Below are 144,179 nucleotides of genomic sequence, written 5' to 3' on the forward strand. Positions count from 1 at the left end.
GGTATGTGAGGCGTTTCACCTTGCCAGCCTGACGACTCCGGCATTTACTATGAGCCGAGAAGCCACTGGGGGTGTTTGGGTAGAGAAGTGTCATGACCTGCCTTATGTTTAAAACAATCACTCTATTTCCATCTCAAGAATGGAGTGTAGTGGGACCAGAGAGTATATTGGCAGATCAGCTAAAATTTCAGTCATTCAAGGGAAAGATAAGAGAGGCTCCCTATATGCGTATGTGTTTTGGGTTTGTGTTTTTGCTTTTTGTTTTTTTTACAAGTTGACCATAAGGCTAGCCTGCCATTATCCTACATTTGTCTTGATAAAACTGTGACCTTAAGAGGAGAGAAACTGCTCATAGCTTTATCATCATCATTTTACAAAAAGAAAAAAAAGATAGCATATTACAGTGCTCAACAAATGTTTACTGAAAAAATAAATCTACTATCACAGACTATTACATTCAGATCATGTAAAGGTCCAAATACCACAGACATTTTAACAGAAATATTCATGTGAAAAATACTTTGCAATGTTTCACTGGAGGAGAAAAATATGAGTATTATCCCACAATTTTTGAGATATTGGTCTTCAACACTATCCAGTAAAAATGTAAAGAAATTATAATTAAGGATGGAGTCAATCCCACAAAGCAACTGAAGTAATAAATGTAATGGATTTTGATCAGTACATAAAATGAAAATCATAAATAATGTACTTGAAAAATACAAAGTGACATTAATAAGTAAACATCTGTTTTATATAATTAAGGTCAGTTGAGAAAAAAATCTAATTGTAAAATCTAATTTTAATAAATACATCAACGACTGTTTTGGCAAAAAGTATTTAAATTTGAATGATAATGAAATGAGAAAATTTTTATGAATCAAGGAAGGTTTTAATATTCCAGACCCACGCTGAATCACAAAAAAGGCATTTGTCTATGCATTAGCTTGCTACTGCTGCTGTAAGAAATAACCACATACTTACTGAGCTGAAACAACACAAATTTATTATCATATTCCTATAGGTCAGAAGACTGACCTCAGTCTCAGTGAAATAAAATCAAGGTGTCTGCAGGGCTGCACTCCTCTCTGGAGGCTCTAAGGAACAATACACCTCCAGCTTCTAGAATATGCCTGTGTTTCTTGGTCTATGGCCCTCTTCGTCTACCTTCAAAGTTAGCACAGCAGGTTGAGTCCTGCCCAGGCTGATCACTCTGACCTCCACTTCTGCCTCCCTCTTCAACTATTAAGGACTTTTAATTACACTGTGCTGTCCTGTGCTAAGACGCTTCAGTTGTGTCTGACTCTGTGTGACCCTATGAACTGTAGCCCGCCAGGCTCCCCTATGCTTGGGATTCTCCAGGCAAGACTACTGGAACGGGTTGCCATGCCCTCCTCCAGGGGATCTTTCTGACCCAGGGATTGAACCCACCACTCTTACATCTCCTGTATTCACAGGCAGGTTCTTTACCACTAGCAACCACCCAAAGAGTCTAGGATAATCACCCTAATAAGAGGTCAGCTGATGAGCAACCTCAGTTCCATCTGCAACCTTAATTCCCCTCTCCTATGTGTAGCAACATTTGCACCTGTTGCTGGAACTGGAACATGGACACCTTTGAGGAGCATTATTCTGCCTGCCATAGTATAACACAAGTATTATTACTTGCATTAATAAGTAATACTAAAAAGACATAAAAAAACTAAGGCCTACACTGAAGGAAGAATTATAATTAAAAAGAAATGAGGAATTTCAAACTTTATTAAAATTAATTCTTCAAAAGAGAATCATATATTAAAGTTATTAAATCTATATCATATCTGTACCAAAAATCTGGGAGGTTTCAGATATGTTGTTTTGTTCATATACTCTCCATACTTTTGTGTATAACATGTATTGCTATTTGTAAAACCTAACCAATTAAGCAATAACTTCAGATATGCAGATAACACCACCCTTATGGCAGAAAGTGAAGAACTAAAGAGCCTGTTGATGAAAGTAAAAGAGCAGAGTAAAAAAGTTGGCTTAAAGCTCAACTTTCAGAAAACTAAGGTCATGGCATCAGGTCTCATCACTTCATGGCAAATAGATTGGGAAATAGTAGAAACAGTGACAGACCTTATTTGGGGGGGCTCCAAAGTCACTGTAGATGGTGATTTCAGCCATGAAATTAAAAGATGCCTACTCCTTGGAAGGAAAGTTATGACCAACCTAGACAGCATATTAAAAAGCAGGGACATTACTTTGCCACCAAAGTCAGTCAAGTCAACAGTATGGTTTTTCCTGTAGTCATGTATGGATGTGAGAGTTGGACTATAAAGAAAGCTGAGCAAGGAAGAATTGATGCTTTTGAACTGTGGTGTTGGAGAAGACTCTTGAGAGTCCCTTGGACTGCAAGGAGATCCAACCAGTCCATCCTAAAGGAGTTCAGTCCTGGGTGTTCACTGGAAGCTGAAACTCCAATACGTTGGCCACCTGATGCGAAGAGCTGACTCATTGGAAAAGACCCTGATGCTGGAAAAGACTGAGAGCAAGAGGAGAAGGGACGACAGAGGATGAGGTGGTTGGATGGCATCACCGACTCAATGGACATGAGTTTGGGTAGACCCCGGGAGTTGGTGATGGACAGGGAGGTTTGGGGTGCTGCAGTTCATGGGGGTAGCAGAGTATCAGACATGACTGAGCGACTGAATTGAACTGAACCAATTAAGAAAGAATTAATGAATGAGATAGAAATAATATACAATTCAATATGAGATTACCTTTTTCACCTACCCAGCAGAGACTTTTAAAAACTAATACTCAGGGCTTGAAAGAACACATAAAATTATCACTTTCTCACACTGGTTGTGAAACTGTCAATCTGAGCATCCTTTCTGTAAAATAATTCAGCAATACATGAGGTTTTAAAATCTGGTTTTTTGCTCTAAAAATTCCATTTCCAAAATTCTACCCTAAGAAAAAAACAGAAATGTAAGAAAATATTTATAGAAAAGGATGTTCATCACAGCAGAAGGTATGAGTAAAAACTGAAAATGACTTAAATTATGATACATCTATGAGATGGAATACTAGTCATTAAAATTAAGTTTCTAAATTTTTAGTCATGACAAAATATGATAAATGAAAGTCGTTACAAGCCATGTTATATATGGAGTATGATTTCAACTATACAAAAATATACATGCATGAACAAGTGACTGAGAAAAAAAGTATTATGTGACTGTTTCCAAGTATTGTAGTTATGAGTGATACCTGTTTCTTCTTTCTGCTCTTTTCCTAATTTTTAATTTTTAATAGACTTGCATAGCTTTTATTTTCAAACTAGCATAATTTTCAAAAGTAGTTCTGTGCATTTGAATATATATGCTTTATGTTTATACAAATATTTTAATATTTCCTTCTAATACTAATATTTTCTTCTTCCCCAAGCAAGTATGGAGTTAAGACTTTGTTTTAGAAACAAGAAAATTTGAGTAAAAAGAGAGCAAAAGTTGTATCTATGCTCTGTACTTTTTTATTCATGAGCTACATTCTACACAATTCTAAATCCAATGCCATTTTGGATTTTCTTATTTAAGTTTCAAACAGAGTATTTTTTTTCATGAACTCTACCTTATTCTCTAGCTAGATAGTAGGCAATCTTTTCAGAAAAGACAAAATTTTCTATTTAACTCTGAAAGCCATTCTCCTTTCAGATCTGTTGAACTATTATAGTACCCTATGATTTTCCGGCATAGCCAAAACTGGAAGGAGGGGCATAATTATGGAGACAGTAAAAGGATCAGTGGTTGCAAGGGGTCTGGGAAAGAGAGCAGAGGGGAACAGAAAAAGTACAGAGGATTTTTAGGACAATGAGAAACTTTGTGTGACATTTTCATGTTGGATACATGTCATACATTCAACTAAACCCATAAAACATACAACACTGAACCATAATTTAACTATAGACTTTAAGTGATAAGATGTGTAGATTTATCCCTTGTGACAATTGTGCCAATATGGTTTGTTAATGAAGGAGGGGGCTGTGCATGTTTGGGGCAGGAGGTATACAGAAAATGTCTGTAGCATCCTCTCAATTTTGATGTGAACCTAAAACTGAACTAAGAAATAAAGCCTTTTTTAAAAAAAATATTGAAAAGGAGTTAAAAAGAAAAAAAGAAAGAAGTAAATTCACACTTCTTCATCCATTTAAAAAAATAATAAAACAGTGAAGCTTTGTCTTCATCTGCCAAATTTAAATACTAAAAGTAAAAAGCCAACATTCAAAATCACGTCAGTTAATTTGCTTTCATACATGTTATACATACATTTATTTGTGAATATACTTACATTATTTTCAAACAGGAAGTGAACATAGTCTTATTAGAGAAATCAGTCTAGGAATCAGACATCTTCTCCTTCCCCACCTGTGCTTTGATAATTTCTCTTCTTCCACTTTGAAAAGAAAAAGGTGCTTGTCTTTATTCATCTAGAATCTCACCATGGTGCCCTCCCTTGAAGTATAAATTTCCATGGTGCCCATCAAAGGAACAATTTGAAATACTGACATTAAGAACTCTGTAAAGACTTCTTAAATCAAGGCACAATAAAAGCAGGATATGGCTTTCTGTCTGCCCCTCGCTGGTGGCTCAGACGGTAGAGTCTGCCCGCAGTGTGGAAGACCAGGGTTCAATCCCTGGGACGGGAAGATCCCCTGGAGAAGGAAATGGCACCCCCCTCCAGTATTCTTGCTTGGAGAATTCCATGGATGGAGGAGCCTGGCAGGCTACAGTCCATGGGGTCGCAAAGAGTCGGACACGACTGAGCAACTTCACTTTCACTTTCTTTATGCCCTTCTATATATCTTACACCTCTTCCACTAACGGCTAGAAGTAAAATTAAAGGCAGCATAATCTGGCCCACATTGGAATTGTCTGAACTGAGATATACTGTGAGTGGGTATCAGGAGTGAAGACAGCGCTCCTGAGGGAAAGACCTGGGAGCACTTAAATGCAAACAGGTGCACCCACCTTATTGAATCCAAGTAACAAATCTATGAAAAACAATTTCTCATTTATTCATCAAAATTCACACTGGGATTCAGAAGTGATGTGGTTATGATTTTTTTTTTAATCATTTTAAATACTGAAAAACAAAGGCAGCCATTTTGTGACAGAAAGGAACACTAACTTGGCTGATTTTTTTTTTTTTAACAATGAATCTGACCTTTCCAACTAGGTTATAAGGTGAAAATTTTCTATGAACTGAAAGAGTTAAGTCCATACTTAAAAGTTTGATAGAACTATATATAAAATATAAGAAAGCAGAGCTTTATCAAAAAAAGTGCCACAAATATATTAAATAAATGATATTTTTATTTCACCAACCCTTTCTGAGAATATTGAGCCAAACAAGGTGCCCGTATGTGAAAAAATGACAGTAATAATCACTGGGAAAATCTTGAGAAAGGCTTCGTGTTTTTGAGAAAGGACGATTCTTTTGACTGGGTAAACTTTTTGCAAGTCAGATGACTTCTAATTCTTGCTTACAATGAAACTGAAAGAGGCCCTGATCAAGCTGATGGTTGAAATATAATTTTAATAATAGGTCACTATATAATTTGTGACATATGACTGTGAACTAAGAATAGTGATATTTCCATAACAAATAAATTTCATTTCCATCTACTTATTTATGCAAAAATATTTATCAATGTTCTCAACTACAAACCCCCCCAATCTTTAATTTTAATAATTAACTTTTATATATAGTATATAAAGATTTATAAATTTGTGTATTGACTTGATCAATTATGCACTAATAATAGTTGCAATGGTAATTCAATCCTGGAAAAAGTTTAATATATATAGATTAATGGTCACAAGAAATAGACATTTTTAACTTCATTTAAGGTAAATATTTCGGTTGCTAAGAATTAAGATAATTATACAATAAAAAAGATTTTCAAGCATAAAAATGTATCATACTAAGTTAAATTCTTTGGAGAATATGGGATCACAGTATGACTTCAAGAAAAAATGTCTCCAACTATTAAAACATTTTGTTCATTTTTTTAAATGGATGATGTTGGATTGATATTTTAATATTTATACTCTGTTAGATACTTTCAAAAAACTGATGCTATAGTTTTAGTTTACAATGTTAGTGTTTACAATAAATTAGATATTATGGCCTTTGTGACTCTTTAAAATTAGAAAGAAAATTTTTAGGCAGAGCTTAGTGCTGTGTGAGGATACATATAGGGACCACGTAAGATAGAAATGATCACTTTAAAACTGCCTTTAAATAAACAGAAGGGAAGTCACCCAGAAAAGAAATCTAACCAGATCTTCCATTTAGGCAAAGAATTCTGTAGGTTTTTGTAGTAAAAGTTAAAGCATATTTCCATTTGGGACCACAAGTTAAATATAATAAATATTAGAGAACTTTAAACCCTACAGAGTGCTAACTGGAAGTAGTTTAATGAATAAAAATTTGCTTATGCCTCATGATTTATGATATGCCTCAAGAGGTCAAATGAACCAGAATCCAACAATCACAGTCTTTTTGGACTGATAGGATCCTCTCAACAGACTATTCAGATATCCCGATGTGGTAAGTCTAAATGGTTGAGAAACGACATTGATTAGTAAATCTAAGTTATTCGAAATGACTCTTTAATTTGTGGCCATGCTTATGCCAGTTACTACATAGAAAGAATTCATAAAACATCCAAGTATGCATGGGCTGGTCTGGATCACACCGAGAAAGGCAGAAGTCTATTTTTTCTTCATTTAAACGGCTTGAGCTTCCTTGCTTTGACAGTGACTAAAAGTATATGTTATTTTAAAAGGCTCTTTCATGCACATAATTTCTTTATTTTTACTTTTTATTGAGATGTAGCAAAGTAGAAAAATATTAAATGCACACTTGATACTTTTAGAAAAGCATATGCCAATGGAACTCCATCCAGATCAGATCAAACAAAATACAGAATATTACTAACACCACAGAAGCCTCTTTTTGTACTTTCCCAATCCCTATCACTTCCCCATCCACTAGAGGTAAGCAGTAATTTGACTTCTACTACAATAGGTAAGTTTTGCCTCCTTTTTAACTTCATGAAATAGTATCATACAATATATATTGTTAATGTCTGGTTATTGAAAAAAAAAGTCACAGGATAAGATAATATACTGGCATTACATATATCTGACAAGGAACTTATCCCAGAATATATTTTGAATACAAGCAAATTTAAAAAGGTAGATAATCCAATTTTTTACTGAACAAAAGATATATTCAGTTCAGTTCAGTCGTTCAGTCATGTCCAACTCCTTGCAACCCCATGAATCACAGCATGCCAGGCCTCCCTGTCCATCACCAATTCCCGGAGTTCACTCAAACTCACGTCCATCGAGTCCATGATGCCATCCAGCCATCTCATCCTCTGTCATCCCCTTCTCCTCCTGCCTCCAATCCCTCCCAGCATCAGGATCTTTTCCAATGAGTCAACTCTTCACATGAGGTGGCCAAAGTATTGGAGTTTCAGCTTCAACATCAGTCCTTCCAATGAACACCCAGGACTGAACTCCTTTAGAATGGACTGGTTGGATCTCCTTGCAGTCCAAGGGACTCTCAAGAGTCTTCCCCAAAGAAAAAAACCAAAGGATATTTCACACATTTTAAACTTCTTCCTTTTAAGTCCTGAATCTGAGAACACTGTCTCAAAGGCTTAAGGTTTCCTTCTTTAAAATAACTAATCTTCTTTCACATATTCAAAAAGCATTTCTTAAACATCTCCTATGTTCAAGGCATTATGTCATACAATGCAGAATTAAGATAAATAAAGCACCTGGCCTCAAGGAATGAAGAATCCAGTAGCTGAAATAAGTGATATAGAAAAATGGTCATACTTCAGTATCAATAGCAACATTGCCCATAACAGAAATAGGATGACTGACTGTTCCTATTTGACAAGGGTAGAAGTATGGAGAGAAGTAACTCAAGAAGAAAAGGGGTTATTTGATTGATTTAATATCTTATGTAATTAGTGTTATATAACTGCAGGGGAGGGGAAACCTTAGACAAATATTCTATGGAAATCTCCTCCGTGATTAGCCTCTTATTATAGATCAGTCATCAGTCCCAAGTGTGTTAGTCGCTCAGTTGTGTCTGACTGTTTGCAACTCCATGGACTCTAGCCCACCAGGCTCCTCTGCCCATGTAATTCTCCAGGCAAGAATACTGGAGTGCGTTGCCATGCCCTTCTCCATGAGATCTTCCCGACACAGGTATCATACCTGGGTTTCCCATATTGTAGGCAGATTCTTTACATCTGAGCCACCAGGGGAAGCTTTGGTCCTGAGAGGAGATATAAAAAGCTTTCCTGAAAAGAAGAGAAGCAAAAAGCAAAGGAGAAAAGGAAAGATACAAGCTTCTGAATGCAGAGTTCCAAACAATAGCAAGAAGAGATAAGAAAGGCTTCCTCAGCAATCAGCGCAAAGAAATAAAGGAAAAGAACAGAATGGGAAAGACTAGAGAACTCTTCAAGAAAATTAGAGATAGCAAGGGAACATTTCATGCAAAGATGGGCTCAATAAAGGACATAAATGGTATGGACCTAACGGAAGCAGATGTTAAGAAGAAGTGGCAAGAATACACGGAAGAACTGTACAAAAAAGATCTTCATGACCCAGATAATCATGATGGTGTGATGACTCACACTCACCTACAGCCAGACATCCTGGAATGTGAAGTCAAGTGGGCCTTAGAAAGCATCACTAGGAGCAAAGCTAATGGACGTGACGGAATTTCAGTTGAGCTATTTCGAATCCTAAAAGATGATGCTGTGAAAGTGCTGCACTCAATATGCCAGCAAATTGCGAAAACTCCACAGTGGCCACAACACTGGAAAAGGGCAGTTTTCATTCCAATCCCAAAGAAAGGCAATGCCAAAAAATGCTCAAACTACCACACAATCGCACTCATCTCACACACTAGCAACGGAGAAGGCAATGGCACCCCACTCCAGTATTCTTGCCTGGAAAATCCCATGGATGGAAAAGCCTGGAAGGCTGCAGTCCATGGGGTCGCTGAGGGCTGGACACGACTGAGCGACTTCACTTTCATTTTTCACTTTCATGCATTGGAGAAGGAAATGGCAACCCACTCCTGTGTTCTTGCCTGGAGAATCCCAGGGATGGGGGAGCCTGGTGGGCTGCCGTCTATGGCGTTGCACAGAGTCGGACACGACTGAAGTGACTTAGCAGTAGCACACACTAGCAAAGTAATGCTCAAAATTCTCAAAGCCAGGCTACAGCAATATATGAACCGTGAACTTCCAGATGTTCAATCTGGTTTTAGGAAAGGCAGAGGAACCAGAGATCAAATTGCCAACACCCGATGGATCATCAAAAAAGCAAGAGAGTTCCAGAAAAACATCTATTTCTGCTTTATTGACTATGCCAAAGCCTTTCCCTGTGTGGATCACAATAAACTGTGGAAAATTCTGAAAGAGATGGGAATACCAGACCACCTGACCTGCCTCTTGAGAAATCTGCATGCAGTTCAGGAAGCAACAGTTAGAACTGGACATGGAACAATAGACTGGTTCCAAATTGGAAAAGGAGTATGTCAAGGCTGTATATTGTCACCGTGCTTATTTAACTTCTATGCAGAGTACATCATGAGAAACGCTGGGCTGGAAGAAGCACAAGCTGGAATCAAGATTGTCAGAAGAAATATTAATAACCTCAGATATACAAATGACACCACCCTTATGGCAGAAAGTGAAGAACAACTAAAGAGCCTCTTGATGAAAGTGAAAGAGGAGAGTGAAAAAGTTGGCTTAAAGCTCAACATTCAGAAAACTAGGATCATGGCATCCACTCTGTCAGTTTATGGCAAATAGATGGGGAAACAGTGGAAACAGTGTCAGACTTTATGTTTCTGGGCTCCAAAATCACTGCAGATGGTGACTGCAGCCATGAAATTAAAAGACACTTTCTCCTTGGAAGGAAAGTTATGATCAACCTAGACAGCATTTTAAAAAGCAAAGATATTTATTTTGTCAACAAAGGTCCATCTAGTCAAGGCTATGGTTTTTCCAATGGTAATGTATGGATGTGAGAGTTGGACTGTGAAGGAAGCTGAGTGCCAAAGAACTGATGCTTTTGAACTGTGGTGCTGCAGAAGACTCTTGGGAGTCCCTTGGACTGCAAGGAGATCCAACCAGTCCATCCTAAAGGAGATCTGTCCTGGGTGTTCATTGGAAGGACTGATGTTGAAGCTGAAACTTTAATACTCTGGCCACCTGATGTGAAGATCTTACTCATTGGAAAAGACCCAGATGCTGGGAAAGATTGAAGGTAGGAGGAGAAGGGGACAACAGAGGATGAGATGGTTGGATGGCATCAATGACTCAATGGACATGAGTTTTCGTAAACTCTGGGAGTTGGTGATGGACAGGGAGGCCTGGCGTGCTGCGGTTCATGGGGTCACAAAGAGTCGGACACAACTGAACGACTGAACTGAACTGATGACAGTAATTTGATGGATCAGAGCTGAGAACCATTCTTACTTCTAATTCTACTCTGACCTTGGTATTCCAGAACTGGAAAACTCTTTTCATCCTGTACCACATTCCACAAATTACTGAATTTTCTGATCCTGAATCTTAACATTCCACTATGTACATTATTGATGTCTGTCTGTGAAACTTCTTAATATGGAGTTTTTAACATTTAAATCACCGAAGAATTACATTCGTCATCTATTCCTTCCTTCTTTCTTCTGCATGCCAAATAAACCCTATTTAGCTCTTAGCTGATGGTACCTTCATCCACATGAGTTTGTTTGCTTGTTTCTATTTTGATTTTGGAGTGATTTCCTGGTTTTATAACTGATATGCCCTCTCCCAAAATAAGTAGACCTCTAGTCTTGTTCTTGAGTTTTGATTCCTGGTTTTCGCTCAACTCTTAATCATTTCCACTCTCTACATCCAAGACTTTTGCAGTCTGTCCTGTCTCATAGCTGTGGAAGTGCCAGCCAAAAAAACAGAAGAGGGGAAGGATTTTAAAAAATAAAATAAAAGCATGCAATGAACACAACCTATTCTTTTCAAATAAAGACATCAGCTTTTAAATCTTTGTGTGTATCATCCATATATATTTAATGGATTTCCTTCATGCTTCTGTAATACACTGAGTCACAGCCTGAAATCATTTTCTCAAAATCTGGCCTAACTGCATCAGAATATCCTACTTTCTCCGAATAAGTTCTTAGACCCTACTGGAACCTACTGAATGAGAACATCTGGATCTGAATCTCACAAATCAGATAATTTCTTAAGAAACCCCAAAGTCTTAAAACAAAACTTAAATGGAACAATTTCATGAACCAACTGACCACCAACCAATTTAAATATTTATTTTTGCCTACTCTTTGATAAACACTGTAGGAAAAATTCAGAGGGTCTGTCATAAAGAGAGAGGCACCTCTGACACCATGTAAATAAACATAGGATGGCCTCACTGAGAGATGAGAGACAAAATGAGACCTCCAGTTGTCCTTTTTAAAGCACCAGACACATGACTGAAGCCATCTGAGGCCATCTAGTCCAAGCCCAAGCCAGCCCAGAAGAGAAGAACTGCTCCACAAAACGGTGAGAAAAATTTGTCATGGCATAGTGTTTTTAAGTCACTAAATTTTGAGGTGGTTTGTTACACAGCAAAAGCTAACTGATAAACCCAGTAAAATTTCTTGTGCAGAAAAATTGTGGTAAGGGTCAACACATTCTAGCACCTGTATTCTCAGCGGAGAACAGCTTCACCGCATATTCCATCTGGGTGACTTTGTCATTTCTGCTATCCTCATTTGCTTCCATCCATTCATAGAGTATTTGTTGCTTATTTTCTTCTGAAAGAGTTCTAACCATCTTTTTGTTTACTATATTTTAGATGGAGTAACACTGCTCACCATCAACAACATATAAAGTTTTATAACACATGCAAGGAAGTCAATGAAGTGCTTTTTATAAGAGCATAAAAATTGGGAACTGCCTAAATCTTCATTAGGAGTATGGTCAGATAAAACATGGTATCTGATGGAAAAATATTCAGCCACTGAAAATCTCATTTTTGAAAGATATTTAGTAACAAGGAAAATGTTTCTAATAATTAAAGTGAAAAAAGCATAATTTAAAACTAAACATATAGTTATTCATATACCCATATATAAAAGTGAAGGGCATGTATTGGGATTTAACAGTCATTATCTCTAAATAATGACATAATAAATAATTTTTACTAGCTTCTATAACTTTTTCTTTATCAATCATTATTTACACAACGAGCATTTATTACTTTCACAATCAGAGAAAACATGTTAAAAACAAATTCATAAATTTTATTTTTGCTTTCTCTCACAGTTATCCAAATTAATCACAAAAATGTCTTTTGTGAACCATATCCATTAAACAAAATAGGAAAATGTTCATTTGGCAGCTAGAGTTTACATTGAGTACTACAGTACTTTTGTTTTTTAAAAAAGTATCCAGGTATCTATAGCTATCTAGCTGAAAAAAATTTAAAAACAAATAAAATATAAAAGAAGAAATATTAAACACTGCTATAGCCTCAACCACTCGGGTGCACCCTGTTCTTACACATAAAGGATTAGTCACATTGTGTCGTTCTTTCTGAAAATGCAATTTTTCTATTTGATACTGAATAATGTATTAAATTTATTGAAGTTATGATAACTAACCTAAAGTATCTGTGGAAAACAGTGACTTACTAAATATTGTTAGAGCGAAGACAACAATATTGTACTTCTAAGTAATAAACTTGTTTTCCCAGAGAAACAGATTAATAATTGTGAAACTATATACGTTAGAATTTAGTAAATAATTAATTATATTGTGGGCATAAGAGCCAGCTATCTCACTGCCATAGAAAGGACATATAGGCAAGGTAAGGGAGAAGGCAACGATGGTCCTTGTAGTTTTAGATGTAAATTGAATGTATGAATATAAACTCTGCTGTTGTTGATATTGTTACTGCTTTTAACATAGATAGGTTTAGAAATATATATATCTTTCCTAGTTCTGTCCCGTAAGAGTATTTTGAAGGAAGATTACCAAGTACAAATGATCATGCCTAACATCCAGATTTTGGTTTCTAAATATAGCATTCTCCAAGAAAACTAAATAGAGCTTAGCTAGAAAAAATATAAGTCGGGGACATTTTATGGTGTCAGAAACTACAAAGCATCTTAGAAGTTGATGTACTGAGGACATAAAATCATTTCTGTGCCATTTTTTGCAAAAATGCATAATATAAACTTGAACATGAAACATCATACAGACAGATTTATTCTATATAATACTGGCTAGTACCTTCTAAGATGTCAAGGTCCTAAATAAAACGTTAAGACTGAAGAAATACCCTAATTAGAAGAGACTAAGAAGACATGAAGGTTTCCCAGGTGGCACTAGTGGCACTAGGTCCTACCTCCTAATTCCAGAGACATAAGAGAGCAGGTTCTCTGCCTGGGTCGGGAAAATTCCCTGGAGTGGGGCAAGGCAACCCACTCCAGTATTCTCGCCTGGAGAAGCCCATGGACAGAAGAGCCTGGAGGACTGAGTCCAGTTCAGTTCAGTGCTCAGTCATATCCGACTCTGCAACCCCATGGACTGCAGAATACCAGGCTTCCCTGTCCATCACCAGCTCCCAAAGCTTACTCAAACTCATGTCCATCGAGTCGGTGGTGCCATCCAACCACTTCATCCTCTGTCGTCCCCTTCTCCTCCTTCCCTCAATCTTTCCCAGCATCAGGGTCTTTTCCAATGAGTCAGCTCTTCACATCAGGTGGCCAAAGTATTGCAGTTTCAGCTTCAGCATCAGTCCTTCCAAAGAACACTCAGGACTGAACTCCTTTAGGATGGACGGGTTGGATCTCCTTGCCGTCCAAGTCTCAAGAGTATTCTCGAACACCACAGTTCAAAAGCATCAATTCTTCAGTGCTCAGTTTTCTTTACAGTCCAACTCTCACATCCATACATGACCACAGCTTTGACTAGATGGACATTTGTCGGCAAAGTAATATCTCTGCTTTTTAATATTCTGTCTAGGTTGGTCATAACTTTTCTTCCAAGGAGCAGGGGTCTTTTAATTTCATGGCTGCAGTCACCATCTGCAGTGATTTTGGAGCCAAAACAGGTAAAGTCTCTCACTGTTTCCATGGTTTCCCTGTCTATTTGGCATGAAATGATGGGACTGACTGCCATGATCGTAGTTTTCTGAATGCTGAGTTTTAAGTGAACTTTTTCACTCTCCTCTTTCACTTTCATCAAGAGACTCTTTCGTTCCTCTTCACTTTCTGCCATAAGGGTGGTGTCATCTGCATATCTGAGGTTATTGATATTTTTCTCCTGGCAATCTTGATTCCAGCTTGTGTTTCTTTCAATCCAGTGTTTCTCATGATGTACTCTGCATAGAAGTTAAATAAGCCAGGTGACAATATACAGCCTTGAAGTACTCCTTTCCCAATTTGGAACCAGTCTATTGTTCCTTGTCCAGTTCTAACTGTTGCTTCTTGACCTGCATGCAGATGGGTCTGGTTTTCCCATCTCTCTAAGAATTTTCCACACTGAGTCCATGGGGTCACAAAGAGTCAGACATGACTGAAGCAACCTACCATGCATGCACAGATACATGAAGAATAATGAAATCGGAGGATTCAGGATTAGATCTTAGTTCAGATTAAAAAAAAAAAAAAAACATTAGTAGGAAAATCGAAGAAATCTGAATAAGATCTGTAGATTGGTCAGTAGTAACATATCAGCATGAATTCCTGGCTTTGATCACTGTGCTATGGTTGTTTATGTAAGATGGCAATATATGGTGAAGATGGCTAAAGGAATCCTTATTGCCATTTTCACCAGTTTTGTGACTCTGGAAATACTTAAAAATTAAAGATTTTTTAATAAGGGATTTCCTGCCGGACAGGACAAATTTTTTTTTTTTTTTGATGTCACCTATGCTCTTCTCTAAAAGTTGTTCCTAATTTTCACAGTTGTCATTTTTATCTGTTAAAAACTTTTCTCATTAAGGTCCCTGTTAGCAGCCGGAAGAATCAAATTAAATGTTATCCAATAAAATATCTTTCTTCTTCCCATAGCTTCCTTCTCTCTTTTTAAACTTTGCATTATGTTATTTTCTCATCAAACCTGCATGAGAAATTCTTACTTATGTAACACTTAATGTAATATACAGCATCTTATAAACTTCCAGTATCATTGAAATACTATAATAATGTAATTCTGGACACTGTGGTTAAATAGTTGCTACTGTCTTGATAGCTACTCAGAATAATGTAGCTAAACCATTATTCTAAATTCTGTAATTAAATAATTAGAGTTGTCTTGCTTGCATGCTACTCTTATTATTAGCTCTGTTTTTCTTTAGCTTTTTTTTTCCTTGACTCAATGCTGATACATCTCTGGAACATGCTGGGTTTCTATTTTAGTATGTCCTAGAGTGGGATCATTACAAATTTTAGGTACTTTTTCTTTCCTTTCTTTTCCTTTTCTCTTTTACTTTACATTTTCTTTTAAAAAATTTAATTGTGGCAAAATATACATAAGATAAAGTATACTGTCTTTACTAAGTGTACAGTTTCATAGTGCTAGGTATTTTCACATTGTTAAAGTTCTGGGATTGTTTCCTTTTTTTAACTTTTATTCATATATCTAAAAAAGATGCAAAGCAAAGATGATTTCTTAGTCTTGGTGGGCTATTAAGGATAGTATATTCCCAGTTTCAAGTACCATTTCTCCAGATATTATTTGCAATGATTCACATAAGCTATAAATAAATGTTTTAGAGCTATCCTTGAGTTCAAATGATTGGAAACAAAAATCAAGCAGAGGGGCAGAGAACTTAAATACAGTTATGTACCTCCTGTATGACTTCCCAGGTGGTGCAGCAGTAAATCCACCTGCCAGTGTAAGAGATATAAGAGACTTGGGTTCGATCCCTGAGCCAGGAAGATCCCCTGGAGAAGGGAATGGCTGCTGACTCCAGTACTCTTTCCTGGAGAATACCATGGACATAGGAGCCTGGCAGGCTACAGTCCATGGGGTCGCAAGAGTCTGACACAACTGAGTCTGATACACACAGATCTCCTGTATAGTACTATCTAAAAAGCTCAACTGTCCAGAATACAGTTTTTGGAGAAAAAGTAAGTAAATAAAAGTTCTCTGGGGAAATAAAGTTAGTACCACAAAATCCAGGGCTTAAATTTGATATATTTTAGACATAAAAGGACCTCATGCTTTATTCAAGGGTTTACTCTTACTTTAAGGGCTATGTAACATTCTTGGCTACCTGGTTTCTAAGTCACCAGAGACCAGAAATAGCAAATATAAAGTAAAAAGAGTTACTCTTGTAGGCAGTGCTGGCAGTACATCAAAAATAAAAAATTACATGTGTAAAGACACAGAAATACCATGAGAAGCAGACATCATAATATAATTAACAGAAAAATGAGTGTATTGTTAAGGAATAAAAATGTTCTTCACATCTCAAAGTTCCTAGAGGCTACTATGAATTTAAAAACATTATGATACCCAGTACTCATAATGGTATCTTCAGTGTAGTATATTTCTAAAAACAAAGAATAAAAATAAATGTATACTGCATGACTTCTATGTTCCAGTGTTTACAGATTTAATTTATAGGATATATACCATATTTTAGAATGCATAAAATAAAACAGCTTTTATTTTTGCTGCTGTTTAAAATTTGGGTGCTCAATACCAATTTGGGGTCAAGGGGGAGAGATGTACTACTGCAAGAAATTGTACCAGAATCATTTTTTTCCAAAATATAATTTCACACAGTTACTCTAGCTCTCCAGTTTTTAAAAGAAAAGTGTTGGTAATGAGAATTCATTTTCAAAGTGCATGTTTTCTCTAACTGCTGACTTTTCATTAATATATTACTAAATGTGCAACATTAAAATAAGATTACAAAGATTAACACTTAAGAAAACTCTGGAGAGATATGAGGTTAGAAACGCTTAGGGACATTCACTGGGAAATGACCACAGGCATTCATGGAGAATTTTTGGTCTCAGGTAGATGGCAAATGATACAGGCTAATAAGTTTCAAAAAAACTGAGACTATAAGCTCTGTGAGGCCAAGAACCCTATCTCTCTTCATCACTGTATCACAAATTCCTATTACAGAGAGTGAAACGGTGTCAGGCAAAATTAGCACCTGGACTGTGTGCTTTCTACACACTATTCTCATTTTCTATAAAGTGAATTAAGGAGATAGGACATTGGAAGCAAGTAACATGTCCCTTTCTGGACTTAAAGTAACTTATTGTATAGATATGTAATTTCCTCGGTTCTGTCTCACCACAGCAAAAATTGAAATCAACAGACAAATCGGTGTTACAGCTCAGTTTTATTAGGAAAAACAAAGGAGGAGTGAGGACAGGCTGACCCAAAAGAAGAAAAGAGAGGCCTCAACCCTTCTAGGCTTCCTCCTTTTATACATTTGTCTCCTCCCCCCTGAGCCTGCCCTGTGTAAATCGGGCTAGCCAGGAGGGCTGTTTGTTTTACCTGAGGTCCTCACTCCAGGCCTCAGACCTTCCTTTGTTCTATTTTTGTGGGCTTTTCCCTTCTTTGTCTTTTAGCCACCACCATTTTGGACTCCTTTTTCGTCTTCTAACTACCTAACAGATCTAAAGTATCATCATATACTTTATTTTAATCAGCTCACAAAACTTCCCCAAAGTTTTTGTGATGATAGCATTATGAGACAGTTTAACAGGCCCACCAGGACCATGCGAACTGCTATATATGCAGAGCATCGTAACTGTGGGCCTAGCCTGCCTCCTCAAAATTTATGTCTCTTGTGAATATACCCAGTGAAAGCAATTTCAGAACCTATGTCTTATCTTGTGTATTCTTCAAAGGCAGCAAATTTAAATATGAATAACTGACTTCTTTTGTTCTTTTTGTAATATGTGCTGAGTATCTACTCTCACCAGTTAACTCTACTGGAAGCCCAGTTAATTCTACTAGACACCAGAAATACAGTGGTGAGGAAAACAATCTTTTCTCAAGGATCAGATACTCTGTTATACAGAGTTAAAAGATGCAACAAAATTAACAAAATGAGGAAAACTGACAAAAGCACTAGGAGGAAATATGGGCTGTAATAAGAATATCAAAAGGAGGAGGGCGGGTGGGGGTTAGAGATGCACTGGGTCTGACTGAATCAGAAAAGACTTCCTGAAGAGGGGACATTTACGCTAAAATCTAAAAATGATGCAATGCTTAGATTGACAGGCACTGGGGGAGATGATCCTCTGAAGTAGTAAGGAGCTTGCCTTGTTAAGGAGTTGAAACAAGACCAGGATGGCTGAGACCTAGTAGACAAGCCATGATAAAACGTGAGGGTTTTTCCTAGAGCTTTGAGAAGCAATTGAAGATGGTTAAAGAAATGATTTACATGGCCTAGTTACATCTGGTATATTTTTCTTAGTTCCTAAAGCAAAGTAATTAAATAATGCTAACTTAAATTTTATTTGCCCTGAAGTTTTCCATGATGCATTTGAAATAAAGTTTTCACCAACCTTTACTGTTTGAACATGTTAATGCTACAGCGAAACTTGATTTTCTTGACTGTCTTCCAAAGATCAGTCCTTACTGATCTCTCATAAAACTCAGAACCACCTAAGCATCCTAGCTCAAAGCCCTGTTTTCCCTCTATCCTCTTCACGACCATGCAGACTTACAGTTCCCAGACATTCATATGACAAAGGGCATTAATCATCTGCTTCAAAGGGCTCTATCGGTGTTGGCAGCTTTCACTCTTTCTCCTCTCTAATGAGACTCAGTCCCACTCACTGACATCCTACAATAGTCAGACAAACCACCATCTCAAGTTCTGCCAGGAATTAAAAATAACACAAACTGCATTGTATGCTGGGTATCTATATTTAATGATAATGTATTAATATAATGTCTCTGATGGTATTTTTTGAAAGTTTGTTTCTCCATTTCCCTTTCATTTGGAAAAATGCCTCCTAACCATTGTCTGTATAGCTTGTCTGAAGAATGTAAATGCTTATTCCCCCTGTAATACCTATATTATAATTAGCACACAAAAATCCTTTAAAAGTTCCTGATTTTACCACCTAGAAAGAGAGTGGGCCTCATAATTATTCAGTAGAGTTCTCTATACCACCCCCAACTGGGAACAGATGCAGCTAATGTGATTCTGCAAATGAACTTACAGAAATCCTGATGCTTCCTCAAGGGAGCAGGATTCTTTTCTCAAGGTACAGGATACTTCAGAAAAGGATTAAGAGAGACACCTTCTTCAACATGCATTTATACCTTCTGGTCCTTAACAATCCTTACCTGTAGTGGTCATTATTCCTCTAGACTTTGTAGTTCTACACTCTTCCCGAGGTCACATAGAAAGACACCAGATCAAGATATGGGACATAACACCTTACAACCTTCCCCTGGAACTCTTACAATCCTGCGTACCCTGGCAAGACAAAATGTCTTCTGTCAGAACTTGCTTGAGGACCTGGAACGAGATGATCCATAGAAGAATACCACAAAAGATACAAAGGAGTGTGCAAACCTAAGGTACTAAGACTATGGCCTACTTGTCTTTGTATTCCCAATGAGATTATATTCTTTGCAGCCAAAGATGGAGAAGCTCTATACAGTCAAGAAAAACAAGACCAGGAGCTAACTGTGGCTCAGACCATGAACTCCTTATTACCAAATCCAGACTCAAATTGAAGAAAGCAGGGAAAACCGCTAGACCATTCAGGTATGACGTAAATCAAATCCCTTATAATTATACAGTGGAAGTGAGAAATAGATTTGATTTAAGGGCCTAGATCTGATACATAGAGTGCCTGATGAGCTATGGGATGAGGTTCGTGACACTGCACAGGAGACAGGGATCAAGACCATCCCCATGGAAAAGAAATGCAAAAAAGCAAAATGGCTGTCTGGGGAGGCCTTACAAATAGCTGTGAAAAAGAAGAGAGGCAAAAAGCAAAGGAGAAAAGGAAAGATATAAGCATCTGAATGCAGAGTTCCAAAGAATAGCAAGGAGAGATAAGAAAGCCTTCTTCAGCGATCAGTGCAAAGAAATAGAGGAAAACAACAGAATGGGAAAGACTACAGATCTCTTCAAGAAAACTAGAGATACCAAGGGAACATTTCATGCAAAGATGGGCTCGATAAAGGACAGAAATGGTCTGGACCTAACAGAAGCAGAAGATATTAAGAAGAGGTGGCAAGAATACACGGAAGAACTGTACAAAAAAGATCTTCACGACCCAGATAATCATGATGATGTGATCACTAATCTAGAGCCAGACATCTTGGAATGTGAAGTCAGGTGGGCCTTAGAAAGCATCACTACGAACAAAGCTAGTAGAGGTGATGGAATTCCAGTTGAGCTGTTTCAAATCCTGAAAGATGATGCTGTGAAAGTGCTGCACTCAATCTGCCAGCAAATTTGGAAAACTCAGCAGTGGCCACAGGACTGGAAAAGGTCAGTTTTCATTCCAATCCCAAAGAAAGGCAATGCAAAAGAATGTTCAAACTACCGCACAATTGCACTCATCTCACAAGCTAGTAAAGGAATGCTCAAAATTCTCCAAGCCAGGCTTCAGCAATATGTGAACTGTGAACTTCCTGATGTTCAAGCTGCATTTAGAAAAGGCAGAGGAACGAGAGATCAAATTGCCAAATCCGCTGGATCATGGAAAAAGCAAGAGAGTTCCAGAAAAACATCTATTTCTGCTTTATTGACTATGCCAAAGCCCTTGACTGTGTGGATCACAATAAACTGGAAAATTCTGAAAGAGATGGGAATACCAGACCACCTGACCTGCCTCTTGAGAAATCTGTATGCAGGCCAGGAAGCAACAGTTAGAACTGGACATGGAACAACAGACTGCTTCCAAACAGGAAAAGGAGGACGTCAAGGCTGTATATTGTCACCCTGCTTATTTAACTTATATGCAGAGTACATCATGAGAAACGCTGGACTGGAAGAAACAGAAGCTGGAATCAAGATTGCCGGGAGAAATATCAATAACCTCAGATATGCAGATGACACCACCCTTATGGCAGAAAGTGAAGAGGAGCTAAAATGCCTCTTGATGAAAGTGAGAGAGGAGAGTGAAAAAGTTGGCTTAAAGCTCAACATTCAGAAAACGAAGATCATGGCATCCGGTCCCATCACTTCATGGGAAATAGAGGGGAAACACTGGAAACAGTGTCAGACTTTATTTTTTTGGGCTCCAAAATCACTGCAGATGGTGACTGAAGCCATGAAATTAAAAGACGCTTACTCCTTGGAAGAAAAGTTATGACCTACCTAGATAGTGTATTCAAAAGCAGAGACATTACTTTGCCGACTAAGGTCCGTCTAGTCAAGGCTATGGTTTTTCCAGTGGTCATATATGGATGTGAGAGTTGGACTGTGAAGAAGGCTGAGTGCTGAAGAATTGATGCTTTTGAACTGTGGTGTTGGAGAAGACTCTTGAGAGTCCCTTGCACTGCAAGGAGATCCAACCAGTCCATTCTGAAGGAGATCAGTCCTGGGATTTCTTTGGAAGGAATGATGCTAAAGCTGAAGCTCCAGTACTTTGGCCACCTCATGCAAAGAGTTGACTCATTGGAAAAGACTCTGATGCTGGGAGGGATTGGGGGCAGGAGGAGAAGGGGACGACCGAGGATGAGATGGCTGGATGGCATCACGGACTCAATGGACGTGAGTCTGAGCGAGCTCCTGGAGATGGTCATGGACAGGGAGGCCTGGCGTGCTGCGATTCATGGCGACGCAAAGAGTCAGACACGACTGAGTGACTGAACTGAACACAATACATGGTATGCAGCAGGTTCAAAGGAAATACATAGACATAAAATGAAATGAAGTTCTAAAAATACATTATCTATATACAGTATGTGTGTGTGTGTGTATATATAGAGAGAGAGAGACAGCACACACTATATAGAGAGAGACTAAATCTAATTACTGCATTTGAGTTTCAATAGGTTTAGCTAGCCTTTACTCTAACTTTTTTTAAATTTCCATCATTATGAAAGTATTTAGTATTTGTCTTTTTCTATCTCTCCTCCCTTTCTCTACGATCCCCTATACAGACACATCACTTTCCCCTATATAGACACATAATCACCCAAGGCCATCCTGACTTGGCAAATGATACCTCCACCCAGTCCTTAGCACCTCATCTCTGCTATCTCCAATATTTTCCTACCAACTCTCCCACCCTCTTTGTTCATTCTTGGGCTCTTAAGCCAGTGAGTGTGAACGTCAGACTTTAGGAGTCTTTGATATACAGCCAGTCATCTTATCCCTCACTCGCTTGAGTAGCCCCCAACAGGTCACTCATTACCAGTTTCACAGCAGATCAGCCACAAGCGTGAAGTCCTCAAGTATTCAGAGAGCTGTGCTCTCAGCAATGGAGAGCAGCTCTTCCCTGTTCTGGGAAGTTGGAGTCCAAAGAATTTAGAAGGGATATATATAAAGATATAATACATGAAAGTTTTGAGAAAGTGAAATCACTCAATGGTAACATAAAGCAGGGGTCCTCCCAATATTGCTTTCTTTAAGAAAAGGAGAAATTCTCATTTTCATTAAGTTTTATAAGGTTCGGTAAGGGAAGGTACTGTACAGGAAAAAAAAAATCACTTCTCCCAAACACACTCCCAGATCCCATCCCATACCTGAGCTTACAATTTAAGGGATTGCAATGGGCACAAGCCATTGCTGTGTAGAACCTGCCAGCACAACTTGAAGTGTTGGTTGGAAACTACTGAAACAAAGTATGAATCTCAGGAGAATTTTAAGAAAAGGTAAAGTTTTTCCAAATGATCAAAATGTTGTCTTATTTAAAAGCAGAGGAATAACTACAAGTAAAATTTGAAATTCTTTGCAAATCTAAAATTCTATGATAATTAAAAACAAATATATAATAGCCATCTCTTTTGTAGGATGTTAGCTGTGAATATTTCTATTCTTAATAATTGTATTCTGTGAAACAAAAATAAAATATATGCTACAACAAGAGGGCTATCAGGACATTTTGAGTTCTCTAAGCAGCTATTAGAATTGGCCATATATGCTAATAATTTCAAGCAAAAGGTATTTTAGAGAAGTAACTGCATGGAGCTATGTGTTTGCTTTCCTACACCTTGAATATTGTCTAATGGACATAATACAACCTAGCTGCACAACAGTTCTTTAGTTATTTATGTGACTGAAATTAATTTCAAATTAATGTAACAGTTTGAATGCTAGCTACTACTGGAGATTTTTAAACATCTTCTATTTTTAGTACAGCATAACTTTTAGTAGCTGATATTGGGTCCTCAAAATGCACTGCAGTAAGGAGAAAAAAAAACAATGAACCCTTAACGAGAGTAACACAATAGACATATATTTTTTATGGAACTTGTTTATCTATCCTCCTGCAAAGAGATTTTATTTCCTACTCTCATCTAGGGCTAGAACTTGATCAGGTCTCTGCCAGAGTTGAGTTCTGCTAGTTCCTGAAGGAAATCCTATAAGTGGTTTAGTAAATGCTAAATGGAAACCCTGGGATATCTGACTACACAAAATTCAAAAGTAATAGCTTAGTAATTCAAAACAGAACCTCTATGTCTCTCATTACAATATGTTAAACTAAGTAGAAGATCTCTAAAGTTTTAGCGGCTGAAATCCCACCCTACTTGTTCCAGTCCTAAGCAATGTCTTCTCAACAACATTAACAAAGCAAAGTGTGAGCTATTTGTCTATTTCATCACGGAAGTGCTCAGTTTCACTTACATGTGTTTGTTTCTTTGGGCTTTGATCAAAACAGTTTCATTAAGTGTCCAGTCGTATAATTACACATAAAATAGCTTTTTTTTTTTTTTTTTTTTGCCTGTAGACATTATGTCTTCAACACTTTAAGAGCTTTAGCAAAACAGTCTTTGCTCTTTCCAGTAACAATGGCCCAATTCAGTCAATCACAACTTTGGCTCAAAAAATGGCAATTCAATTTGGCTCCAACTACACAAATTAGACCAAAGAACAAAATCTTCATAACAAGCAGTCCATTTTGAAGAATGAAGTGGAAAAAAAAAATAGCTTTTTCCTTCAATGAAAAAATTGTGAACCTCTGAAATGGAGCTTAATAAAAGTTTCTGAATTAGGTTTTAGCTTTGACCTTAAGTATTTTTTCCTTTAAATCTAAGAACCAATAGTTATTTGCCTGAAATTTCAGTTAAAATTGTTTGGTTTAAGCTTTCCGGGAAAATCTATAATGTTTTCCCTAACTCAAAATTCTACTTGAGTAGGTAAAGCTCTATAGCAAGGTTCAGTTCAGTTCAGTTCAGTTCAGTCGCTCAGTCATGTCTGACTCTGTGACCCCATGAATTGAAGCACGCAGGCCTCCCTGTCCATCACCAACTTATTCTACTTAATACTCATTCTCTTCACAAACTTAAATAAATCCCAAGTGTCTAGATTTTTTAAATAATTTATTCTCTCAAAATAATTATAATAATAGATCAGATATAAAGAAGCCCAATGTATAGAAAACTATTGAGAAGTTTTACATCTCAAAAATACAAACAAGAGTCCCAGAAATCTCCAAGAAACCAAAAAATATGCCAAAAAATTCACAAACAAAACAACATAATGTAACAGGGGTGAAGGAGAAGTTTGCATCTTTTTCCTCTGGTGTTTTTGGCCAAGCAATTATGCCTGAAGGGAATCATAAGTGAGTGGGAAATATCTATTGGTTTGGAAAGCTTGCCCCCTTCTCTCACCACCCTAACCTACCACCTACAAAACTTCTCTTGTTAGAAGAGAAAATTTTAGACTTAAAGTCTAAATAAGGATTCTTGCTCTTCTCCTCAAAAAACTAAGATTTGGAGCCCTCAAAACAGAGTCAATATGATTTATGCTCCTCCCTCCAGAGGCACAAGGGCTAAAACATGAAATGAAAGTACACATGAGTTAGTATGAGGTAGGTCCATCTCTGGAAAGTAAACCCTGTTTAATCAGTTCTATACAAAGAAGTCAAAAGTACTAGAGAGACAGGATATGGAAATGGATGGATCATGGCAGTATAGGCATGGTAACACCCCCTATTTGTTAAAACGCAACTCCTGAAATGGCCTGCACTTTAGTCAATTATATTATCAACTCCTCTCACAGTATATAGAAATGGAAAGAATAAAATTGCTCCAACAATTCTCTCAACACAACTCCCAATACCAAAGTCATGGAATAGCTCCCCAAGAGTTTCCCTGGAGCCTAAACTAGTATTTAGAGAAAATTCTATTAAGTGAAACCTTCAGCCTAAGTGGTATATAATTTGCAAATTATGATAGAGAGAAGAGATCAACAGAAGATCCATTTCAAAGGTAGGCTCAAAGACAGCAATGAATGTGGAGAGTATGGTTGAAAAAGAATAAAGTATAAAAGTAGGTCTACTAGTGCCTCAGCACATAGTTCCTTGAACTCCTCAGGAAGAAGGCAAACACCTCTAGGGCTCTCGCAAGCTTCAATGTATTAGGAATCAAAGTATCTTCTAACCCTGAGTTCAGTTCAGTTCAGTCGCTCAGTCTTGTCTCACTATTCACGACCCCATGAATAGCAGCACGCCAGGCCTCCCTGTTCATCACCATCTCCCGGAGTTCACTCAGACTCGCGTCCATCGAGTCAGTGATGCCATCCAGCCATCTCATCCTCGGTCATCCCCTTCTCCTCCTGCCCCCAATCCCTCCCAGCATCAGAGTTTTTTCCAATGAGTCAACTCTTCGCATAAGGTGGCCAAAGTACTGGAGTTTCAGCTTTAGAATCATTTCTTTCAAAGAAATCCCAGGGTTGATCTCCTTCAGAATGGACTGGTTGGATCTCCTTGCAGTCCAAGGGACTCTCAAGAGTCTTCTCCAACACCACAGTTCAAAAGCATCAATTCTTCAGCACTCAGCCTTCTTCACAGTCCAACTCTCACATCCATACATGACCACAGGAAAAACCATAGCCTTAACCAGACGGACCTTAGTCGGCAAAGTAATGTCTCTGCTTTTGAATATGCTATCTAGGTTGGTCATAACTTTTCTTCCAAGGAGTAAGCGTCTTTTAATTTCATGGCTTCAGTCACCATCTGCAGTGATTTTGGAGCCCAAAAAAATAAAGTCTGACACTGTTTCCACTGTTTCCCCATCTATTTCCCATGAAGTGATGGGACCATGCCATGATCTTTATTTTCTGAATGTTGAGCTTTAAGCCAACGTTTTCACTCTCCTCTCTCACTTTCATCAAGAGGCTTTTTAGTTCTTCACTTTCTGCCATAAGGGTGGTGTCATCTGCATATCTGAGGTTATTGATATTTCTCCCGGCAATCTTGATTCCAGCTTGTGCTTCTTCCAGACCAGTGTTTCTCATGATGTACTCTGCATAGAAGTTAAATAAGCAGGGTGACAATATACAGCCTTGACGTCCTCCTTTTCCTATTTGGAACCAGTCTGTTGTTCCATGTCCAGTTCTAACTGTTGCTTCCTGGCCTGCATACAGATTTCTCAAGAGGCAGGTCAGGTGGTCTGGTATTCCCATCTCTTTCAGAATTTTCCACAGTTTATTGTGATCCACACAGTCAAAGGATTTGGCATAGTCAATAAAGCAGAAGGAATAATTATGGTATGTGTATTCTTTTCAAGAAGTTGCAGAGAAGCATTTGCCACTGTGAAGATGTTTTCTTCAAATTGCTGAGTTTTCAAGTTTAGTTCTCATAGAGTTATGCTTCAGTTATGTGGAAAATTCATTTATGTACATATAATCAACTTAGCATACATGCATGAAGTATTGTATATCCTGAAGATATCAATTCACATTTGTATACATTTGAAGTTTCTATGGTAAATATACAGAAAGACAATATAGATGGGCTTTGAGAATAGGCAAATTTCAAAATTTATGTAGTCATTCTCAGGACCTAGGACAATTGGGACTTCCCAGTCAGCTATAGTGGTAAAGAACCTGCCTGCCAATGCAGGAGACACAGGAGACATGGGTTCAGTTCCTGGGTTGGGGAGGTCCCCTGGAGGAGGAAATGGCAAATCACTCCAATATTCATGCCTAGGAAATCCCATGGACATAGGAGCCTAGCAGGCTACAGTCCGTGGGGTCTCAAAGAGTCCACCCCAATGGAAGCAACTTAGCGCACACATACACAGAACAAACTAAAGAGAAAAGGGTTAAAACCTTCAGTTTCTTACCTTACATTTGCCATATTTCTACATATAAATGTTTCTTAAAGGCATAGTATTTTTTCTCTTGCAATCTTAGTCCTGAGACTCTAGTAGGAAGACTACCTAGGATCTAACAAAATTCTCCCTATGTGTTGTATCTCAAAGTCACATAAGAAATCACTTTGAATTCCCCATATGTAGAGTAATTTGTCCCATGGCTTGCATATGGCCAAGTTTTAATCTTGGCCTGTCACTACTTCTTACCTGGTAATTGTATGTAAAGGAAATCTGATAGATATAGGAAAGCAGACAACAGAAATCCAGGTGATGTTTCCCAAAGCTTACTGTTATTATATTTTACATACTTGTATTCTACACTATTTGTCACTGACAAGAAGATGGATGATAGAAAGTTAACTTTTAAAACTATAATGAGGTACCACTTCACACCAGTCAGAATGGCTGCGATCCAAAAATCTGCAAGCAATAAATGCTGGAGAGGGTGTGGAGAAAAGGGAACCCTCTTACACTGTTGGTGGGAATGCAAACTAGTACAGCCACTATGGAGAACAGTGTGGAGATGCCTTAAAAAATTGCAAATAGAACTCCCTTATGACCCAGCAATCCCACTGCTGGGCATACACACTGAGGAAACCAGAATTGAAAGAGACACATGTACCCCAATGTTCATCGCAGCACTGTTTATAATAGCCAGGACATGGAAACAACCTAGATGTCCATCAGCAGATGAATGGATAAGAAAGCTGTGGTACATATACACAATGGAGTATTACTCAGCCATTAAAAAGAATTCATTTGAATCAGTTCTGATGAGAGGGATGAAACTGGAGCCGATTATACAGAGTGAAGTAAGCCAGAAAGAAAAACACCAATACAGTATACTAACACATATATATGGAATTTAGAAAGATGGCAATGATGACCCTGTATGCAAGACAGGAAAAAAGACGCAGCTGTGTATAACGGACTTTTGGACTCAGAGGGAGAGGGAGAGGGTGGGATGATATGGGAGAATGGCATTCTATCATGTATACTATCATGTAAGAATTGAATCGCTAGTCTATGTGTGATGCAGGATACAGCATGCTTGGGGCTGGTGCATGGGGATGACCCACAGAGATATTATGGGGAGGGAGGTGGGAGGGGGGTTCATGTTTGGGAACACATGTAAGAATTAAAGATAAAATTAAAAAAAAAAGCATATGCAAATAAAAAAAATAAATAAATAAAACTATATAGTTGACTAACATAAAAACAACCATCAAAATTATGGAACTCTGAAGTAATTCTAATCCATCTTCCTTAGACATTTTAACTGTGTTAAACAATGCTTATTACCAAAAAAAAAAAATGCTTAAAATGTAGCTACATTAATTTGAATTAATGAATAATAGCATAGTCATTGGAGACAAAATATGAGTACAGCATGCTCTGTTTTGACCCAAGAGTTCTAGAATCCATGGTTTGAACTCTTTATTTCAAAAATGATACCAATGCAACAGTAAACAAATATGGTTTCCATTTGTTCTGAAAATAGCTTTCGGTCGAGGTGGCAAAAAGTCATAGGAAAGAGGTACTTTTCAAAACCCAATCATCTAAATATCAATGGGCTAATGCTAGAATACCAATAATAAAGATGAGTTGCCCTAAAGATACTAGAATCCTATAGTCAATTGTTATTTGTTGAGTTTATTCAATACTTTTGTCTTTAGAGAGGGAATTAGTGTAATACATTAAAAATTATTGAAATAATTTAGGTGATTCGTTGATTTCTCTCACTCTTCCTCTTTGGATAACAATTTCTGAGGTTTTTGTATATCTTGATACTTAACTTAAAACTCACAAAATTGGCACCAAAGGTGACCAGCAATATATTTTTATTTCTTATGGGTCTGTTCAGTACTAGATACATTCTGATTTCTCAGCCCTGTTAGGCTCAAATTATTTCACAACACATCTGTTCTTTGTAGAAATTTTGGAATATTTTACTACTCTTGAATCACTCTGTACTTGCTAATTCAGTTTCTTGTAAATGTGAAGTTTAGACAGTAACTGAAGGCAGTCAACTGAAATAAGATTAATAAATCAAAATCTTAGGTATTATACATATCTTTCTTTCAGAAAGCATTTGGAAAGGATCCTCATTTACCCTGTCTGGGCAGGAGTGGTCAATAATTGGAAAGAGTTTATCAACCCTAATATCAGTGTCTCAGAGAAGTACGTGATCTTAAAAAGTGGTATGACCAACATCAGGAAATTGTAGGCTTAGAAAATGGACAGGTTGGAAGTATCAGAGATAAGATTTGTGACTGGCCAAATCTCAGACATTGTTGCAACAGTGTTTATAGGACAACCACACATTTGGAGAAAAGTTAGAGTTAAAATCTAGTAGGACATTGTACCTCAACTTTTTTTTCTTTTGTATTCCAAATGTCAGATGATGTCTACAAGAGCCATACAATTCAGTGGCAAAACTAGATTTGTACAAAAACATAATAGAGAGAAAAATCTGAAAAATAAGCAAAATAATAATAAAGTCTTATTTACACTGCATTCAAAAAGTATTTCTAAGCATGAGAATTAAATCATACAGTTAGTACTGTTAAAGTTCTCACAAAAGCTGTTTTTACAGAGAAAAATGCTTTATATTTGCTTTAATATTAAACTACATGTCAAATATGAATTTTGAACTTTTTAGAACTCTACTAAACATATATTAAAATGAGCAACATTAATATATTTATGTTCATAAATATAGTTCATTTTACAACAATATATAGAACATTAAGATGTAATATATTTTAATATAAAGAGCATCATTCTCAATAAGACACATATATAAATCCCTAAGCACCCCTGTTTTTATCTAGCCTCATGTTTTCATTAAAAATGCGTGGGTAAAATTAACACAATGGATGTAGCTGTACAGCAGTACACCAGTACTGTTTGCTATACAGCAGTAATGGTGCTCAACAGAGGCTGCTGAATCTCTGTAGTTTTGGATCTACCTATGATTTCTGGGAAAAACAGCCCACCTGACCTGCCTCTTGAGAAATCAGTATGCAGGTCAGTAAGCAACAGTTAGAACTGGACATGGAACAACAGACTCGTTCCAAAAGGGAAAAGGCTGTATATTGTCACCCTGCTTATTTAACTTATATGCAGAGTACATCATGAGAAACACTGGTCTGGAAGAAGCACAAGCTGGAATCAAGATTGCCAGAAGAAATTTCAATAATCTCAGATACACAGATGACACCACCCCTATGGAAGAAAGTGAAGAAGAACTAAAGAGCCTCTTGATGAAAGTGAAAGAGGAGAGTGAAAAAGTTGGCTTAAAGCTCAACGTTCAGAAAACGAAGATCATGGCATCCGATCCCATCACTTCTTGGCAACTAGATGGAGAAACAGTGGAAACAGTGTCAGACTTTATTTTGGGGGGCTCCAAAATCACTGCAAATGGTGACTGCAATCATGAAATTAAAAGACGCTTACTCCTTGGCAGGAAAGTTATGACTAGCCTAGACAACATATTAAAAAGCAGAGACATTACTTTGCCAACAAAGGTCCGTCTAGTCAAGGCTATGGTTTTTCCAGTAGTCATGTATGGATGTGAGAGTTGGACTATAAAAAAAGCTGAGTGCCGAAGAACTGATGCTTTTGAACTGTGGCATTGCAGAAGACTCTTGAGAGTCCCTTGGACTGTGAGGAGATCCAACCAGTTCATCCTAAAGGAAATCAGTTCTGAATATTCATTGGAAGGACTGATGTTGAAGCTGAAACTCCAATACTTTGGCCACCTGATGCAAAGAGCTCACTCATTGGAAAAGACCCTGATGCTGGGAAAGACTGAAGGCAGGAGAAGGGGACAACGGAGGATGAGATGGTTGGATGGCATCACCGACTCAATGGGCATGTGTTTTAGTAAACTCTGGGAGTTGGTGACGGACAGGGAGGCCTGGCGTGCTGCAGTCCATGGGGTCACAAAGAGTTGGACACAACTGAGCAACTGAACTGAACTGATGATTTCTCTTACACTTCTCAAACTCATACCAAAATACACATGGGTGCAAGTGATATCATTTTATATATAACTTTGAATCCTCATTAATTTGAAAAGCAATGTCATTTCCAACTTTACATCTTTGACTATTATTAACAACAGAATACTTCCTAGATACCTCAGGATAATACCAGCATTCTTTGACTGTGTGGATCACAATAAACTGTGGAAAATTCTGAAAGAGATGGGAATACCAGACCACCTGACCTGCCTCTTGAGAAATCTGTATGCAGATCAGGAAGCAACAGTTAGAACTGAACATGGAACAACAGACTGGTTCCAAATAGGAAAAGGAGGACGTCAAGGCTGTATATTGTCACCCTGCTTATTTAACTTCTATGCAGAGTACATCATGAGAAACGCTGGACTGGAAGAAACACAAGCTGGAATCAAGATTACCGGGAGAAATATCAATAACCTCAGATATGCAGATGACACCACATTTATGGCAGAAAGTGAAGAGGAACTAAGAAGCCTCTGGATGAAAGTGAAAGAGGAGAGTGAAAAAGTTGGCTTAAAGCTCAACATTCAGAAAACAAAGATCATGGCATCTGGTCCCATCACTTCATGGGAAATAGATGGGGAAACAGTGGAAACAGTGGCAGACTTTATTTTTTTGGCTCCAAAATCACTGCAGATGGTGACTGAAGCCATGAAATTAAAAGACGCTTGCTCCTTGGAAGAAAAGTTCTGACCAACCTAGATAGTATATTCAAAAGCAGAGACATTACTTTGCCGACTTATGTCCATCTAGTCAAGGCTATGGTTTTTCCAGTGGTGTTGTATGGATGTGAGAGTTGGACTGGGAAGAAGGCTAAGTGCTGAAGAATTGATGCTTTTGAAGAAGATGTTGGAGAAGACTCTTGAGAGTCCCTTGGACTGCAAGGAGATCCAACCAGTCCATTCTGAAGGAGATGAGCCCTGGGATTTCTTAGGAAGGAATGATGCTAAAGCTGAAACTCCAGTACTTTGGCCACCCCATGCGAAGAGTTGACTCATTGGAAAATACTCTGATGCTGGGAGGGATTAGGGGCAGGAGGAGAAGGGGACAACAGAGGGTGAGATGGCTGGATGGCATCACTGACTCGATGGACATAAGTCTGAGTGAACTCCGGGAGTTGGTGATGGACGGGGAGGCCTGGTATGCTGCAATTCATGGGGTTGCAAAGAGCTGGACACGACTGAGTGACTGAACTGAACTGAACTGAGTGGTAGTGGTTTAGTTGCTGAATCGTGTCTGACTTTTGTGATCCCATGGACTGTAGCCCGCCAGGCTTCTCTGTCTATGGGATTTTTCAGGCCAGAATACTGGAGTGGTTTGCCATTTCCTTCTCCAGGGATCAAACCCAGGTCTCCTGCTTTGCAGGTGGAATCTTTACCAACTGACTGAGGCTGGGGGTCAGGGAAGCCCTGACCTCATTTGGAAGATTCATGGGTCAGTTAGCTCCTTGAGTTTCCAGCATTGGTCCCTACTGAGTTCCAGCACATGGCTTGAGGAGGATATATTGCCAGCATTCAACAGTTGTGGGTGGAATTCAACTCAGCATCCACTGTGTGGCGCTACTATTAAGGAATGGTTTCTCCTCACTAATTGCAAACAAGAACTGCCAAACACAACTTGTTCCTCCAGACTAGCTGTCAGCACTTTTAATCCATATTAAAGTAAGCATGCTTACAAAGGAAAAAAAAAAAAAAAAAAAGCTTACTTTTATAAAGTTTTGAAATGATTTATAAATTTTTTATAAAAATGTATTTTAGTCTTCTCCATTTTGTCTCTTCTTTCTTGAGATTTCAATACAACAGTGGAAGCAGGGGCAGCTGCTCACATTTGAACATTTTGTGTTTATAAATGCGTATGTATATGCATGTGTGTGTGTGCTTAGAAAAAGGTAACACTGTCTAAAAATGTCTCTGAAAGAAATCCAGTAGAAGAAAGATCCCTATTCTATACAATGGCTATATTGTACAGAGTACAATACAATGGCTATTTACCTATCATCCATATATGATAGGTAAATCTTGAAACCTGGACTTACACTTTAAATTCTGATTTTAGAGAAGAGTTTTGTTACCAACACACTTGTCTCAACTTCTCACAATTCAGATTCCTAAATATGCTTTTAAAACTAGGAAATGACAATAGATGGGCCCTAATTCTCCAACCCTATTTTCCATTTCAGTTCAAGTCACTCAGTGTGTCTGACTCTTTGTGACCCCATGGACTGCAGCACACCAGGTTTCCCTGTCCATCACCAACTCCCAGAGCTTGCTCAAACTCATGCCCATTGAGTCTGTGATGCCATCCAACCATCTCATCCTCTGTCGTCCCCTTCTCCTCCTGCCTTCAATCTTTCCCAGCATCAGGGTCTTTTCCAATGAGTCAGCTTTTCGCATCAGGTGGCCAAAGTATTGGAGTTTCAGCTTCAGCATAGTCCTTCCAATGAATATTTAGGACTGATCTCCTTCAGGATTGACTAGTTTTATCTCCTTGCAGTCCAAGGGACTCTCAAGAGTCTTTTCCAACACCATAGTTCAAAAGCGTCAATTCTTTGGTGCTCAGCTTTTTTCATGGTCCAACTCTTAAAGAAACAAAATTTTCACCTCCATCTCAGTTGAATGCTTAAAATAATCAACACATAATATAATGCATAATATCATACTTCTACAAAAACTTTAAAATGTTTATAAAGCTCTGCAAAATAAATAAAGCTGCATTTTCTTCAGTGAAGATATGGAAAACCACCCCAATGGAAGCAGAAACGACTAGATCATAGTGAGCAGGTCTTTTGATATCTTTTTGTCCAAGAATAGTATGAAAAATCTTTCCCTTTTATTGGGCACAACTGATCTGGAATGCCTATTAAGTTAAGACAAAATACATTTGCAGGTCATAAAACTCTCAATTTTGTACAATGCAGCACTTTTCCAAACGTCTACAGTCTCAGCTACAAACTAAATTTCTATGTCAGTGTCAGGTTAATTTTCCAAAAATGCTTTTTTGACAAAAGGTTTATTGAATGTTTCTTACATGCTAAGCACTATGCTAAACAACTTTTAGGCGTTATCTCATCAGTTCTCACACCTATGAGATAGATACCATTAAAATCTTCACTATACAGATGGAAAAGGAGGTTTGAGGAGGTTAGGCCACTTGCCCAAGGTTGCAACAGCTATTACATGATAGAACTATGTTTTAGACATAGGCCATTTTAACTTCAGAATTCAAGCTACTTATAATCATGTATTCTTCTGCCTGAAAAATCTTCAACTTATGTTCCCTGATGCACATTAGACAAGGAAGAGCTTGTAGAATCTCAGCTTAAGAAACAACAGTTTTCCTTTGAGAGTGATGGTCCTCTAGCCTCCTGAGTTTTTTGTCTGTTCTCTGACAGCTCTAAGGCAAGGGTGGGCACTAAGTGTAATGAGGAGGGGACAGTGTTTACTTCTGTTTGTTATTTGTCAGCATGCAGGACCTGGTCTTCGACACAATAAAAAGATGATCTCTGATGCAAACTTACTTTTCTACCTTTCAAAGCGAGGCTTTTCACAGTATGGTCCAGATCCAGACTTATTTAAGGTTTAATCACTCAAGAAATCAGAGTTTCCCTGATGGCTCAGCAGGTAAAGAATCCGCATGCAATACAGGAGACGCAGGAAACATGGTTTCGATCCCTTGGTCAGGAAGATGCTCTGGAAAAGCAATTGGCCACTTGCCCCAGTATTCTTGCTTGGAAAATCCCATAAACAGAGGAGCCTGGTGGGCTACAGTTCACAGGGTCACAAAGAGTTGGACATACCTGAGCAACTGACTTACATATGCGTTCAAGAAATCCATTTTTATTGATCATCTACTATATGATTTTCTTATTTTCACATTAAAGAAATTTATGAAGAAATGAAATATACACATAATTTATTTTCTATGCACTAAGTGAAAGATACTCAAAATTCAAGAGCATTCTAGTATGAGTTTAGGGAGTTCATTGACAATCCATACCCATTGAATAATTTAAATGGAATAAAAGAGAGCTATGCAAGTTAACAATAGTTCATCAGTTTTTCAGGCACCCAGTTTTTCAGGCCATATAGAGTAGAAAAAAAAAGTCAACTTATGTTCTCATTCTAGTAGAATATTTACTTTAAAATATTTCTAAAAAGGCTAACATTGATCTAATATATAAAATTAAGAAAAGCATTTATTACGGCTCCAAACATGTTCAGTGTTTTCTTTCATATCAAATCCTAGAAATAAATTTCCTCAGAATCAGTTCCCTTTAAAATAAGTTATATATATATATATTTATAAATTTCCCACTATTTCACAATTCTAGACCCGATTACGTTGTTATGTTACCCTCTGGCAAGGGCTGCGGAAAGTGAAACCTCATAACCCCTTGACAAATTTTCCTCTCTCTTCTTAACTGGAAATGAAAGAGTGAAAATTTGTGCTGAATGAGATCCAACCTGAGGTTCTGTCTGCAAAAAAGATGCAGACATTTCAAACCCTTCCTCTTCTCTTTTTCTCTGAAAATATAAAGAGGACAGTTCTCCATGGGGACTGTTCCTTTCAGAGTAACAATACTTGAAAGTTGAGGATTCATCCACTTTGACCACCTGTTTAAAATGCCCAAGACTTCCTTGGCCTATTGTAGCAAGTGGTCGATAAATTTGAGCAAACTTGAATTTCTTGCATTCCTACCACCTGCCACATTTCCTTAACTGAAAGCAAAAAGTGTTGCAATTGTATGTATTCCCGCGAGCCTGCAGAGATTCACAGAGTTCTAACAGACATTGCTTTACGTTTTTTAAAATAGGACAAAGCAGGCTGAAAATAGTGAGGTTTGGGGGTAGATCTGGTTTTAAAAAGACTTAAATATGGTAAAATCAATCTAAAAACTGTTCCAGGCAGCTGAGAGGCTGGGGATAACACGAGCAAAGGGAATAAAGGGAGCTCTGAAGAGCCAGTACCAGTTGCTAATACTTAATCTCTTTAAATAATGAATTAGCTGCTCATATCTACTGTGGCTGCTAAGAGAAAGCACTTTCTTTGTGGAGTGAAGTAAAGCTTGAATACCTATGAATTATTCAATATAAAGTGTGCCGGTTAAAATGCCTTGATATTGGAAGTCAAGTGTAAGATTATCTCTTGTCTGTCAAAAAGCATCTCTACCATGTTACTGAGCCCTAGAGGAGGGGCTCAAGGAGTGAGAAAGGAAAGAAGGAAAGCCATCCAGAAACAACATAATAAAGCACTAAGCACTCAAAACGAGTGGGGAGCGGCTTCCTCACTGTGGGGAAACCTTTCCTGACATGCCCTCTCTAAGCAGGACTTTCACTGCTCACAGTCATTACCCTCTCTGCTCTTCAGGATGATAACATGGAAAAGTTTACTAAGTCCTTTCCATTGGAGACAATAGATACTAATTCACCAACTACTGCTGGCTTAAAGCAACACTTCCCTTCCTGAGGTATCTACTGAGAGTTGAGTGATGATCTTTTGATCAATTTAGAAGTTGTAAAGGAAAGCTGATAAACTACAGAGGATACTGAAATGTAGACCATGGCAAATTTCAATGCACACTATTTCATTATCTATTACTCTATGAAGTAATTTCATCTTCAACTGCTTATTTTTTTTCTTTCCTAGATGTTCTCCCAGATTTTTTTTTGATAACTCATAGAAATAATTTGGTGCATGGACAATCAAAATCCCCAAATCCACCATGTTCCTTTTAAAAATGAAGTACTCATAAACTGTATGCTATGCCTTCAAAAAGCATTCATTAAGTGCTAGTTATGGGAAGGTACAGTTCCAGGTCCTGGGAACAAAAAGATTAATAGAGATATCCATGCCATAAAGACATTTGCAGTATAGGCAGGAAAACAGATGCACAAACATTAAATCCAAAATGTGTCATAGATGATATGATAGAATATCCCAAAGGAGAGGGGGCAATTGACTTGAGCAGGGAATGGAGACAATCAAGGAAAGCACATGGAAAATATAAGGCTAGAGGTTAAATTTGAAGGAATATGAAGGAAGTTCATCTGGACATATTTGGGGAGTGGGCTTTTATGAATAGGTATGAGGATGAGTACATGTGAAATGCTGAGAAGATGACCTGGCGTGCTAGGAGAACAGCAGTCATCTGGGTGTGGATAAAGCATCATCTAGAGGCTGACAGGTAAAAACCAGTCTAGGCTATACGCAGAAGGCTGAAGTGGATAACATGCTTAAGAAGTTTGAACTGTATTCTCTAAACAGGAAAAGATAATCCAGGGGTTAGGCAGAAAATTAACATCTTAAGGTTCTTGTTAAGGAAGGTCCCACTGATGGTCAAAGTGCCTGAGAAAGTGCAAAGCTGAGAATGGGAGACCCGGTTATGTTCCAAGAGCCAATGCTTCTGTAGCAGAGATGAAAAAGAATAAGAAGGACTGGTGATTAAATGATTTGAAGAAAAACAGTGGCAGAAGGATATAATTAAACTTCTAGGCATCTGATTCAGAGGAATGATACAATGATACAGTGTCACTGATATTTCAAGAGATAAGAATACAGTAATCAGAATAAGTTAGGAGATAAAGAGAATTAGTCCAATTTTGGATTTGTTAAACAGAGATTTCCAACAGGCATTTCAATGTTGCAACCTCTAGCTACAGCTGAACTTGGCTAAAGATGCAAATTTGAGAGTCATTAGCTAGCACTCTGTGAGTAAAGACGTAGGTACCAATGCAATGAACGTGAACTTGCACAAACTCCAGTAGATGGTGAAGGACAGGGAGGCCTGGTGTGCTGCAGTCCATGGGTCACAAAGAGTTGGACACAACTGGGCAACTGAACAACAACAACATGGGTAAAAGAACCAAAAAAGTGCATAGGACTCCAGGGAAACCAGTTCTTAAAGGCAGGCAGAAGAAGACAATAACAGATTTAGAGAAATTCAGGAACATTTTTTGGGTGGGTTCCAAACTAAACAATGAGGAAGCTTTAAGGAAAAAATGGCCAACAGATTCAAATGCCCCTTAGGAGTCAAGTATGGTAAAGATTAAAAATTATCTAAAGGATTTGGCAACTAGGGGATCATGGATGATTATTTTGACAGCAGCGAGTTCATAGTCGCAGAAATAGAACAGCGGAAACCAAATTATCCAGGATTAAATAGGATAGTAAGAAATTTAAAGCTATTAGTATAGACAATTCTTTAGAGAATGGCAATAGGAGGTACAGTGGGTTGAACTGTTACCCCTGAAAGATATATTCCAAGTCTCAATCTCTGGTGAGCATGACAATAACCTTGTTTGTAAACAGAGTCTCTGCAGATGTAATTAGTTAAGCTGGTGAGCCTCGGCCCTCCCTCGCCAGTCACTGTCTTCCCTCTGTGGGTCACTAAATCTCTTCTTCCTTAAAAAGACAACAATCATACTGCATTAAGGGCCCCATCCTACTCTAGTATGACCTCATCTTAACCAATTACATCTGCTATGACCCTTTTTTTCCAAACAAGGTCACATTCTGAACTACCAGGGGTTATGAATTCAACATATATTTGGGGGGGTGGGGGTGGGGACAGGATTCAACCTGTTACAGTCTTCTAGAGACAAAGTAATCTAGCAAATAGATATAGACAAATATGGGAAATGATATAGATACATACATAGAGATATAAATACAGACATGGATATATAAAATGATTGAGGCCCAGCATTTTTTTTCACTAAGTCAGGTCACACACCAAGTTAGTATTATAGCCTGCACTAGAACCCAGTTCTGCAGATTTTTAACTGCCCTTTCTGTACTCCCCACACCTCCACACAACTCCTCAAAAGGCTTCACATGGCTATGTGGATATAACCCAAACTCCATAATATGGTCTAAGGATCTATATCATCTGGCCACAGCCTCAACTCAAGCTGCTTATCCTATTTTCTATGCTCCAATCACACTAACCTTTTCCTAATTTCATAAATCTGCTGGCTTCCTTTCGCTTCACTCCGCACTGCACAGGCTAATTCCTTTACCTTGAAACTGATACTCATTCTGTGGCCCTGCTCACTCTTCCTTCTTTGCATCTCACCAGAAATTCATTTCCCCAAGAAAAACCAATACTGAGTACCAGATTAAGTTAAATTCTACTTTTGTACTCCTCTGTGGCATCCTTATATTTGGGAAAACTTTCCCCAGTTATTAAGTTTTATATGTTTTATGTATATTTTTCCTAATAGACAATAAGCACTGAAACGTGAATCTTCTCAAAATTATGGCAAAGTGCTTGGTGCTCAGCACAGGCATTTTGTTGTTGTTCAGTCGCTGGTGGTGTCTAACTCTGTGACTCCGTGGACTGCAATACGCCAGCCTCCTCTGTCCTCCACTATTTCTCAGAGTTTGCTCAAATTCATATCCATTGAGTTGATGACACTATCTAACCATTTCATCCTCTGTTGCCCCTTTCTTCCACCTGCCCTCAATTTTTCGCAGCATCAAGGTCATTCCAGCAAGTCAACCCTTTGCATCTCTTGGCCAAAGTATTGGAGCATCAGCATCAATCCTTCTGATGAATATTCAGAGTTGATTTCCTTTATGATTGACTGGCTTGATCTCCTTCCAATCCAAGGGACTCTCAATAACGTCTCCTTCAGCACCACAGTTCAAAAGCACCAATTCTTTGGAGCTCATCCTTCTTTATGGTCCAAGTCTCACATACATATATGACTACTGGAAAAGCCATAGCGTTAACTATACAGCAGCAAAGTGATATCTCTGCTTTTTACTATACTGTCTAGAAGTTTTCAATTCACATACTGCTGAAGTCTAGCTTGAAGGATTTTGAGGATAACCTTATTAGCATGTGAAATGAGCACAACTGTATGGCAGTCTGAACATTCTTTGGTGTTGCCCTTCTTTGGGATTGGAATGAAAACTGATGTTTTCCAGCTCTGGGGCCACTTCTGAGTTTTCCAAATTTGCTGATATATTGAGTGCAGCACTTTAACAGCATCATCTTTAAGGATATTAAATAGCTCAGCGGAATGTACTTACTGACAGAAGCAAAACACCCTGCCTTCCCCTATCAGATGGCTGAGAAGGCAATCTGGACATGATGAAACACGTGGATCCTTGCTGTTCCTCCAAATCTCACGTTTGAACGGACTACTCTTTCTCTCTGGGACATTCTTACCCCAGATAGCTTCACAATTTTACTCTTTAGTTTCTTCAAGGATTTTTTTCCAGTGCCACCTTGATAATGACTCTTTGGGACCCCATGGACTATCGCTCACCAGGCTCCTCTGTTCATGGAATTCTCCAGCCAAGAATACTGGAGTGGGTAGCCATTCCCTTCTCCAAGGGATCTTCCCAACCAAGGGATTGAACCCAGATCTCTTGCATGGCAGGTGGATTCTTTACCATCTGACCCACCAGGGAAGCCCTATGTACCAACTAGCCTGAATTTAAAACACTAACCTCATCCTTCTGACCCTGCACTACTTTACTGCTTTCTGTTTTCCATGGTAGTTATCCCTTCCTAACATACTATAATTTTTTTTTTTTTTTGCTGTTTATTGCCTGCCTTCCCCTACTAAAAATATGAATTATTTTGGGCAGAGATCCTTATTGTATTCAATAGAGTATCCTGACTACCAAGGCAGTACCTAGCATGTAGTAACAGGATTTTCAAAATTAATTATTAAATGAATGTATTCCAGCAATATGAAGAGGTATCACTCAAACTATGTCCTATATAAAATCAGTACATATCCTCCTTTGCTAGCATCAGAAACAGGTATATGGTCTGTATTTTATTCTGTGTAATTTCTTTTTTTAGAGAAAAAAATCATATTGCTACATTTTGCATGCTTTGTGGTCCACATAAAAATGTCAATTTCAACCCGGAAGAGAAGTATTAAAGTAAGAGTAATAGCTAACCTCTGTTTTTCAATATTATTTGGCAAAAAAAGAGAACTAAGCATGAAATTCAGTAACTGAACTAATCTCTGATCCTTCCTGACAACTTAAATCACTTGGCATATTGCAATATTTCTGCAATTTCCAGTGATTTGCTTAAAGCCTGCTTCTACCTACTACTCTGCACACAAAGCTGGCTTAGATCTAACCACTTTATGAACATTTCATAAACCTAACAAAACCAAAACCATAACAAAAAGCACTGCCTCGTGTTTACATTTAGATTTTAAAATGTAGCAAAATTTATGGCAATAAAAAAAAAACCCTGAAGCAATTATAGCTAATACACTAATCCATGTGGTTACCGCCCTATCCTGCTCTCATGTTCTTTTTTGATCTCAACTGCCTGCAACTGCCCAAGGAAGACAACACCTTAATATGCCAGTTAAAGGCACTCCAACTACCCACCACACCTCTTGCTGGCTCACCATTTCTGCTGCTGCTTCCAACTCTGTCTTCATCTGTTTGGATGAAGAGAACACCACTAACTGGGGGCCTTATAATAACAAGGATTTACTCCTCATAATTCTAGAGACTGGGAAGTCTAAGTTCAAGGTGCAAGCAGATTCAGTGTCTGATAAGAGCCTGTTTCCTGGTTCAGAGACTGTGGTCTTCTCATTGTTGTCATATGGCAGAAGGAGGGAGAGAGAGCTCCCTGGGGTCTCTTCAATAAGAACACTAATCCCATTCACAAGAGCTCCCCACTCGTGACCTAATTACCTCCCAAAGGCCCACCTCCAAATATCATCACAGTGGGGATTAGGTTTCAACATAATGAATTCTAGGGGGACACATTCACTCTAACAATCATCATAGACAAGCTTTCTTGAACTCAGCCTCATCCAGTTATTTTGCTGCTTCTGCCAACACAGCCGTTCCCTTTCCACTAATTCTACTCCCCTGACATTGCTTGATGTTCCACATTCTAAAACATGAACAAATGCTACCACTATTGTCTTGGGCAACCAATTTGATGTCATTTTTGCCAGATCTGTTCTCACCCCTTGTTTCTAGGAGGTAAACAAACAAGAGCTGAGGTTTTTCATTACCTGTTAAAAACTTGCTACAATATTTCTGACCTGATCAGAAGAAAGATTTAACTGAATAAGCTGAAGTCCTATCCTAGGGACACTGTGTGCTCAACCGGCCCACCAACTTAATTCCAAGCAGCTCATAAAAGTCCTTGTGAAAGTGAAAAAGTGTTTAGTCACTTAGTTCTGTCCAACTCTTTGTGACCCCATGGGCTGTAGCCCACCAGGCTCCTCTGTCCATGGATTCTCCAGGCAAGAATACAGCAGTGGGTTGCCATTTCCTTCTCCAAGGGATCTTCCCGACCCAGGGAATAAACCAGGGTCTCCTGCACTGCAGGCAGACTGTTTACCATTTGAGCCACCATCCTTAGGCTCTTTTCAGTATCAAGCAGGTCAGATGAGAACTTCACATCCCAGCTAAAGTCTACAGATCCTACAATGTCCCTGACTTCCTCATGCCTTTAACAATTCTAGGTTACCAAATAACTCAAGAAATTAGGCAAAGTCTAAAAAGTATTTCTCTTTTTACTATCTACCCTTTTCCAATTGAGTTCAGTTTGCACTGAAATCTGTTTTGGGGCTGAAACATTGCAGCTAAATTTCTCATACAAGTTTATAAATACAGAGAGTATGTCAAAGTTCTATACTGGGCCATGAACACTGTTGCTACTGATTTCTCTACAGTACCCAATACTTTGGGAATAGTTTAATTTAGTTCAGTTTATTTATTTCCATGATAATAGGCTTGTATGAAGCCCTCAGAAAATCTGTTGTCTTGCATCATCAATAGCCCATAGAGTGCAAGATTTTTGTGAGACGCCCTCTAACACTTAGAAGTCTAGACTATGGCCACAAAATCATGTAGGTTTGTTTAAAACTACCTTGTTCTTGTGAAGAGTAAATTCTCCTCTTTATTTTTTAAGCATTAGACTCTAACTGAGCTGAATATCTCATATAAACTAATGTATAATGATACAAAGCACAGCGCTGGAGACCAAGATAGAGATTAGGTTTCTGACACAAGTTAGAAACCCAGATGTTACAATGGATAATTCATCTAAACTTGAACTAACAGCAAAAGTGATTTGACTGTCAATCTCCAAGTTCTGGACCACAACTCCAAGCCCTGGATTTGACATCTTTACCGTAGCTTCCCTCTCTCCCGCCCCACAGCCACAACTTGGGTCAGGTCATCAGTGCTTTTAACCTCGATCACTCCCACAGCCTCCTATGAGAGTTTCCTGCCACATGTGCAGCTGCAGGCAGACAGATGCAAAGAGAAGGTGTCAGGACCCCCCTCACCACCTAAAGTCCTCCAGTAGGTCTCCACTGCTTTCAGAAGAAGGTGCAAACACTTTCGCACGGCACCAAGTGGGTCTTTTATGATAATGCTGTTGGCAGATTCCGTAACTTCCTCTTCCTCATCTATATCCTACACTTAAACACACTAGTAGCTATTTCCACCATGTCCCATGTCCTGTCATAGTCCTACTTTGAAGATTTATCACTGTTTTAAAAAGTCAAATTCTCTGGAAAATTAATTATTCTGAGAAGTTTAACAGAAGGTGGAATAAAGGATAACCTTCATGATTTCACAGCTTTCCTAGGCCAGCACTACTTCAATGCAAGTATCTTTATTGTTAAAATTGAAGATGAAGGGGCCAGGTGGGTGTGGGGAAGTGGAGGGAAATGCTGACTGGGATCACCAGGGCAGAGGCTATTGATACAACTACACTGACCTATCAAATTATTTTTTAAAATCACATCAATTCAATTTTCATTTAGTTTTTCTGAATAGTACTCTCAGAAATCATCAAGGGGATGATTGACTCAGATTTGAGGACTCAGATTTGCTATGAATAAACTATGGAAAGTCACAGTGTCAGGGTGACCAATCTGCTTTCTGAGCAGACAAGTTTTAAGCATCTGATGGAAATAATATCCATCTCTGCCTCCAGAACAGAACAATATTTGTACATGACTTGTTGGTGCTTCAGAAAGTATTCAAAAGAATTTTGAAGATTTTTAACATATTTCACTATTTATATATAGGTAATATGCTTCTAATATTTGATTTTCCATTTATTAATAGATAAAACTCAAAAGTTTTGGTAAATTTTGAATTGCAGAACTCACACATGTCTATGTAATAACAGATTTCACTATCTTTAATATTGGGGAAGAGATTCCAGGTGGACAAAAATGCAGTGCATGTGGAAAGGGAGAAAAAGAAAGGGAAGGAGGGAAGGTGAGACAGAGACAGACAGAGGATTAAAAAGAAAGAATCTCTGCCAAAGAAATTAAAAGTGAAACCTTCACTAAGCTTTTAAAATCAGGCCAGTGTTTCAGAATAACAGGTAAAAGAAATCTGTATCTCTTTGATTAAAAATTATCAAGAAAGAAGTTGGATAACCAAAACAAGAAGCTACCCAAGAGAAATCAAGGAGTACTGTAATCAAGAAGGATTGGAAAACACATATGATACTCCAAAAGTAACTGTACATATGTGCGTAATTGGCATTTTTTCCAGTTCAACCCACAAGGCCACTATATTTATCACTCAGTAAGAGGAAATAGGTCTAATTTACCATGATGAAAAAGAATTAGCTTTAACTAAGTATTAACACATAACTTACACTTAATAGCTGAGAAAAGAAGAGAAGCAACAGGCAAAGGAGAAAAGGAAAGATGCACCCATTTGAATGCAGAGTTCCAAAGAACAGCAAGGAGAGATAAGAAAGCCTTCTTCAGTGATCAATCCAAAGAAATAGAGGAAAACAATAGAATGGGAAAGACGAGAGATCTCTTCAAGAAAATTAGAGATACCAAGGGAACATTTCATGCAAAGATGGGCACAATTAAGGACAGAAATGGTATGGACTTAACAGAAGCAGAAGATATTAAGAAGAGGTGGCAAGAATACACAGAAGAACTATACAAAAAAGATCTTCATGACCCAGATAACCACGATGATGTGATCACTCACCTAGAGCAAGAATTCCCAGAGTCTGAAGTCAGGTGGACCTTAGGAAGCATCACTATGAACAAAGCTAGTGGAGGTGATGGAAGTCCAGTTGAGCTGTTCCAAATCCTAAAAGATGATGCTGTGCAAGTGCTGCACTCAATATGCCAGCAAATTTGGAAAACTCAGCAGTGGCCACAGGACTGGAAAAGGTCAGTTTTCATTCCAATCCTAAAGAAAGCCAATGCCAAAGAATGCTCAAACTACTAAACAATTGCACTCATCTCACATGCTAGTAAAGTAATGCTTAAAATTCTCCAAGCCAGGCTTCAACAGTACATGAACTGTGAACTTCCAAATGTTCCAGATGGATTGACAAAAGGCAGAGGAACCAGAGATCAAATTGCCAACATTCACTGGATCATTCAAAAAATAAGAGAGTTCCAGAAAAACATCTACTTTTGCTTTACTGACTACAACAGAGCCTTCGACTCTGTGGATCACAAAAAAACTATGGAAAGTTCTTAAAGAGATGGCAGTACCAGACCATCTGACTTGCCTCCTGAAAATCTGTATGCAGGTCAGGAAGAAACAGTTAGAACTGGACATGGAACAACAGACTGGTTCCAAATAGGAAAAGGCTGTATATTGTCACCCTGCTTATTTAGCTTATATTCAGAGTATATCATGTGAAATGGCAGGCTGCATGAAGCGCAGGCTGCATGAAGCACAAGCTGGAATCAAGATTGCCGGGAAAAATATCAGTAACCTCAGATATGCAGATGACACCACCCTTATGGCAGAAAGTGAAGAGGAGCTAAAAAGCCTCTTGATGAAAGTGAAAGAGGAGAGCGAAAAAGTTGGCTTAAAACTCAACATTCAGAAAAGCAAGATCATGGCATGCGGTCCCTTCACTTCATGGCAAATAGATGGCGAAATAGTGGAAACAGTTAGAGAGTTTACTTTTGGGGTCTCCAAAACCACTGCAGATGGTGACTTCAGTCATGAAATGAAAAGACGCTTGCTCCTTGGGAGAAAAGCTATGACCAACCTAGAGAGCATATTAAAAATCAGAGACGTTACTTTGCTAACAAAGGTCCATCTAGTCAAAGCTATGGTTTTTCCAGTAGTCATGATTGGATGTGAGAGTTGGATTATAAAGAAAGCTGTGCGCCTAAGAATTGATGCTTTTGACCTGTGGTGTTGGAGAAGACTCTTGAGAGTCCCTTGGACTGCAAGGAGATCAAACCAGTCCATCCTAAAGAAAATCAGTCCTGAATATTTGTTGGAAGGACTGAAGCTGAAACTCCAATACTGTGGCCACCTGATGCGAAGAACTGACTCATTGGAAAAGACCCTGATGCTGAGAAAGATTGAAGGCAGGAGGAGAAGAGGACAATAGAGGATGGGATGATTGGATGGCATCACTGACTTGACAGACATGAGTTTGAATAAGCTCAGGGAGTTGATGGACAAGGAAGCCTGGTGTGCTGCAGTCCATGGGGTCTCAAAGAGTCAGACACAACTGAGCAACTGAACTGAATGAACACATACTAGATTTTGACATCTCTCTTATAGTTGATATTTAGCAAATATTTTAACTCTTGATTTCAATAGATCTTAGAATTGGACTTGTTAAAGGAGGCAACAAATCTGAAAGAATCCTCCAGGTAAAACTTATTCAGCCAGCATGTAACTTTTTGAGTTTGAGAAACTTAACTGAGTCTGAAGCCTGGTAATTCATTTTGGGTATCATGCTCTCTGTGTATCTTCTGTGAATTTTCCAAATTAGGTGAAGATCTTTTCCTGCTCAAAAATATACGCCCTTGTTAGAGACCTTCAGGCTGAAACCAAATCCCTTACATTAGATATAATGCAAAGTTGTTATATATCAGACAATATTTGTCAAAAACACTGAGTTCGATGTTCATGACTGCGACTTTTCTTAACAAGATATATGTACACAGAGATACATGTATCAAGATGTACTTTGCAAATAATAAGCAAATTAAGCATCTTCATAATTTTTTTATTGTTTTCCTCTTAGTTCTCACAGCATCATTATATACAATTCTATATTTAGTGCACAGGTTAAAAGCTTCATTTTCAAAGACATACCAATAAATATGTCTGTGTCTTAGAGGATTTTCATTAAGTCTACTCAGAAGCATACTATGGATTTTATAACAAATATTTAAAATATACTTCTCCCAGGCCATTACTTTTGACTAAGGCATAATCTTCAGGGATTTGTGGAAACAGATATTAACATCAAAAAAGAAAAAATGGCTTATGCATTATATCGTATAGATCATCACAGCAATCTAGCTCTAACTGGCTTTCTCTTTGATTCCTCCTTCTCCATTACACACATTAAGTAATTCTATCTGCACAAGGTTAAGCAAAATCTCTGGGCTTGGGAATTAAGTCTCCAAAAGCTAGTATTACAGAGACCAACTAAGTAAATTGTTTCTTTGTGGCTAGTGGGACTTTATTTTGGCAAGCCTCCAAATCAGAACTGACTTAGATAAGTATAGGGAAGATCCCTTAATGGCAAAGAAAAAATAAGGTCTTTCTTACCGAAGAGAAATCTATGTATACATTTTATCTACTTAATTTAGGAATGGAGAACCACAATTTAGGACACTTATGAGCTTGGATTTTCATCCTGTACTAGCCTTAATAATTGTATATACATATGTGAGTATTTTTGTTTGCTATATGATACATGGATATACATGTATTTTATGCATTTATGTGAGTTATATGCATCATTATAAATATACCTGTGGTATGATTAAACACAAATAAATATGCTTACGGATATAGATTCCATTATAAAGCATACCTAGAAGCCATCAAACGTTTTACAGCATATTCCACATTAACTCTTATATGACACTGACAACGTATTATAATTACCAAATTGTGTGTTCTAGAACTCTGCATTATCTTCTGATGCTCATCAGGGGTATACAGGGTTAAGTTTTTTAAACTGCAAATTTTAAAAGCATTGCTATATTCCTATTCAGAAACACAAATTAATTATAAATGCAAATAAAGAGTGAAATTATGAAGGAAAAACCCTGGACAAATTCAAACATGAATTTATGAGAAGAGGAATTCAGGGAATTCTGTCATTGGTGTTAAACCCTCAAACTCTACTCCCTGGGCTTTCCCAGTGTTCATAAATGAGCACATTACCCCCACTAGAGTTGTTTCCTCCCAGAGTCTTTTCAGAAATTTTCCATATAGTAATTTTTACAGCAATCATAAAACATAAAATTATTCCATCTTAAAGAGAAAGAAAACAAGGTTATGTTAGGTTAAATAAGTTGCTTAAAGTCACAGAATCAAGATTAGAATCTATAGGTCCAGCTACAAGACTGCTGTTTATGTAGATGCACCAAAAATAAATATTTCCAACAGTGTGAGGATTCTTCAGCAAAGAAACTTTTTTAGATTTTTTTTTTAATCTGGATAAAGTCTGTATTGAATCTGTTACAATAATGTTTTCTGGCCATGAGCCATGTAGGATCTTAGGTTCCCGACCAGGGATTGAACCCTCATACCCTGCACTGGAAGGCAAAGTCTTCACCATGGACTCTCAGCAAAATTTTTGCCCTCTCGAACAGAATACAAATAGCAAGTGAACCGGGTAACTGATTGTAAAGTTGTGTAAAATAGAAGAGGTAGATAAAGGAACAGAATGAGACACTTACATCCTGACACTCTAGGTACAGGTCCTGGAGGAAGCAGACATGTTAGAAACTTTGGGAGGATGTTAGAAACAAAAAGACTTTGCCCCAGTTCTCATTTGGGAATCTAGGAAGAGATAGCTTTGTGGCAAATTCCACTACCACCATCAACTTAGGAATTAGCAAAGCAGAATACTGTCAATAGGCAGAGAAATAAGCTGTTAGTACTTTCAAGCTGTCCTCCTCTCGAATGTAGTACAGAAAAGACTTGGAAGTTCCCTTGTGCTCTGAGAGAGAAGTAAGGTAGCTAAGATTTGTTGGGAGACAAGCTGTCAGCATGGGAAAGGCAGACAGCCAAAGGGAGTACCAGCCTCACCCCAGACATTCTCTCCAGTTAGTAGGAGCTAAGGTGGAACCCATGAGAAATGGGGACCGGCTTCTTAGAAGTATGAAAACTAGATTATGAAAAAAAGAAACAGGAGGTACATGAGCTAGAACAGGACACCTAGTACACTAACACTATCAACCAACCACACCTCAACAGACACAGCCAGCCCTCACCCAGGGGCAACACAGCTCCCTGCAGCCAAGGACAGCACAGGGTCAAGGGCTCCCCTCTTGGACTCAGAGCCCTGAGATCATCAACATTTCTCCTAAAGCCAAGAGTTACTTTGGGAAAAAGGGAGAAAAGGAAGAGATCTGTGGATTAAATAAAAGATCAATTAAACTGGAAGAGTCTGAAGAACTAGAAACTCTCCAAATTTAAAGTCATTTGTTGTTGTTGTTCCGTCGCTAAGTCATGTCCGACTCTCTGCAACTCCATGGACTGTAGCATGCCAGGCTTCTCTGCCCTCCACTATCTCCTGGAGTTCGCTCAAGCTCATGTCCATTGAGTCAGTGATGCTATCTGACCATCTCATTCTCTGTCATCCCCTTCTCCTCCTGCTTTCAATCTTTCCCAGCAACAGGGTCGTTTCCAATGAGTCAGCTCTTCTCATTACACGGCCAAAGTATTGGAGCTTCAGCATCAGTCCTTCCAATGAATATTCAGGACTGATTTCCTTTAGGATTGACTGGTTTGATCTCCTTGATGTCCAAAGGGCTCTCAAGAGTCTTCTTCAGCACCACAGTTTGAAAGCATCAATTTCTCGGCCCTCAGCCTTCTCTATGGTCCAACTCTCACATCAGTGTGTTTTCATCTCGTGGCTACAGTCACCATCCGCAATGATTTTGGAGTCCAAGAAAAGAAAATTGTTACTGCTTCCACTTTTTCCCCTTCTATTTGCCGTGAATTGATGGGATTGGATGCCATGGTCTTAGTTTTTCGAATGTGGAGTTTTAAGCCAGCTTTTGCACTCTCTTCTTTCACCCTCATCAAGAGGCTATTAAGTTCCTCTTCACTTTCTGCCATTACAGTGGTACAACCTCATATGTGAGTCTACTGATATTATAGATGAGTTGTTATTTTTCCCTCTCTACTACACAGCACAGTTGGGAACAAATGGGGAAATATCAGTGAACAAGATTAAATGAGTTGTAGAATAAAGAAGTAGTTATATCTTTGGACATTTCATAAAGTATGAATACATTTTTAAACCACGGCAGAATCAACACACATTCAAAAAATGAGAATTACATAAATAACCATCTTCCTTTTAAAATGTTTCGTCCTTAATCACTCTAATATTTGTCTTTTCTGTTCTCCTCCCCTCTTGGTTTTATTTGCCTCTGAAATAAGATAACGTGGAAACCAAAAAAAATAGAATGGCCCCTAAAACTACATGAGTATTTGTTCTAGCCTGCTGTTAACTCATTTGGGTACCAAAGCAAAGAAATTACATCTTTCTGCATCTTACTAAACTCTATAAAATGGAGATAACATATAAACTCACTTCAGAGAGAGCTTCACAAGCTTTAAAACCTGCTTGTGAAACACTTTGCAAATCTTATACAATATAAATACTACTATATTTTTCCAGCTGTTCCCAGTTGGGAATCAGGGCCTTGTCCTACCCTCCAGAGGTCAAGACAGAGTTAGGAGAAGGACTCCCTCCAGCCCTGCTACATTTCCTAGTATCTATTGGCCAAACCAGATGTTGGCAGGTATAGAATCTGAGACAGCTGGTTATCCAACCCCTTAGGGCCAAATGCTCCCCTCAAAATCACTTTTTTTGCAGCACACATCCTGATTCAGAATCTCTGAGCTAATTATCAGGGTTGTGATTCTCAACCTAATCATATCTACTATGCCTCCAGAGTAAGAGAGACTCTCAAAATTAACACTTAGTATGCGGAATGGTACACAGACAATATGCAGATGGCCCACACCAGTTTAAAGCATTAAGGCAGTTTCCATTTCTGTTTATGCTCCTTGTAGGTTTATAAAATCATCAAAAACTATATACTGAGCTCTTATGGCATACAGCAGACTGCAGAGAGACAGCAAGATGCAACCGATTTCCTATACCTTGAATTCAGGATTTGTAAAAATTGTAATGCAAAGAAGCATCTATGCGCCTGATACTGCACAGCAAAAAACACACAAACACACAGGCTTCAGTTAGTGAATTTGGTCAAAAGGTGATTGGTGATGAGAATTACACTGCCTTATCATTCTTTTCCTAGTCTGTCCAGAAACACAATCTGTAGTCAGGGTTCAAATTGTTCAGGAAAAAATGAAGGAGATGTGGTTTTGACAGAGCAGAAGATGGAATTACTAGGTTGGTGCAGAAGTAACTGCAGTTTTGCATTGTTGAGCTTTGCTGTTTGATATTGGAATACTCTTAAATAAATGTGCTTATGTTATACATCATTTTAATGTGCATTTCTTGCCTTTTTTTGCTAATGACATTACTTGTTTATATTTATTTCAGACTAGGCAATGATGTTATACAAAAAGCAATTTTGAGCATGTTTAATTTGAGCTCAAAATGGGTCATAAAGTAGCGGAGACAAGTCACAACATCAACTACGTATTTGGACAAGGAACTGCTAGTGAACATACAGTGCAGTGGTGGTTCAAGAAGTTTTGCAAAGGAGATGAGAGCCTTGAAGGTGAGGAGTGTAGTGACCAGCCATCAGAAGGTAACAACAACCAACTGAGAGCCATCATTGAAGTTTACCATCTTACAACTGCATGAGAAGTTGCCAAAGAACTCAATGTCGAACAGCCCATGGTCATTCAGCATTTGAAGCAAATTGGAAAGGTGAAAAAGCTCGATAAGTGGGTGCCTTGTGAGCTGACCACAAATCAAAAAAAATCGGTGTTCTGAATTGTCATCTCTTATCCTACCTAACAAAAACAATTTCTCAAGTGCATTGTGATGTGCATTAAAAAGTGGATTGTATATGACAACCAGCAATGATGAGCTCTGTGACTGGACTGAGAAGCTCCAAAGCACTTCCCAAAGGCAAGCATGCAGCAAAACAGGGTCACGGTCACTATTTGGTGGTCTGCTGCAAGTCTGATCCACTCCAGCTTTCTGAATTCAGTGAAACCATGACATCTGAGAAGTATGCTCAGCAAATCAATGAGACACCCTGAAAACTGCAATGCCTGCAGCCAGCATCAGCCAACAGACTGTCCCAAGTCCTCTCCATGACGACACCCGACTGTATGTTGCACAACGAACATTTCAAAAGTTGAACGAATTGGGCTACAGAGTTTTGCCTCATTGATCGTATTCACCTGACCTTTTACCAACAGACTAACACTTTAAGTGTCTCCACAACTTTTGCAGGGAAAGAACTACAAACAGCAAGAGGCAGAAAATGCTTTCAAGAGTTTGTTGAATCCTGAAGCACGGATTATTATGCTACAGGAATAAACCAACTTATTTTTTGTTAGCATAAATGTGTTGATTGTAATGGTTCCCATTTTAATTAATAAAGATGTGTTTGAGCCTAGTTATAATTATTTAAAATTCATGGTCCAAAGCTGCACTTACTTTTGTACCAACCTAATATAACTGTGGCTCAGATCATGAACTCCTTATTACCAAATTCAGACTTAAATTGAAGAAAGTAGGGAAAACCGCTAGACCATTCAGGTATGACCTAAATCAAATCCCTTACGATTATACAGTGGAAATGAGAAATAGATTTAAGGGCCTAGATCTGATAGATAGAGTGTCTGATGAACTATGGAATGAGGTTCGTGACATTGTACAGGAGACAGAGATCAAGACCATCCCCATGGAAAAGAAATGCAAAAAAGCAAAATGGCTGTCTGGGGAGGCCTTACAAATAGCTGTGAAAAAAAGAGAAATGAAAAGCAAAGGAGAAAAGGAAAGATATAAGCATCTGAATGCAGAATACACAGAAGAACTGTACAAAAAAGATCTTCATGACCAAGATAATCACGATGGTGTGATCACTCAACTAGAGCCAGACATCCTGGAATGTGAGGTCAGGTGGGCCTTAGAAAGCATCACTACGAACAAAGCTAGTGGAGGTGATGGAATTCCAGTGGAGCTATTTCAAATCCTGAAAGATGATACTGTCAAAGTGCTGCACTCAATCTGCCAGCAAATTTGGAAAACTCAGCAGTGGCCACAGGACTGGAAAGGGTCAGTTTTCATTCCAATCCCAAAGAAAGGCAATGCCAAACAATGCTCAAACTACCACACAATTGCACTCATCTCACATGCTAGTAAAGTAATGCTCAAAATTCTCCAAACCAGGCTTCAGCAGTACGTGAACCGTGAACTTCCTGATGTTCAATCCGGTTTTCGAAAAGGCTGAGGAATCAGAGATCAAATTGCCAACATCCACTGGATCATGGAAAAAGCAAGAGAATTCCAGAAAAACATCTATTTCTGCTTTATTGACTATGCCAAAGCCTTTGACTGTGTGGATCACAATAAACTGTGGAAAATTCTGAGAGAGATGGAAATACCAGACCACCTGACCTGCCTCTTGAGAAACCTATATGCAGGTCAGGAAGCAACAGTTAGAACTGGACATGGAACAACAGACTGGTTCCAAATAGGAAAAGGAGTACATCAAGGCTGTATATGGTCACCCGGCTTATTTAACTTATATGCAGAGTACACCATGAGAAATGCTGGACTGGAAGAAACACAAGCTGGAATCAAGATTGCCAGGAGAAATATCAATAACCTCAGATATGCAGATGACACCACACTTATGGCAGAAAGTGAAGAAGAACTAAAGAGTCTCTTGATGAAAGTGAAAGAGGAGAGTGAAAAAGTTGGCTTAAAGCTCAACATTCAGAAAACTAAGATCATGGCATCTGGTCCCATCACTTCATGGGAAATAGATGGGGAAACAGGGGAAACAGAGTCAGACTTTATTTTTTTGGGCTCCAAAATCACTGCAGATGGTGACTGCAGCCATGAAATTAAAAGACGCTTACTCCTTGGAAGAAAAGTTCTGACCAACCTATATAGCATATTCAAAAGCAGAGACATTACTTTGCCGATTAAGTTCTGTCTAGTCAAGGCTATGGTTTTCCAGTGGTCCTGTTTGGATGTGAGAGTTGGACTGTGAAGAAGGCTGAGCATTGAAGAATTGATGTTTTTGAACTGTGGTATTGGAGAAGACTCTTGAGAGTCCCTTGGACTGCAAGGAGATCCAACCAGTCCATTCCAAAGGAGATCAGCCCTGGGATTTCTTTGGAAGGAATGATGCTGAAGCTGAAACTCCAGTACTTTGGCCACCTCATGCGAAGAACTGACTCATTGGAAAAGACTCTGATGCTGGGAGGGATTGGGGGCAGGAGGAGAAGGGGACGACAGAGGATGAGATGGCTGGATGGCATCACTGACTCAATGGACATGAGTCTGAGTCAACTCCGGGAGCTGGTGATGGACAGGGAGGCCCGGCGTGCTGCGATTCATGGGGTCGCAAAGAGTCGGACATGACTGAGTGACTGAACTGAACTGAATATAATGAACTGTGGTGTTGGAGAAGACTCCTGAGAGTCCCTTGGACTGCAAGGAGATCCAACCAGTCCATCGTAAAGGAGATCAGTCCTGGATATTCACTGGAAGTACTGATGTTGAAGCTGAAACTCCAATAATTTTGCCACCTGATGCAAAGAGCTAACTCATTTGAAAAGAACCTGATGCTGGGAGGAATTGAGGGCAGAAGGAGAAGGGGACGACAGAGGATGAGATAGGTGGATGGCATCACCAACTCATGGACATGGGTTTGGGTGGACTCTAGGAGTTGGTGATGGACAGGGAGGCCTTGCGTGCTGCGGTTCACGGGGTCTCAAAGAGTCAGAAATGACTGAGCGTCTGAACTGAACTGAATTTAATGATCACAGAAGAGAGTGACTGCAGAAGTACAGAGGAAAGAAACAGAAAAATGATTTTTCTGACAATTGTTTAAATTTTGCTTAGTGCTAAGAAGATATACAATCAATGGGCAATCTATTATGTATCCACATCATCACATAGACTGGGGCACAACACAGACCAGCCTCATAAACTTTGGCAGGGTATTTATCCTTAGTTTCCTCCTATGTAAAACTGGAATAATAGTAATACTTACTCCATGGGATTGTCACAAGAATTAAGTAATAACACATGAACTTTTTAATACAATGCCTGCCATAAGCATCTAATAAGACTTAATAGTTGATACTGCTGTTATTATTTAAAAATGGATATCTGCGATTGATCTGTGAAAAATATAAATTACAACCCTAGCTCCAAATTTGATTATTACTTAATACCTGATACTATAGTTTATTCATAAAAAGTAGAAAAAGGTTGCTTGTTCACCCATTAAATGTATGTTTCATTTATAAAATAAATATATTAATATTTTCAGACAAGATTCTTTGATGATTAAATATTATTATGCAGGCAAAATGCTTAAGGTAGTTCCTAGCACATAAGTGCTCAAAACTGTCAGTTGTTCTTATTATCATCATCATCTCAGTTATTTAACATTATCATCATCAATTAGGCAAAGAAAAATTGGGACTCTGATCAAGAAAATGATATTGAGGAAAGAAATGAAAGGAAAATGTCTAGAGGATGTATTTTCCTCTGCTTTCATTGCAAACTGAGGAAACGTGGAATAGATTCTTACCATGATATAGATAAAGAAGGTTGAGCAATTGATGGAGCTGAGACAAACAGGAGACTTTTTCTTAATTTTGAAAGGAATTATTAGTATGTTTTTACCTTATAGGCCAAACATTGCACTGTGTGTTTCACAAACATTAGCTCCTGTAACATTTACAACCACTTTGTAAAATACAAACTATCGTTGTCACCCCATATTATGAACACAAATGGTAGCTAGACAGGCGGGAACATCTTGATAGGAGTCTTAGGGCTAGTACGCAGTGGACTGTCAGGACCTGAATGTAGGCCTGCCTAGTCCTAGGTCAGCCTCTTAGCTGTAGTGTGTCATTGGGAACTTTGAAGGAGGGTCTTCAGAGAAACAAAAGGAGGCAGAAGAAAAGAGGTATCTGTGAGAGGGTCTCTAACTTGAAAGCCAGAACTATCCAAGCATTCTCCCATTATAGAGAACAGTCTCTCATTACCCATTCCTCTAGAAATATACTTGGCGTTTCTCTTTACTATACTATGCATCACTTTAGAGGGATTTCCTGGGAAGTTCAATGTTGAAAATTATTCTACTCATGCTGGGAATCTACTATAATATTTTACAGCGTCAATCTAAACAATTCCCAGATAAAAAGACAACTTGGGTCAACTCTGAAAAGTTAAGTCACCAAAACAAATAAGTTAATTAGATAGAAAAGAAATATATATATACATACCTATATATGCATATGAATAAATTGAGACAGAAAAACTTAAAAGAGACTGCAACTAATTATAATCTCAAAATACTTTCTCATCTTCCACAGACACTTCCTATTACTTTATCAGTAAAAGTTGAAGGCTGAATATACCCACATCTGGGAAAACCATGGCATCTGAATGCTAAGCAGGAATATATGATGCTGTCAAGAGGACCCACAATTAGTGAAATAATAAACAATGTGAATATCTATCTTTGAAATTATTAAATGAACTATAACTAACTTTCAAATAAATTGACTTCCTCATCTTAAAAATTCCTAACAATACAATATTGTAATTAGCCTCGAATTAAAATAAATACATTTATATTAAAAAAAAATTCCTAACAATGTGGATGTAAAAGTATGAATTGTGTATTAAAGTTTTTATTTTTCCAACTTTAGTTCAATTCCTCTCCCAAAATGGGGAGAAGCAACATTGTAAATTATTTTGCTAAGTACCAATAACTTTAGAACACATATTAAAAATTCCTGTTAAATTAAAAGTTGAGTCAGGTAGAACACACAATTACACCTCTCCACTGTCCTCATTAAATTTCAGTTCAACAGGGAATGCTCTCATTTCTCCCACAGACTTTCCTATTATACTCTTATTTTAGGCCAATACCACTGATACTCTGCAGCAAGTATTTGCAGATCTTAAGCAAATAGCATTATATTACCAAGAAGCAGAATGAGCAATTGTTTCTAATTTTTCTCTACAACTATCACTTTGGTATGAATGGTCATAGACTGTTTCAAAACAGACTCCAGATGACTACTTGGCAAAAATCAACAGGCAAAAGTGAGGTCTGAAGTTTTCTTTTGGAGCATCTCTGCAGTAAATTGCGTTCCTTATAACAGCTTCAGCTATCTAATTTTTTCAAATCTTTCTAGAATAACAAGTAGCAAATTAGTAGATTTGTCACATGAATGCTATTTGCAATTTACTTATAGTACACTCTTACTTCTGATTCAAGTTTTGTCTTGATGTAATTGACTTAACAAGCAAGTATTTATCACACTTACTGCTGGAAAACATTAATTACCTTTGATCCTGCTGAACTTCACACCCACTTATTTTAAGAAAATTTGACCAGGTTAAAATGTTACTTAGATAATTACAACTCAATTTTCTAGCACAGAATGTTGCATTCTTAGGAGTCTCACAAAATTATTTAAGTTGATTCAAAAAATTGAGGCAAAACATACCCATTATTTAATAGTAAATTACAATATTCCAGAAGAAACTGGACTGCATAATAGAAGTAAATTCAGTAATTATTCCTTTTCAAAGTTGATGAGGCTAAAAAATTTCAGAGTACAACATCACATGTCTCAGTTAATTTGGGCTTCCCTGGTAGCTCAGCTGGTAAAGAAACCACCTCCAATGCAGGAGACCCCAGTTCGATTCCTGGGTTGGGAAGATCTGCTGGAGAAAGGATAGGCTACCCACTCCAGTATTCTTGGGCTTTCCTTGTGGCTCTGTTGGTAAAGAATCTTCCTGCAATGCAGGAGACCCAGGTTCGATCCCTGGGTTGGGAAAATCCCCTGGAAAAGGGAAAGCTACCCACTCTAGTATTCTGGCCTGGAGAATGCCATGGGCTATATAATCTACGGGGTCGCAAAGTCAGACACGACTGAACACTTTCACTTCAGTTAATGTGGCTAAAGGTCCTGACAAGGTAGTATAATACATCGCTCTTTATTTTTTAAAAAAATGATAATAAAAACCATGTAATCTCTAATTTGGGGGAGAATCTAAATTTTCTATCTCGTCTTAAGACATTACTAATGAAGAAAACTTAAAAGTTGTTTCTGGTGTTAGAAGTGTTCTGAACACGAATCAAGATGAAGCACGTAATTACTTCATGTTAAAATTATCAGGATGTCTAAAATCTATTCTACGCATAAATGCTTGGATATTCAATGGAAACTAAAATCATTTAACTTATGCAAAATTAATTACATGCACTCAATTTAAGAAAATAAAGAGAATAGGTGATTTTCCTCACTTTTTCACTCAGTGAGGATACAGAGTAAACTAGAGTGCTAGAAATGGGACACATGGCTGCATGTCCCCTCAGTCATCACAGTTCATGTATGTCTCCCTTAATCTGAGCATCCCATCATGCTGTGTGTGATTCAGAGGTTAGCAATATGTGTTTTCCTGTTAGTGAGTCCTGTAAACAAAAATTAGTCTTCTGTTCTCGGCCAAGGAATGAGCAATTTTTCCCAACACTGTCATGAAAATGTGGATATTTTGGACTCAGTCAAACCATAAATTATGTCTGTCTCCCATGTAACAACTTCTTAATGGAATGTTACTGTTACACTGACTCTGCAATTTTTGCCCCACATGTTCATTTAAGAAACTGACCTATCTGTAAAAGAAGCTACTGTCCTTAAACTTACTGCAGCCACCTATTATCACGTGGATACTCATATTCTCTCAGTAGTGGCAAGAAACATTTTACCTCAGTACAAAGTAGATTACATTTGCATATTTATATCTCACAAATCCACAATGCATTGCATACTCATAATGCAACTTGATGTGAATATGTAAATACCAAGATATGTAAGTATTTAAATATCAGAAAAAATTTCACATAGAAGTAGAAGATATCCATAATGCAACTTACTATCTGCCTAATACTGCAGCACAATCCAAAAAGTTAGTGCTACCTGTCAGCTGGAAATGCCCAAGAAGCAAGCCTTTCCCCACCACACTGAAGAAGTCTGAGCAGGTCTAGCCTGAGTAACCTGGTCTCTGTCACGAGATTTCCATAACAGAAGACAGAATTCAATCAGAATTCTTCCTGGAAAAACCCAGTTTGCCTCTAGGCCATCTTAATCCAGAAGAAACGGGACTATGATTTAAAAAGAAAAACACAAATATTTATAGAGTGCCCTACCAAGTTGGACTGTGAAGAAGGCAGAGCGCTGAAGAATTGATGCTTTTGAACTGTGGTGTTGGAGAAGACTCCTGAGAGTCCCTTGGACTGCAAGGAGATCCAACCAGTCCATTCTGAAGGAGATCAGCCCTGGGATTTCTTTGGAGAGAATGATGCTAAAGCTGAAGCTCCAGTACTTTGGCCACCTCATGCGAAGAGTTGACTCATTGGAAAAGACTTTAATGCTGGGAGGGATTGGGGGCAGGAGGAGAAGGGGATGACAGAGGATGAGATGGCTGGATGACATCACTGACTGGATGGAAGTGAGTCTGAGTGAACTCCGGGAGCTGGTGATGGATAGGGAGGCCTGGAGTGCTGCGATGCATGGGGTCGCAAAGAGTCGGACATGACTGAGTGACTGAACTGGACTAATATGGTTCATGACATTGTACAGGACACCGGGATCAAGACCATCCCCATGGAAAAGAAATGCAAAAAAGCAAAATGGCTGTCTGAGGCGGGCTTACAAATAGCTGTGAAAAGAAGAGAAGTGAAAAGCAAAGGAGAAAAGGAAAGATATCAACATCAGAATGCAGAGTTCCAAAGAATAGCAAGGAGAGATAAGAAAGCCTTCCTCAGCAATCAATGCAAAGAAATAGAGGAAAATGACAGAATGGGAAAGACTAGAGATCTCTTCAAGAAAATTAGACACCAAGGAAACATTTCATGCAAAGATGGGCTCAATAAAGGACAGAAATGGTCTGGACCTAAAAGAAGCAGAAGATATTAAGACGAGGTGACAAGAATACACAGAAGAACTGTACAAGAAAGAGCTTCACAATCCAGATAATCACAATGGTGTGATCACTCACCTAGAGCCAGACATCATGGAATGTGAAGTCAAGTGGGCCTTAGGAAGCATCACTACAAACAAAGCTAGTGGAGGTGATGGAATTCCAGGCAAATCCTGAAAGATAATGCTGTGAATGTGCTGCACTCAATATGCCAGCAAATTTGGAAAACTCAGCAGTGGCCACAGGACTGGAAGAGGTCAGTTTTCATTCCAATCCCCAAAAAATGCAATGCCAAAGAATGCTCAAACTACCGCACAATTGCACTCATCTCACACGCTAGTAAAGTCATGCTCAAAATTCTCCAAACCAGGCTTCAGCAGTACGTGAACCATGGAGTTCCAGATGTTCAAGCTGGTTTTAGAAAAGGCTGAGGAACCAGAGATCAAATTGCCAACATCCACTGGATCATGGAAAAAGCAAGAGAATTCCAGAAAAACATCTGCTTTATTGACTATGCCAAAGCCTTTGACTGTGTGGATCACAATAAACTGTGGGAAATTCTGAAAGAGATGGGAATACCAGACCACCTGACCTGCCTCTTGAGAAACCTATATGCAGGTCAGGAAGCAACAGTTAGAACTGGACATGGAACAACAGACTGGTTCCAAATAGGAAAAGGAGTACATCAAGGCTGTATATTGTCACCCTGCTTATTTAACTTCTATGCAGAGTACATCATGAGAAACACTGGGCTGAAAGAGGCACAGGCTGGAATCAAGATTGCTGGGAGAAATATCAATAACCTCAGATATGCAGATGATACCACCCTGATAGCAGAAAGTGATGAGGAACTAAAAGGCCTCTTGATGAAAGTGAAAGAGGAGAGTGAAAAAGTTGGCTTAAATCTCAACATTCTGAAAGCTAAGATCATGGCATCTGGTCCACAGAACTGAACTGAATATTCCACTGCATATACATACCACACCTTTATTCATCTGTTGATGGACACTTTGGTTGCTGCCATATCTTAGTAATTGTAAATAATGACACTGAACACTAGGGTGCATGCATCTTTTCAAATTGGTGGTTTTGGAGTTTTTGGATATATATCCACAAATGTAATTGCTGGGTCATGGAAGGAGATGACAGAGGATGAGATGGTTGGATGGCATCACCGACAATATACATGAGTTTGAGCAAACTCTGGGAGATGGTGAAGGACAGGGAAGCCTGGCATGCTGCAGTCAATGGATTCCCAAAGAGTTGGACACGACTGAGCAACTGAACAATAACAAATGTAGTTCTATTTTTAGAAATATGATATCTCAGAGGAAGTTGTGAATCATCTATCTAAAGTGATGTGTAGGTTCTACTGATCTATAAATCATTGTCATATAGATGATTATTCAATCCGTGGTTACAAATACAATAGCCAGTGAGAATACGCATAGCACATAGAGAGAACTGAATCTAGTAGTGTCCGTATTTAGGAGCTGACTGCAAGAATAAGAACAGTGAAATAGAGAATAGAAAAACATACAATATAGGAAACTTTGAAGTCTAAAAAAAAAGGGTAATGTTAAGTAAGAAGATTTGGTCATTTCTGTCTGCTATTATGTGAAGGTGGAAAAAAAATATGAGAAAGCACTGGCACTGTTTTTGCAATTAGGTCCTTTACACCTTTGAGACATTAAGAAAAAAGCAGGAGGGAAAAATTCACATGTTATGCTAACAAGAAACAATTGAGGCTTAGAAATGGCATTAGAACTATAGACCTAAAATCCAAACAAGAAAGGAGAAAAATCAGATGGTCACTACAAGTTAAGAATGTATTTTTTAAGGTAGAGACGAACCTTCCAATAAGGGATGATCAAGAATCACATAGTATCTCTTGAGATCGCTCTAAACCATACATTTCTTCAACCTCTAGCCCTCCATCCAAACCTCTCACACATACACTCTCCTTTCCCACCAGAACCACACTTTTCTAGTAAGAGCAAGACTAAGTTACCACATTAAGTGGATACTGACACACCTGTCACAGGACGTCAAGATGACTCAACTGTTATCCAGGCTTCCTTAGGATTCATTTTCATGAATATATGCAAAGAGCTGTCCTTATTCATCTACAAGCAGGAAGCACATACTAGGATGCAAGTTCTCCTTGGTTTAGCAGAAAACACAAACCCCGGTTCTAGCATGAAAGCTAGCTCCATCTCAGAATCCTGCTGGAGATAGATGATGCTAAATTGAATATCCAGACCATAAAATCCCAGACTAATTTCTGAGCATGAATATTAGTGGCAGAAATTAGTAAGTAGGAGAAATATGAAGGCTGGATTCTTATGCATCTTTGTACATGAAATCTAACACAATACCATATGCGGAGGTTCAATTGTTATTAGATTGAACAGAATTTTCTAAACATTTATCCAGTCTAAAATTACTCGATCAAACAATATGTTATAGCGACAAGAGGACAAGACTAGGACACAGAAGGCTAAGGTTCAGGTCTGTTCTGAAACTTCTGACGTCTTTTATCTCCTTGATAGTTCTCTCATCTGCATTCCCATCCTGCCAGATTTCACAGATTTTAAGAGGGAAACACATTTTAAAAATACAAGTGAAAATTCATGGTACATTTTTAAATACTATACAAATATTAAGGCACATTTAGGACTACTGTTATATGTAATATGCCATGTAAGGTGATCAGATGTCAACATAAAATGCACTCTTTTCTCTAAATTGGCTGTGCTGCAAGTATTATTTTATTGTTCTTTACCCCTGTTTATCTAATCCCTCTTTGAAATCTGCTCAACTATTTGCCTATTTATCAGGGTGACCCTAATTTGGAATCCAGAGACTAATGGCATTGGAAAATTGCACTGAAAGGAGTCACCCATGTACTATGATAGATCATAAATATGGATGACTGGAAAGTAAGATGCTTCGCTTAAGATGCAAATTAGCAGAGAATGAGATGCAGCAGGTTGTGCACCCCAGATTCAAATCCTGATGGAGAAGTCCCTGGAGGGTCACCAGACAAAAAGCAGGTTTCTGCTGTCACTCCCCCACAAGGCTGTAGGCACTCCCTCAGCCTGTCAGGCAACACTAATTGAACCAGATACTAATAGGAGAGAAAGTGTGCCAGCCACATCCTTGCACACGGAGCTGCCAAGTCAGTCTAGGGAGGCGCTCCTGGCAAGAAGCACACGAGCCTAGAAGTATAACCCAGAAATCCTCAGTTAGGCCAATCCTAGCAGCAGCCTAACTTCAGAAAATGAGAAAAGCAGAAAGGGAGGAACTAAAGCTTTGTGGGGAATACAAATAATCGTCATGAGGATACATGGTTCTCGAGGGTCGTCATGAGGATACATGGTTCTCGAGGGAACCACTGTGCTCTGCGATCCAAACTCTCTTCCCTGACCTCCTGTAACTTCTGCAAAGTATACCCTCCCAAATCCCCCATCCTGCCACCCTCTCAGCACCCCCCGAGATGAGATTCTTGATGCAGTATCTCAGACAACAGGTTTGGAGTACATTCATCCATGCAGACACAGTAATAGTATATATGAATATGCACTCTTCAGTATGGCCTATAGCAGAGAGAGGGAGAGAATTTAACAGTGGAAGAGAACGGAGCTCACTATGTAAAATGAAAAGACAAAGCATCTGCTGTAAGAGTCCTCAAAAGAGGCAGCGAGAAACAGGAAGCACAGATTCTTATGTGCTTGAATTGCTTTCCTTTCACTGCTGTGTTCCCCTGCATGCCCCGTGTGATGAATATCTTCTTAGAACTCAAGTTCTGATCCAAACAGGCCACGTTACTGGAAATGTGGCAGTAAGCAGGAAAAGCGAAGGCAAGAGAAAGGGGAAATATGAGAAAATAAAAATGAGAACAGAAAGAAGGAATGATGTGAATGAAAACCAGGGTCCTTTGGGTCATGCCTCAGTTTACCATACACTTTCCACAAACTCTATAACTCCTGCAGCGCCACATTACGTAGGACCGCTGCCTCGGGAACGTCCGGTGGAGCAACAGGCCCCGCTCAGACCTGCCTTCACTGAACCTCTTCCCAGCTGCATCACCAGTTAAACAGAACTGCAAATTTCTCAGAGCAGGTCACTGATACTTTCTGGTTCCGGTCATGAAATTAAAGTCCCCAAAGGAACTGCCTCTCTCCAAGCACTGGAATTTGGGATCAAAAAAAGGCAAGAAAGGAAGATAAACAAGAACACTTTTAGAGCTTCTATTCACATGGTGAATCAGATTCCACAAACGTCTTGCATATCCCTTTAATAAAGGAGAAATTTAGGATTAAGAAAATTTGTAATTTTCTCAAATTGTGTTTAACACAAGTATTCAAATTATTTCAAATCCAAACCATTCTCTTAAATATATGAATGGATGTATCAAATGACATTTATCCATTAAGAGATCTTTATTGAGCCTCAACTATAATGAGCCTCAATAAGAGGTTTGCCATCAAGGGTACCATCTTTAATCCACAGTGGGAGGAGACTGTATGGGAACTCCACATTTAATCAAGATGCCTGCTGTAAAATCATATGCAAGATAACTCAGAGTCTATAACCAACATAGGGAACAGATTTCAGGACACAGAACAAAATAACCTGAGTGAGATCCCCATTGTAAGGAGTCATCAACAACAGCCACAGATCATACATCATAGGGACACAATTGCTATTAAAAATAGAGAACTTTTATTGAGCTATTATTTGTTAGGCACTAACTATTGTCTCATTTAACCCTTACCTCAGGAACAGCAAATAATATACTGAGGAAAGCATGTGATTATGAAACTGAGTTCAGAGAGATGAAGTAATCTGCTCAAGGCCAAACAGTGAATAACTGGTGATACGATGAAGGTCTTGAACCCAGGTACTTGAGACCAGAGCTTCTACTAACCCCCAGACTAGACAGTAACAGGCTCATCTTCCAGCCTCACCCTTCACTGACCCATCCTTCCATGAACCTTTATTACCTACACTTCCACATGGTCTTTCATTCTCTCTCCAGAATGTCTGTCCTTCTCTGAGACCATTTTTGTCTCCATTTATTTTTCTCTTTTCCCTCTCTGCCCACTTCATCCTTCTTCCAACTCTCTCTCTCTCTCCCTCTCTTTCTTTCTCTAAATCAAACTGAATGTGAAGTTCAAATAAGTTCTGAAGATGATGACTTGACTTTATATCCTGTTTTGACTTTAAAATACATTCTCAGTATGAGAGAAGGTTTCCTTTTATATATCTCTTCCCCAGAAAAGAAATATCAAAACTATGAAGATTTTTACTTCAATAAAATGAAGTAATGATCTGTTGAATGATTTCTGATCAGATCCTTGAACGATCTGTTTCTTGAATCAAGGTTTACATTATCAAAAGATTTCACACTACCCAGAATTGCCATGGGCTGATGTGTCCTTCCCAAAATGCCGATGTTGAAGCACTAATCTCCAAGTGACTGCACAAAAGATAGAACAAAGGGGTAACTGAGGTTAAAGGAGGCCACAAGTGTGAAACCCTGATTTCACAGAACTGGTGTCTTTATAAAACAAGAAACTACACCAGAGATCACTCTCTTTCTACCACGTGAGGACACAGGGAGAAGTTCACTGTCTGTGAGCCAGGAGGAGAGCTCTCAATGGGAACTGAATTGGCTGGCACCTTGATCTTGGACTTCCCAGCCTCCAAAACTGTGAGAATTCATTTCTGTTGTTTAAGCTATCTAATTTATGCTGTTTGCTGTGGCAGCCCAAGCTGACTAATATAATTGGTTTTAAAAATATGGCTCTTCTTTATGAGAAAATTTCACACATTCAAATGTTAGCAGTATGATTTCAAGATGAGTATTCTCATCATTACTAAACTGTTTTGAACTTACTGAGCTTTAGGTAAGATGTTTCCTGGACAAAGAAGAAGCATATTCCTAAAATGCTTGTATTCAAAACATGTATTTTAAAAAATTATGTCCAATATTTATCTGACCATTTAGGACAGAAAACTACTTTTCTGAAAAGCTAACAGATTTCAATAGATGTAGCCTAGATCCTTCTATGAAAAACAAGAATAAGAAGAGAGAGCCCCCTTGATTTATTCAGATGCAGGTTTGAAATTTGGTGACTTTTTTCTGAGTTATTTTATTCAGTATCCAATAGATGACCTTGTTATCAATTCAATCCACATCTGGTAAAAGAAAAATAAGCCACTCATCTAGCTATCAGGTCCAGAAACTGGGAACAACCTAACACGAGAAAAATACTCTTTTCGAAGTCTCTTTATTTTCCAAGCTAACAGCAATGTGAACGCCACTGTTGTACAGCCACTCACTAGAGCTGTTGAAACTTTAAACAGCTTTAGGAAAATGCCAGTTGTTTTAATATTTCTCCAGCGGGAATCTTTGGCTTCACTGAAAAGGGTATATGAGCCGTTTGGTGGCCAAATGGCAAAGTTAAAAAAAAAAAAAAATACTCAGACCACTGCCACCAACATCCCCTTCTAAGTTACATGAAACTTCAATAAAATATAGTTTGATGGCCTGTTGACTGACCTCTGCGAGGTGGAGAGTTACTCTAAATCCATACCTCTTCTTCCTGTGAGATAAGCTGAGAAATTTGAGAGGAGCAGGCCTTGTATCTGTGCCCAACTCAGACACGCTTTTTCTGATTCAGCCATAGCTTTGCTTGGAAACCTGTACGTCATGGCCTTGGCGGGCCCCCAAGCTTCCTCCCAAGCAGTCTGCTATTTTTCCTCTAGCTTACCCAAAATAGCTGGGCAGAGACTTAGTACAGTTGGTATGCTGGTGTTTATAGGCCGAAGTGTTGCAGGTTTCCTTCTGTGGGCAAGCAGAGGTTCTTGCAGACAGACCAGAACAAAAGGAAAGGTGGTTCTGGCCTTCTGGTTCTCTTCCTGGGAGAGTTAGAGGTTCCCTTTCCCTCCTCCAAACAACCCCAGGATCAGACGACCTTTATCAAGTTTAACCTCCCTCCCTATCTTCTCTCATTCTCTGAAAAAATCCTTTTCCTATTCTGAAGCCCAACTGCTTGGAATTGCAGTATATCATGACTCATATATTTCAACATATTTATTATCTAGGATCCTTCACAGGCAAAACAGGTATAGAAACTGGCTTCTTTCCTACTGGAGAATTTACAGGTATATTATTTCTGCTGCTGCTTAGTCATTAAGTCATATCTAACTCTTTGTAAGCCCATGGGCGATATAGTCCCCCAGGCTCCTCTGGCTGCGGGATTTCCCAGGCAAGAATACTAGAGTAGGTTGCCATTTTCTTCTCCGATACTATTTCTAGGTGTTCTATTTTAAAATGCAAAGTCCAACATTTGCAGAGAGAAATGCAAGTGCTAAAGAAAACAGATCCACCCTGAGGAGAAAAGAAATAGATTTGCTAACTCATAAGACAAGAGGCCCTGTTTCTTTCCCCATAAAGTATCTGAACCTTTATTTTCCCCTTTTGTAGAAATGGAGTCCCCCTACCCTGACCCACATTCTTGCCTTTCATCACCTCTTTTCTACTCAGTGTGTCCCAATGAAATAAGATGGTACAGGGTTGCTCATCTGTTACACTCTCCCCAGTAAGGTGCTACTCCCTTCGAAATTCCCCTTGCTGTTCCATCAAGCCATGCTGCAGAATAAGATGCAAACTGATGATTTGATCCAGGTTTCACTCTTTGAGAATACAATTATATAAAGCATAGGTCTCTGATATGGAGAAAGAAAAAGGCAAGAAAGAAATTACAGATGACACTCAGGAAGTCTTTCCCAACTTAGAATCAACTGACCTATCCCTGCAGCCACAAGAAGCAGTGCTCCTGTCTCCCCGCTGCTATTTCTCTTGACCAGGGCAGGACTGTGATGCGTTCACACCCTATGCACTCTACTGGTCCCTTACTTCTTTGTATCATCAGAAACTAAAGCAAGAGTAGACCATGAATGATTATTTTATATTTTTCAGAGTTAGACCAAATTCATATTTATGCAAAAGTAAAATCAAGTTCTGTCTAGATTTACTAATGTATGTATGGATCTTTCTGTATCTGCTTTTTTGTTGTTCTATCGTTCAGTTATGTCCAATTCTTTGCTATCCCATGGACTGCAGTGCATCAGGCTTCCCCATCCTTCACCATCTCCCAGAGTTTGCTCAAACTTAAGTCCATCGAGTCGATGATGCCATCAACTATCTCATCCTCTGTCGACCCCATCTCCTCCTGCCCAATATTTGCTTTGCTGGCTCTTAATCACTGGAATTTTGAGCATCAGTGTGTGATCTAGCCCTGCCTGAGGCTCTGGATTGGATGCTTGCCCTCTGACTTTACATCTACATGAAATGACTGACCCAACTCTGATATGACTCATCCCTGTGGAAAATGTCTCAGGGAATAGGCAAGGAAAACATTAGAGAGAATCAAATACTAATATTCTGCCCAGCTGCCAATGTGGTAACTCCTTACTAATGGGACGAAGGCATCAGCAACATTAGGTGTTTACATTTATTTTAAAATACCAGTCTCAAAAGAGAGTTCTTTTGGGCAAGGTGTAAAAACATTTATACTAAACCTTTTATCCCCAGCATTTTTAAGCATTACCTCATTAATCTTCAAAGCAGCTATTTAAGAAAGGTAGGATGATTTCCTCTGAAATTTTATATGTCCTGCTTAATACGAGTCAGAGTGTGCAGGATAGCCCTACCAAGATGGGCTAATAATAGTACAGGCCACCAACAAGAGAAGAGCAGCGTCTGCATGAGCTTCATCTGCCCAAGTCTTTCCATCTATTCCCATCTCCCCAAAACCCTTAGTACCTCTTTTAGGACTACATGTCATCCTCAGGAGTTTCCTGTCACCCCTTGATCCTCACTCATTCCCCATCCGAAATTGCTCATATTTCTAAAATCCCATGTCATTGCCTTTATGTTGAGCAACACTGTGTTAATCCGCTCAAGGTCTCTGAGCTAAACGTTACACAGTTAGCATGCCCTAACATTTCCCACTTCTATTTATATTTTGACGGAGAACTTATGAAGATAAGATCTTCATACAAATATAGTAAAAGTAATAATCTTTTAAGCAGAAGAATCTGGAGAATTCCCCTTAAAAGACATTAAGGCTTTAGTAGGTTTCACCTAATTGTTGAGTCTATCCAGTGAACGAGAAAGCTAATAGATAGGAATGAAGCTTAACTACCTCTCACTCTTATCATCTAAAAAAGGTTTATGTGTATCATATGTGTGTGTATCCCTTTAAGAGTACTACTTTCCAGGTCTCTACCTCACTCTTTAACCTTCATCAATATATAGGTCCTTTGTTTTTTCCTTAACTTTTAGATTGTAGATATTAGTTTGCATTTCAGATATGTTATCTATTAGTTTGTGTAGGGGATACCTGAAACTGCACTTCTATCTTTGAGAAAATGAACTAATCCACAAGAGTTCTGGAATGATTAACAGCATCAGAAATATTATTATATCCTTACTGTAACCATTTAGGAGTATTTAGCTTCAAGAGAGAAGAACTATCCATTACCATTTATTGGTCTCTGTGTGACTTCCTGTCTAGGAGAGTACTGCTGCTGCTAAGTCACTTCAGTCGTGTGCGACTCTGTGCGACCCCATAGATGGCAGCCCACGAGGCTCCCCCGTCCCTGGGATTCTCCAGGCAAGAACACTGGAGTGGGTTGCCATTTCCTTCTCCAATGCGTGAAAGTGAAAAGTGAAAGTGAAGTCACTCAGTCATGTCCAACCCTCGGCGACCCCATGGACTGCAGCCTTCCAGGCTCCTCCGTCCATGGGATTTTCCAGGCAAGAGTACTGGAGTGGGGTGCCATTGCCTTCTCTGCTAAAAGAGTACTAATTCTTATTAAATCTTTTTCATACTTACTGAGATTTTTCCTTAATGGTACAATTCAATTTTAGTCAGCTGACCAGACAATATGGCATGTAAAAGGTAGAGCTTGGCTCCCAGTGTATTGAGAACACTTATTCTATCTAAAACATTACTTAAACTACAGTTGTCCCTCAGTATCCAAGGGGGATTGGTTCTAGGAACCCTCTTAACAAATTCTAGGTATATTCAAAGCCCTTATATAAAATGACACAGCATTTACATGTAACCTGTGCATATCCTCCATATACTTTAAATTATGTCTAGAATACTTATAATATCTAATACCATGTAAATACTATGCAAATAGTTGTAAGTACAATATAAATACTATCTATACTGTGGCCAGTGCACAGCAAATTCAAATTTTGCTTTTTGGAATTTTCTGAAATTTTTTCAAATATTTTTGATCTGTGGTTGGTTGATTCTGCAGATGCAGAAGTTGAGGATATGGAGGGCTGATTATGTATCTCAGAAATTACATTAGCAACTAACATTTTACCTTAATCAATCAGCTAACATTTATATAATGACAACTCTGTTGACATGGCAAACTTTCTATGCAATTTTCATACAAAGATACCAGCTAATCCAAGAGGATTTCTTCAAAGACAGTTTGAGAGAAAATAAGAAAGTGAAGTCACTCAGTTGTATCCAACTCTTTGCGACCCCATGGACTGTAACCTACCACATTCCTCTGTCCTTGGGATTTTCCAAGCAAGAGTACTGGAGTGGGTTGCCATTTCCTTCTCCAGAGGATCTTCCCAACCCAGGGATGGAACCCAGGTCTCCTGCATTGTAGGCAGACACTTTACCATCTGAGCCACCAGGGCAGTCCTGGTGAAAGAAAATATACCTTAGATTAATCTAAGAAAAAAAGTCAAGTCCCCACCAAGAGCAGATTTCTGGGAGGAATGAAATGTAGGATGAAAAACAGCTTCTCAATAGCTTGTCTATTGTTCAATATTGTACCTCTAACATTTTATACAAGATGAAATTCTAAATTGGCTTCCATGTTTTTATTCAGATGAGTAAAACTGTCTCCAGTGCCCAGCATAGTGCCTGACACACAAAGATGCTTGGCAAAGATTTGTTGGGGAAAATAAATGGGTATAAAAACACTTGTCAAATATTATTCATTTTTGGACTGTCCTCCATTTTATATTACCCAAACCTCAGCTTTTTCCCATTAGAGGAACATCAGCAGTTGGCAATAGTTTAATTATATTTTAGGATATATACAAAAACATAAAATCTATGTTCATAAAACATGAGCCAAAAAACATCAAACTGCATAAGTATGGCCATTCTCAACTGCCCTCCATTTCCTTCTTAAGCACCACTTAAATGTTCCCCTATTGCCAGTTCCAGTTATGTGTCTTAAATAAGTAATAAGATAATTCGCCCTGAAGTACCCACACTCAACAGGCCAAATATTAAAATAAAATGAGACCTTAGGAAAAAAATGTATTATAAAAAGAAATCATGAAAATCCAGTAGAGAGTGAAATAAACTGGCTTTAGGGCAGGACTGAAACAGACAAGTGTATGCTGTGGTCTCCATGATTCTACTTCAGCACGAAAACTTCTGGACAGAGCAGGGACTGTCAGAGAGATCTGGAGGCCTGAGACCTAGCTGAACTGTAAAGCTAAGTGGCCATGTGAGCCTGAGCCTCTGATAGACTCGAGTCTGGGTTTTTATTTTGTTTTGTTGCACACTGTAGACACTGAGTAAATATTTAACCCAACTTCCCTCATCTGTAAAAATGATCATCTCAAAAGTCCTTTCAAGAACTAATAGTATGCATGGATTCTGAGATGTTTAGGTTTCCTACATGAAACTAGAGACTAACTACAATTAGAAGGAAGGAAATTATTAGGAAACTTCTGTTTTCTGAAATTTATCAATCATCTCAGAACACTAAGTCCATTCAAGAATTAAAACAAAAGTCTCCCACTTTCCCCGCCTCCACAATATGTCATTGTGAAAGTCGCTCAGTCATGTCCACCTCTTTGCAATCCCTGGACTATATAGCCTGCCAAGCTCCTCCGTCCATGGGATTTTCCAGGCAAGACCACTGGAGAGGGTTGCCATTTCCTTCTCCAGGGGCTCTTTCTGACCCAGGGATTGAACCCAGGTCTCCCACAATGCAGGCAAACTCTTTACTATCTGAGCATAATATGTCATGTGCACTGAAAATTAGAGTATTTTGAATTTTAAGATAGCACATTGGCTTGGTTTCATATTTTGACTTGAGGTTGATCCTCTCATGAGAACCAGTGTTGGAAGCCCTGCCATAGCCTAGCATCAATAGGTCAGGCTAGACACTAACCTCAGTTCTCATACATCTTAGAGACATATGACTTCAAGTGACTCAGCTGAACAAGAGACTAGGACCAAAGTGAAAGTGTTAGTCATTCAGTCGTATCTGACACTTTGAGACCCCATGGACTGTAGTCTACCAGGCGCCTCTGTCCGTGAAATTTTCCAGGCAAGAATACTGGAGTGGGTAGCCATTCCCTCCCCAAGGGGATCTTCCTGACCCAGGGAGGGAACCTGGGTCTCCTGCACTGCAGGTGGCTTCTTTACCGTCTGAGCCACCAGGCACAACCTAGAATCATTTAAATCTAGCTATTACATAACTATTTCTTGTCCTCCTCCTTCCTGCCTGATACACCACTTTAGAGTATTCTGAAGTGAATGTGACATTAAGTCTCTCATGAGAGTTCATAGTCTTAACAGTTCATCTGAAGAAGTAAACAGAGAAAAGCAGTGAGCTGTGTGCTAGGTAGGAGTACGAACAGGGCGTACAATAGCAAGTACAAGAGGCATCTCACAGTACCGGAGCAAGGAGAGGCAACATCTAAGATGAGGTCTGAAGGACAACTGGAGTAAAATTGCAAGAGCCTGGGGAAAAGTGACCCAAGCTGCGATCCAAACCTGGTAGAATAGGACATCCAGTGTTGGTCATCACCGGTGCAGCAACAGAAAGTGGAGCAGTGTTTCTCTGCCTGGGTGTGGTGTTCTTCCCACCTGCAGAATCCCACCTACGGAAATATGTACATTTTTAGACTCTTCCTTAGCCTGGCTAAATCAAAATTTCTCGTAGGTGTTTCCCAGAGTTCCGAATTACAAAAGTTCATCAAATGATTTGTGATGAAAGCTGAGGTTTGAGAAGCACTGCAATGGCAAGCAGTCCCTTCATGCAAATGGATGACAATGTTCAAGAGCTGAAGATCGTCACAGCTGTGGTACAGGAAGATGGTCAGCAACAGAGGACCTTGAAATGATTTCTCAGTCATCAGGCTGGAGTTTTGGAACAAATTCAAGGTGTGCAGAAGAAACTGCAGTCCTGGAAAAATTATCAAGCCAGGATTTCACCACAGAAGGAAACGTCAGCATTTGGAGACCAGAGCAGACAGAGCAGGACTAAGGCTCAAGAATAAGGAAAGACTTTAAACAGTAACTAGTTCTTAAGGTTAGAGGAAAACTGTTAGGTATAGGTGACCTCATGCTGAGTTCCAGAATGCTGGGCCTGGTTGTGTTGAGGAATCAATTGGACTGTGCACCCACGATGAAAGAGTTTCTGAAACTGGTAAATCAGGCAGGCCTATGTATCCTGGAAATGGATGATACAGTGTGGTGTGCTAGGTATATTATAACTTAATATTCTAATAACAGTCATTGAATCCCTTTGCCCCATTATCATTCTCAGTGCTTATATTTATATGACTCTCAATATTTCAACATTCTCCTTCATAGTTAGATGGAATCCATTCATATTCCTAACCAGACATAAATCTTACATTGAGGTGTCCTCTGGTAGGATTACAGAACCATTTTTTTGATATCTGAGATCAACACAAGTCTGTGACTATAACTTGGAATCACTGATCAGTGCTGGCCTTTCTAGTGTAAAACAATCAAAATCCCTTTATTCAAAGCACTTTTGACTTAATCTGCATTTAGAGGGTAATTCCACTTGTTCCTAAATGATTAGCAGTTTCTGCAGGTCATGGGATCAGTTAAAGTATAACTATGAAAAGTGAAAGTCGCTCAGTCATGTCCAACTCTCTGCGACCCATAGTCCATGGAATTTTCCAGGCCAGAATACTGGAGTGAGTAGCCTTTCCCTTTTCCGGGGAGCTTCCCAACCCAGGGATCAAACCCAGGTCTCTGCATTGCAGGCGGAATCTTTACCAGCTGAGACACTACAGAAGCCCAATTCGGTAGCTCATAACTATGAGCGCTAACAAAAAGCACCAGCTATGCTCCATTGTGTTCATGTTCCAAGACTAGTGTTCCTGTTCTTAGCATACCAGGCTGGCTGACTCAACCACTTTCAATATTCATGGTGGCTCTAATCAAAAAATGTATGATATCCTCTTAAACTAGATTTTTTAAAGAAATAAACAGTCTATGATATGGGCTTTGGAATCAAAAACATCTGATTTAATCTCACCTGCATTGATTAATTTGTGTGAACTTGGGGAAATTATCTGGCTCCAAGATCTTTATCAGTACAATGAGGATATTAGTAATACCTAGCTGTCTAGATCTAAGTGCTTTAGAGATTAAGATAATTGTCAAAGTCTCAAAAAATCGGACACAACTTAGTGACTAAACAACAATAACAAAGAACTTACAAGAGCATTTGGTAAGTTTATCATTTTCATTCTTGCTGCTATTGTTATTCAGGTCACTCCTTTCACCAACTCTCTCCAAATCAACCTGCTAATAAACCACGATTACTGGAAGATAGTATAACAGTGATTACTGAAAGATAGTACAGTTCAGTCTTTACAAGCAAAGGGATCTGAGGCAGACGACTTTGGTTTAAGGGGAAAGTGACAGCCTCTGTGTCCCTCGGTTTTGCTTTTCAGCAATAAAATTGATATAATAACAGAACCTAATTCACACAGATTTGGGGGCCTAAACAAATGAAGTATGACAGCCCAGCACCCAGCACACGGCATTGCCTTGGCAAATGGTAGCAATGACATCAGCTGTCACTCCATCTCAGGGAGCCACATGTCATGGACCGAACGTTTGCAACCCTCCAAAATCAACATTTTGAAATCTGATTCCCAATGTCATCGTATTTGGAGGTGGGGTCGTTTGGAGACAGGTCATGAAAGCAGAACCTTCCTGAATGGTATTAGTGCCTTTATAAGAAGAGGCCAGAGCACTAATCTGCCCTCTCTCAACTGCATGAGGATACAAGTCAACAGTCTGCAATCCAGGACAAGGCTCTCGCTAGAACCCAACAATGCTGACATCCGATCTAGAACATCCCAGTCTCCAGAACTACGATAAATGAATGTTTATAGTTTACGCCACCCCACCTATGGTAATTAGTTACAGAAGCCCACATTGACTGAGACACTTCACTTTAAGACAAAACTAAGAATTCTTCTTTGACTAACAGAATCACAATTGTTTCTATTCTTATAGGGTTGTTTGTTTTCCTTTTAATGGTTACCATGGGCTCATTAGCTGTTGGGATAAAAAACCCTTGAAGTATGAGAAAAATGATATGGAACTTTTTTCACAACCAATAACCAATTATATCCTATGTAAGGTTAATATATCAGATTTACAAATTATGCATTCTTCATTTTATATAAGCTTGCCACCCAAGCAGATTAGTTGAAGACTATGACACATTGATTTAATTAGTTTTTATAACCATTGTTCCCCAGAATTATTCCCTTGTTGAAAAATTGAACCACAAAATGTGTTCACATTAATACATATTAAAGTAGTTTCACCCATAGTAATAACGTTTGTATAACATCTAAAAATACAAAATGTTATTTCACTTTTGTAACAGAACTTAATCATCATAACAACCATGTAAGCAAAGTACAACAGATGTTGTTTCTATGTTATAGCTAAGGAAATGAAAGCTCAAAGAGGGTAGGCAAATTGGACATGTCACACAGCTGGTAATGATAAAGTCAGTACCTGAAACTAAAACTTCCCAAATCCTATACCAATGCTTATTTACTGTAATACCATTGGATAAAGTTGTTTTCTTTGATTGATTTTATTATATATGCATTTTGGCATGTCAATCCATTACCACCCACTCTGCCCAATTTACTTACCTTTAAAAGAATCCATTCTACCATGAGTCCCAATATGATGCTAAGTTTCATCAGGATTGCTTATATTTCTCTGACCTCTCTTTTAAGTTTTCCAAAGAGGAAAGATTCTGGGCAAAGAGAACCCAGAAAACAATTTAAAGTGAAGTGAAAGTGAAAGTCTCTCAGTCATATCCAGCTCTTTGCAACCCCATGGACTATGCAGTCCAGGGAATTCTCCAGGCCAGAATATTGGAAAGGGTAGCCTTTCCCTTCTCCAGGGGATCTTCCCAACCCAGGGATTAAACCAAGGTCTCCCACATTGCAGGCGGATTCTTTACCAGCTGAGCCACAAGGGAAGTCCAAGAATTCTGGAGTGGGTAGCCGATCCCTTCTCCAGTGGATTTTCCTGACCCAGGGATTGAAACAGGGTCTCCTGCATTGTAGGCGGCTTCTTCACCAACTGAGCTATGAGGGAAGCCCAATTTAGGAAAGAGTCAAAAACCATGAATACCCTCACTGGGTTCACTGGAGATGGGTTTCACTAGGTCTTCTGAGGCACCTGTGAGAAAACAGTATTGAGGATGGGAACTAAGACAGCTTCACAAAATGTTTTCTTCCTTCCTCCAAACTTTTACTAGACCCGTGGTTCCCGACTCTAGTTGCACCTTAGAAATAACCAAGGAACTTTCCAAAAACCCCAAATCCTGAGCCCCCACCCAGACCGCTCAAGTCAGAATATCTAGAGAAAGGAGGGGCCAGAATACAGGTAGTTTACAAAAGTTCAGAGATGTTTCCAGTGTGCAGCCAGGGTTTGAGAACAAGATCCCTGGGCTCAATGCCACATTTCAAGCACAATGATAAACTGGGGAACCAGAGTGGCTCTTAGAATAAGCACGCACCGCTGCTATGGAGCGGTGTCCAACTCAGCGACTCCATGGACTGCAGCCCACTAGGCTCCTCCATCCATGGGATTTTCCAGGCAAGAGCACTGGAGTGGGGTGCCATTGCCAGAGACCTTCTAATAATGAAAAAACGGTGCTGTGCCTGGTCCAGTGGCAAAACTGGAACCTGGGTCAACAGACAGCCAGATCCGGACTCCTCATATCAGTCCTGCCAGCGAGTGCTGAAATAACACATGAAACCTTTTCTTCACCCAAGTTAAGCTCACCATTTCCATAGGTTGCATAGTTGTTTCTAGTCATTAAGGATTAGCCTATTCCCAATTCTCATTGTGCCTTCTGTGATTATGCTGTTAATGTCATTAGGGCTTTGTTTATTAGAGTACATAGTTCATTACCAAAAAAAAAAAAAGAGGAAATCATTCAAAATTTATCCTTCAGAAAAGAATCTGGAAACATAAAATGTAACAATTTTATCCCCATTTTATATATATCCTATTTTAACTCTCTGAAATCTCTTTTAGACCTGGATTATTTTGTGAATTAAAATCAAAATCAGTCTTAATTACAGATGTTAAAAGTTAAAGAAATAAGCATAACAAGAAAAATAAATATAACAAGAGAAATAACTGACACTGGCTTTAGCAGTGTATTTCATTTAAAACTCCTATTCTCTCATTGCTGTAACTGCTGATATTCACAATAGAACTGAGATCACAGCATTTATTGACCTTTCTTTAATCCTAAAATAAGTGACCCATTGCTTTTTGCACCAAAATTCATATTGGGAAAAATCCTAACTTTGCCCTTAATTTATATGACTTAAGATATTTTAGTGTAAAATCATTCCTTATGTATTTGCAGTATATTTCAGAAGATATAGTCTTTCTGCAACTATACTGAATTTGTTCCCTCTGCCCTGATAAAAATACAAGTTATAGATTTAAGAATCTCCATAGGAATTCTTTAACATTGTATCAACAGACAAAGAAATCATTCTTGAAATACATCTGATGACATGATAGACTGGTAAAGTCAAATCTCTCCAGAAGCAAAAATTAACTATGATTACTTGATGTAAGACATCACTCAAACCAATCAAATGTTATTTTGGGAAATCATAAATTTATATCCAGCGTCAGTTTGTCACTCATTAAGTTCTTATAAGAATGATTAGGAAATTATCTTAATAAGTAAACGTTAGTCTTAACCTCTTCTTAGTTTGATGGCTTAAAAATATAAGTTTATATCAATCTATTGAGTCCTGCTAAAAGTCTCTTCCTACTTGAAGAGTTATTTATTATAGTATTAATAAACTTTATCTAGGATTGACAAGGAAATTCCTGCATTGCTCCATTCTGCAACAAATTTGCCTACCCTGTGTTAGGAAAGCTTTCAAAATAAGATTTGATAACTGTTATTAATAACTATTTACTGGGTACCTACTATGTTCCAGGCACTGTGTATGGTACTTGGAATATATGAAAATCTCATCATCTAAAAGTGCTCCCATCCACAGAAACCCCAGGAGCAGATTGCATTCTTGCCAAGGTGTCGTTTCAGTGACTGACATGGATCACCACCTCCAGCAGTCAACAATGACAGCAGGCAAAGCTGCTTAAAAGGGAGTTACTTATCTTGCAGCTGTATTTTGCTTGTCACTCTTTGAAAGATGCTTACTTTGAAGATCTCGATTATGTGGAACAGAGGAACAGAGAGGTTCCTATAAATTGAGGAACAGAGAGGTTTTAGAGTTACAAGTAAATCACCTTGTTGGTAACTCAGAGATCACAGACGACAGAAATATAGTGGGGAAAAGTACGAAAAGGATTCTATGAACTCAATGATAAAGGAGTCAATTTCTTCTCCAATAAATTTTTTTAAGTATTACTGCAAGAATAGAACCAGAGTGTTGTTTCATTGCCCAAAGGAAGAAAGATCTAATCAATGGATATTCTCCCTTGTTAAGGTATCACAATGATTAGTTCCAGTAACATCTACTTTTCAATGCAAAGTATCACCCCTTAGATTTGCTTTTAAATTGCTCCCAAAATAATTGCCTCCATTACTCACTTTCATTTTAATTGAACCTAAGGCAGGGAAAAAAAAAAAAAAAAAACACTTAAGAAATATCATTGATCATTTATCAATTCCCAAAAACAATAATAGCAAACTTCCTCAGATTGACTCTTAGGTTCTGTTCATCAGTATTTTACAGAATGTTTGAATGAGGCTAGGGGTTTTATATCTGCAGTGATTTCCTTATTTTCCATTAAAATCATGTGGAAATGGTGATATAATTCAAATTTCATTCAAGTTATTATGTTTTAAATATTTTCTACATGAAGACAGTGAACAGGTATGATCAATGAAAATGTCTAAAAATAGGACCATGGCTAACATCTCTTAATTTAGCCTAATCTACCTAAATTACAGTAAAACCTCATTTATTTGAACTTCATTAATTTTAAATGTGACAAATCTATATGGCATTTGGCTGAAGTTGATCTGGGAAGTTAGATGTAGAATAGAATACCAGTTTACCACTTACTACAAGAATTGGTTGAATTCTCTAAGCCTCCATTTACTTATCTGGAAGATGGGGACAGTCTCTCATCTATTTTTACTTTCTCTTTTCACTCATATTGTTAATGCTCTATCCAGTCCTCAAACATCTTCTGCATAAAATAATACAAAGCCTTCTAGCTGAGCCTTCCGCTTTCATTCGTGCCAACCCAGCCTCTCAAAATTACAGGCTATTATTTACTCATAGACCATAGTGACTTTTAAAATCTAAGTCAGGAGCTTCCCTTGTGGCTCAGCTGGTAAAGAATCCACCTGCAATGCAGGAGACCTGGGTTTGATGCCTGAGTTGGGAAGATCCCCTGGAGAACGGAAAGGCTACCCACTCTAGCATTCTGGCCTGGAGAATTCCATGGACTGTCTAGTCCATGGGGTCGCAAAGAGTCGGACATGACTGAGCAACTTAAAAAATAAATAAATAAATAAAATCTAAGAGGGCTGGAACCAGACGTGGGCTGCCCCCCAACCTCTGGAGGGTGTGCAGCCAGCCATGCCAGGACGTGGTGCCACCCAACAGTGGGTCAGAAGCCACTGTGAGAGGCATGGCCTGGAAGCCAATGGGGCCAGGAACCACCCCTACCTGCCAGCAGCCCTCAGTAGTTGGCCCTGCCACAACAGAAGTACCTACACAGTCCACATAAGGGCACCTCTTAGAGCATAAGATTGCACTTCTGAGGCCCATAGAATGTCTGCTATATAAAGCCACATCTCCAACATCAGGAATTATAACTGACCTACCTAATACACAGAAATTAAACAGACATTTAGGCCAAAATGAGGAGACAGAGAAATATGTTCCAAATGAAGGAACAAGACCAAATCTTTGAAGAACAACTAAACAAAGTAGAGATAAGCAACCTACCCAATAACGAGTTCAAGGTAATGACTACAAAGATTCTCAGTGACCAAGCATGTTCAGATGCTTGGATGCTAGGATCCTTTAGCATCCTAAAGATGCTAAGGACAAGAATGGATTACCACAGTGAGGAGTTTAACAAAGCATTAGAAAATATAAAGAAGACCCAAACAGAGCTAAAGAATACTATAACTTAAATAAAAACTACACAAAGTGAATCAACAGTAATTTAGGTGATGCAGAGGAATGGAAGAGTGAATTGGAAGACAGAGTAATAGAAGTCACTCAAGCTGAACAGAAAAAAAAACACTTATTTTTAAATGAGGACAGTTTGAGAGACCTCAGAGAAAACATCAAATGCATTAGCATTTGCTTTATAGGAGGTCCCAGAAGGAGAGGAGAGAAATGGGCATGAAACACATCAGAAGAAACAAAAGCTGAAAATGTCCCTAACCTAAGAAAGGAAACAAACATCCAGGTTCAGGAAGCACAGAGAGTCTAAAACAAGCTGAACCCAAAGATATCTATACCAAGACACATTACAGCTAAAGTGGAAAAGAATAAAGATTAAGAAAGTAACTTATAAGCAGCAAGAGGAAATCAACTATTTATGAACAGGGGATTCCCATAAGTCCATCTGCTGACTTTTCAGCAGAAGCTTTGAAGACCAGAGGGAGCAGTATTATATATTCAAAGTGAAGAAAGAAAAAATTCTGCAACCAAGAGTAATCTACCCATTCAGATTTAAGGAGAAATAATGAGTTTTACAGACAGTGAATGAATGAAGTCGCTCAGTCGTGTCTGACTCTTTGTGACCCCATGGACGGTAACTTACCAGGCTCCTCCGTCCATGGAATTTTCCAGGCAAGAATACTGGAGTGGGTTGCCCTTTCCTTCTCCAGGGGATCTTTCTGACCAAGGGATTGAACCTGAATTTCCCACTTTGTATGCAGGCGCTTTACCGTCTGAGCCACCAGGGAAGTGAGGTAAGCAAAAGCTAAAAGAGTTCAGCACTGGCTTTACAAGAAATGTCAAAGGGACTTCTCTAAATAGAAAAGAAAAAACACAACTAGAAATATGAAAATTACAAAAAGAAAAATCTGACTGGTAAAGGCAAGCACAGAGTAGAGGAAGTAGGTCAACCACTTACAGAGGGAAGTTTTCAGGGATACAAGCCTTCCTCAGGGAAAAAAAAAAAAAAAGCTCAAATAAATGTCTAACTTTATAGGTAAAGGAACTAGAAAAAGAAGAACAAAACTGAAATTAGTAGAAGGAAATAAATAATGATCAGAACAAAAATAAATGAAAGAAACTTAAGTAGAAGAGATTTTTCAAATTTAATTTTTGAAAAATTAAAGTTAAGATACATTTGTATAGTTTCACTAAGAAAGAAAGAGAAGGCTTCCCTGGTGGCTCAGAGGTTAAAGTGTCTGCCTCCAATGTGGGAGACCCGGGTTCGATCCCTGGGTCTTCCCAGGGAAGACCCCCTGGAGAAGGAAATGGCAACCCACTCCAGTATTTTTGCCTGGAGAATCCCATGGACAGAGGAGGCTGGTAGGCTACAGGAGCCTGGTAGGACTGTAGTCCACGGGGTCGCAAAGAGTCGGACACAACTGAGCGACTTCACTTACTTAAGAAAGAAAGAGGACCCAAATAAAGTCAGAAAGAGAAGTTACCACTGACACCACAGAAACACAAAAGATCATTAAGAAATGACGACAAACAATAATATAGCCTAAAACATCACCCAGCGCTGAATCAGGAAGAAATAGAATATATGAACAGACCTAATACCAGTAATAAAATTGAATCAGGGATTTAAAAAAACAACAACAACAAATAAAAGTCCAGGACCAGACGACTTCACAGGTGAACTCTACCAAACATTTAAAGAAAAGTTAATATCTATCTTTCCCAAACTACTTCAATAAAATAAAACTGAAAAGGAAGTTTTCAAACTCATTGCATAAGACCAGCATCAACCTAATACCAAAACCAGAGACAGCTCAGAAAAAAAAAAAAATTAAAGACCAATAAAACTGATGAAAATAGATGGAAAATCCTTTAACAAAATATCAGCAAATCAAATTTAACAATACATTAAAAGAATCACACACCAAAATCAAATAGGAGTAATTCTGGAGACACAAGGATAGTTCAATATCCACAAAACAATGTGATACACCTTAACAAATTGAACAATAAAAATTGTATGATCATCTCAATAGATGCAAAAAAACTTTTGACAAAATTCAACATTTATGATTAAAAATACTCACCAAAATGGGTGTAGAAGGAACATATCTCAAACTAATAAAAGCCATATATGATAAGCCCACAGGTAACAATATAACATCATACAAAAAATGGATACTTTTGAACTGTGGTGTTGGAGAAGACTCTTGAGAGCTCCTTGGACTGCAAGGAGATCAAACCAATCAATCCTGAAGGAAATCAGTCCTGAATATTCATTGGAAGGACTGATGTTGAAGCTGAAATTCCAATATTTTGGCCACCTGATGCAAAGAACCAACTCATTGGAGAAGACCCTGATGCTGGGAAAGATTGAAGGCAGGGGAGAAGGGGATGACAGAGGAAGAGATGGTTGTATGGCATCACCAACTCGATGGACATGAGTTTGAGCAAGCTCTGGGAGTTGGTGATGGACAGGGAATCCTGGCGTGCTGCAGTCCATGGAGTTGCAAAGAGTCAGACATGACTGAGTGACTGAGCTGAACATCATACTCAATGTTCATGGTGAAAAGCCAAAAGAATTTCTTCTAACATCAGTAACAAGGCATGAATGCCCACTTTCACTTTTTCCAACACAGTATTGAAACTCTAAGCTTCAGGAATCATACAAGAAAAAGAAATAAAAGGAATCCAAATTGGAAAAGGAGAAGTAAAACCATCACTGACTACAGATTACATGATACTATACACAAAAAATCCAAAAGATGCCATCAAAAAACTATTAGAATAAAGTAATTCCATAAAGTTATAGGATACAAAATTTTTTAATATAAATTTATTTATTTTAATTGGAGGCGAATTACTTTACAATATTGTATTGGTTTTGCCATACATCAGCATGAATCCACCACGGGTGTACATGTGTTCCCCATCCTGAAGCCCCCTCCCCCCTCCCTCCCCGTACCATCCCTCCGGGTCGTCCCAGTGCACCAGCCCCAAGCATCCAGTATCATGCATCGAACCTGGACTGGTGATTCGTTTCATATATGATATTATACATGTTTCAGTGCCATTCTCCCAAATCATCCCACCCTCTCCCTCTCCCACAGAGTCCAAAAGACTGTTCTATACATCTGTGTCTCTTTTGCTGCCTCACATACAGGGTTATCGTTACCGTCTTTCTAAATTCCATATATATGAGTTAGTATACCGGAGAAGGCAATGGCACCCCACTCCAGTACTCTTGCCTGGAAAACCCCATGGATGGAGGAGCCTGGTAGGCTACAGTCCATGGGATCGCTAAGAGTCAGACACGACTGAGCAAATTCACTTTCACTTTTCCCTTTCATGCATTGGAGAAGGAAATGGCAACCCACTCCAGTGTTTTTGCTTGGAGAATCCCAGGGACGGGGGAGCCTGGTGGGCTGCCGTCTATGGGGTCACACAGAGTCGGACATGACTGAAGCGACTTAGCAGCAGCAGCATTAGTATACTGTATTGGTGTTTTTCTTTCAGGCTTACTTCACTCTATACAATAGGCTCCAGTTTCATCTACCTCATTAGAACTGATTCAAATATATTCTTTTTAATGGCTGAGTAATCCTCCATTGTGTATATGTACCACAGCTTTCTTATCCATTCATCTGCTGATGGACATCTAGGTTGCTTCCATGTCCTGGCTATTATAAACAGTGCTGCGATGATGAAAAGATGCTCAACATCACTCATTATCAGAGAAATGCAAAGCAAAACCACAATGAGGTACCATTTCATGCCAGTCAGAATGGCTGCAATCCAAAAGTCTACAAGCAATAAATGCTGGAGAGGGTGTGGAGAAAAGGGAACCCTCTTAAACTGTTTGTGGGAATGCAAACTAGTACAGCCACTATGGAGAACAGTGTGGAGATTCCTTAAAAAACTGGAAATACAACTGCCTTATGACCCAGCAATCCCACTGCTGGGCATACACACTGAGGAAACCAGAATTGAAAGAGACACGTGTACCCCAATGTTTATCACAGTATACAAAATTAATATACAGAAATTTATTGTGTTTCTATACAATGACAACAAGCTATCAGATAGAGAAATAAAGAAAACAATTTCATTTACAATTACATTAAGATGCAATAAAATAGGGCTTCCCTGGTGGTAAAGTGGATGGGAATCTGCCTACTAATGAAGGAGACATGGGTTTGATCCCTGGTCCAGGAAGATTCAACATGCCATGGGGCAACTAAGCCACTGTGTCACAGCTACTGAGCCTGCACTCTAGGGCCCAGGAGACACAGCTACTGAGTCTGTGTGCCGCCAACTACTGAAGCACGCACGCCCTCAAGCCTGCACATGGCAACAACTGAACCCACGTGCTGCAACCTCTGAAGCCCCTGTGCCTACAGGCTATCCTCTGCAACAAGAGAAGCCACCGCCATGAGAAGTCCATGCACCACAACAAAGGGTAGCCCCCACTCTCCACAACTGTAGGAAACCAGTGAGCGGCAATGAAGACCCAGGACAAGCAAAAATAAATAAGTATAAAATGCCTAGGAATAAATCCAACCAAGGAGGTAAAATATGTGTACTCAGATAACTATAACACACTGAATACAAACAAATGGAAAGCTATATCATGCTCATGGACTGGAAGAATAATTATTGTTAAAGTGATCATCCTACATAAGGCAATATCGCAGTATCAATGGCATTTTTCAAAGTGCTAGAACAAATAATGCTACAATTTGTATGGAAACACAAAAGACCCCAAAGAGCTAAAACAATCTTGAGAAAGAAGAATAAAGGTGGAGATATCACAAGCCCTGATTTCAGACTATACTTCAAAGCTACAGTAGCCAAGCAATAGAAGTGTCCTTAGACAGACATATGATAAAGATGTGGTACACACAGACACACACATGCATAGGCATATTACTCAGCCATTAACAAAAATGAACTCTTGGCACTTGCAACAGCATGGATGGATCTAGAAGATAAAATGAGTGAATAAGAGAGGAAGAAGGATAAATACATGATTTCACTTACATTTGAAATCTAAAACTCAAAACAAACAAAACAAAAACATACTCATAGATACTAAGAACAAATGGGTAGTTGCTATAAGAGAGGGTGGTGAGGAAGCGGGCAAATTAGGCAAAGGGGATTAAAATGTGCAAACCCCATATAAAGGAAACATATCTCAATTTAACAAAATCTATTTGTGACACACCCACAACCAACATAACACTGAACAATGAAAAACTGAAAGCCTTCCTGCTTAAATCTGGAACAAGACAAGGATGCCCACTCTCAACATTTCTTTTCAACACAGTATTGGAAGTCCTAGCCACAGCAATCAGACAAGAAATAAAAAGTGTCTAGATTGAAAAGAAAGAGGTAAAACTGTCATTGTATTCAGAAGACTTAATAGTATATATAGAAGACCCTAAAGACCTCACACAAAAACTACTAGAACTGAAAATTAAGCAAGGTAGCAGGATCCAAGATTAACATATAGAAACTGGTTGCATTTCTTTACACTAACAATAAAATATCAGAAATAACCCTCACAGACTTCAGGCAATACTACAAAGATACAGTAATCCAAACAGTGTGGTATTGGCACAAAAACAGTTTCATGGATCAATGGAACCAAACAGAGATTCCAGAAATGAACCCACATACCTACAAATTAATCAGCATTTTATAAATGTGGTAACAGACGGCACTAGTGGTTTAAAAAAAAAAAAAAACCTGCCTGCCAATGCAGGAGACATAAGAGATACAGGTTCAATCCCTAGGTCAGGAAGATCCCCTGGAAGAGGGCATGGCATCCCACCCCAGTATTCTTGCCTGGAGAATCCCCATGGACAGAGGAGCCTGGCAGGCTGAAGTCCATAGGGTTGTATAGAGTTGGACATGACTGAAGTGACTTATCACACATACAATGGAGAAAAGACAGCCTTTCAAAAAGTGGTACTGGAAAAGTGGACACCTGTACATAAATCAATGAAGTTAGTATACATCCTCACACCATACGCAAAAAAATAAACTCAAAATGGCTTAAAGATTTAAATATAAGACATGACATGATAAATCTCTTAGAAGAGAAAACAAGCAAGACATTTTCTGACCTATACTAATATTTTCTTAGGTCAGTCTACCAAGGCAATAGAAATAAAAGCAAAACTAAATAGAACATAATCAAATTTATAAGATTTTGCACAGCAAAGGAAATCATCAACAAAATGCAATGACAGTTTATGGACTGGAAGAAAATGTTTACAAATGATGTGAGCAACAAGGGCTTAACTTTCAAAATATATAAACAGCTCACAGAACTCAATAACAACAATTAAAAAAAAAGGAATCCAATCAAAAAAAGAACAGAAGACCTACTAAACAGACATTTCTCCAAAGAAGACATTCAGATGGCCAATAGGCAAATGAAAAGATGCTCAACATCACTAATTATCAGAGAAATAGAAATCAAAACTGGAGTGAGGTGCTTTGTAATAAGTTATATGGAGAAAAAACTCTAGAAAAGAGTAGATATAGATAGATAGATTTGTATAACTCACTTTGCTGTACACTTGAAACTAATGCAACATTGTAAATCAACTACATGTCAATTTTTTTTAATTTTTTTAAAAAATGAACACTACAGTGAGGTACCACACCACACTGGTCAGAATGGCCATCATTAAACAGTCAATAATAAATACTGGAGAAGGTGTGGAGAAAAGGGCACCCTCCTAAACTGTTGGTGGGAATGTAAACCAGTCCAGCCAATATGAAGAACAGTACAAGGGTTCCTCAAAAAGCTAGATATAGAATTGCTATAGGATCCAACAATCCCACACCTGGGCATATATCCAGACTAAACCAATTCAAAAGGGGGGAGGCGGGATAGGGGACAGATGGATTAAGAGTTTAGGATTAGCAGATGCAAACCATTCTATATAGAATGCATAAACAATAAGGCCCTACTGCAGAGCACAACAGAGAAGGCAGTGGCACCCACTCCAGTGCTCTTGCCTGGAAAATCCCATGGACGGAGGAGCCTGGTGGGCTGCAGCCCATGGGGTCGCTAAGAGTCGGGCACGACTGAGCGACTTCACTTTCACTTTTCACTTTCATGCATTGGAGAAGGAAATGGCAACCCACTCCAGTGTTCTTGCCTGGAGAATCCCAGGGACGGGGGAGCCTGGTGGGCTGTCGTCTATAGGGTCGCACAGAGTGGAACACGACTGAAGTGACTTAGCAGCAGCAGCAGCAGCAGCAGAGCACAAGGAACTATATTCAATATATAATAAATCATAATGGAAAAGAATATGAAAAATATATAGTTACATGTACATAACTATATAACTAAACCACTCTGCTATATACCTAACACACTGTAAATCAACTATACATTAAAAAAATTATTTTAATAGCAAAAAATAAGTGCAAACCCTAGTTATATTAAAACATATATTAGGATATAATACAGCCTATGGAATATGGTCAATAATAGTGTAATAACTTTGTATGAGGATAGACTGTTACTGGGTTTATTGTAGTGGTCATTTTTACAATATATACAAGTACAAGTCATTATGTATTTAGTACATGTGAAATTATCATAATACTGTACATTAACTAATATTTCAATTAAAAATTTTACCGTAAAAAGTTTAGAGTAAAAAAGAAAAATCTAAGTGGACATGGAACAACAGACTGGTTACAAATAGGAAAAGGAGTATGTCAAGGCTGTATACTGTCACCCTGCTTATTTAACTTCTATGCAGAGGACATCATGAGAAACACTGGACTGGAAGAAACACAAGCTGGAATCAAGATTGCCAGAAGAAATATCAATAACCTCAGATATGCAGATGACACCACCCTTATGGCAGAAAGTGAAGAGGAGCTAAAAAGCCTCTTGATGAAAGTGAAAGAGGAGAGCGAAAAAGTTGGCTTAAAGCTCAACATTCAGAAAACGAAGATCATGGCATCCAGTCCCATCACTTCATGGGAAATAGATGGGGAAACAGTGGAAATAATGTCAGACTTTATTTTGGGGGGCTCCAAAATCACTGCAGATGGTGACTGCAGCCATGAAATTAAAAGACGCTTACTCCTTGGAAGAAAAGTTATGACCAACCTAGATAGTATATTCAAAAGCAAAGACATGACTTTGCTGACTAAGGTCCATCTAATCAAGGCTATAGTTTCTCCTGTGGTCATGTATGGATGTGAGAGTTGGACTGTGAAGAAGGCTGAGTGCCAAAGAATTGATGCTTTTGAACTGTGGTGTTGGAGAAGACTCTTGAGAGTCCCTTGGACTACAAGGAGATCCAACCAGTCCATTCTGAAGGAGATCAGTCCTGGGATTTCTTTGGAAGGAATGATGCTAAAGCTGAAGCTCCAGTACTTTGGCCACCTCATGCGAAGAGTTGACTCATTGGAAAAATCTCTGATGCTGGGAGGGATTGGGGGCAGGAGGAGAAGGGGACGACCCAGGATGAGATGGCTGGATGGCATCACAGACTCAATGGATGTGAGTCTGAGTGAACTCCGGGAGATGGTGATGGACAGGGAGGCCTGGCGTGCTGCGATTCATGGGGTCATGAGGAGTCGGACACTACTGAGCAACTGAACTGAACTGAACTGAAGTCAGAAAATATCATCCTTCTGCTCAAATCTCTGTAATGAATTCCCACTTTACTCAGTTAAATCCAAACTTCTTCTCATGGCTGATAAGGCATACATGAGGTCCCCATCAATGCCACTTCTCTAACCTCATCTGTGTTTTATTCCCAGATTTATTGACATATTATTGGCAAATGGAAATTGTACTATCTAAGGTGTACAGCATGATGTTTTCAAATATATACACATTTTGAAGTGATTACATTTCGAAATAACTAGTGAAACTCACCAAAATATCCATCACCTCAAACAATTATTTTTTTTCTTTAGAATACAAGAACACTTAAGATCTACTCTTTATACATGTTTTGCAGTATACACTAATTTATTATTAACTGTAGTCACTAATCTCTACATTAGGTCTCTAGAACTTATTCATATTATAACTCAAAGTTTGTGCCTTTTGACTAACATCTCTTTTCCTCTACTCCCAGCTCCTAGGTATCACTATTTTGCTCCATTGCTATGAGTTCACTTTCTTAGATTCTACATATAAGTGAGGTCATGAAGTATCTGTCTTTCTGTGTCTGCTTTATTTCACAGATCAATATTCTCCAGGTTCATCTATATCATCACAAATGGCAGAATTTCCTTCTTTGTTAAGGTTGCATAATATTTCATTGTGTGTGTGTGTGTGTGTGTGTGTGTGTGTGTGTGTGAGACTTCAGTTCCATTATGATGGAAGATCCAAATTATGATATCTCACCATTAATTGCTATGGTTAATTACACAATAGCTGATACAAAAATTTTTACTAGATCAGTGTTAGTGCTATACACTTAAAAATTATCAGATCTGGGTGTGGTGATTTTAAAATATGGCCCCAAATTCTTTGCCATTTCTCCTCTAAGGAGGGAGGGTCTACCTCTCCTCCACTTAAATCTGGGAAAGTTGTTGCTGCTTTAACTAATGGAGTACAGACTTGCCAGGCTAGGCCAGTACATGTCATGCAGCTTCTACCTCATTCTCTGGGCATGCTCACTTTGGGAGTAAACCAAGTACTATGTAAGATGTTTGACCACTCAGAAACTTCATGGTAAAGAGGCCAGGTGCTCCAATAAACAGTCTCAGCTAAGCTCCCATCTGATGACCAGCATCAACCAGGAGCCATCTTGGATGTCAGCCTACGGGGATTCACGAGAAACTCCAAGTGAAAACTGTGCAATCAAGCCTTTTTTAATTTCTGACAAACTTAAAGAATTGTTTCACATTTCTAAGTTTGGAATCAATTCATTACAAAGCAAGAGAAATTCATATATCAAGACATGTAAAAATTGAGTTTCTTATCACATGCCACTTCACATATTATTCTGACTCTTCTTTCCACATGGAAAATCAACCCTGAATATTCATTGGAAGGACTAATGCTGAAGCTGAAGCTCCAATACTTGGCCACCTGATGCGAAGAACTGACTCATTGGAAAAAAAAAAAACAAACCCGTGATGCTGGGCAAGAGTGAGGGCAAGCGAAGAAGGGGGCAACAAAGGATGAGACGGTTGGATGGCATCACTGACTCAAAGGATGAGTTTTGAGTACACTCCAGGACATAGTGAAGGCCAGGGAAGCCTGGTGTGCCGCATTCCGTGGGGTCACAAAAAGTCAGACATGACTGACCAACTGGAAAACAACAACAACGCCACTTCACATATTATTCTGACTCTTCTTTCCACATGGTAAGAAAACGATCCACGTTAAATGTAGTCAAATATAAACCCTGGCTTTGAATCATAAGGAGATAGAAAAATATTAAAACTGAAAGGTACTGTTGATTTTGGTCTCCTGAAAATGCCACCCATGAAGTCTGTGGCTTACCAGGAGAGTCTGAGTTACGGTAGGAGAAGTCCAACTACGGGCTGGCAGACCAAACTCAGCCCACCCTGTTTGTACAATATAAAATAAAATAAAGATGGCCCACAAAGCCTAAAGTAGTTATTATCTTGCCCTTTACTAAAAATAACTATCAACCCCTAAAGTTAGAGAACAGCAAAATTGAAATAGGAACGTAAGTTCTTCGAGTCATATACCAGTACTCTTTTTTCACTATGCTGCCTAGACAGGAATAAAATTCTACATTAAGATCAGCGTATTTTAATAAGCATAATTTCATTACTCTGTGAGTCTAGTTCACATCACTTTTTGAAATTTTGTAAAGACTTTATTTTTGTTTTGGGGGTTGTTTAGTTTGGTCCTTTTGTTTTGCTTTTGGTTTTTGTTTTCAAAGAAGGGAGAGTTAGCCACAGGAACAAAAATATACATTACTTACATTTTTCTGTGATACTATCAGTAAAGGAAAAGAGAAGAAAACTGATATCTTAGATTAGAGGTTGGCAAACTTTTGCTCTAAGGGCCAAAAATATTTTTCACTTTACAAGCCATACAGTATGTGTCACAACTACTCAGCTCTGCTGGTAAGCTTGAAAGCAGCCATGGAGTGTCATTCGCTCGGTTGTGTCTGACTCTCTGTGACCTCTGTGACCCTATGAACTATAGCCCGCCAGGCTCCTCTGTCCCTGGGACTCTCCAGGCAAGAATACTGCAGTGGGTTGCCGTTGCCTTCTCCAGGGGATCTTTCCGACCCAGGAATCGAATCAGGTCTCCTGCGTTGTCGGCAGACTCTTTACCATCTGAGCTACAAGGGAAGCCTGAAGCAGCCACAGACAAGGCTTAAATGAATGTGCGCGCTGTATCCATTACACTGTATTTACAAAAACAAGTGGTGGTCCAGGGTCAGCTCGTAGTCCTAGTTTGTCAACCCTGTCTTAATTAACATGGGGACACACATACGTGTGGGATGCAATGCTTAGGGTAAGAGTACAGTTACAAATTCTACACAGAGAAGTAGGGGATACGTCAGACATGAGGTTCATGTAATAATATTTTGCCTGTGTACTACATGTTTTGTTCACTAAACTCTAAAATAATATTTAATATTCAGTTTGAGAATAATATTGAAAGAGTTGAGTATTATTGAAAAATCTCCTAAGTTAAAATTCAGTCTTTATTATTACAGCTTGAAAGCCTTACCTTTTTTACAACTTATTTATTTCTCCAAGAAATAAAAGGCAGCCATTCCAGATTTGAACAGCCCACTTAAAACAGCTACATCCCAGCCTAAGAACCCCAAAATAGTGTGTTTTATCACTTTGTTGCCAAACTTTCCTAAACACAGTTTTCTTAGACTGTGTGAGATTATTTTTTTCCCCTACTTTCAAAATCTCTGAAGTTCTTGCACTACCAAAAAAAAAAAAAAAGGCTTATTCTTACCAGTTAGTAGAGGACATTCCACTTTCAAAGGGAGAGAATTTCTAAATCCCTCCACAGTGCTTTACACTATCATAAATTTCCTAGACATGCTGTCACCTACATAAAGGACCAGCACCACCTAAATGACAACCATTCTGCGGCAAAGTGGGTAGGGTGAAGAAGACAGTGACCCAGTTCCCACTGCACATAGCCAAAGGTGATACCAAAGACATTTGGGAAAGAAGTCCGCTTTATCTCTCAACTTAAATGCCTAGTTGAACAAAAAATAAAATACAAAATTTTCCAGTGCTAAAAGCAAGTAAGTGGATTTTCCAGGGATTCAAAAAGAAAGAAAATATTTCCTTTGTGCCTAGGTATACATAGATTCAAAAAGATTTTTTAAAAGGATTAAGTAAGCAACCAATCAATTAGACATTCATAGTGATGTTAATTATATAAATATATAATAATGGGTATGCATAGTAATCATTATAAAAAGCAAAATACAAACATTATAGTGTTATTTTCAATCATTTTGACCTAAAAAAAGGAAATTCTGAAGTGTTTGCTTTGAGAGCTTATAGAATTATCCACGTGTGAAAAATCCAAAATTGCTGTGAAGTGTAAAAATTATCCTTTCTTCCACCTACAAGTAAGTCAAAATTGCTGTGCAAATTTTCTTCAAACTTTTTGAAAAGGAATTATCCAGAAAGGAAAATGTCTGAAGCTGCACAATAGGAACTTCAGAGCTGAAGGAAGCTGCTTTCAGTGCCGACTTCTACAGCACACAAGCAACATAAACCACCCTCGTGCACACACACGTACACATGCTAGTGCATGTTTACTGATTCAGCACATGTTCACTGAGTGTCATGTAAATTAATTTGCACACGATGTGTATGTATGCACATGTTTGTATCATGTGGATGTAACCCTGTGTGTTAACGTATCTGCAAGAGTAAAGTCAAGGACAAGGTCTAAGGGTGAGGAGGACATATACAGGTAAGGTGACATCCAACCACCTAAGGGCACCTGAAATCGTCCTCTGAAGCAGGCTCAGTTCAGTTCAGTTGCTCAGTCATGTCCGACTCTTTGCGACACCATGCATCGCAGCACGCCAGGCCTCCCTGTCCATCACCAACTCCCAGAGTTCACCCAAACTCATGTGCATCGAGTCGGTGATGCCATCCAGCCGTCTCATCCTCTGTCATCCCCTTCTCCTCCTGCCCCCAATCCCTCCCAGCCATCAGAGTCTTTTCCAATGAGTCAACTCTTCGCATGAGGTGGCCAAAGTACTGGAGTTTCAGCTTCAACATCAGTCCTTCCCAAGAACACCCAAGACTGATCTCCTTTAGGATGGACTGCTGCTGCTGCTGCTACTTCAGTCGTGTCTGACTCTGTGTGATCCCATAGACAGCAGCCCACCAGGCTCCGCCGTCCCTGGGATTCTCCAGGCAAGAATACTGGAGTGGGTTGCCATTTCCTTCTCCAATGCATGAAAGTGAAAAGTGAAAGTAAAGTCACAAATGCTATAAAGGTTAATGTTAGAAATCATAATGGGAATGTAGATGAGCAAAGAGTGACATGAAATGTATCCTTCTAGAGGACAGAAAATGCCAACAGTGGGTAAAGATGGAAAGAACGTGCTCTTGGGACAGGACATGGAAGGAATGGAAGAAAAGATGAGCTATGCTTCCGTGATTAATGAAAAACAGTTACTCAAACTGGGAATTCTCTATAACTTTTAAAAAATGAAATTATTTTTAAATATTATTTCTGAAGTTGCATGGAAGTTTGCTTAAGTTTGTGGGGTTTTTGACTGCAATCTACAATGGTGAAAAATCACTGTTTTTACTTCTGAAGTAAGAGAATGGAACAAAATAAAATCCAACATGGCAGAATACTAAGCAGCAATTTGCAGAGGTAAAAACTCAGTCATTATAAAGTCAGATTCTAGATTTTCAAACTAACAGCAATCCAGTTTTTAATTCAGATTTAGACATATGATGCAAACATATCAGAAGTTATTAATTCATAAGAGAAGGTAAGTAGGAAAAAAACTCTTGGCCCTAAAAATCAAGAAAAAAAAAGTCCATTTTTTGAAGTGGCAAGAATGATCTCTTTCAAAATGCAGGAGGAAGAATGGAAGTCAGAGTATTATCTGATATTTTCCAGGCAACCAATATTCCTCTTAAGAGAAAACAGCCCACTGTGAAGCTGAGGAGCCAAGAAGACCTGACTATTTAAGACTCAAAAGTCTCCCTAAGGGACAGAGCGTTGAAAAGTAGAACTTGGTCAGTCTAGAAAAGTATTCAGCAGAAGCATTCAAAGGCTTGAAAATAATCAATTTACCACCTTTAACTCCAAGCTTCCCTGGAGCATCCAACTTCAAAGCTCAAGACCTCTGTATCCTGTCCTCTACAGAGAGTGCCAGACCAAGTCAGCTCACCTGACTTCCCTTCATTCCCACTTAGACCTGTCCAGGACCTCATGTAGACAGCCAGATAAGACTACCTTCTGGTTACAGAGGAGTTCAGGACATGCCACCCCAGAATATGCTGCTTTGGTATATTATTTTGTGCTGAAGCCTCATAGAGGCTTTCTCTGAACTCCCCTCATCTGCCTAAAGACAGATCATCCAAAAGAATTCAGTTTTCATTAATCTCCCCCCTCACTACAGGAATTTCATCAACCAGAGAAGATGGACTCGCCACAAGAGAGGAGACTAGAAGTCCACCCCACCCCCTGACAAACTTTTCACAAACCGTCACACCTCCCGTCTCTTCTTCTAAGAGCCCAATAGCTTTTCCCAAAATCATTTACTTTCTCCTAAGTAGCCTACACTCCCCTTCCCTTCCTCTATTAAGACAGTATGTTGTTCAGCCACCTAGTCGTGTCCTACTCTTTGCAACCCCATGGACTGTAGCACACCAGACCTCCCTGTCTCTCACCATCTCCCAAAGTCTGCCCAAGTTCATGTCCATTGCATCGATGATGCCTTCCAGCCATCTCACCCTCTAATACCCTCTTCTCCTACCCTCAATCTTTCCAACAAATCTGGGACTGTTGGACTTCCCTGATAGTCCAGTCGTTAAGAATCTGCCTGCCAACACAGGGGCCACTGGTTCGATCCTTAGTTCAGGAAGACCCCTCATGCTATAGGGCAACTAAGCCCATGTGCCGCAAGTACTGAGCCTGTGCTCTGGAGCCCACTTGGCACAACTACTGAAGCCAGCACGCCCAGAGCCCATGGTCTGCAACAAGGGAAGCCACCACAGTGAGAAGACTGCATACCACAGTTAGAGTAACCCCCACCGGCTGCAGCAAGAGAAAGCCCTATCTATGTACAGCATAAATACATAAAGAAGACCCAGCACAGCCATAAATACATAAATAAATAAAACTGCAACAGTAGAGGAAAAGTCTTTCCTCTCCTGTAAATAATCTCCTCCCAGCACCACCCAGCAGGCTGCAGGCTGCCCAAGACAGGTGCATCAGAAGGAAACTTTTTCAATTTTCTTAAAGGGAAGAAAATAATCTTTAACATTTTGAGCAGGATGATAATTTCCTGGTACGTAATATTGTAATAGCACTTTTGTTAAATAGCAAGCATCTCAGTGGGTTTCCCTGGTGGATCAGTGGTAAAGAACCTGCCTGCAAAGGCAAGAGACGAAAGTTGGATCCCTGGGTTGGGAAGATCCCCTGGAGTAAGAAACGTCAACCCATTCCAGTATCCTTGCCTGGAAAATCCCAAGGACAGAGGACCCTGGTGGGCTACAGTACGTGGGGTCGCAAAAGAGACAGACACAACTTAGCAACTGAGGAGCAACAGCAACCATCTCAATGTCACATTCATTTTAAGAAGTCTTTGGGAGGAAATAATAATAATAGTGGCACATAAGGATTTGTTTTAGGATGTGAATGCTTTTCCAACACCAAAGTGAGCTGTGTCTCTGCGGCTCTCCTGGACCTGTGCAGGGAGACACCGAAGCCGTGCCCCAGCAGCTAGTGCATTTCAGGCCCCAATTCAGTGAGTGCTGGGAGTTTGGTCCTTGCCTCTCCCAGGCCTAGATTCACCTTCCCTACCAGAGGTTGCTAATAGCAAGAGCCACCCTGCTCAGCTATCACAACTAGTCCACAGCCAAGTTAGCTGAAACTTCCCAGCAGCACATCCAACATGGCTAACAAGAACCTTTGTTCCCAATACATTTGATCATCAAAATAGCCTTGTATTCCCTCCCCTGCCCCCACCGCCCTGCCCCAGAGAAGTTCAGTTTTATTTCCATTTCAAGTAGTTTGATGTGTGGTAATTGGAGGGAGACACAAATTTTGAACTTGAGCTTTATGTTGTGACTAACATTAACTTAAATACCCTCCATCAAGGAGTAGGACTATTCTGCCAAACTGCCTTAAAAACCCACCATGATTTTTTTTGTTGTTGTTTCAGAAACCCACAGTGCAATCTGCAATGCATTACACGTTTGAGCAGAGACTCTTATCTATACTTTCTTGTGCATTTCCAAACCCCTTAAAATATTGATCAGACACAGAGCCCACATTCCAAGACCAGTGCCACAATTTTGCTGCAAGCTAAAGGAGAAAAGATTGAAAGTAACAGATGTTTGCGTTGCCTAGTCTAGTTATTTTCATGACTTCATCAACAAATGCAAAGTTTTAAATTAGAAATGTACTATAGTTCTATTGTTCCCTATGGAAATTTCTAACTAAAACCAGTCTAAGAAATCATTTTCAAACAAAAATTCTGCCTTTGGTTTAAAGAGGGGGGAAAAAAAAAAAAAAAAAAAACTCTTAGAAGGGAAGAAAGTTCAGTCTGATGAGCAGCCCCCTTCCTGCTCCAGCCAGCACCACATCGGGGAACAGGATTCGATGGGTGGTAACTGCTCTTGCAGACTTGGTGACTCCATGGGGTGTGCTCCCTGGGTGCCTGCTGGGCTCCTGCTGTCCAAACAGGAGGCTGGAGGGAATGCTCGCAGCCCCACTACGGCAAGAATGTTCTGTGGATCTGGTCCCACCATGCCTAGGACAGCTCCACATGAGGTATCCTGACTCACTTCAAAGGCAGGAGGGCTTTAGAAGCCCCTCCAGAAGGCTTGTCTGCGTCAATTCAGCCATCCACACTGGGCATCCCCCACTAGGTTTTGCATGCCCGGGAAGGAAAGTTATTAGCTCCCTCCTGGACTCAAAGGAAGAGTGAGCAGAGTCCATTGTTCACTCTCAAATCTGCATCGTTGGTGGCTGTGGCTTCACATATTAGCCAGCTTCAAAAGGACAGCAACACAGGGCTTAAATTATACAGAATTTCAGAAGGGCTCAGAGGTCCAATAGAGCCAATTTTACTTGAATGTAAATTTATAGGAGGAAATCAGTATCTCCGTTGCTTTTGTTCCTAAAATCCTTTTATCCCAACTCTTGCATGCAAGCGCTCTCGACTGCTCTAAGCCGCTTCATTCTCTGAACTCTAAAAAATACGTCCAGTATCTGCTGCCAACTAAGCACTTTATTATATACCCACCTGTATTAGCATTTTTAACACTGCTCACCCAGTTGATTTTGAGTGTCTTAAAGGCAGACGGAATGGCTTACAGTTACTTCCAGGACCAATATGGGGATAATGGGGATGAGGGATCCAAGAGAACCATTTGGCATAAGGTTCATATTCAAAATAAGACTCCAGTTTAGATTTTTGATATCTCCAAATGAAATTATACCTAAACTTTCATAGATGTACTGGCAAGAGTTTTGAAAAGAAGCATTTCATCCAACAACTTTAAATTCATCACAGTTTCTATGATTCTTTTTGGCATTACTTTATTTTTTAATAAAGTAAAAAATAGGAGCCTCCAAAAAAGAGAAGAGGCGTGGTTTACCGCAGATTTACTACAGCGCCTGGCATCATGTTATAAAAGATACGCTCATGAGGAAAATGCTCCCTAATGGTCATTGGATATTTTTGTAGGTGAAGGAAGATGTATAAAACTGGCATGGACTTCCCACACAACCAGAAGTCAGAGGCCCTAGGGCCACTGAAAAGGACCCCAGCTAGACTGGCTAGCTCCTACCACCAGAGCGACTGTGTTTTCAGGTCCTTCCTGCTTTCATATGAAGCAATAACATGAGTATCAAAAGGAGAATACTCTCTTCTTTTGATAATGAGTACCCTTTAAGATGTTTTTGAACTGTGGTGTTGGAGAAGACTCTTGAGTCCCTTGGACTGCAAGGAGATCCAACAAGTCCATCCTAAAGGAGATCAGTCCTGGGTGTTCACTGGAAGGACTGATGTGGAAGCTGAAACTCCAATACTTTGGCCACCTGATGTGAAGAGTTGACTCATTTGAAAAGACACTGATGCTGGGAAAGATTAAAGTGGGAGAAGGGGACGACAGAGGATGAGATGGTTGGATGGCATCACCAACTCAACGGAGATGAGTTTGAGTAAACTCCAGGAGTTGGTGATGGACAGGGAGCCTGGCATGCTGCAGTCCATGGGGTCACAAAGAGTCAGACATGACTGAGAGATTGAACTGAACTGAACCCTTTAAGAACTTAAGAGATAAGGTGGCCTTTTGATACTTAATCTAGTAAAATCCAGAGACAATGGCTATATTTAACCTGTTTCAAAGGGAAAACCCTGTAGGAAACTATCATGTACAACCAAAGGATTCAATACACCCCATGATTTCATCCAAGGTAGTTTCTGAAAGTGGTCTCAGGAAAGCAGGGCTAGCATGTGACGGTACTGTCATCAAAAGTCCCACATACTCTTTGGAAAAAGATAATATGAAGCAGAGTGTGTGAACAGTAAAGCGAAATGCAACTTAGTCCTGAATATATTGTGTGAGTTCACTTTGTGAAGAGGCTCCAGGGCAGCTGGTCGCCTTGCGGTGACACCTCCAAAACTGTCCTTATCTCCCAGGCACCTCCTTCGGCCCCGCTCTTGATTTTAGCTGATGTGGTCATCATTAGCCCTGTCCACCAAATTTTTCTGCTACTTTCTGGAACTCTGTGGAATGGCATTGCCTCATTCTTCTTTGCAGTTGGGTATGCCCCTGTAACTTGGGGCTGGGGAAATGTGATTAATTTAAGAGCCAGGAAGTGATTCACTGCATGTCTATTGTCCTGCCTTGACCAGCCTGGATCACAAAAGCACAGAGATGGAGCTGCCTTCTCCCTAGGCCCTGAATTAAGAACAAGCAGAACTCCCCAGCTGACTGGTGGGGGCTATATGCCATGAGGAAAACTAAGCCTTTATTATTTTAAGCCATTAAAACCTTAGGATTATTTGTTGGCATAAGTATAAGTGACCCTATTCTGACTAATAAGAGCAGATATTAGTTCACAATGCTTAATCTCCTACCCCCTTAACTGAAGTACCTTTGGGGTTACACTGTTATATTCCCAGAGATTGTAGAAGCCACAGGACAAGAAAGATCCATATTAGAACAGTGTCCACTGGACTCATTAATTTTAAGTGTTTTTTAATACTTGAAAGTTGCTAAGAGAGTAGCTCTTACAAATTCTCACCATGAAAAAGAAATGGTAATTATGTGACATGACAGAGGTGTTAACTAACGCTAAGGTGGTAATCATTTTTCAATATAAGTGTATCAAATCAACACATTTGTTTATCTTAAGCTGACTGTTTTATGTCAATTATATTCCAATAAAGCTGGAAAAAATAAAGTGATCTCCTGGAAAAAAGTAAAATGTTATTTTTCATTAAGATAAAAACATAAATGAGATAAAAAACGCCATAAATTTTTAACATAAAATGGAAAACAATGAATTTTGGAGGCATAGATTAGAAGATGAAACACATTAATTAGAGCAGAAGAAGGACCTTTGAGAGGAGCAGCCTCAGAGAACAGAAGAGGAAATGGAGGGGCAGAGAATCTATGTGGCTCACCCAACAGTGTTTAGTGTAATCCAAGTTCGCTTATTCTAATTCCAAAACTCTTGCCACCTTGAGTGTGCATAAAAATGGTTCTCCTGGTATTCTCAACAACACAAGGGGAGAGATAGCTCCTCGTGTCAGAACCAGACATCTTTACTACCAACATTTGAGGGTCATTCCTGAGGTTGGTGGCAGTACAGCGGCTGACCCCAAGATCAAACCATCAAATGTTCACTGCAAGAGATGTCTACAAAATACTCTGCTTGCTTTCCTTTCCCAACTCCTCATCTTATCCAGGTGGCAAGATTTAAAAAAAAAAAAAAATAAAGATTTGCCTTCCCCTACCTCTACATGCAGCCACAATTTTCCAGCTTTTGATTTTTATAATTTAATCAGTTATCTCCACTTTGGACTCATGAAATATATTGAGCTTTTTTTTTATTTTTAATATAACTCAGAGAAGGTTATTCAGTGGTAAACAATCTCTTTTAATAGATATCTTTGGAACAAGGCAGAGTTTAAATAATGGTAATGTTTGGAAGTAACATTTATGTTTGCTTTTCTAAGTTGAAACTTAAGTTGTTTTTCTTCAGACTCTTTTGGAATTCTATAAACCCAAGTGGAAGAGGAAGAGCCTCAATAAATAGAAGAAAACAACTTAAAAATCATCATCCACCCTTAGTCCCAGTCTTTCCAAGCCAACAGTATATGTGTAAGATGATTCGATCTGAAACTCTAAAGGCAACCTAGCCAGCATGCTTTGTATCTATAAAATCAGCCTATGACAATTTAAGATCAATAGCTTGTAAATCAATATTCAAGTTGTGGCCCATTCCTACTACAGACCTTACCACGTGCTTAACATTGAGGGATGCTCTTCACCATGTAAACTCCATGCCACTCAATGTCCATGAGCACTGAAACACAGTAATGCTTACTCATTTTTATGCATATCACTCACAAAAAAAAGGAATTTCTTTTGATTTTTCACAACTCCCTGCTTACTTCTGGAGAGTAAAACTCTCACAAATGAACTTTTGTTGTCCTGTTATACTCTCAGTAAATGGTTTTTTTCCTGTGATGCTTTATAGATAAGACTTGTTTCTAGAGCAGTGGGCACCACCCCCAAGTCAGATTTTAGTGATTCTATTATCATTACAGCTGCAGAAGTAGTTAAGAAATTATCAAGTTTCTAAATGCCACAGGATGGACTCCATCCTACCTGTCCAAATTATCAAAATCTTGCCAAAATTTTCTCTGAGAGGACCACCTCCCAGTGGCATTTCACGTCAAAGCTTTCCCTCAGACTGTTTCGATATGTAGACACGTATCCCACATCTATGTCGCACAAACTTTTCTCTCTGCCAATCAAAATTCCTGCTCCACCTTTGAAGCCTAAACCAAATTCCAAAGCCTCCTACAGCACTTTCTGTGTGAGATTCACCTTCAACAATAATCCAGTTCTGTGAATTCTGACAGCAGTTGCTGTGCTTTCCATACATTCGGAAGTTCAGGCATATTCTGTTCTGCAACATCATACAGCCGCTACATTGCATATGTCTTGGTTCTATGATTTGATCCAAAGGTGGAGAGGAGGAAATATGTGCAAGCCAGAAAATGTTATATATCAGGGAAAGCCTAAATGGTGAGTAAGATCTTCATATACATCCCAATTCCTAGATCACTGGGCCTTATCAATGTTCTAGGTCTAATACTGAATGATCCAAAGAGGTAAACAAAACTTTACCTCTACCTACATACCACAATAGTCTCTTCCAAAAGTTGTTTGCCCTTTGGAGTCTTCCTAAAATGAAGGCCAAAACTCAGATGACCTCAGTGGATCATTCTAGCAAACAGACCTACTTTCACCAGTGAGGCGAAAACATCCGATAAAGCCAGGTGGTAGAAATTTGACAGTGCAGCAGGCAAGAGAGATGCGTCAGACATAACCAGAGGAAATCAGCAGCCGGCCACTGTCAGCTGCAGGCACTGCCCTCACCCCTCCAGACACACTCCACCTCTGGAGCAGCCTGCATCACAAAAGTAGCCCCAGAGCACTGGTGTCCTTGACCCAGCCAAGAGATCCGAACATGAATATAAGTCATATGTATGTCATATAAGCAAGTTTCTCAATGTAAATAAAAGTAAAGTCAGAAGCAGATCTGTTATTTTTGGAAGTAACAAAAGATATAGTTTTATACATATTTCAATGCTTTGGCTGTGTGGTTGGTTTAGCAGAGAATGAGAAATTTTTAGTGTTTTTTTCTGCACCAGCTAGTGATCCTGTGGATAGTAAATCAAGTCACTTTTCACAGCAAAACAGAGATAGATGGCTGCATGCATGCACATCTACATATGCGCACATACACACACACACTCATACACTGTCTTCCTTGAACTTGACTTTTTAGGTTAGCATTAGTTAATGTGCGCTACAGGTGGCCATCCATATAGAAGTAAAATGCTATCTTAAAAGATGCCTTCACTTTGCCCCTGTTGTTCCAGGGCAGCAGTTCTCAACCAGCAATGATGCAGCCCTCAGGGTACATTTGGCAAAGTGTGGAGACACTCTGGGATGTTATGACTGGGTGGTGGTGCTTCAGGCGTGCTACTAAACATCCTACAATGTACAGGACAGTCTCCCACAACAAAGACTTTCTAGATCCAAATGTCAACAGCATCAAGTTAAAGAAATTTCTGTTCTAGGAGTAAAAGCAATATATAATCTTATGTAAAGAGTGCTTTTTTTTTCTTTTTGGAGTAGGGGGGAATTACTTTAATGATTCTTTGTTTTGTGCAAAAGAAAAGGCCAAGTCTTATTCTGAAATAAGGAATTTCAGACTCTAAGGCCTAATGATGGCTTTGCGAACAGCATTTCTGTGGAAACCAGTGTGGTGCTAACCTCCTTTTAAATTCCTTGGCCAAGGTGAGAAATTTTAACTGCCTAGGACCCCACGGGGCCTTCCTAGGACAGATCCCTCCCCCATTATCTTCTACTTTAGCTCCTCTCTGAAATACCTAGATAATAGTATCTGATGCACATTTCCTGAGTTGTTTAACAGATAGGAAAACCCCTACCAAAGGGAAGATGTTAACTATTTGATGATGATCATGAGCACACAAGACATCAGGCCTACTGGAGCCCAAGGACTGATCATGTTAATCCCTCTTATATTGCCCTTTAATTCACCAACCACCAATCAGAACATTGTTCATGTTCAGTTCAGTTCAGTCACTCAGAAGTGTCCTACTCTTTGCTACCCCATGTACCGCAGTATGCCAGGCCTCCCTGTCCATCACCAACTCCCCGAGTCCACCCAAACCCACGTCCATTGAGTCAGTGATGCCATCCAACCATCTCATCCTCTGTCGGCCCCTTCTCCTCCCGCATGAGTTGATCACAAACCCTAAGATCCCTCTCCCTCACCTGGCCTTGAAAATACTCTCCTGAAACCCAACTGGGAGTTTGTATTTTTCAGCACTAGCTGCCTAGACTCCTTGTCTGGTGCCTTACATAAATGCTGGCATTTTCCTTCACCACAGCCAGGTGTCAGTAGACTGGGTTCACTGGGCATAGGCAAGCGGATTCAAGTTTCGTTCAGTAATGAAAAGAGGAAGGAGGTAGGGAGATTTCTAGGAAGAACTGATTTGAAGGGATCCCTTCCAAGGGAGATAAAATGACTCCCAACAATGTTACAGGAGGCAAGGCACTAAGAAAAATCAGTGAAAAGGATGCCCCCTGTAATGAGCATGGCAGATGGCATCTAAGATTGATGAGGCTTGAACCAGTGGTAAACTCTCCTTTTTTCACTTTGTTATTCTCTTATCAAACCCTTGAGCCTTCAAAATAAGTTTTTTCAAGTATCTCATCCTAGTGTTTGTGGTGTTCAGGGCATAATGACTACCTAGTCAAGGATTTAATTAGGGCAAGTGCAGGTGAAAGTGAGAAGGAAGCCAGGGGAAACTAGAAGAACAGTGAGATTCATACACAAGCCAAACCCTGAGTGAGGCAAAATGAGAAATAAAGGTTGGGTTGAAGCCTCCTGGACCATCCAACAGCATCAGAGAGGCTCAGCAAGGCAATGGGGAAGTCCAGGAATCAGAGGGCTGTCAGAGGAGTTGCATGTCACCCAGGATGAATCTCCCTTAGTAACCTGGCCTGGCTTGGTTCCTGTCTGGAAAGTGTGGCTTGAGTGCAAATGTGGGGATAGATGTCAGCCTGCAATATCTGGGCAAGTCTGGTCAATTACAGTCCTTGTACCTGGAGACCTACCATGTGCATTCTCACGGCAATCTCATGAATATGACCCTAACCAGCTGTCGGACTGGTCAGAGTAACTGTCTCCTGGACACATACCCTCCACCCTATCATCTGCTCAAAAGGTTCCTTTCAGCCACTTGCAACTGATGCTTTCATTATTGATAAACATCTCAACAGTAAATAGTTGCCAACAACCAAGAGTAAGAAAAATGAAAAGGAAAGGCTAAAGCTTTCATATCACTGGAAACCCTTCACCTGTGTGACAGATTCACCTAGGTCTGACCGATGGCTATGTAGCTCAGAACTCCAGTTCAAGCTGCCTTAGTAACTCACCTACCACTGTCATATTAGACTGGCAGCTCCCTTTCCAGACTTGGAACTGCTCCATTAGAGAACCATCATTACCCACTATAGAACTTCTGAGAGAAAATTGAGTTGAATAAATTATTAGCAATTTCATAATAAACTTCAACTCATCTTCCATACATTTTTCTCAAACTGCCAGGGTAATTTATATATTAAACATTTAGATAGCACCATCCTTCCTTGTCAAGTCTCCCTTGTGAGAGATTGTTAAGTAAAGAGTAGACCATTGCATTCCAGGAGAGTATAAGTTCAGAAAGGCCTCAAGGCAGACCATGAGCTAGAAGACTTCTCAAAGGCCTGTCAGCAATGAGTTTATGATTTTGTGATATCAGATGAAGAAAATGTGCTATCAGTGATAGCACACTGAGAAACTTTTCCCACAACAGAAAAGGAAGTCAGCGGAAAAAACAGCCTTAGGGAATGCCTTGCTTCTTGGGCTAGTTCCACATATATGGAATATATTTTTGAATCACAATCATGTTGTGCCTTTATTCAGAACTTCTTTTGGAATAAGTGGTCATTAGAAGACAGTATTTGTTTGCATCTGTGAACATTCTAAAAATAGCATACAGAAAGACACGTGAGCCTTAGAAGATATAAGATTTTTAGTTTTGGACAGAATTTCAAGCATGACCAGCACGTATATTTCTAGTAACAGTGTGGACTGACATTCATTTTCCCCCTTGTAACTTACACAGTATGTTCACACTTGCCAGCCCAAAACCAAAGAAATATTTGATATATTGATTTCAGACAAAGGTACAGTCAAAGTTGGCCTAAAACACTGGGGATGTCAAAAACATCCCTTAGTGTGTTGGTTCTTCACTCAAATCTGTATGATTTTTGGTTGCTCTGATGTTAAAATTACAGCACACATTGTTTCCATCTTCTTCTGTTTGGCCGGGGCTAGAATACAAAAATATTATTAACTTCATAGAGTGCACACACAGGCACACACATACATACACATACGCTCATGCACACTACACAAAAAAGCTCAGCTTGTCAACAGCTTTGGCGTAGTAACATACAAATAATAATTAGAAACATGTGTCCCCAGCAAAGAGGCACAGAAAACTAAAGGTCATCTTTTTCCAAATGACCTAATTAGAAAAGCCTGGAGTGCTGGCTACAGTATAATGGTTTTACACAGCTTTTAACTCAGACTTCCTGTTTTAAAACAGTGCAATTTTCTGCTCCTGTAGCAAATATGAATTGTCACTTAATGCCAACAGATTTAAGCCTCACAACACCACCTGCCTCCAGCAATCTCCTCATTGTTAGACCCATCAGCTGAGGATTGCTGATTTACCATCCCAGAATGACCATTTAGAACCTCATGCCAGGACGGCTGCCAAGTAGAGAACAAGGATTTCATGTAGAAGAGAGTCCATGAGGTACTTTACATTAATGCCGATTGAAATATGCATGAATAGACCAAAGGGAAAAGCAGTTGTTCCGAATCAGACTATCAGTGAATGCTTTTTAGATTCTTTTTTCTGGTCCCAGTGCTAAGATTTTGATGCTGAATAATTGTAATTGCCCAGAGACAACAGACACACACTGGCTGAAAATGCTGCATGGTAGAAACTCAAACAGGCACCCAAATAGCATTGTCGTTTTAAATAGATGCCTCTGTAAATTTGTATTTAATCTCTCTCATATTTATTCAATATGCTGTGATGTTTCACTAAGTATTCATTTCACTTGTCTGTTTCATTGCCTCAGTTCTCCCATCTGAAACACCTAATGCTTTGAGGAGGAATGTTTATACAAGAGTGTGAAGAATTTAAAAAGCAGTAACAGCAAGGGTGTCCCACTACGGATTATATTTCCTAGCTTCTTTTGTAGCTAAGTGAGGTCATATAACTAAATTTAGGCCTATAGGAGATGTATAAAAGGCACACATACAATTTCTGAGTCACCTCTGTATAGACTATCAGCCTTGAATTCTGTCTCCCTGCTGCTGGTTATGAAATGGTGACAGGGCTTCTCCAACAGCCCTGTTCAGTTCAGTCACTTAGTCGTGTCCGACTCTTTGTGACCCCCGTGGGCTGCAGCATGCCAGGCTTCCCTGCCCTATACCATTTATCTATACACTTTTCCATGAGAGAGAGAGAAACTTCTATCACTGTTAAGATACGACAGATCAAGTGATCAGGCCCACTGTGTTAGAGCAGTGTAGCCTGCACCCCAGCTGATACAAAAAAGGGAGGCTCGAGAAGTTGCATCCATTTTTTGTGCTTTTGATTAGGGGTAGATTTTTTGAATTGTTCAATTGATCAGTATAGCAAGAGAAAGTGACTTTAGGCTAATCGTCATTCTGGCTAATCCTTGAATCTATACCAGTCTTTAAGATCTGACTTAGTTCCTGGGCTCTGTTTCATAAAATAAGAAGGATGAGGGTTTTTGGAATTCCAAAATCCCACGATCTAATGTTCTATACTGTACAATAAAGTAGATTGAAGTAGATCAGATCTGAATTATTTTTCATAGTACTATATCAAAATAGATACCTCTATAAATACTGTTTCTAAATTCCCTAGATAAGAAAACGTTCAATACATGCATTTCTTACAGTTAATACTTTCGCTAAAATTCCTCTGTTCCTACTGTTTTCCTCCTTTAACCGTTAGTTACACTAAGATCTATTCCAATTTTTTAAATCCTTTCATTGGATTCTGCTGTATCTTATTTCATATATTACTCTCTCCATCCAAATTCGCCAAACATGCAATCTATGTCATCTGTGCTTATTACATTCTCATTCTCTCCTGAAATCCCTAAAACCTATGCTTGCCTCTTCCAAATATACTAAAATTTCAAAAGATAACTATATACTCTATTTTTCCTAACCCTTGTGTTCCTGGGCTATTTGTTTATCAGTTCACTTCAGTCACTCAGTCATGTCCGACTCTTTGTGACCCCATGAATCGCAGCACGCCAGGCCTCCCTGTCCATCACCATCTCCCGGAAGTCACTCAGACTCACATCCAGTGAGTCCATGATGCCATCCTGCCATCTCATCCTCTGTCGTCCCCTTCTCCTCCTGCCCCAATCCCTCCCAGCATCAGAGTTTTTTCCAATGAGTCAACTCTTCTCATGAGGTGGTCAAAGTACTGGAGTTTCACCTTTAGCATCAATCCCTCCAAAGAAATCCCAGGGCTGATCTCCTTCAGAATGGACTGGTTGGATCTCCTTGCAGTCCAAGGGACTCTCAAGAGTCGTCTCCAACACCACAGTTCAAAGCATCAATTCTTCAGGGCTCAGCCTTCTTCACAGTCCAGCTCTCACATCCATACATGACCACAGGAAAAACCATAGCCTTGACTAGATGGACCTTAGTCAGCAAAGTAATGTCTCTGCTTTTGAATATGCTATCTAGGTTGGTCACAACTTTCCTTCCAAGGAGCAAGCGTCTTTTAATTTCATGGCTGCAGTCACCATCTACAGTGATTTTAGAGCCCCCAAAAATAAAGTCTGACACTGTTTCCACTGTTTCCCCATCTATTTCCCATTAAGTAATGGGACTGGATGCCATAATCTTCGTTTTCTGAATGTTGAGGTTTAAGCCAACCTTTTCGCTCTCCTCTTTCACTTTCTGCCATAAGGGTGGTGTCATCTGCATATCTGAGGTGATTGATATTTCTCCCGGCAATCTTGATTCCAGCTTGTGTTTCTTCCAGTCCAGCGTTTCTCATGATGTACTCTGCATAGAAGTTAAATAAGCAGGGTGACAATAGACAGCCTTCACGTACTCCTTTTCCTATTTGGAACCAGTCTGTTGTTTCATGTCCAGTTCTAACTGTTGCTTCCTGACCTGCATGCAGATTTCTCAAGAGGCAGGTCAAGTGGTCTGGTATTCCCATCTCTTTCAGAATTTCCACAGTTTATTGTGATCCACAGTCAAATGCTTTGGCATAGTAAATAAAGCAGAAATAGATGTTTTTCTGGAACCCTTTTGCTTTTTCCATTGATCCAGCAGATGTTGGCAATTTGATCTCTGGTTCCTCTGCCTTTTCTAAAACCAGCTTGAACATCAGGGAGTTCACAGTTCATGTACTGCTGAAGACTGGCTTGGAAAATTTTGAGCATTACTTAACTAGCATGAGCTGTAAAGAACAATACTGCATAGGAACCTGGAATGTCAGGTCCATGAATCAAGGCAAATTGGAAGTGGTCAAACAAGAGATGGCAAGGGTGAACGTCGACATTCTAGGAATCAGCGAACTAAAATGGACTGGAATGGGTGAATTTAACTCAGAGATGAGTGCAATTGTGCCATAGTTTGAGCATTCTTTGGCATTGCCTTTCTTTGGAATTGGAATGAAAACTGACCTTTTCCAGTCCTACCCAAGTAAGATGGTAGGTGTTGCAAGAGGGCATCAGAGGGCAGACACACTGAAATCATACTCACAGAAAACTAGTCAATGTAATCACACTAGGATCACAGCCTTGTCTAATTCAATGAAACCAAGCCATGCCTGCAGGGCAACCCAAGACGGGTGGGTCATGGTGGAGAGGTCTGACAGAGCGTGGTCCACTGGAGAAGGGAATGGCAAGCCACTTCAGTATTCCTGCCTTGAGAACCCCATGAACAGTAGGAAAAGGCAAAATGATAGGATACCAAAAGAGGAACTCCCCAGGTCATTAGGTGTCCAATATGCTACTGGAGATCAGTGGAGAAATAACTCCAGAAAGAATGAAGGGATGGAGCCAAAGCAAAAACAATACCCAGCTGTGGATGTGACTGGTGATAGAAGCAAGATCCGATGCTGTAAAGAGCAATATTGCATAGGAACCTGGAATGTCAGGTCCATGAATCAAGGCGAATTGGAAGCAGTCAAACAAGAGGTGGCAAGGGTGAACGTCGACATTCTAGGAATCAGCGAACTAAAATGGACTGGAATGGGCGAATTTAACTCAGATGACCATTACATCTACTACTGCAGGCAGGAATCCCTCAGAAGAAATGGAGTAGCCATCATGGTCAACAAAAGAGTCTGAAATGCAGTACTTGGATGCAATCTCAAAAATGACAGAATGATCTCTGTTCATCTCCAAGGGAAACCATTCAATATCACAGTTATCCAAGTCTATGCCCCAATCAGTAATGCTGAAGAAGCTGAAGCTGAACAGTTTTATGAAGACCTACAAGACCTTTTAGAACTAACACCCAAAAAAGATGTCCTTTTCATTATAGGGGACTGGAATGCAAAAGTAGGAAGTAAAGAAACACCTGGAGTAACAGGCAAATTTGGCCTTGGAATGCAGAATGAAGCAGGGCAAAGACTAATAGAGTTTTGCCAAGAAAATGCACTGGTCATAGCAAACACCCTCTCCCAACAACACAAGAGAAGACTCTACACAAGGACATCACCAGATGGTCAACACCAAAATCAGACTGATTATATTCTTTGCAGCCAAAGATGGAGAAGCTCCACACAGTCAACAAAAACAAGACCAGGAGCTGACTGTGGCTTAGACCATGAACTCCTTATTACCAAATTCAGACTGAAATTGAAGAAAACAGGGAAAACCGCTAGACCATTCAGGTATGACCTAAATCAAATCCCTTATGATTATTCAGTGGAAGTGAGAAATAGATTTAGGGGCCTAGATCTGATAGATAGAGTGCCTGATGAACTATGGAATGAGGTTCGTGACATTGTACAGGAGACAGGGATCAAGACCATCCCCATGGAAAAGAAATGCAAAAAAGCAAAATGGCTGTCTGGGGAGGCCTTACAAATAGCTCTGAAAAGAAGAGAGGTGAAAAGCCAAGGAGAAAAGGAAAGATATAAGCACCTGAATGCAGAGTTCCAAAGAATAGCAAGAAGAGATAAGAAAGCCTTCTTCAGTGATCAATCCAAAGAAATAGAGGAAAACAACAGAATGGGAAAGACTACAGATCTCTTCAAGAAAATTACAGATACCAAGGGAACATTTCATGCAAAGATGGGCTCGATAAAGGACAGAAATGGTCTGGACCTAACAGAAGCAGAAGATATTAAGAAGAGGTGGCAAGAATACACGGAAGAACTATACAAAAAAGATCTTCACGACCCAGATAATCATGATGATGTGATCACTCATCTAGAGCCAGACATCTTGGAATGTGAAGTCCAGTGGGCCTTGGAAAGCATCACTATGAACAAAGCTAGTGGACGTGATGGAATTCCAGTTGAGCTGTTTCAAATCCTGAAAGATGATGCTGTTAAAGTGCTACACTCAATATGCCAGCAAATTTGGAAAACTCAGCAGTGGCCACAGGACTGGAAAAGGTCAGTTTTCATTCCAATCCCAAAGAAAGGCAATGCCAAAGAATGCTCGAACTACCGCACTATTTGTTTACACATACAAATATTTATTAACTCTTTCATGTATCACAAAATAAAGGGGGCCAAGATACAAAGCACAGAGCCTAAACATCTTAGTTTCATGCTGCTGGGCTGTTTTAAAGAGTCTCGTTGAACTTGCTTTGATTTCCATGAATATACCATTCTTCTGTTTCTCATCCTACTACTCTGATTATTCCATTCTCTTTCTTGGCTGTTCGTGTTCCAACACCCCTTAACAGGAGCTTCCTTCCATGCTCAGTACGAGGCCCTCTGTTCTGTCTCTCTACTTGCTCTTTGGAAATAGCATCAGCTTTCCTGGCTTCAATTATAAGGTTTGCTGTCTGTCTCTCGGCATAAATTCCCACCCAAGCTTCAGTTTCATACTCCCAGTTACACCTCACACTACCCTTGAAATCCCAATATGAAAGTGAAAGAGTTAGTCACTCACTCATGTCCAACTCTTTGTGAGCCGATGGACTGTAGCCCGCTAGGCTCCTTTGTCCATGGACTTCTCCTGGCAAGAATACTGGAGTGGGTTACCATTCCCTTCTCCAGGGGATCTTCCTGACCCAGGGATGGAACCTAGGTCTCCTGCATTACAAGCAGATTCTTCACTGTCTGAGCCAAAAGGGAAGCCCTGAAATCCCAACATGTCTAAAACTAAATTAAGTTTATTTTCTTTACACATACTCCCATTTCCACACCCTAACATTTCCCTACATACATGCACATTAACTGCCTCATCTTTCTCTATATATAGGCTAGCCAAGCCTTCCTAGATAATAGTAGGAACAGAAATTCCAATCAAAGCCAACATTATTTCTGTGATTGCCTTCAGTTTAGTTCAGTTCAGTCACTCAGTCGTGTCTGACTCTTTGCAACCCCCTGGACCGCAGCACGCCAGGCCTCCCTGTCCATCACCAACTCCCGGAATTTACTTACCCAAACTCATGTCCATTGAGTCAGTGATACCATCCAACCATCTCATCCTCTGTTGTCCCCTTCTCCTCCTGCCTTCAATCTTTCCCAGCATCAGGGTCTTTTCCAATGAGTCAGCTTTTCGTATCAGGTGGCCAAAGTATTGGAGTTTCAGCTTCAGCATCAGTCCTTCCAATGAACACTCAGGACTGATCTTTAGAATGGACTGGCTGGATCTCCTTGCAGTCCAAGGGACTCTCAAGGGTCTTATCCAACACCACAGTTCAAAAGCATCAATTCTTCAGTGCCCAGCTTTCTTCACAGTCCAACTCTCACATCCATACATGACTACTGGAAAAACCATAGCTTTGACTAGATGGACCTTTGTTGGCAAAGTAATGTCTCTGCTTTTGAATATGCTGACTGCCTTAATCCAGGCCAGTTCATTCATGGTAACAGAAAAGCATGCATTTACCTTTTCTCAGATCATAGTTTCTTCCACGTTGTGCCAAGTAGGTGGGAGAGCAAATGAAGGAATGCCAATAAGCAGTTACAAAATTTAATACCAACATTAACCTGACAAGAATTAGAGGGAGAAGTAATGTGCTCAATCCCCAAAGAGTTCTCAAATATTCAGACTTAGATGAATGTATTTTTAAAGGCATTTTACTCCAGAAACAAATTAGATGAGTACCCCTGGTTCCTCCATTTTTATATCATTATAAAATGGGAAGCTACATGTCTTTTTCCTTTCCTGTACCATGACTGATATTAAATTTACCTGTCTTTTGTCCTCTTGTTTTGAGTTCCACTTTTTGGGTAGAGATCTGCATATCTTGACTTGATACATATGTTTACATGTTTGAAAAAAAAAAAACCCATGAGACCTACTTCTGTTTCATTTTTTACCTTATTTCACACATGCATACTTTTTATTATTTGCTTTAGCATTCAGAATTCTTAGATGCAAACAAACACAATAGATTCTTAAAGAATGAATACAGAGTGTCCAAGATCACCTACAGGTCAGGCTTAGAGACTGTGTAGTCAGGAACAGTACCTAAACCAACTGAAGGACTACCAGCAAAGACCCCTCCTGCACTGCCCAAGGGACCTAGCTCAGGACACCAAGCCTCTTCTACTGCTAACCTGGAAGTTCGAGCACCTCTGCCACCACCTTCATCTGAAATGAGTTACTCATATGCTTTTTTCTCATTGCCCACTTCTGAAGTCTCAGTGAGGGTCATCAATTATATAATTGCATCATATCTGCAAAACAGTCTGGGCTTCCCAGGTGGCGCCAGTGGTAAAGAATCCTCTTGCCAATGCAGAAGACATAAGAGACATGGGTTCAATCCCTGTGTTGGGAAAATCTCCTGGAGTAGGAGAGGGCAACCCACTCCAATATTCTTGCCTGGAAAATTCCGTGGAAAGGGGGGCCTGATGGACGGCCGTCCATGGAGCCACAAAGAGCCAGACATGACTGAGCGAATGAACACACACATCATATCTGCAGAGGCAGCTGGGAGAGTGAATTATTGCCCTAGGTTTGGAGAGATTAATAAGGTAAGCAACATCAAGTTAGAGAGTGTATTTAAGGATTCTGTGCAAACAGTACTTCTGACCAATGTCCACTTGCATTCAGTAACTTCCCTCTCCAATTTCTCTGTCTTTGCAAGTATTTCTATCACTTTACCACCAAGACTTCCACTACCAGTCATGCATGCAACTTTTTTAATCCTTCATTTCCTAAATCCAATTAATCAACAATTGTTTGCAAGTCATCTACTACTTGTCCAGTATAAGTATTGGTACTGGGAGAATTCAAAAGAAATATAAGCCATCATCTGACCAAAAGTCTGCAATTAATATATAGAAAATATCAGATAATTATTAGTGCCAAATGAAAACACCGATTTTATTACAGTAGGAATTTTGAGAAGAGACCTATTGGCATGGATCAAGAAGTCAAGAAATGGAGGTTTTATAGAAGAATTTAATATCCAATCAGGCCTTAAGTTTGATCTAAAGATGTGGATTATACATACAAATTTACCTGTGCTTATCCCAAAACCTCACTAAAAACATAGCAAAGAAAGAGAAGTCATGAACCTATAACAAGTACTACTTACTCAAGAACAAAGTCCAAAACACATTGAGGGAATGCCCAGCAAAGATCGTAGCTACACTGCCTAGGGGGCCTAGTATGGAATCCAGAGGGGGCAGATAAAAGGTTACAACAAAATTATGGAGAATGTTAGGCAGATACAGGAATAATAAATGATATGAACAAAAACACAGATTAGAATGCTTTTACAGAAGGATGAAGTTAATAAAGATGTCAATTAGCTTCCAACAAATTCTGGACTCATGAGCCACATATTACAGAAAACAGCAGTAAAAACCAGTAACTAGCTTCTTTATACCCTTGGAAGAAGAATGAATGTCTTTCCTCTGGAAAAACTGAATAAGCCTAGAGAAAGACCACTACATTCTGACACACAGCACTTCTCTAGCATTAAGCATCAGCCTCCCAAATAGTAACAGCGAAATAATCCCTTCCAGTTCATGAGCCACATGTAAAAACACAGGTTTCCCATTCAGTTTTTGAGATCTTACTTTTAAATATGGTCAAGACCGGACTTGAGACAAATGTTCAAGATACAAGACAGAGGTAAAAATCAATCAGAATGCATAATCCCAGAAAAAACAAATACTGAAGCACTAAAAAAAAAAAAAAAAAAAAGCCCTTAATAGGGGCTTACCTGGTGACTCAGTGGTAAAGAATCCCCCTGCCAATACAGGAGACACAGGTTAAATCCCTGGTCCAGGAAGATCCCACATGCTGCAGAGCAACTAAACCCATGAGCCACAACTATTGAGCCTGTGCTCTAGAGCCCAGGAAATACAGCTACTGACTCTCATGCTACAAACCTGTGAAACACAACTAGAGGGTAACTCATGCAGCAATGAAGCACAAGCAAAAAATTAATAATTTTTAAAAGCCCTTAGTTATTATTACACATAAAACAAGGCTCAATGAAAAGATAAATAGTCAAAGAACAAGAAAGGGCTTTTTCAAATTAAAAATATTAATGAAATAAATGATAATGGGTTGGAAAACAAAATAAAAATCTCTCAAAAAATTAAGCAAAATAATTTTTGGTGGAGTCTTTAGGGTTTTCTATGTAGAGGATCATGTCATCTGCAAACAGTGAGAGTTTTACTTCTTCTTTTCCAATTTGGATTCCTTTTATTTCTTTTTCTGCTCTGACTGCTGTGGCCAAAACTTCCAGAACTATGTTGAATAGTAGCGGTGAAAGTGGGCACCCTTGTCTTGTTCCTTACTTTAGGGGAAATGCTTTCAATTTTTCACCATTGAGGATAATGCTTGCTGTGGGTTTGTCATATATAGCTTTTATTATGTTGAGGTATGTTCTCACTGTTTGCAGATGACATGATCCTCTACATAGAAAACCCTAAAGACTCCACCAGAAAATTACTAGAGCTAATCAATGAATATAGTAAAGTTTCAGGATATAAAATCAACACACAGAAATCCCTTGCATTCCGATACACTAATAATGAGAAAGTAGAAAAAGAAATTAAGGAAACAATTCCATTCACCATTGCAACGAAAAGAATAAAATACTTAGGAATATATCTACCTAAAGAAACTAATGACCTATATATAGAAAACTATAAAACACTGATGAAAGAAATCAAAGAGGACACTAATAGATGGAGAAATATACCATGTTCATGGATCAGAAGTATCAATATAGTGAAAATGAGTATACTACCCAAAGCAATCTACAGATTCAATGCAATCCCTATCAAGCTGCCAGCTGTATTTTTCACAGAACTAGAACAAATAATTTCAAGATCTGTATGGAAATACAAAAAACCTCGAATAGCCAAAGCAATCTTGAGAAAGAAGAATGGAACTGGAGGAATCAACTTGCCTGACTTCAGGCTCTACTACAAAGCCACAGTCATCAAGACAGTATGGTACTGGCACAAAGACAGAAATATAGATCAATGGAACAAAATAGAAAGCCCAGAGATAAATCCACACACATATGGCCACCTTATCTTTGACAAAGGAGGCAAGAATATACAATGGAGTAAAGACAATCTCTTTAACAAGTGGTGCTGGGAAAACTGGTCAACCACCTGTAAAAGAATGAAACTAGATCACTTTCTAACACCACACACAAAAATAAACTCAAAATGGATAAAAGAGCTAAATGTAAGACCAGAAACTATAAAACTCCTAGAGGAGAACATAGGCAAAACACTCTCCGACATACATCACAGCAGGATCCTCTATGATCCACCTCCCAGAATTCTGGAAATAAAAGCAAAAGTAAACAAATGGGATCTAATTAAAATTAAAATCTTCTGCACAACAAAGGGAAATATAAGCAAGGTGAAAAGACAGCCTTCTGAATGGGAGAAAATAATAGCAAATGAAGCAACTGACAAACAACTAATCTCAAAAATATACAAGCAACTCATGCAGCTCAATTCCAGAAAAATAAATGACCCAATCAAAAAATGGGCCAAAGAACTAAATAGACATTTCTCCAAAGAAGACATACAGATGGCTAACACATGAAAAGATGCTCAACATCACTCAATATTAGAGAAATGCAAATCAAAACCACAATGAGGTACCACTTCACACCAGTCAGAATGACTGCGATCCAAAGTCTGCAGGCAATAAATGCTGGAGAGGGTGTGGAGATAAGGGAACCCTCTTGCACTATTGGTGGGAATGCAAACTAGTACAGCCACTATGGAGAACAGTGTGGAGATTCCTTAAAAAACTGGAAATAGAACTGCCTATGACCCAGCAATCCCACTGCTGGGCATACACACCGAGGAAACCAGAATTGAAAGAGACGCATGTACCCCAATGTTCATCGCAGCACTGTTTATAATAGCCAGGACATGGAAACAACCTAGGTGTCCATCAGCAGATGAATGGATAAGAAAGCTGTGGTACATATACACAATGGAGTATTATTCAGCCATTAAAAAGAATACATTTCAATCAGTTCTAATGAGGTGGATGAAACTGGAGCCTATTATACAGAGTGAAGTAAGCCAGAAAGAAAAACACCAATACAGTATACTAACACATATATATGGAATTTAGAAAGATGGTAATGATGACCCTGTATGCGAGACAGCAAAAGAGACACAGATGTGTAGAGCGGACTTTTGGACTCTGTGGGAGAGGGAGAGGGTGGGATAATTTGGGAGAATGGCATTGAAACATGTATACTATCATGTAGGAAACAAATGGCCAGTCTATGTTTGATGCAGGATACAGGATGCTTGGGGCTGGTGCACGGGGATGATCCAGAGAGATGATATGGGGTGGGAGGTGGGAGGGGGGTTCAGGATTGGGAACACATGTACACCCGTGGTGGATTCATGTCAATATATGGCAAAACCAATACAGTATTGTAAAGTAAAATAAAGTAAAAATAAAAATTTTTTAAAAAGATTAAACAAAATAATGTTTAAAAAAAACAGAAAAAGATGGAAAGTCTGAAACAAATTATATAAAATACAGGTTTTGTGCTAAGAGGTTCAACATCTGACATATGGAGAGAAGAAAATTAACAAAGAAAAGGTACAAAATAAAATTTCAAAGTTTGTAAGGTTAGTTTCCAGCTTCAAGCAACCCACTAAAAGAAGAGAAATATTTTTTAAAAAGAACAGAAATATTAACAAATGAAAATAGTCATATTAGGAGATGCCCTCACAATATTTCAAAACGCTATGAAAAAGAGGAAATACTAAAATTTTCCTGCAAGAAGAAAAATGTCAAGAATAAAGACGTTATCAGACATGCAAGAACATGTATGGTTTTTCTCACACCCTTTATTAGAAAATTTTTGGGAATATGCTCCAGTAAAAAGAGCTTCACTGGTGGCTCAGATGGTAAAGCATCTGCCTATAATGCAGGAGACCCTGGTTCGATCCCTGGGTCAGGAAGATCCTCTGGAGAAGGAAATGGCAACCCATTCCAGTACTCTTGCCTGGAGAATCCCATGGATGGAGAAGCCTGGCAAGCTGCAGTCCATGGGGTCGCAAACAGTCAGACACAACTGAGCAACTTCACAAAAGGAAGGGAGCAACCCAAAAGACATGAGCCTAAAGAGTAAACCCAAAAAGAAGGAGTTGATTCAAACAGGAAGGTATTAAGGGACAAACGTCTCTGATTGAGAAGGGGAGAGACCTTTTCAAAGTGAAAGAAATATACCCTGGAAAAGAGAATGGCTACCCACTCCAGAGTTCTGGCCTGGAGAATTCATGGGGTCACAAAGAGCTAGACATGACTGAGCAACTTTCACTTTCACTACAATTACTACTTAATAGTAGGCTTGGTGATAACCATCCCACATAGTAACAAAACGATGAAGATTGAGTAATGAAGATACCAAGAAAAAACATTTTTAAAACAGTCATAGGAATTAAACAATCTTTCAGCATTTTTAACATTGTGCAACGGCAGGCCTGTCCTTCCTTCTCTTACTATTTTCTCCCCCAGACAACCTTGAGCTGCACTTTATGAGTAGCACTTGCAGACTTTCTGAGGAGGAACGTGGAATTTATTACGTCAAGTGTCAGGGACCACACTTCGGCCTTCAGGTGGGCATGCCAGCATGCTGGACTCACAGCCTTTCTTTTTCTTTGAGGCCTCTCCCCTTCTCATCAGCCCCTTTTCACTGTGATTCCTGCCCTCATCCACAAATATGTTCTGAGCCTCTGAACACCATTAATTTCTGTACCGAGAATGCTCCTTGCTCCATGTCTCTCAAAAATTCAGGCTTACTTTTGGGTCAAAATTCCAATGAGAGTTATCTTCTTTTGGTAATCTTTAGACATTCACAACCAGAAGTAGAATATTTCTATGCCAGAGCATGTCTGAATTTCTGTTATAGCCTTGATATGCACATACTTTAACAGCTATCAGTATACCTCCTACTATATTTATGAAACATTAAAGAGCAAAGATCAGATTTGGTTCAACTTGTCAGGTCCCTCTACTGTACCTTGTACATATAAGATTTCAGTTCTTGTCAATTGAATTGAATTGACCTCTCTTGATCAAGACTATCTAGTTATATTCATGTGTCTATACCATCATCTAATGTCAAAATCTTTCCATCTTTCATAGCTGTATAAGCCTATTCTACTTCATTTTCCTCTTGACCCCAACACAAATACATCAATACAGCTGTTATCAGTGATCCTCAGCAACCGGTGTACACTAAAATTCCTAGAACTTTTAAGAAATACCATTGCCCAAGTTTCACCAACACAGAATTTTAAGATTGGTCAAGCATGGGGCCTAGGTGTCTGTGTTTTTAAAAAGCACTCTAGATTCTAATATGCAACCATGGTTAAGAAATGCTAAGCTCTTGCCTGGAGAATCCCAGAGATGGGGGAGCCTGATGGGCTGCCGTCTATGGGGTAACACAGAGTCAGACACGACTGAAGCAACTTAGCAGCAGCAGCAGCAGCAAGCTCTTATATTTACCTCACTTTTTGCTAAGAGCAAACTCATTTACCTTTAATAATATTCTCAGATTGTCCTACCTGTCTATTTTGGTGATTTTCAGACACTGATGTATTTGTACAGGATTCACTTAGAAGTTTTGCCTCCTTCAGGAAGTCTTCCCCCACTATTCTCATCTGCTGTAGTCTTCCATAGCCTCATATTTTACTGACTTACTATTTCAGAGACATATCAGTACTCAGCTTTCCACTGCAAAGGTCAGCAGGTCAGGGAGTCTGATAAATAAATATTCCACTAAATAAATATGCCACTCACAATTGCTTCTTTGGTTTGATCACATTTTAAGTTGAATACTTCATACAAAATAAATGAAAATAATAAAAACTGAATGTATAAAAATGTTCTGATTGTATTTCCATAGCATAAAGAGCCCAGACTCTAGAATCAGGTATACCTTAATTTGAATCCTAGCCCCAACACCAGTAGTTGTGTGATCTTAGGCAAATTATTAAACTTTCTGAGTCCTAGTTTTCTGATATGTAGAAAATGAGTAATAGAAGTAGCTACCTCATTAAATTGTTGTAATGATCAAATGAAGGTACATAAAATGTTTATCTAAATATGTGATATATATATTAAGCAATCAGTTTATGAATATCTTTATTAAGTGAAAATTTCATAACTACTTTTCAATTACTACTTTGTTGAGAAAAAGCATCCACATTTTACATCTTTTCTTCAGAAATAAATATAAGTGATCCTTTATCCTTTATTGCTATATCTAACCAGATTATTTTCCCATCCCAAAGCTTAAATGCATTATGTTAGAATGCTCATTACATGAAATGCTCTAAGTAATTTCAATGCTTATGGATACATCATCGCATTATATGCAGTTGCCTACAATTTACAGATTTTAATTTAGTTACTAAATAGTAGGAAATTCTGATTAAGAATTCACCAGAGGGGAGAAATCAAATTGAAGGGGAGTCCGTATCATGGGCCATTTAGCTGAATTAAACTCAGCTTCCATGTGCTGGTACGAGGGAATGATTAGAATGCTACATCTCTGGTTACTACAAACATCAAGTTGATTACCACCCAATCTACAGCTCTATATGTTCACACTCACCACCCATGACTTCAGAGCATTTCACTAATGAACCTCAACAGGGAGAAAAACTGAGTGTTCTTCCTTCACCTTGTGCAATCTCACTCAGCTAACTAACTATTTTGAAGTTTCCCCCAGATGACACCACTCAGAAAGATGAGAAAAGGGATCATGAAGGAAAAGGAGAGAGAGAGGGAAGGAGGAGAGGGAAAGACCACAGGCCACAAATCATATAACCAAGAAAATCAATGAAAATTCATTATAAAATAATGCAGAAAAATGTTTAGTTTTATTTACTTTGCTCCAAACCCCACTGTTTAAGGTGTGTTATTGTTTTCCTATTTAGAAAGTGCTAAGAGATTTATACAACTGAAGTATTTCACTGTTTTATTAAAGATCATTTTTAAATGAGCACTGAGCGATTTATAGAAAAATCTATGTCCGCTTTGGCTCATGTGATTCAGCCCTACCTGTGAAAGGCTCGATAAACTGTTATTGCTTCATATTATTAAACAGTTTTGCAACTATGAAAACAAAAATATAACAGTTTCACTTTTCCATTCATTTTTCAGATTTTCCCCCAGCCATCTCTCTCCTTTCTTTCTAAAGCTTTGTTCTTTATTTCCTTCACCCAGTGCCTTTGCTTTCACTCTGTATCAGAATATACATTCACACTCTTTAAACAGTGTTTTAAGATAAAAGCATGAGTTTTCATCTGAAGTATATAGGTTTCTGCTGTGTTTAGCAATTAAAAAAGAGAAAAGCATCTTTGACAGGTTCATATTTTCAACACGCAATTTCACTTACTAGGTACAACTGAGGAAACTTCAGATGCAAAAGCAGTAGAATGTACACAAACTGCATTTTTCCTCATCAAATAACACATTGAAATAGTTGGTGGATTGCCTAAAAACCAATTATCAAACTTTTTTAATTCTAAGAACTTCAGCTTCCAATATAAAAATTGAAAATATTTTTCCAAGTTTTTAGTTTTTGCTTATCAACTTTAAGGCAAAAACAGAAGTAGTAATGTCTGTTTCTGCCCAATAACTGATACAGCAGCAGCCTTACAAAGGATAACACAAGGAAATCATTTGTTTCTTCCTACACATAGGAATAGAAAAACACTTTTTAATGTAAACATACTTGAGATGCTGACGTATATTGCGAAGAGTTAGGTCTTGTGTAAATACACTTGTTTGTTCGACAAACAAGAGAATGTTTCAAAGGTTATCTATGCCTGTAGGCTTATGCCAGAAAGATTCGTTTTTCTTTTTTTAATGTACGTTTGGGACACTGGGGTGATTATAATATACATTACAAAAGAAGTGCAGAAATTAGGAAGCATGAAGGAGAAAAAATATTTTTCCAGTTATACAAACTGGTTATCAATTGTTCCTCCAAAGACCAAAACAACTTAACTGCTGGAAAGTCAATGAAATTATTTTTCAGTATTGTGAACAGACACAGCAGAATAGGGGATCTTCATTTAAAATCCTCTGCAGACAAAATAAACCCATTAGAACTGCAGTACTGGGGAGCAGTGTTTTGAGCTTTGAGAAGGAACACACAAATAAGAATTATTTGGGGACCCACTCACCACAAAGTGACCAGTTAGTTCTTATGGAGTCCACATTAGTGCTAGCATAGCAACACCTACTGGTTCATTTATGAAGTAAAGTTGAAGCCATCATGGCCAGAAATCGGTTCCTCCATCTTAATGAGAAAAATTGCAACTTAATTTATATAGAGAGGTGCCTATATATTAAAACGACTGCTTCCAAACCAAAGAATGGAAAGGAAAGCCACAGTTGTGGCAGGAAACACTAGCTTTATGTTTAGAGTGCCACTAGGGCAATTGTTACACTTCTCTGTAAACTGAACGTGTCATCCAGCCTGCTTCTAAAAATTATGCCAAAGTTGAGACTGATCCTGATCCCTTTCCCTTCCCCCTCGTCCTCTGATCTCCCCCACCACCTTCTCCTTCATACTTTGTTTGAAGAGAGTCGCACAGTTCCAGGAAACCATTCACAAGAGGACTGAAAGGACTGAAGTAAGCTGAGAGGCATCATGTTTATTTTTACTACCGATATGAAGTCTAGTCACCAAACAATGAATAATACAGCATGCAATGTTGTAGTCTGCCAGCTCTCCCAACTCCTGAGCAACATCTTAACTTAAAGAGACATTCAGGAACAACAAGGATCACAAAAAACAGAACTGCAGAGAGCAGAAGTACCCAAAGGAAAATGCAGTCAGATTGCTACTAATCCCAAAGTTCAGCAGAATTTGACCTTGCCAATATTTAGCAATGCCAGAGCTCTGTTTTAAACATCTCTGCTCTGTAATAATTCCTTGAAAAAACAGCCCCAGGAAAGTAAACAAGAAATCATCTGCTGCCAGTTAACCAAGCTATAGGCCTGGACGCTGACTGGCTAAGCCTGTGCCTCCAAAGGGCTTCCCATGTGGCACTGGTGGTAGAGAAACCACCTGTCAAAGCAGAAGACAAAAGAGGCGCAGGTTCGATCCCTGGGTCAGGAAGATCCTCTGGAGGAGGAAATGGCAGCCCACTCCAGAATTCTTGCCTGGAGAATCCCCATGGACAGAGGAGCCTGGCGGGCTACAGGCCCCAAAGAGTCAAAGATGACTGATTGCAGGTGCAAGTATGCGCACACGCACACACACACACACACACACACACACACACACACACACACAGCCTTCCCAAGAAAGGCAATAGTTAGTCTTTGCTCACCAATGAGTGAGCCACCCAAGGAGTTCATGAGGTGGGCGATAGGAACTAATCCAAGGAAAGCCAAGGCCTGAGGGTTAAAGTTTCAGAACACTGGCAAGTTTGGTCAGTCTTAAAAACTGTGAAATTAAAAACCCTTTCCCTCCTCGATAAGGCAGTCATTTCTGTTTACAGTCTTCAAGGATTGTATAAATTGACTGTCTGCTATTCCCAGTCTGTGCAGTTCCACCTTTCAGTTCAGATGGACTCCATAACAGTTTTATTTCTCTAGTTAACAACATAGATACATCCACACTCCTGCAGCAAATTTTTAAGTGTCCTATTTGATCTGAAGCTACCGAGACTGACAGACTCTAGAGAACACTAGAAAATGTTGTGTTCCCCAAACATGTGAGATTTGTACATAGCTGGACTAAGTCTAGACTTTTATCACTTGATGCCTGGGACTTCCTGGGGTCACCTCCTAATTGCTCCCTTGAATACCAGTCTTACTCCGGATCTGAACATTCCTGCCAGATTTATTTGTCTAAAATACTTCTTTTGCTGAGTCATGCCCCTTCTCAGAAACCTTGGTTGCTCATCTTGCCAAGGAATTTTCAAACTCCTTAGCTTAAAGTTCTGTTTTCCAGACACAGGCCCCAACCTTCTTTTCCACCAGGGTTCTCACCAACCCCTTAACACAAACCTTTCTCTCCTGTCAAGCCTACAGGTTAATCAGCGCTTTGCTCATGTGTGTGGTCGCTAGGACTGCCTCTCTGCCTCAGGTGGTCAGGTGGTGGTGTTTGCCTCCCGCTTTCCCTTGCCATCAGTCTGTCCCCTTACCCACCCCTGCACCAGGGCTTTCTCCATTTGCTCTTTCAGAAATCTCTATATAAACCTCAATTTTTATTCCAGCCCCACATGAAGAATTCCTCTGTACTTTACTCAAAATATTTATCATTATCTCAAAATAGAGCCAGAAAATTCAGAAAACTCTCAGTTTTCACAGGATAAGAAAACAGAAAGGCCAGTGTAATTGGAAGGTAGGGTACCTGTCATACTTTTTCAGTGATTTCAGTTCAGTTCAGTCGCTCAGTCGTGTCTGACTCTTTGCGACCCCATGAATCGCAGCACACCAGGCCTCCCTGTCCATCACCAACTCCCGGAGTTCACCCAAACTCATGTCCATCAAGCCGGTGATGCTATCAAGCCATCTCATCCTCTGTCATCCCCTTCTCCTCCTGCCCCCAATCCCTCCCAGCATCAGAGTCTTTTCCAATGAGTCAGCTCTTCCCATGAGGTGGCCAAAGTACTGGAGCTTCAGCTTTAGCATCATTCCTTTCAAAGAACACCCAGGGGTGATCTCCTTCAGAATGGTCTGGTTGGATCTCCTTGTAGTCCAAGGGACTCTCAAGAGTCTTCTCCAACACCACAGTTCAAAAGCATCAATTCTTCAGTGCTCAGCTTTCTTCACAGTCCAACTCTCACATCCATACATGACCACTGGAAAAACCATAGCCTTGACTAGACGGACCTTTTTGGCAAAGTAATGTCTCTGCTTTTCAATATGCTATCTAGTTTGGTCATAACTTTCCTTCCAAGGAGTAAGCATCTTATAATTTCATGGCTGCAGTCACCACCTGCAGTGATTTTGGAGCCCCAAAAAATAAAGTCTGACACTGTTTCCACTGTTTCCCCATCTATTTCCCATGAAGTGATGGGATCAGATGCCATGATCTTCATTTTCTGAATGTTGAGCCTTAAGCCAACTTTTTCACTCTCCTCTTTCACTTTCATCAAGAGGCTTTTTAGTTCCTCTTCACTTTCTGCCATAAGGGTGGTGTCATCTGCATATCTGAGGTTATTGATATTTCTCCCGGCAATCTTGATTCCAGCTTGTGCTTCTCCCAGACCAGCGTTTCTCATGATGTACTCTGCATAGAAGTTAAATAAGCAGGGTGACAATAGACACCCTTGACATATTCCTTTTCCTATTTGGAACCAGTCTGTTGTTCCATGTCCAGTTCGAACTGTTGCTTCCTGACCTGCATACAGATTTCTCAAGAAGCAGGTCAAGTGGTCTGGTATTCCCATCTCTTTCAGAATTTTCCACAGTTTATTGTGATCCACACAGTCAAAGGCTTTGGCATAGTCAATAAAGCAGAAATATGTGTTTTTCTGAAACTTTCTTGCTTTTTCCATGATCCAGCAGATGTTGGCAATTTGATCTCTGGTTCCTCTGCCTTTTCTAAAGCCAGCAGTAACACTTAATTCAAGGAGGATCCACCTCCTGACATACTGCCCTGATGCATTTACTGCCCTGATGTGTTTTCTATAACTTAAGTTAAAACACTCCCTTTTCTTGTTATTTAATTGTGGTTAAATATATCACTGCATAGTTTAAACATGGTTACTTTATAATTCAGACCTCCCTAGCTTTTCCTCACTGAATATTTCTTTGGACCTTTGTATTTACCTATTAGGAACATATGTTGGGTGGAAAAATGGGGGAATCCTTTTATAAACTGCTTTAGAGGCTTCAAGGGACAATAGATGTAAAAATATGCTCTTCAAATATAAACTACTCTACAAATTCCATTTATTTTTATTATTGCTACAGTATATTCTTAAAAGGATAATTTTCCTCATAATAAAATTCATTTTGCCTCTCAGCAATTAAACCATCTTATACAAAACCCTCTTTTAAAGAATATGAAAGGTCCGATACAGCCCCAGGTTTTTTCCCTTCCTACTATCACATCTCAAGTTGCTGTTACAGTGAAGTCAAGTGTTGTGTTAAACTGTGATGAACTTGCCTTGAGATGCTCTTTCAATGTAGTGTCTCCTTCCAGTTTGAAGCTATTATCCCTCAAAGTCCTCAAAGGGCAAAAGATAATGAGTCATCTTCAGAGCCCTAGAGACTGACAGGCAAGCTGTCCTCCTCATAAATGATATCAGTAAAAAACCCTCTAAGTTGCAGGAGGAAGGGTAGGTGGGGAAAAGGAGAAACACAACCCCTCATACCGTGTAATTTCCATGTAAACTCATACATAAACCAAAGTAATGTACCTAAAAGCGAAACAAAGTCACTGCAAAGGCTGTAAAAATAACTGGTGTTGAGGAAGATAAGGAAGCTGCTGCCTATTGATCTGAATCCCTTTTGCCTGTTGGTTCTCACTTGACACTACACCATGGCATTTCCCTTTGTGACCCCTGTGTCTTGATCTGAAAGCCTAAACAGTCATTTCTCACTGAGGGGGGAGAGAACAGTTGTGTTAACATCTGTTTTTTCGGTCTTTTATTTTTAAGTTCTTGTTGAAAACTCCTTGATCTGCCTACCAGGGAATTGAAGCACATTCCATGTGCCCGCTGCCTAGCTCTCTTTTCTCTTTATTTGTTCTACAGAATATTGATTTAGATTTTGGCCTATTCGCATTGCTTTAAACTTTTAAACACTGGCTCTTATAGCTAGAGGAAACACTTTGCTGAAGCTAAAATGATCACCCATGAGAACTCATTGGGGAAGCACACAGACCAAAATTAGCCCTTGGCTCTGAATGTACAGCTCCCATTGAAACCAGTGGAAGCTGAACTCAGGATTTGAAGACACATTTTCCTTTACATTGAGCATAAAGGCTTTTTGAAAGGGCTGGGTTTATTTGAGTTTCTGTTAAAGAAGCTAAATTAGCTCTCTGTCACAGGATAAAAAGAGAGGCAGCATTGCTTCTCTAATTTGTCTTGTAAGGGTTTTTTAGATATCTAACAAAATTGCCAAGACACCCGTTTTTGTTTCTCTACACTGATTGTTTAATATTACAAAGGACCAGGCATTATACCAAGCACTTTCAGTCTTCTATAGTTCCTACATTTTACTGTAACATTTCTTAATCCTTTACAACCAAAATAACAATAAAAAACAGAGTAATGTTTAGAATCAAGATGAGAGAATGGGGAAATTATGGTTGAAAGCAAGCAGTCTGAGTTTCTGATGAGCAAAAATATTTTCAGTTCTGACTTTACCAACTGACAACTGCCAAAAATCCTTTCACTCTTCAGAAAGGTCTTTTATTATGCTATTGGTAGTGCTATTGATAAATATCAGACTTTCAAATGCTTCATCTTGTAACTGATCTTACTGCTGAAACGCTCAGGATTACTTTACTGGAACAAACTGACTAAGAGTCAGTGGCTCCCTTCGTTCTGAAAGAAGCAAGCAGTGTGGACGTACTGACTACAGGGAACCTCTGCACCAGCCTTTCGCAGCATGACTTCACTACAAAGCACTTCGCCAAGGCTCATCTGGGTGCTAACAAAGTGCCATCAGCTTGCTAATTTGCTCAGGAGAATCTAACCCTGGTTTCCCCAACTGTCCACAAATATAAAATGCATATTGTATACTTAGAGGTAAGTAAGGGCAAGAGCCACATCTCATTTATTTTTCTATCTCCCATCCCTAACATATTAATAATTCCTCAGTTCAGTCAGTTCAGTCACTCAGTCGTGTCCGACTCTTTGCGACCCCATGAATTGCAGCACGCCAGGCCCCCCTGTCCATCACCAACTCCCAGAGTTCACTCAGATTCACGTCCATCGAGTCAGTGATGCCATCCAGCCATCTCATCCTCGGTCGTCCCCTTCTCCTCCTGCCCCCAATCCCTCCCAGCATCAGAGTCTTTTCCAATGAGTTAATTCTTTGCATGAGGTGGCTAAAGTACTGGAGTTTCAGCTTTAGCATCTTTCCTTCCAAAGAAATCCCAGGGGTGATCTCCTTCAGAATGGACTGGTTGGATCTCCTTGCAGTCCAAGGGACTCTCAAGAGTCTTCTCCAACACCACAGTTCAAAAGCATCAATTCTTCAGCACTCAGCTTTCTTCACAGTCCAACTCTCACAGACATACATGACCACTGGAAAAACCAGAGCCTTGACTAGACGGACCTTTGTTGGCAAAGTAATGTCTCTGCTTTTCAATATGCTATCCTACACAGAAGCAATTAATGTTTACTAAACTTCCATGAATAATGAACTAGAGAGGCCAGATGACACAAGAAACCATATGAGTTCATAGGAAACAAACCATGAAAGACCTTGAGAAAGGTAAGCCAGTTCTCAACTCACAAAGCAAGACCATGCATCAGTGTTCAGTCGCTAAGTAATGTCGGACTCTTTGTGACCCCATGGACTATAGTCCCCAGGCTCCTCTGTCCATGGAATTTCCCAGGCAAGAGTACTGGAGTGGGCTGCCAGTTGCTCTTCCAAGGGATCTTCCAACCCAGAGATCGAACCTGCATCTCCTGCATTGGCAGGTGGATTCTTCACCACTGAGCCACCTGGGAAGAAAAGTAAGGTTATAACTTATGCCAATAGGCACAGTCTAAGTAGTAGAGCAATCTGGGGAGCACAGAGATAGAAACTTGACCTTGCCTAAGAGGGACAGAGAAGATTTCCTGAAAGCTTTGGGTCTTGAAATGAGTCTTTAAAATTATAAGAGGTGTGTACAAGTAAACCTCAAAGATAATATTCAAGCCAAAAGACAGAGCATAAAGAGTGCATAGAGAGCATGAATCTGTGACAAATATGAGTCAAGCTCCGGAGAAGAATTAGCCTAGAGAGGCTGCGGAAACTCGACAATCAGGAACCTTGGTTGTTAAGTCAAGAGGGTGTGCAAATTTTCCTGTAAGCAATGGATAACCATTGAAAGGCTTCAGGCTAGAGATGATGGGGCCATATGCATTTTAGATCACTCTGGCTGGTTGTTGGAGGACGGTGTTAGGAAGAGCAAGCCTGAAGGTATGTAAGTGGGTGTTGCAGATGTCAATCACTCATGTGAGACAAAATGAACGGAAAAACGAAGGAAGTAGTAGAGAGAACAATGTTAGAAAGTGAAGGCAGATTGGAGTGGCGAAGATGGGAAAGAAACAATGTCAAAGGTTTATGACTTGGGTGACCAACTGGCTCATATCTCCATCAAACAAAACAGAAAATATTTAAAAGAGCAGATTTTACGAGAAACAACGTGAGGAGAGTATCATGTCATCGAAACCAAGGGAGCGCTTCCCTGGTGGCTCAGTGATAAAGAGTCTGCCTGCCAATGCAGGAGACGCAGGCTCAATCCCTGGTCTGGGAAGGTCCCACATGTCACAGACCCATGCACCCCAAGCACTGAGCCTGTGCTCTAGAGCCTGGCAGCTGTAACTATGGAAAGCCACGTGCCCTAAAGCCATGCTCAGCAACCAGAGAATCCACAGCAATGAGAAGCATGCTCAGCACAACTAGAGAACAGCCCAAGCAGCAGTGAAGACCTGGCACAGCCAAATAAATAAAAAAACAAGGGAAGAAAGCATTTTAAGAAAAAGAGACTATTATAAGTAATTGGGCATATATTGAGCAAGCAGACATCATGGAATGCAATCATAGAACTAACTTGATCTTGTTTCTTGATTGGCCCAGTGAACCTTGCAATTCTCCCCCTCTTGGTAAAAATTTGTAAATCCTATGGCTTTTCTACTTATTTTCAGATAAAGAACTATGATCACCTTAAGTCGCAAGACCTTTTTTACTTCTATTTTGAAATAATTATATATTCACAGAAAGTTGCAGAGAGGCCCCATGTACCCTTCACCTAGTTCCCTACAATGGTTACATCTTATATAACTATAATATGGTATCAAAACCAGGAAACTAACATTGATATAGTTTGTGTGTATAGTCCTACATCATTTTATCATATGTAGATTTGTGTAACCACCACTGCAATCACACCAAACTATTTTATTACCACAAAGATCTCCCTTAACTTACCCCTTAATTGTCACACCAATGCCCTTTCACCACCACCCCTAACCCCTGGCAAACACTACTTTTCTTTCCATTTCCATCATTTTGTAAATCCAAGAATGTATTTAATGTAAACTTTTGAGGTTGGCCTTTCTTTCACTAAGCATCATGTCCTTTCACTAGACACCACACCTGGTGGCTCAGATCATAAAGCGTCTGCCTGCTTTGCGGGAGACCCAGGTTCAACCCCTTGGTTGGGAAGATCCCCTAGAGAAGGAAATGGTAACCCACTCCAGTACTCTTGCCTGGAAAATTCCATGGATGGAGGAGCCTAGTGGGCTACAGTCCCTGGGGTCGCAAAGAGTCGGACACAACTGAGTGGCTTCACTTCACTATCATGTCCTTGAGATCCACTGAAATAGTGACATGCATAGTTTATTCCTTTTTATTACTGAGCAGTAGTCCGCAATATGAAAGTACCAGTTTGTTTAGTCATTCACCTATTTGAGAGCCATTCTAGTTGTTTCCAGTTTTTGACTATGACAAATGTAAGCTGATACGCCTTGCTGTACAGCAGAAACTAACACAACATTGTAAAGCAACTATACTCCAGTAAAACTTAATTTTAAAAGCTTAATTTTAAGTCTAACTAACTAAGGTCCATCTAGTCAAGGCTATGGTTTTTCCTGTGGTCATGTATGGATGTGAGAGTTGGACTGCGAAGAAGGCTGAGAGCTGAAGAATTGATGCTTTTGAACTGTGGTTTTGGAGAAGACTCTTGAGAGTCCCTTGGACTGCAAGGAGATCCAGGCAGTCCATTCTGAAGGAGATCAGCCCTGGGATTTCTTTGGAAGGAATGATGCTAAAGCTGAAGCTCCAGTACTTTGGCCACCTCATGCGAAGAGTTGACTCATTGGAAAAGACTCTGACCCTGGGAGGGATTGGGGGCAGGAGGATAAGGGGATGACCGAGGATGAGATGGCTGGATGGCATCACTGACTTGATGGACGTGAGTCTGAGTGAATTCCAGGAGTTGGTGATGAACAGGGAGGCCTGGTGTGCTGCGATTCATGGGGTCGCAAAGAGTCAGACACGACTGAGCAACTGAACTGAACTAAACTGAACTGATGGCAATTTTTAATCAGCTGAGTATAGTAACCACACCTTCAAAAAATCATTACTATGCATAAAGGAAAATAGGCATCACAGTATCTCTCTCCCTGGCTTGTATTATCGTATCTTGATACTTGAGTCAAATTTTCCCATTTAACATCTTATTACACAAGTTACAATAAGAGCAAATTCAGCAGGTGCTCTGTAAATATTTGCTGAATGAATGTGGTATTACTGCATTTATTTAGCATGTCCCTCAATTGATTAAAGCAAAATGGAGGGCTCTTAGAATGGAACTGGATTTTTTTCTCAGTCTTAACTAAGATATCCATACACAGTATACACATAGTAGGCACTCAAATTGTGAATTACTGAATTGAGTTATAGTCAATAGTAGAGAATACTATTATTCAACCAAAGCTCAAGTAGCATATAATGAATTTGCTGGCATGTCATAGTGTGTTATTGAAATTGGTGATAATTTACTTATTATCTGCAATGGGGTTTCTGAAAAAAATTTCTCTTTCCATTAGGATTTCATTTTCAGCATTTGCTTGTCAGTAAAATCCTCACATCACTAATGTAACTTCTCATCACAGGCAGAATTGAATATTCATGCCTAGCTCAAATCACTGTTATTCTGGCCTGTTGCTTTTTTTCTCCCCAGATAGTTAACCCATCATTTGTATGGAAAATTTATTACAGTTTGCCATTTACAGGCTCTCTTTCATCCTGTTCTATGAACTGTAAATGTGGTAAGAAATCGTATTGGATTATTATGGAGGATGGGGACAGAAAAGTTAGACACATAAATAATAATTTTATGTTTGTTCCAGCCATTAAGACACTTAGCATTCCTTTTCCTTTTTGCTGAATGTTCCTAGTAACAAAATTCTTCTAGTTAAATCTTCTTCTAAAGTTTTCATATCATATTAATGAAGAAGCTTATTAAAAGTCCAAAGCAAATTAACCAATGTAAGTACTTTGTATGCATATGGACAAGATGAACTGCCATGATTTTAAATCTCAAAAAAAAGTGCATTGCTCTTTTTACCTGATAAATGGACTTGCATTTTGAGTTTTTATTAGATTATTTAGTAATAGATCACCAAATTTACTCTAGCACTTTTCTACAGAAGTAATGAATTATTTGTAATATGAGATTTTTATGACAGCTCTTTGCTATTAATAAACTTTGCTGAGCATATAGGAGAAACGCTGGGCTGGAAGAAGCACAGGCTGGAATCAAGATTGCCAGGAGAAATATCAATAACCTCAGATATGCAGATGACACCACCCTTATGGCAGAAAGCGAAGAGGAACTAAAAAGCCTCTTGACGAAAGTGAACGAGGAGAGTGAAAAAGTTGGCTTAAAGCTCAACATTCAGAAAATGAAGATCATGGCATCCGGTCCCATCACTTCATGGGAAATAGATGGCGAAACAGTGGAAACAGTGTCAGATTTTATTTTGGGGGGCTCCAAAATCACTGCAGGTGGTGACTGCAGCCATGAAATTAAAAGACACTTACTCCTTGAAAGGAAAGTTATGACCAACCTAGACAGCATATTCAAAAGCAGAGACATTACTCTGCCAACAAAGGTCCGTCTAGTCAAGGCTATGGTTTTTCCAGTGGTCATGTATGGATGTGAGAGTTGGACTGTGAAGAAAGCTGAGCGCTGAAGAATTGATGCTTTTGAACTGTGGTGTTGGAGAAGACTCTTGAGAGTCCCTTGGACTGCAAGGAGATCCAACCAGTCCATTCTGAAGGAGATCACCCCTGGGATTTCTTTGGAAGGAAAGATGCTAAAGCTGAAACTCCAGTACTTTGGCTACCTCATGCGAAGAATTGACTCATTGGAAAAGACTCTGATGCTGGGAGGGATTAGGGGCAGGAGGAGAAGGGGACGACAGAGGATGAAATGGCTGGATGGCATCACCAACTCGATGGACATGAGTCTGAGTGAACTCTGGGAGTTGGTGATGGACAGGGAGGCCTGGCGTGCTGCAATTCATGGGGTCGCAAAGAGTTGGACACAACTGAGCGACTGAACTGAACTGAGCATATAGAGAGAAAGGTGAGGGTGGTTTGAGAATTACTGGATCTGCATATTAGTGAAATGAATGAGTCAAGTGCTACTACATAAAAAATAATATCCATATTAATTTGTATGCTAAACAGTTTATAGTGATTCTAACCAGCAACCGAAGAAACCACCATTAATTCACACTGGTAATCCAGGGCTGGCATTTTCCTCTACTACGCAAACTGTGAAAACAAGCCCAAATTATTGTTGATGCTTAATATTAATTAGGTTCTTTCTTGTCCTGTGACTTCTCCAAATAATTCTGATAGTAAAGAAAGTGAAAGTGAAGTCGCTCAGTTGTGTCCGACTCTTTGCGACCTGTGGACTGTAGCCCACCAAGCTCCTCCATCCATGGGATTCTCCAGGCAAGAACACTGGAGTGGGTTGCCATTTCCTTCTCCAGGGGATCTTGCCGACCCAGGGATCGAACCCAGGTCTTCCACGTTGCAGGCAGACGCTTTAACCTCTGCACCACCAGGGGAGCCCTTAAATCAGATCCAAATACTAACATCAAAGATTTCAAGGGAGGAAAGAAGGGGGAGGAGGCGGGAGACGGGGGCAAAAGGGGTGGCCTTACAGATGTCTCCTGCCACCTACAGATACCCAGGCATTATGGGACTCTTCCCTGGGCCTCCAGAGAAGGGAGGACTGGAACTTGGCCCTACGAGAAATCAGACCAGACCAGAACCAGAATTTGAGTTCTCTGTCAAGAGGAGGTGATCAGTCTCCAATCCTCAGCTCAGGCTGAGGGCCCTTTGACCAGATTCCTGCATCCAGGACTGGGGGACTAGAAAAACAGGGAAGGATAGGAATGGTTAAGGAGAGGAAAGAGAGAGGGAAGGGGAGAGAGGTCAATAAAGTCTCTTGCTCCTTACCGGTCGGGGCACTCTGGCCAGTTGTCCACGTCAGGAGGAGACAAGGGACAAAAGGGTCCCAGTTGCGGCCTCTGGGTCTGGTCCATTGGCAGGCAAGCTGGCCCCTGAGTACCCCGAGTGGTCAGGATGTCAGTCTCAGCGAAGAAGAGTCCCACCAGAGTCGCCATTTGTTGCAGGAAGGCGGACCCCTTCCAGGGCAGTTAATGCTGTGCTTAATCATGCACCCCATCTCTTCCAAGACCTCTGGGGAGTACCAGGAGGGCAGGGCTTCTGTGTTTTTCTCACTACTGTCCAGCTCAAGCCCATCACTGTCCCTGGCATGCTGTAGATACATGCTGCATGAAGGCTGGACCTTTGGGCTAAGCTGAGCCTTGGGACAGGATGCGGGGAGCGCTAAGGCATCACTCAGCCACACTCCAAACAACTGGAGTAAGGCAACCCTTACTCCTCTGATAGTAAGGCAACCCTTAAAAAGCTAAGTATGCCCTGAAATAACACGTGTGTCATCAGGGGGTCACATAAAAGGAATAACTGAGTCTTATAAGGAGCATATCCTATAGGGTGTTTACTTTCTAGAAGCTTCCATTCTGAACCCTGGCATTTATCACTGATACTATATATGTTTTAGTATAGACACCTCCTAAATGAATAAATTGCATATTAACAAAACAACCCTTAGTTTTTGCCCACATAGAAAGCTATAACTGTACAATCCATTGTCAAAATAGTATCTCGTTGTTAACTAACCAAGAACAAACATAAAATCCCCAAGCATATTCAGGCTCAAGTCACATACTAATCCACACAGCTTCTACATAATGCTTAGTTCATTCCAGCCACATCCCCTCTTCCACAGGTACAGAAGGCTTGTATCTTCCCGGTCCTCTTATTTCCCCAGAACCTCTCCCCTCTTTTCTCCATGACAGGCCCTGTAGTTCCTTCAAACCCATCGCTTCTCACCAACAGCCCCCTGCCTCTCAGCCTACCTTCATATCCTCCTCTATTCAATTTTGGGCTAGTGGTCAATGTTTCATCCAGTTAAAGGAAGTTTGGGTTATTTGTCCCTTGAAAAGTGAAAGTGAAATTCGCACAGTCGTGTTCGACCCTTTGCGACCCCATGGACTATACAGTCCATGGAGTTCCCCAGGCCAGAATACTGGAGTGGGTAGCCTTTCCCTTCTTCAGGGGATCTTCCCAATGCAGGTATCAAACCCAGGTCTGCTGCACTGCAGGCGGATTCTTTTCCAGCTGAGTCCCTTAAATTGAGTTTTTTTCCCTTCTGAAGGTAAGCTTCTAACAATGATTATGATTTAGAATCAAGCAGCCCCAAGACTGGAATGTGAAGTCAAGTGGGCCTTAGGAAGCATTACTACAAACAAAGCTAGTGGAGGTGATGGAATTCTAGTTGAACTATTTCAAATCCTGAAAGATGATGCTGTGAAAGTGCTGCACTCAATATGCCAGCAAATCTGGAAAACTCAGAAGTGGCCACAGGACTGGAAAAGGTCAGTTTTCACTCCAAACCCAAAGAAAGGCAATGCCAAAGAATGCTCAAACTACCGCACAATTGCATTCATCTCACACGCTAGTAAAGTGAAGCTTTAAAATTCTCTAAGCCAGGCTTCAGCAATACGTGAACCGTGAAGTTCCAGATGTTCAAGCTGTTTTTAGGAAAGGCAGAGGAACCAGAGATCAAATTGCCAACATCTGACAGATCATTGAAAAAGCAAGAGAGTTCCAGAAAACATCTATTTCTGCTTTATTGACTATGCCAAAGCCTTTGACTGTGTGGATCACATAAACTGTGGAAAATTCTGAAAGAGATGGGAATACCAGATCACCTGACCTGCCTCTTGAGAAACCTGTATGCAGGTCAGGAAGCAACAGTTAGAACTGGACATGGAACAACAGACTGGTTCCAAATAGGAAAAGGAGTACGTCAAGGCTGTATATTGTCACCCTGCTTATTTAACTTCTATGCAGAGGACATCATGAGAAACACTGGACTGGAAGAAAGACAAGCTGGAATCAAGATTGCCAGGAGAAATATCAATAACCTCAGATATGCAGATAACACCACCCTTATGGCAGAAAGTGAAGAGGAACTAAAAAGCCTCTTGAGGAAAGTGAAAGAGAAGAGTGAAAAAGTTGGCTTAAAGCTCAACATTCAGAAAATGAAGATCATGGCATCCAGTCCCATCACTTCATGGCAAATAGATGGGGAAACAGTGGAAACAGTGACTGACTTTATTTTTCTGGGCTCCAAAATCACTGCAGATGGTGATTGGAGCCATGAAATTAAGACACTTACTCCTTGGAAGGAAAGTTATGACCAACCTAGATAGCATATTATAAAGCAGAGACATTACTTTGTCAACAAAGGTTGGTCTAGTCAAGGCTATGGTTTTTCCAGTAGTCATGTATGGATGTGAGATATGGACTGTGAAGAAAGCTGAGCGTTGAAGAATTGATGCTTTTGAACTGTGGTGTTGGAGAAGACTCTTGAGAGTCCCTTGGACTGCAAGGAGATCCAACCAGTCCATCCTAAAGGAGATCAATCCTGAATGTTCATTGGAAGGACTGATGTTGAAGTTGAAACTCCAATACTTTGGCCATCTGATGCGAAGAGCTGATTCATTTGAAAAGACCCTGATGCTGGGAGGGATTGAGGGCAGGAGGAGAAGGGGACAACAGAGGATGAGATGGTTGGATGGCATCACCGACTTAATGGACACGGGTTTGGGTGGAACTCCGGGAGTTGGTGATGGACAGGGATACCTGGCGGGCTGTGGTTCATGGGGTTGCAAAGAGTCGGACACGACTGAGCGACTGTACTGAACTGAGCCCCAAGACAATCAGACATCTTTTAAAATGCCAAGAGATATCAGTTGGCAGAATATCATGATTCCTATGAGCTATTATGTAATAAAAGTTTTTGTTTCTCCTTTTCACTTGAGGTACATTACTAAAGATCTGTTACTATTATTCTAGCTCAATCTGAACTTGACTTCAGAAGGCAGAAGGGCATGTGCAAGGAACAGATGGGGTGAGATGGGGAGGAAAAGTTCTAATTTGCCATAACACAGATTAAGGAAATTGTGGTCCTTGACCACAAAAAAATATATTCGAAGCTGAGCCTTGTAAATGATGGTTCACCTAAAGTGAGATAAATCAATAGACAGATAGAATCCTGGATTGGAGGAAGCTTAAGAAATCACCTAGTTGAAAGCTGACCCTCTAAAAATACTTTCAAGAGTCTTTCAGACAAGGAAATTAATTCCCTGCTTGAATGTCACACTTTTGAGAGGATGATCATCATTAAAGGGTTTTATTTGCTATGTGCACAAGCAGGCAAGGTGCTATATGAAAGATTGAGTTAGCATGGCTTCAGGACCTGGAACACAACCAAAGAGTTAATCAGGTAGCTAGCAAAGAGCAAAAGGCTAAACACCATGCCTGGATCTGGCCAAGGTTAAAAGCAGAAATTACTGCCCATGGAAAAATGACTAAATGTAAACTTCAAGTTACATTAACAAATCAAAGCAATCTTGGGAAATTTAACAATCTTAACTGTAAAGTGATGGGTTAACAATCTACACTTTCAGAAGGGGAAAAAAAAAAGTAAGAGGCCAAAATAACAGTGATTTGAGCTAGGCATGAATATTCAATTTTGCCTATGATGAGAAGTTACATTAATGATGTGAGGATTTAACTGACAAGCAAATGCTGAAAATGAAATCCTTAATGGAAAGAGAAATATTTTTCAGAAACCCAATGCAGTTAATAAGTAAATTATTACCATCTTCAATAAAATATGATGATGAACACGTAAACCTTTAATATCTAACATTACACATTACTGAACAATAGAGGTTTCAGAAAGATGAGCATCTTTTCATGTTCTTTGTATTTTTAAAGTATCCACCTCTCCCTGAGCTTTCTTTCAGCTAGTAATAAAAGAAAAGCTGCTAGGGGGTTTTTAAAGTATTCTTTACTTTTTGAAGGGATAAGGAATAATGGAAGATTCCCTTTTTTCCCTATTAATAAATATGATTTTTAACAGTAGTGTGTGATTATGTTTTCTTGGACATGTCAACAAACACATATGTATAATTTGTAGATTAACTTTTTACCAATAAACAGTATTTAGACTTCCACCAAATAAGGCATAATGTGGAATTTATTTTATCAATTTTAAATTCGAAATTGTGCAATTGCATTCAGTCAGTAGGTGTTACCCTGTTGTTCTCAGGGGCAAAGAAGAGTTTCTTGTTAACAGTGCTACTTCACAGGACAAAATTTATTTGGAATTCACAGTGGTTGGCCTTTCTGGAGGAAATGCCCAAGTAGAGGACCATCTGTCAGTCAACGAGCCCTGTGAGTTTGGAGAGAAAGTGATTTCTTTTTCATTCCTCTTTACTGTCAGTCTTTTACTGGGTTAGAAACCCATTTACGCAACAGGATGAAAACCAAAGACCCTTTCTGAAGTAGAACAGAGACAGAAATCTGAAACTGAGGAAAGCTGCTAATTTCCAGTATCTCCAGTGACTAACTGAGCGACTTCCCTTTCACTTTTCACTTTCATGCACTGGAGAAGGAACTGCACCCACTCCAGAGTTCTTGCCTGGAGAATCCCAGGGATGGGGAGCCTGGTGGGCTGCCATCTATGGGGTCACACAGAGTCGGACATGACCGAAGCGACTTAGCAGCAGCAGCAGCAGCCAGTGACTAAAGGAGGTGGGACCTTGGAAACCATAGGAGTCAGAATTCCCAAAAGGTTTCTGGCTACCACAGCCTTTAAAGCTCTACAGATGTCGGATCAGAATGGAATAACCTCTCCCCCACATAATGATCTGACTTACCTCAACAGAAGCCATGGTAATTTATCACTGAACATTTGGAATTATCCTCTTGATTCTTTCTCCTGGAAATAATTTTCGGGGGAAAAAGGAACAAACATTTGAAAATTAACTTCTCAGCCTATCTTGATCCCACACTGGGTTAGCATGATCCTAATAGGAAGAAAAGTTATGACCAACCTAGATAGCATATTCAAAAGCAGAGACATTACCTTGCCAACTAAGGTCCATCTAGTCAAAGCTATGGTTTTTCCTGTGGTCATGTATGGATGTGAAAGTTGGACTGTAGAGAAGGCTGAGCGCCAAAGAATTGATGCATTTGAACCGTGGTGTTGGAGAAGACTCTTGAGGGTCCCTTGGACTACAAGGAGATCCAACCAGTCCATTCTGAAGGAGATCAACCCTGGGATTTCTTTGGAAGGAATGGTGCTGAAGCTGAAACTCCAGTACTTTAGCCACCTCATGCGAAGAGTTGACTCATTGGAAAAGACTCTGATGCTGGGAGGGATTGTGGGCAGGAGGAGAAGGGGACAACAGAGGATGAGATGGCTGGATGGCATCACTGACTCAATGGACGTGAGTCTGAGTGAACTTCGGGAGTTGGTGATGGACAGGGAGGCCTGGCGTGCTGCCATTCATGGGGTCACAAAGTCGGACATGACTGAGCGACTGAAGTGAACCGAATAGTTCTGTTAAACTTCAAAATGGAAATGACCTCAAGAAATAAATTGTTTCAGTTCTGAAGATAACATTACTCAATATCTGAGGAGTCCTGAATTAACAAACTGTATATATTCTCAGCAACTACTTTTTATTGTATACAAGTGTTACTCTGGATATACTTTGGGAAATGCTGCTCTAAACAATCAAAAATGACTTGAATCTTCCTTTAAGCAATATTAAACCTGGCGTTTGCCTGATTTCGTCCTGCTCAGAGTTCCCTGTATCTTTCTAGTGTATCTTAATGACTCAACTTGAATTAAGAAAGAAGAGTCCAACTTGGATCACTGAATCAAAGTGTCAAGAGGCATGGTAATCTGGTCTTGACAGAGATGAAAACTGAATTGAAATAATGTTTATGAAAGAGGAAATGTGGCCAAAATCACACAGGACATAAGACCAGGCCCCAGTCCTAATTTCTCTCCCCATCATTCTCCAAACCTGCCTCCCACTCATCCACTCCACCATTCTGTAATTCCAGAACTCCTGACTTCTTAATCCACTCCCCTGTCCTCTACCTATCTCATTGTCTTAAAGACATGCCCTGTTGTAGACTGCTTCTCCCATGGAACTTCAGCCCATATCGCCTCCATCCTAGTTCTTGGATATAACCCCTGTCCCTGATCTCCAGATCCATACACTGTTTAGTCCCCTGGATCCAGTAGAAAGAGGCAAACAGAACTCAGATCTCCAAACTACTAATCCACCCATCACTCTTTTCACTGACTCACTGTCTTTTCAGTAAATGTTCTTATTTATCTTATTGAAAAGAATAATCAAGGTAGCAAGTTACTAGTTGGGGTTTGAGGCAGGGGGGGGGGGGGGGTGGCATGAAAAAACCTTAACATAGCATTAAAAAATCCCTATATATAGCCTTCCAAATAACCAAATACAGCACTAAGCTTTCATTTTAGTTTTTAATGAAAAGCTATATGATTAGTGACCAATTTATCATAACTTAAGTTTTACATTGCACAGGCTAATCACAAAGTTACTCAGTACAAATAAACAACAAACTTCCTTGTGTAATAGAAACCTGAGTTTTCCAGAAAGGCATTGTAATAGAGGGGGAAAAAAACTTTTATATACCCTCTTAGGTTTGGTCAGGCCCAGCAAACTAACAAAATAGAGACTAACAGGAGAAAAAAAGTTTATTTACACATATAATGAGAATACAAATGAATTCAAAAGGAGTGATTAGAATTTGAGGTCTATATACCATCTTAACAAAGGGCAATAAATTGTGGAGAAATGATAAAACAAAGGAAAGGAGATTTGTGCTTGTAGAGGCGGGAAACTGGGATGATTTGATAAGTATACAAAAGAAAACTAATAGAAGATGGGAATTACATCAGAAAGACTTGTTTGTACAGATTGATCTTGGTGACCGCGCTCTGCCTCCAGTGAGAAGGGTTGTTTTCCTGCTCTTGTTACTGGAAAGAGAAGTGGGCATATAGGGAGGACAGATAATTCCTCCTGTGTCTGGTCTTAACTGCCATCAGTTCAAAACAATCCTTCCACCAAAGAGCCATCTTCTGAGGTGGCATATTCTGAATCCCTTCAGCACAGAACAGAATGAGGAGAAAGGCCATGTATACTAGGACCTGAGGGAATGTGAAGATATCCAGCCTTGGATCTAGGGGTAAAGACGTTTTAAACTGATGGCTCCTTATTTCACTTTGCGTGAGTTGATATTTGATTCATATCATATGCATCATATTTAATTCTACAGAAAATAAGACTTGAAACCGTACATCAAGAGATCAAAAGACACAAATAATCCTTAAATTGCCTATGAATCACATACCTGGATGATTTACTACTTTTATCTTCCTCACTAGGTAGTTATACAAATGAATAGTTGGGACCTGAAACCTTCAAACAGAAAGGGCTTGTGCTCTATCAGTAAATACTCTATTACTGGCAAGGCAGTCTTCTCATTTACTATAGCTGCCAATATACCTGGAAAAAAAGAATGAATGAGTAACACTCCTAATTATGAAATATGTGTTAGTCACGTCCGACTCTTTGCGACCCCATGGACTGTAGCCCTCCAGGCTCCTTTGTCCATGGAATTCTCCAGGCAAGAATACTGGGGCGGGTTGCCATTTCTTTCTCCAGGGGATCTTCTTTACCCAGGGGTTGAACCCAGATCTCCTGAATTGCAAGCAGACTCTTTACTGTCTGAGCCACCAGGGAAGCTTGGTGAAAAATAAGAAATGCTTAATTCAATTAAAAAAAAAAAAAAGAATGTTTTCCAAAGGAAGTATCAGAGGAGAGCTTACCTGATTTTTCACTTAATGCCAGTAGAAAGAGTACTCTGCGCATCCTGGTGATGGGTGGAGAAGTGAGGAACAACAGAACTCAAGGATACAAATTAAACTATCACAAAGATAGATAATTTTGAATGGTGGCTCAGAGGGTAGAGTCTGCCTGCAATGCGGGAGACCCAGGTTCAATCCTGGGTGGGAAGATTCCTCTGGCAAAGGAAATGCCAAACCACTCCACTATTCTTGCCTAGAGAATCCCAAGGACAGAGGAGCCCAGCGGGCTACAGTCTATAGGGTCGCAAAGAGTCGGACACAACTGTGTGACTTCACTGTGTTTCTTTCTTACAGAAGCCCAAACCAACTATAATAGCCTCTGACATCCTCCCCTCCCTTCGCTCTTCTCTATTTTTTGTCTGTCTGTCTGTCTCTCTCTTCTTGTAATCTGTCTTTTGTCCCTTTTTTCTATCTAGGGAAACAAGATTTGGGGGAACATGAATTTTTTGGGGGGAATCATGAGTTTTTATGTACATTATGCTTCCTGCCAAATAGTTGAGCCATTAGAATTATAGATCTAGCCTGCAACATTGTGTGTTGGCCTTTAGTTGACCGTCTGCACCAATGAAAGGCACTGTTGTCAAGACATGCCCCTTTGCCCTTGTGGTTACCATTTTACTCCAAAGGATTTCCAAGGGTGAAGCTATTATATTGCTCCAGCTACTGTATTCACCCTACTGAGTCACATTTTGGCTAAAAGCCTAATAGAAGGCAGAGTCAATACGGAATTCAGATGAATTTGTTCAACATTTTTTGAAAGATACTTTTAGAACAAGGCCCTACTGGCAATTAATACTAGTATAATTGACAGTTATAAAATCAAAATACATATAATCAAGTGTCATTTAAGCAATGCTTTAAAAAACATTCTTATGTAAAGTGAATTTCCTTTAAACTGTCATTGATTTTCATCTAAATTCAGATACACATTCTGCTGGCAAAAAGAAAAAATAGCCTCTGTATGCGGTAGGACTTCTAACTTAGAATGTGGTTGCTTGTACAGAATCAAATATTTTATTTTATTTTTATTTTTTAGAATCAAATATTTTAAAGTAATATTGTTTTAATAAAATATTAACTAAACCTTCAGAATTTTAAGAAAACTGTATAAAATAAAAATAAATCTAAAAGTACACCCCTTGATGTCTCATCTGATGCAAATTCTAAATCTAAAATAGTTTACTTTCCACAAATCTCAACATACTTCCACACTTGAGGCAATTGTCTTAATTTTTATTTGTACTTTGAAC

The sequence above is a fragment of the Budorcas taxicolor genome, chromosome 7, assembly GCF_023091745.1.
Source record: "Budorcas taxicolor isolate Tak-1 chromosome 7, Takin1.1, whole genome shotgun sequence".
Taxonomy (NCBI): Eukaryota; Metazoa; Chordata; class Mammalia; order Artiodactyla; family Bovidae; genus Budorcas; species Budorcas taxicolor.